The sequence below is a fragment of the Pithys albifrons genome, chromosome Z (genome assembly GCF_047495875.1).
Source record: "Pithys albifrons albifrons isolate INPA30051 chromosome Z, PitAlb_v1, whole genome shotgun sequence".
NCBI lineage: Eukaryota > Metazoa > Chordata > Aves > Passeriformes > Thamnophilidae > Pithys > Pithys albifrons.
In genome coordinates this window covers 56,750,012-56,894,190 of record NC_092497.1, presented here as the reverse complement: position 1 = coordinate 56,894,190, position 144,179 = coordinate 56,750,012, and the positions used below count along the sequence as shown (strand labels likewise).

The following is a 144,179-nucleotide window of genomic DNA, read 5'->3' as shown; positions in this document are numbered from 1 at the left end:
CGCTCATAGGAAGTTCAACGAGGGAAAGTGTCAGATTCTGCACATGGAATGGGGCAACCTGCAGACTGGGGAATGAAAGGCTTGAAAAGAGTGCCATGGAAAGGGAACAGGAAGCCAGGAGGGCCAACCCTGCCCTGGGGAGCATCAGGCACAGCATCGACAGCCAGACAAGGGAGGGTATTGTCCTGCTCTGCTCTGCACTGGGGTAGCCTCACCTCGAATACTGTGTGCAGTTTTGGGCACTGCAATGTAAGGAGGGTCTAAAACTATTAGAGAACATCCAAAAGAAGGGTATGAAGATGGTGAAAGGTCTGGAGGGGAAGTCATATTAGTTGAACTTGGTCAGTTCAACTGGAGAAGAGGAAACTGAAGAGAGACCTCATTGCAGTTACACCTTCCTCATGAGAGGAAGAGGAGGGGCAGGCACTGATCTCTGCTCTGTGGTGAGCTGTGACAGGACCTGAGGAAATGGCCTGAAGCTGTGTCAGAGGAGGTTTAGATTGGATATTAGGAAGAGGTTCTTCCCCCAGAGGGTGGTCAGGCACTGGAACAGGCTCCCCAGGGCAGTGGTCACAGCACCAAGCCTGACACAGTTCAAGAAGACTTTGTGTGATATTCTCAGGTACATGGTGTGACTCTCGGGGATGGTCCTGAGCAGGGCCAGGAGTTGGACAGATTGTGGGTCCCTTGCAATTCAGCATATTCTGTTATTCTTTTATAAATGCCTATAGAGAATTTCAGAATCTTCTTAGGCATAGAAACACTCTGAAAAATATACAGGCTACTGAATTAGGCAGAAAAAATATTCAAAATTTCTGCTTTTATATGGCAGCTTCTAGCACTGTGTTGGACTTCAGATTTTAGCTCTGAAAATGACATTCCTCAGCCCAATAAAAATCACTTGCTATAGTCAACTAATTACTCATCATGGATGGTTTATTATACCAGTGTTTGTCTCAGTCAGTCTTCTGTACTCAGAATTTTCTACCATGACAGACTATTATCCTTGTATTCACTCACATTCTACAAGAGTGAGCAAGTGGGAGGAGTAGCAAGCACTATGTAGAGAAATATGATTAAGTAATGGTTGTAGGTAGATATATTTATGGGTAAATATTGCATATTTATTCTAGTTTTAATTGTTTTAATCTTTTACATGTGTGCACATGAAAACAAATAAGGCAGAGAGATGCCATACCTGAGAAATACACATTTTCACATTTCAAACTGGACCAGAGATGAAACCAATTGTAGTTCCTAAAATGTGGAATAGATGCATATTCTGCTTGGAAAACAAAAACAGATAATGGTTTGAAGGAAACTCAGAAACCTACATTACTAGAAAAAAACCAATGTAATGAACTTTGAAGATTCATTCCCTTCTTAAACTCACAAACCTACTGTAGTCCACTAATTTTTAAAATAACATAATGAGATACGACATCAATTTTTCAGACAATTGTTTTTATTTTCCCCTCACTATTTTATGTCATTCTGCCTTATCCCATTTCATGCCAAAGGAAGTTAGATTTCAAATAATTTAAATCAATTTTGGAAACAAGACTGAGACTTCAAAGCCTCTTACACACAAGTTTTCAAAGGCCTTTGGATGCTTGATGAGCTGACTACATGATTAAGTGGGGTGATATAAACAGCATGGGGACGTATGTCCTCAGGTATAAAAGCTGTCATTGTGGTTGATGAGAGTAGCTCACTACTGGTAAGGCAGTGACACTGCACTCATTGCTGTCTCCGTGGAGGAGCAATGGCTCTGTGGGCCCTTGTATGTTCTGTGACTCTTGTGTTCATTTTGTTTGCTTGCTTAGCAGGTTCATCTAGTCATAACCAAAAGGCTCAATTTTTAGTAATTAGGTTTGCTACATTCCCCTGTACTGGCCACTCACTAGATTAGCATCACATATTTGTAGGACCATTTCTTGGTACAGAAATAAAATATTATCAGTGAGGAACAGGCAGATATTAGCAGAACTCCAGCACTGCAATTTTCCTTTCTCTGTGAGAAAGTAGACTTAGTTGTCTGAGGCTGACATATTTGCCAGATGTTTAATTTTTTATTTTATGTAACAAAAACAAAAGAGTACAAAGGCAATAAAAAAGGTCAAGTGATTTTCAGATTGTATGACATTTTTCACTTGATCAAATATGACACTTCAATTCCGTTCAGATCTAGGAGATGTAGAAATTGAAAACACATAAATTTAGCTTCACTGAAGACTCTTTTCTCTAAAAAGGGATCTCTTCTGCAGAAATGTAGTAATGTCAACATTTCAGGACTATGAAGTTCATAGCCAGGTAAGAACTAATGTCCTTAGCTTACAATATCTAATACAGGTTTTAAACATAATTTTTTCTTCTCCTCTTACCACTCCTTCATCCAAAGAGGAATAACACCATGCAAACACAACAAAATTCTCCTTCATTTTCAAGATGTCTGGAATGGTATGTAAAATTAATTGTTATAGAATGAAACAGGAACACTGATAGATTTAGTTGAGCACCGTTTGCAATTAATATGTTTCCTGATTTGACCAATATGTAAGTGTTCTAAGTCAAAGTGTAAGGGATAAAAGAACTTTTCAAATGACCACTTTTCCCAGGCTGGTGGTAGAAAGATGAGGTCTGGGTAAGGATTTAAGGTCTACTTTGCCAGCACAGCAGTATTAATATCCAATGCTGCCAAAGTGTTCCCAAGTTCAATGTAGTTTTCATCAACAACTTCTTTCTCTAGTATAAGCTATCCTGGAATCTTATTCAAAAGCAAAATGTCAATTAAATCATGATATTTTGATTTAATTGAGGACTTTCAGCAGTTAAAGCTATGATGAGCATAAAACAGAAATTTGTTAATGTATCTGTAGTCATTAAAATGCTGCCTTGTGGAACTGGAAATGGAGTATCCCAGTCTCAGAAACAGAGGAGCTTCCTGAAAGAAGTACGAAGTACCTAATGCTTTAAATCAAAGAGTAGACTGAGTATGTCCACCTACCACTATACAGAAAAGAAACATTCTCTTTTAGTCATTGATCTATATTACAACACACCATAATTTTCCATCACAAAAAAAATCTGAATTGAATTGGTATCACCTTCACCATCTTATGCTATTATTTTGCTGATCTTTTGTGCCCTCTGCTGATAAAATAGTCATCCCCGATAAAGGCAGCTATGTATTCAGCAAAAATGATCTATTACAAGAAATATTAACCCCCAATAAGGTTGGACCATTGGCTTCAGTTGCCAGATTGGAGGCTGAACAGCAAGAGGTCTTTACAATTTGCTGTGCTCCTTCAGTTGGCCATTTTTGGCAGCTTAAATGAGACAACTGCAAAAAACTGAAGCAACAGGTTGAAATGAGAATTACTGCAGATGAGTTTTACTCCACAGAACTGTACTGCAGTCCTTCTATATGTCAGCAGAGCAAAGAGCTGTAAATATATCAATACATTAGTATTATTTGTTCCCAAAATAATATACATTACTTTATGCTTTATCTCTTAAGTATACTTGATTTAGAACCTTTTTGCTAAGATTTTGTCTCTTTCTTTCATTGTTCATATCCCTTAATATGCAAACTTTAAGCCAGATTTCTGGAAGCTTGCAAAAGGTAGGCAGGTGAGAAGAAATATTGTGATGGATGAGGCATTTACTTTGTATATTTATGACTGTCACAAAAACTAGAGTTTCCATCTAGAGTCCCAGTGATGCAAGTAACCAAGCAGGCTTTGGTCATGTCAGATTCAGCATTTGGGTATCTACATAGTAGTGTTAGCAACAAGGAAGAGTTTAATCTCATTCACAGTATAATGCAGTGTATAAATTCTGGTATGACAAAAGACATAGCTTTGTCATTTTATAACTGTCAAAGGTAAAATGAAAACTTTAAGAAAAAAAATAGGAAAAAAGAAAGAAGGGGTATGTTGAAGTCAAGAACTCTTTGAGATGCAAGCATTTAGGAAGGTCTTCCCATGTCCTTAAGTTCCTAAAAACTCGTCAATTCAGTCATGTGTTCTGCATACCCAGTATCTGATCTTTTGATCTTTTAAAATATATACACATTCTATCTATCTATCTATCTATCTATCTATCTATCTATCTATCTATCTATCTATCTATCTATCTATCTATCTAGTTTTTACTCTAAGAGGTACAGAAAATGCACAAAGGATTCGTGTCATTTATATTAAAGAAATGCATAGGTATCAAGCATATGCTCTGTTTACCCTTTGAGCTGCAAGTTATATAAATAAATTTATTTCTTAGTGTAGTATAGACTTTTTAGGTTTCTTTCTCCCATGTAATTTCTTTAGCATTTTTAGATTCTTCTTTGCCAAGTGATATCCAGTGTAAGTTGCAGTTGTTATTAATACTATAATCATCACATCTCAAATTGATACCTTTCCTATACCCACTCAAATCTGGATTTGAATATGGATGGATGTTTTGTATTCAGTGACAAGTTATGATTATTTTTTTCTGTTCTGTCTCTTTTCTTAGGCAGATATTAAAAGCCAGTTCCTGTGATCTTAGAATAGTGTGGTTTGCACAGTACTGCATTTGTGACAGATGGTGGTTATGGTTCCTGAATAGGAGTACAACATAAAATATAGCCCATTTCAATTCTTTTAGTAAGATTGTAAGAATTGTTCTTAGAGCCAGGGTTTACACCTCATTGTTGAATAAAATACAGATGAAGGGTGGTAAAGGAAAAATAAGTATACTGTTGCCATTCTGTTTCCATATTTATGGACTGGGTTATTCAGAATTTACTGGTGTTTTTCTTTGATAGATTACAGTGTGACAACTTCCTGGAAGCAAATGAACAAGTTTTAAGACTATTCAAATGTCCTTGTGACTGTTGGAAAATCTAGACTTCTGGTATTAGGTATTTTGATTTTGATTTTAAAATAGGCTTTCTCTCTTAATCTATTAGCAATATATTATATATTTTTGTGTAATATTTAAAATATCTGTGCAATTTTGCAACAAGATTTTGTAAAACTCAAAAGAAGACAAACCAAAAACCCAACCAACCAACAAAAGATATTTATTAAAAAAAAAAAAAGCATTATCCTTTCCCCTCAACTCCTTTTTCACTATTGCATGAAATATGGGTTGTAGTTAAAACTAAAAAGAGGATATTATTATATGTACAATATGTCCATTTTAGGTTGGCAATAATCAAAATAAAAATGAAATGTTTCACCTAAAGCTGCTCATTGTTCTTTCCCAAGACATGTTAACACATCTGGTAACCATGACAAGCAGAAAGCACCCAGCACTGCCTTTCAGATTACAGGTGGATGAAGAACATTGTGATATTCCAGAGGCAAAAGGCTTTTGGGTGCAATAAAACAGCTGTCACAACTAAGGAATATGCCTTCTTTTGAGCAGGCCATTACTTGAGGTAAAAATTTGAATTCTGCATGTATGTAGTTCAACCTTGAAGTATGCTGCAGTTAGAGTTTTATACAGCTGAGCACATTTTCCAGCAGCTTTCCAGTTGCCCATATTAGCTACTTTTATCTAAATCTACATATTAGGTCCATTTTATCTCCATCTTTTACAGTTTATTGGTTTTTCCCATACCTAGAGTGAATTTGGAGTGAATTCAGATATCGCAGACAACCAGTCAACACAATACAGAAATCCTATTTTAAAGTATACCCAAGTGTTGTTTTCACTCCTAAGGCAAATGAGAGCAGCAATAAACTCTATTCTCCCCTTCTAGTATCCTTTTGCATCCTCAAGAGTATTTTCTTCTGATAGGTACTTCTAGAAAACTTGTACAATGCCAGAAGGTTTTATCTGACACTTGCAGTGTTTTGAGTTCCTTTAGTACTACATCTCCAGCTGCTTCAGTTCCCTCTATGGAGAGAGAAGTTCTGAAGGGCAAAACCGATCCCTATTTCATTATCTGTTTAGAAAATTATTTTGAGCTACTTACTCAGACAATAAACATTATGACAGCTTTATCCTAGAAGATTGCTGTTAAAACATTTCTTAGAAAGTCTATAATTTCCTCCATCTCTGTAAAACACAAAGAAATTAATCAGTCTTTCAGAATTTGAAGGAGATCATAAAGGAATTTAAGGTATTACTTCCATTCTGAGAAAAAGCCTATCTTAGATGCTGCCAAGTGAACACTTAAGAATGTGACAAATATGAAGAAATGTTAATGCATTACAGTTTTAAAGCATAATATTTGTCACTGTAGATCATCTTGGGGAGATGTTGCAGGGATGAAGATAAAGACAACATAGTTACACCACAGCTCTACAATATTGATAGGAAAAAAACCCAGGGAATTGAATTAGATCCTGTCTAATATTAAATGCTTAGAAAAATCCCTGTTATTATCTTTTTGGGTTTTTATTTGTATGCTTGTTTATTTATCTATTTCTCAGTTTGGAGCCTGTGTCAATTAGGGCCTTCCCTCATCTTACCCTGTATGCATTAGAAGTTTTTGTTGGGTAGGATGCCATTTCTTTCTAAGGACAGTTTAGTATTGCAGACATGAGTAGCTCTGTACTGACTGGCCTCCATAATGATCGTCTGGTAGTTAACTACTATAGCAAGTTAGCTTCCAGGATATTCTTAAGTGGAAGTGGAGCACAAATGGGAATCTTACTATAATTTGTCACACCTTCTGAACAGTGTACTATGCTGAAAATTTCCTCCCTGGAAAAGAATTGTCCCTGGAATCACAGAAATACCTGTACCCGCAGAGAGTAAATTACAACACTTCATTTGAATTAATTGAAATAAATACTCAGTTCTTGAAAATTGGTATGAGGTAAGAGGACTAGACAGATCTGGTTAAAGGTGAATTTTTTGATAAGAGAAAACTGGACAGTTTGAGGGAGTCTCAGCTAAGGAGACTACTGAAAGCAGAGCCTAGGTAGGATAAACATTTGCTTTTAATTGTAAATAATTTGATAAAGGCGTTAGTTACCATAAGAAATGATTCTTCTCTTTTCTTCACAGGAGAACCAGTTACTTGCTTGTAACATTTTGTTTTGAGACCCTGGCAATCTTCATAGCAGTTTTGAGTTATCATGTGGGGAAACTGGGGTAGGGGGGATGAATTGTAAAACTCCCAGAGACATTGCAATAGCTTCAGTACAGTTGCTTAAATTGCAGGAGAGTTTTGTTACTACCTTTTTACCTGACCATAAATAACCAATACTGTATTTAGTATTCCTGACAGTAGCTGCTTGAAAATGTATGCTACACTTGTGCCTAGCTGTTTTAGACATGAAGATTGTTCACTGGATTAATAGATGCAATTTTATATAGGTTGTTGGGGTTTTTTTATGAATATGTTCCCCAGTTGCATGTTCTTAAAATAGAACAGCATGCTATGTTGTGCTGTTGAATACAATTATTTTCTCTTCTTTTCTGATCTTGAAATTGAATTCAGGAATGTGGAGCTTCATGTGCACTGGTTCGTCAGTGATGTTAAACCAAAAAATCGTTTTTTTCTAACTCACTTTTAGATGCTTTATAAATATTACATTGCACTCCCACTTATACACCAGCCAGCCTGTAACATATTTAACATCACTAGGCATCATTGCAGTGTTTTCTCCATTTGTTGAAGCTCATGTTCTCAAGGATGTTTGATGTTGTGATCAGTGACAGGCAAATAAATAGGCTTTGAAGGATCTGAGCATAATTGATTTCTGCTGAAGTCTGTGACACGGCAAGAAAATAAACATTCCAAGATCCTGCCCTAGACCCAAACACATATGCTTGCATTTGGCCTTTTTGAACCAATAATGCTAAATAACAAGATTTTTTTTTTGTATTTATCAAGAGGCAGTGGTGAGGGCACAGCTGATTGTTTTTAATTTACATTTTGGGTCCTCAGTGATTTAATCCTAGGATAAGACATTTAGCTGCTTAAATCCTGCTAATTTCAGTGCATACTAAGAATTAAGCTTGGTCTTTAGCTGTTTTCTAAGCTGTGGTCTCTGCAGTTAGTAATAGTGTTTTACCAAGTTAATATGCACTTGCTGGTTGGCCAATGCATTTAAAACTGGGGAAAAAATTATAAAATATAAGTGACTCACTACCTCATTGCCCTTAAAAATTCTATACATATATAATTTTAATGTGTACAGAAAATCCTGTCCTTGTGAAATAAAAATCTATTTCTAATCATCATAGTAAAAAATAAAAAGGTAAAAAAAATCATTAGAATGAAATTTGATAAGGAGAATGTTAGCTTGGAAAAGTACAGGTAAGAATAGCTTTTCCACTTCCAAATAATTATTTGGATGCTAAAAAATCCTATAGTAGTTGCTGAATTAACTGAGTTTTCAACAAAAAATATTGAGTTACTCAGCTTCTCTCAAGCAGCAACCAGGAATTTGATGGTTAAGTTACTCATTTAAGAAATGAAGATTTAGGACAAAATCTCATTGAGGAAAAAAAAAAGAAAACAACAAAAAAAGAATACCCTCAGTCTGCAATAATTTTTCTTGTGCTTGGTAACTTCTCCACTAATCAGTAGGATTTTGCTTAGAAGATTTAAATATAGTCACTACTCTATAAACCAAGCTAGTACTAGACTAAGGGAAATTTCTATGAAAATTTTGCAGCCATCTCTTCAGCTAACAGATAAGGAAAGAACATTACAGCCACGTGGCATCACTGAGTACTCTAAATACCAGATTTCTGTCTTTGTATCTATGGAGTAGCAGAGTTACTAGGAAAAACAACAGATTTAAAGCCTCAGAGAATCCCTGAATCAACATTTTAAATTTAATATTTCTGCTAGCTTCTACACAAAAAGTAATTTTCAGGAAAAAAAACACCAAACAAGCAGGGAAATTTACATCATTAAGAGTAAACTCAGACTTCTTACCTTGGCAAAAAAAAAAAATTAAGAACCCATGAGCATGAAAACATATATTGGAGCCAAAATAAAGTTAAAAAGTCTCTGTAGCTCTGGGAGCAGTACAATATATCTTACTTCCATTTAAATAATAATGGAAGAGTTTTAGAAAGGAAAAAATTCCTGAGTAAGTATTGTATTTTCTGGTTTCAGTTGGGATAGACTTAATTTTCTTCCTGGTAGCTGGTTAGGTGCTGTATTTTGGATTTGGTGTGAGAAGAATGTTGATAACACACCAGTGTTTTGGCTGTGTTTATCCTGAGTCAAGGACTTGTCAGTGCCTCAAGCTCTGCCACTGAGGAGCTGCTCAAGAATCTGGGAGGGAGCATGGCCAGGACATACATAACCTGAATAGGCCAAAGGGATATTTCACACCACAGAACACAATGCCCAGTATATAAACTGGGGGCAGCAGGTTGGGAGGGGACAAGAACTGCTTAGGGACTGGTTGGGCATTGGTCAATGGGTGGTGAACAATGCATTATTATTATTTATACTATTAAAATGTTTTTGTCTCAACCCACAAGTATTACTTCCTTTCCAACTCTCTTTCCCACCAGGAGTGAGCAGTGCAGGGAGTGTGTGAGTAGCTGTGTGGTACTTAATTGCTGATTGGGGTAAAACCATGACACTGTTTTAAAAGCTGCCTGAAACTATGAACTTGAGTTGAACCTTTTCATAAAAGAAAAAAAAAAAAAAGGCAGAAGTTAATGATATTGATAAAGGAATGTGATACTTACCTTTGTTATACATTTGTCATTCAGTGTGTGTTTAGCCCACATAAGATTATTTTTGCTTGCTAGAAAGTATAAAGTGAGTGGAATACATTAATCTTCCATATACAATAACATAAATTTTGTATTGTCTTTTTTTAAAATTTAATTTGGATCTTGAAAAGCCATTTCAAGAACACATTGCCTGTCTTGTGGAACTGCAAGCTTGATAACCACATAATTCAATGGAGAACTTTGGGTTTAATTGGTTATTTTAAATGTATTAATGTTTTCCATCAGAAGAACTTTGGAAGTACCATTCTACAATCAAAGGTCAATCACTTCTGTGCTCTTTATGTCCAGATTGAGCAGCAGGAATGCTCACATTTACAACTGAACACCAAAATCTCCCAATACTTACCACTTTTAAATCTTGTGCACTTCACAGACCTCTATAAAACCTGTTGTAATAAATGTAGGAAAGAGAAATAATGGGGTCAGAAATGGAGTTAAAAGTGTACTCACAGTGTTTCATATATAAGAAAGCTACATCTCACTACATGAAATGTTCAGTCTAACTTACCAGCATTAGGCTCAGATCCAAGAAAAGTTTCAAAAGCAGAACTGTCAGGCAGAGCGAAGATGTCAAAGTATAGAATTATATGTGCCCTGGAAACAGTGCTAAGCTTCTGTGGAGCTTTTGAGCATGTCCTCCCTTGACTCTGGTATAACAATTTCTGTGTGATGACAGTTTCAGAAAGAGACTTTGTCAATCAGAGCAATACTGTCAGAGCATTTTTGCAAGAACCACTAATGTCCATTTCAGCTCCTTGAGGTGATGAGGAAGTTTAATCCAGAGCTCACTGTCTGGGTGAGGGCTTTAAACAGGAAGTGTTATGTGAAAGGGGGTACTTTAACAAAAGCAGACTACAACAACACTATACAAAAATATTAATTTCCCTCTTTTCTATGAAAGAATGTCTGGAGATACATTTATAGTGTATGGATCACCAACAACTTCTAATTAGCAGATTGGTGGCCTTTCTGGGGTGACTCTTCCTTGATTTCTCTCCTTGAGACTGATCTACCATAAATAAAGTACAGCCTGTTGAATGAGTTTCTCTTCAAGCAAAGTTCATTAGATTACCCTGCGTGGAGGATATCAGAGCCTCCATTAAAGGATGCAAAACCTGCCCAGGAATGATCAATAGACAAAGCCCAGAATCATCATTTTTTGAGAGTTGTTTACACAACCATTTTTCTTGTAATTACAGCTTCTTTAGGTGCTTCTAAGAGAAGATTACACTACGAAACAATGTCTGGTGGTTTTGTCAGCAGAGGACAAATATCAAAAGTAAATCTGACTACTTCTCAAATGTTGAATTACACACTTTTCAATAGACCCTTGCCACAGGTCTTACTGTACGCTACTCAATGCTACCTAGAAAATGTTAACAAAAACAATGCTTTCCCTCAGACAATCTGTTCCATGTTAATTTTTTGAACTTGTCTCTATTTCAATCAATAACAAAGAGACATTTTTCAAAGTTCTTCTTATAACCTTTACAGTTGACTTGGAACATGTTGCAATTATATTTGGGTTAATTTATTTTAAGTTATTTTTATATTATCACTACATTGACTGTTTATACCAAAAGAGGTGGCAAAGTTCTGAAAAAGAAGTTTCAATGGGTCACATTTAACATTTAAATTAACATGGACATAATACCCTACTTAAAGTAATGTATTACCATATAGCCCTTATAATAGTGCATGTATTTTATGTACATCATAATATGATTTCCCTCTTGAAGTCTCTGCCTATGATTGAATATTATTAGTTATAGTTATTAACTGAATATTATTAAAAGTTGTATAAAAGTACTTTTAAAATAGAAAGGCAGCTATGCCATCACATTTTAATGAATCCATCACTGTAAAGTATTGTTTGATATTTAGTGCAACAATATAGTCCAATGTTTAAATTTGCATAGGCTTTCAGAAGGAGTGGATGATTTTGTAAGGGAGCATTTACTATTTTTACCTTGAAATTATTTAGGAAATGCATCTTAAAAGTCTTTCTATCTCTGCATTAAATCTTGTTACTTTGCAAGATTGTTTTTTCTAAGACAAATCTATTTTAATTTAAGACAAATTTTTGTCTTCCTTTCCTTTCTGTCACTGTTGATTGCCTTTAACTAAATTGGTCGGTAAATCCTTGTATTTAAATGAAACAGAACTTCATTTTTCAGCTGTAAGTGAGGCTTAACTTCTTCAGATTTATTTGGCTGGATAGGTATAAATCTATATAGAAGGCTTGAGTTCTATTACTTACACATTCTCATGTCTTGAAACAATTAAAAGAACCAAGCATTTTTATTGGAAATAAATATTCAGTAAATTGGGTAATCTGAATCACAGTTGTGGAGTGTGGATGTTGTAGATCATATGTCTATTCTCAAACTGGCAGGTCTTTCCTGAAATTAGTCTATTAGTTGAAGTGTGCTTGCTTATTAAAGAAACACAAAATTGTTTAAAGAAAATTAATGGGATTTCAGAATTAATTACTTGGAAGTTAGGAAATAGCTGAATGAGCATTGATTATGTAAACTTAGTTCATCTGACTGAGTGCACATAGTGTGTTTTCCACAGGACCTCCTATTTCCTTCCATGTTAGTAGTAGATACTGTTCACTTCATGATCTCCCATTCAAGCTATGCTCTACAGACAGTATTAATAACCCATTTTTGAAATTGCTGCAGTGTTAATCCTCAAGATTGCAAGGTTAATTAATTATTTTCACAGCATGACTTTGAGGAAAGGGAGGGACACTAATCTCATTTTGCAGAGAAATCAGAACTGGCCAAAACATTTGGCTACCAGTGTTGAAGTCCCAGGACCAGAGATTTACCTTTCCATTGTGCACTTGCACTAAAAGTACAACTCCTGATGAATTCAGCAGTGTTTTCCATAAGTGCTTGCCACTGTAAGTCAGTCTGTGTTTACCGGGTTTGCAATCCTGGTTTAGGAGCCCTCCAATCCATTTCCTCTTCTTCTCTTTCAAAGACCCCCAGGGTGCCCCCAACCTCTATCCCTAACACCTCCAAGAGTGGTCTCTGGCACATAGTGCCACATTGGCACTGACAGTCAGCCCATGGTATGATGTTAGAAGCCTTTTAACACAGGACAGCACTGTAGCTCATGCTATAGCCCCAGGAATTCAGATGTATCTCATACCGGCATGGCCACAGGATCCCCACTGTGTTTCCCAGTAAGTAAGGTTGAGCCTACAGGAAAGAAACCCTTGGGCAAAGGGGAGACTAGGATCTAACTTTTCAGGGAAGTGTTCAGGACATTTTAACTAGAGCTTAATCTTTCTCTTGCCCCATTCTCACACAAAGTATTCTACGTCATTCATGCCAATCCTCTATGAGACCAGGACACATGGAATGATGTAAGAGGAATATTTAAGGAATAGTAATGTGTTTTGCCTAGACTAACACACTGGGAACTAAATTAATGTGTAAGCAACTTGATGGTGGTATTTCTTAGCTTTAGAGTGCTTACTTTGGCAGAAACAGTTACATTGTCTTAATAATGATATCATTATTTTGGTATTTTTGCTCTGATGATGGAAATTACCTCCTCTGATAACTATGAGGTGAAAAAGTTAATGAAAGAGCTGCATAAATCGGTTTCTCTGTCTGATGATGTATTGGTCCTGACCTAACTGCTGGTTAACACAGCTTCAGACTACCATGAGCATTGGTAGCTTGATCATTCAACTAATTTTCTTTCATTTGTAAGGAGATATATTCTGCTATATTTTACATTCTTAGACAAAAGATAACATGATTTATATATTGTAATAGGATGCTAAGAGAAAGCAACACAGAAGCCTACATATCCACAGCCCTCCACCAAACCCCCCCAACCAATCAAGAAAAAAAACCAAAGCAAAAACAAAACAAAAACAAACAATAAAAAACCCAAAACAAACAAACAAACAAAATACCCCAAATCAAACAAACAAACAAAAGCAAACAAACCAAAACGGCACACAAAAATGCAAGTCGGGCAACTACTAAAAGAAGCAAGTCAGAAGACATTTTACATTATTTTGGGGATGTGTAAATACTTCCATACTTAAAATGAAGCATGAAAGCAATTAAATAAATTTTTTTTAAATATCATGTTAGAGGTCATAAAATGTCATAAATCATGAATTTTCTAATTTCTCACTAATATACAATTCTTGAAGGAGCTTCTATTAAAAAAAAAGTTTGCTCCAAACCAGAGCATTATGGACTTTGATTTCTTTATCTAGGAACCATTTCAAAGAGATTTGGGTTGAATGAAAATGAAACTAAATTAAAAGTCTTTTAATAGTATACTTTTTATTCTGTTTTCACATACATGGTGCATCATCACTGCAGGAGCTCACTCCTATATTGCTATATCTGTTTCTTTCTTGTCTTTAGCTCAAAGGAAAGTTCACATCCTTGCATTCTGTAACCATCGAAATCACTGCTTTAATTTTTAACTTTTGAAGGTGTGAGAATCAGCAAGGAAGTTCTGGAACATGATTATTCGTGTAAGATTATTTTACTTGCCCTTTCTTGCATTTAACTGTCTTACTGACTCTATGCTTAGGACAGCCTAGTCTGACTGTGAGATAGTTCCACTTCTTTTTGACAGATATATAGTCCTTTTGAGAATTCTCCTTGTCAACTCATTTTAGGCCTGTCTGACTTCATTCAGATAGGTTTTATAAATGAGGGAGAAATTTTAAATTCACTTTAAAATAACAAGTATATTCCAACGCTCTGACTCGACAATTAGAGCCCAGGCTGTAGGACCCTGTTATTTTAGGCTTGCCTGATATGTGTGTGGGTAGTATTGACTCCACTAAGCTCTGTATTTATCAGATAAAGTACCTCTATTATTTCATTGCTCTTCCATGGAGTAAGGGTAAGAATTTTCTTTTCTGTACTTCATAGAATACAGGACTGTATTTCTTTTCTTGAAATCTAAAAGATGTGGAAGTCAGGACTTGTTCCCTGAGCTTTACAGTGAGCAGAACTGACCAACCACATAACCCGGGGCTGGCTGTGTCCTGCTAAGTGCGCTGACAGGTATTTTTGCATTCTTGTATATTCCAGACTACATGATCTAACTTCGTGTTTCTCCACAGTAAGAGTATGTTGCATTAGAGAAGGAATTTGTAAATGGAGGTCACATGCAGGGATTAGAGTGAAGGGACAAGATATTTAAAATCTTTTCTATATTTGAACAATCTAGACAAGTTCTTGCCGTGGAGCCACTTTTTCTGAGGACAAGGTGTTATCTAAAACTGAACAGCCAATGGCAAATGATCAGTGCCACCATCAAACAAATGAAACTAATTAAATCAATCAAATCAGTTTAATCAGTGATACACAGTAACAAATTCCCAGTACCCAAAGTGGAAAGGTCACTCAAAAGTAAGAAACTCAACCATGAAACTGCAAAAGTATTAGCCATAGTGTGTTAATGTGTAGTTTAATGAAGCTTCAGTACCAGTACAGAAACAAAACTATATTCACCAACATAAAAAGGCACTTTAGAAGGATGGTAGAGCATTGTTAAGTCTTGTTTACTTACTAGGAACTAGAGAAATTGTTTGAAATGATAATAAAAAAAACTCAGAGTTGATTGGAATTAAAGAGGATCCAGAAAATGTACTGGTCTTGTATTAAAGAAAATTTTAACATATTCATCACTAAAAACAGCTAGCTAAAATGTACCTTTCTTAGGATAAAAAGATAATCTTCTTATGTATCAACACATTAGGAGTCACTATAAAGCTGAAATGTAGAGTAATCTTTCCCAATGATATGTTCCCTGGGTGCTGTCCCACCTGTCTCAGGCATTTCAATTCATTCTCCAAAGTGAATAAGATCTCTTGGTGAAACTGTAATGGTTTGACCCATGGCTTCCTCAGTAACCATTGTATCTAAGGAAGTTACAAGTATTCCACACGTGTCTTCCATGTAGCAGTGGGGGAGTGGTTTGGTTCTTCCCTTCTTTGGCTGAGGAGCTGGAGGGAGGTGGTGGAAGTCTAGTCCCTCCGGTGCCTGGTGGTTCTCCTGTCCTGGATGAGATTGTTTCATTCTTGTTCCCCTTCCTTGAGGTTTTTAATTGTGTTTCTTTTGATTCATTCGGTTTCTTTGGGTTGGGTTGGTGTCTTCCCTATTTTCCAGCTAATCAATCCCCTTTTCTCCCTTCCCCTCTCCTCTGGGGGGTGGGATCCTATGTATTGTGTATACAGTGTGGTTTGTAAATGTTAGTAAATAAAATTTATTCTTTTTATTCAGTTCAGTTTCTTTAGAGTGCGTTTCTTTTCAGTGTTTTTTTTTCCTTTCCTTTGCTGGGAAGGTTCTGGGAGGGGGAAGGGGGGCCAGTCCAGGGTTGGCAACAGCGAGGCCAGACCTGCGACAGAAACAAAAACAAAATCAAAAACACACACAGAGAAAAAAACTTCCCTATATTCCTAGGCTCACTTTCACTACAGACTGCTCTCCTCATCCCTGATAGCACCACAGGTTATAACTTCAGTCCCTCCAGTGAGGCTGTGAGTGGCACAAGGTGTTTGGGGTCAGGATGTAGCAGTTTCTTGCTGCTGCTCCTTGTTTTTTGCATTTTTTCCCTGTGCTGTTGTGGGTACTCTGGAAGCTGCAGCTCCTTTGAGGGAGCACCTGCTCCATCACAGACAACCTCCTCCTCATCTGACCATAGTGCTCCCACTATTGCTTCTCACTCCTGATTTGTTTCTTCCTTCTCTCTTTCTCCAGTGGTTTTTTGTCTTTCCTTAAATATCTTCCCACAAAGGCACAGAAATTTTGGCTGAGGCAATCAGACATTTCCTAAAAAGGGGTTCACCAGAGCCATCAGGAACTGCACAGGAAACCTCACTCTTTCCTCTCAGAGGTGCCTCTGGAGCCACGTGCTGCGAGGACCTGGGAACCTGGTCCCAGCACAGGGACTAAGGTGCTTCAAAATTTTCCACAGGGAAAATAAAAATCTCCACAAATGACTGTATAAACCAACTGACCAGGAGATAACGAGGCAGATGAAACACAGAGTTGAAAAATGCACAGTGAAACATGAGGACAAGCACCCTGGACTCTGGATTTGCAGTTAATTAATTACTCATTAAAGTACATTTTTGCCAGCCAGGAATGGTAGTGGGCTCAGTCCAAAAACAAAGGAAATATTATTAAAAAACAAAGAAAATAAACCAGAAAAAATTATTGTACTGTCACATCTTACACACCATATGCATTGCAATCCTTTTGCAAAATACTGAAGCACAAAAGTACAGAGAAGAGTAACAATGACTGAAGTTATGGCATGGTTTTTAGGAACTGGAAAACCTGGAAAAGCAAAGACAAACATAAGAGATGACACATCCTTGCAAAATCGGGTATGGTTTAGAGAAGATGAGTATAGACCCATTACTCCTTTCAGCACAAAAAAAAATTTCTAGCATCCATTGACGTGAACAGACAGTGGTTTTTTCTGGTCCTTTTAAAGGGGAAATTCTTTTTCACAATGTGTCTAATACTAAACTACAAAAATAATTTCCATAGAATATTGTAATGCCACAAGTGTAAATGGATCTGGAAGAAATGATTAGGCCGATTAGTGGAACAGAACTCCACAGGGACTAATGAATTGGATTACCTGGCTCAGGACGTCATGAAACAACTGATTTGGAAGAAGCAACACCAGCAGAGGCATCACTTTGTATGTGCTTTGGGGAGCAGCCAACGGCAGGACGCTGCTGGAGGCAGGTTATTGGCCAATGGCCTGAATCAACACAACAGTCCTTAAACTCAACAGGTGGGGAGCAACCACACTTAGCCTAATTCCATTGGAATATATATGTACTGAAGAAAATTGTCTCCCAATTTTACCCCCTTTTCTCTCTTTTTCTCCTGTTGATAAGTTGCAGGCCTGAGTTGTGAGTTCCATTTTCATTACCTTTTTTCCTCCTAGAAAATGACAGAGAGGGCAGTAGAGAAATAAAATTGCAGTACGAGCTGCTCAGTGACCTGTTACTGACAAATAAAACCCTGCTATGGAAAAGGGCAGATAGGAGATGAGTAAGAACAATGTGCCTATGAAGTTCATGGAATAATGCACAGTGCGACTTACCGAGGCTAGTGCAAAGAAGCTGTATGTCAATACAAAGGAGGACAGAGGGTGGCCTTTGTTTTAGGTAAACAGCTGTCAGCAGTTGAGTGGATCAGCTGTTGTGTGTCTCTCCCTGAGTTCATAAAAGCAGCATGAAAGTCTCACTGTCTCAGCCATAACATTAGGGAAGGGAGGAATATATGGTTCAACCCAACACGAAGTATAAAAATCTGGCAACTGTGAAAAGAATTTCAATGACAGCAATGATATTGAGCTGGCTTCAAGCCACATACATCTTACCAGCAACTGGGGAGGTCCAAATCTGTGACAGTGGATGTGTTAAAGACCAGCAATGGGGTTTACACTAGTACCATAACTGAACAGTATTGCAATTGCTGGTTTTGCTTTTGTATTTGCATTTGTATTGTGTTTTCAGCATATTTTGTTTCATTGACTCACCATTTTATTCCATTTAATTTATCTAGAAAAACAGAAGTTCCATATAACATCATCTTCAAATGAGATATTAAATATAGCCCTTCCTATGCGGAATATCTAAATGCATTTGGTCAGAGTGTGCTGTACTGTGGTACTATGGTAAATCAGCACACTTCCTTTGAAATCACACAGTTCATTAAACTATGTTGAGGAGCCAACCATACGTGAGAAATATTTCAAAGTTTCTGTTTGCTTCTCTGTAGAGGGTCTGTCATGGAACATTATAGTTCCAGTCTGGATGTGTTTGTAGATACAGTATTGACTGCAACAGCAGGTTTCAGTTTATTTTTCAATATACAGTCAGATGACTAAACAAGATTAAAAAAAAAAAAAAGAAATTTCAATCTTTTCTGCACATTCATTTTATCTTTTATGACACAAACAAAGCTCAGCTTACCCTATCTACTTTGGACTTCTCTTTCTTGGTGTTGATTTCATCGATTTTATCTCTGTAAATATTACTCAACATAATAAGTTTTTCAATGCTCTTGATTCACATAGCTTAACTCCAAACATAACTTACTTTTAATAAATCCCAAATATATCCACCTTTTTTATTATTATTAACTTTGAATCTGATGAACTGTTGAGTTCTCTGAGATTCTTATCATGTGTTTCTTATTCTGACAAACAGCTGTCTATTGATGTCCTTTAGATTCCCGATTCACATTTCCATAAGTTAATCTGGAATCAGTAATTTAGTTGAGGAGGCATACCTTCAGTTTTGCCTTTCATTTTTAGCTTTTTGTTGACCAAACAACAATTTTCAGCTCTGTGTTGATGAAACCATGTAAGTTGTAAACACGTGCCATTTTGTTACAAAATTCATATTTGCATAGCCCTGGCACTAGTGTGCTGTAATTGCTAAACACATGAACTGACTCAGTTGTATTCATTTGTCTGCTGATACACTGTTTCAATTGAAACATGATAAGGTTATCATTTTTGAATTTCTGTAGCAGTAGCACATAGAGTTATGACAAAGGCGAAATACAAATTTTGATTCGCATTTCAGGTTTCCATTCTCTCACCTCTAATGATTGGCAGAGAGATTATCTTCATCATGAGAGAAAGTGTATAATGTGCTTGTAATAGAACAAAGGCTGTAGACCTTCTAAAGCACACGTATTTCTTCCCAGTCATTCAACATATGTCTTGCAACTTCCAGACTTTCCCTGAGTTAATGGCAGAAAAAACAGTAACAATGAGAGTTTCATCCGTTTGCTTACCTCTGTATTTGGTTCACCTATGCTTGCTGTATAGCTGTGATATAAATATACAGTCATATACACTCAGATTTTCACTTTGGATTATGATATCACTCCAACCTGCTCTACAGCAAATGGGAAATTGTCTCTTGGCACTGGTCTTTGGATGACAATTTTCTATGCAATGGAGCAGGCAAAGCCAGTACATGTTTTCTCCTAAAATTACTTTTCTTGCTTTGTCCTGGAAGAGACTGGAACACACATCCATCCTTGTGAAGGCAGTGCTCTTCCAAGGCAAATACTGACAAGAAAGTCACTGCTTTTACACCTCTGGTGTCACAGCTATGGCAATCTACATCACATTTTCCCATTATGTTTGCCATGGTTGTGTTCTCCAGTCTTGGCACTGATGCCTGCCATTCTTACAGATAAAATTGTTGGCTTGAGCTTTAAAGGCTTTTTTACCTTCAGTTGATCTCATAATTATAGCTGTTCAGTTCATACCATTATTTATTTTATTACTCAACACAGCTTAAAACCATTGATCTTCTAGACCACCTGTATTTTTTCTGCTCTGGAAATTAAAATTAATGTTGCTTTCTTTGAGAGAAAACTATCATTCCATTGTAACTGCCTTATAATTTTATTCTTTTTATATAATTTTTGATTTTCTATTTCTCTACAATCATTTACTCCAAGGGAAGTTTGACATTTTATACCTTCATGTTTTCTCTCTGCATACATTTCTTTCTTTCTATTTCTTTAGACACTGATTTTCAGTTTGCTTCTTCTTTAGTAACTGTTACCTCACAGCCCTTTGGTTATTAAGGTTCATCAGTCCAGCAAAATCGACGCCAATTTTTTTTAAATTTCTCTGTATTTTATTTTTTCCTAAGACAGGCTGTGAAATTTCACTGATTCTCCTGCCTGGGCAATCAGTGAAATTATTTTCTCTTTTCTGTCCACATCTTGCCATTTATGTGCATTTTCCTATCCTTATTTTATGAAATTAGTTTTTCCATTATGAAAAAAAAGAAAATTGAAAAATAATTTGGGGAACTTTAATTTTCATGATTACTAAATATCTCTTCTTTCAAAATAACAGAATACATTATAGCTTGATAAAATTTAACATTTTCCATTAAAAATATTTCTGACTCCTGAAAGTATTTTCAGCTGCTTAGATTCCCTTATGAAAAGTATTTTCTAAGAGGGAAATATTAGTTGTGTGGCAATGAAATTAGTACCGTCATTTTTGGCCAAAACCTGAAGAAACTTCCTCTTGAAAATTTCCCTGACATTGAAATTGCATGCGAAATTCCTTCCCTCCCTCCTTCCCTCCCTCCTTCCTTCCCTCCCTCCTTTCTTCCTTTCTTCCCTCCTTTTCACCCTCCCTTCTTCCCTCCTTCCCTTCTTCCTTCTGTCCTTCCCTCCCTCCCTCTCTCCTTCCTTCCTTTCCTTCCTCCCTCTCTCCCTCCCTCCTTCCTTCCCTCCCTCCCTCCCTTCTTCCCTCCCTCTCTCCTTCTTTCCCTCCCTTTTTCCCTCCCTCCCTCCTTCCTTCCCTCCCTCCCTCCCTCCCTCCCTCCCTCTCTTCCTCCCCCCCACCAAAATATATTCATTATCTCTAACAGTTAGCACTCATATGGCTCTCAGCTCCAGATGGGAGTATCTTTACTGTTCAATATTCATGTCATGCTCCTATAGTAGTAACTTGCAATGAAAGTGTAAGGAAAGAATTAACTGGAACACATTAACTTTATGACATGTTGTTATATGAAAGTAAAGCAATTAAATATTGTCATGACTGTATTCTCTCAAATTGCAACTCTCAACCAGATGCTTTACTGCACTCAAATCCTTTATACTTCACAGTCATGGAAGTAAATGCAGTTTTTAAAATGGTAGTTGTATAACATATATAAAAAGGATTATGATGAAGTTTAAAATATCACTTTATAGACAGTAATCTTGGTAAGTAACAATGATGAATTTTTCTAGTGTATTTTATTGATTACATCACTCTCACCCAATGTCAGATTTCCTTGCAGCTGGAAAAAAGCCCAACCAAATAAAAAAAAAAAAACAACCCAAACCAAAACAAAACCCCAAACCAAAACCCACAAAGTCTGGTAAATATCTGTTTTATTTCTAAAGGAGATAGTTACATGCAATGCAATAGCAAAGAGGTTTTGAGTTTGTTTTGGGGTGTTTTATATAATCCACTCCTAAAGGTTTTTGTGTAGTAGCTGTGTTTCCATTTTCCGTGTGCATCAGGCTAGGCTAAATAGCACTGCAGGCAAAGGAGTGAGATCCCTGGCCAGAATTGTAAAAGGAGATATAAGAGGTTGTTTTGGATAAATGATGTATCAGATTGTCTGGTCTTGGTATTTAAAGATCCAATTTTACCTTACATTCAGTGTAGGCTATTTAGAGAAAAAAATTATAATAGTAAAAAAGGTAATTTACAAGAAAAGAAAGACTCCAGAGGCTGAATCAATGTAACAGTTAGTTTGTCCCATATACATCATGTGTTTTCTTCTGGTTCCGACACTAATATGTAAAAAAAACCTAATTTCCAGAAATAAATTCAGAAAAGTTGGAATTATTTTCACAAAAATAAAAGGCAAAAGAGGAACCAGTAATTTTATTTCATCTTTGGCAAGTCAGTCCTTTGAGAGTTTATTACTGTTACATCCAGAAATAATTGAAGCCCTGACAAATTTGAAAATTATTAGCCTGTTTTACTCATGTTCCTGACAAAGTGATAGTATTTTAACTTCACTGAAAGAAGAAACTTTGGGGTTTTTTAATTGAAAATAGACTTTGTGAAGTATAGACCTAATTTCTGATTCTCAGCTAAGGTTTAAAGTAACCTTTCATTCCATTTGTCAATGTATGTACACACTGACATGTTTCTCAATTTAACTGAAGAGAGAAAGCAATTTACAGCACATTTATCACAGAAAAGAAGGAGAGTTTTACAGGTCAAATGGCACTAGAGATAATTTATTAAAATAAAAATAGAAACTGCACATAGCTAGAAATTTACGTAGAAATTGAAGGTTTTAGTGAACTCAAGGATAAGAACTTTCTTTTCTCTTTTTGTTTTCTACTTGAACATCAAAGATTAAATACTGTCTGGATGATATGATCCACCAGAAGTCTAATAAGTCCACTGAGTCTATGATTGAAAAACAGAATGGAATTTCTTTGTTGCAGTTATTAGAAAGCTGAAGCTGACAAATGGGGAGACCTTTCTCCAGTACGTGTTTTGCTACTTCAAAGAGCAAGATCATCTGCAGACATACATAATCTTTTTATGTGTTAAGATAAGGCTGCAACTTATTGACATGGCAATTCTTCATTATTAGTCTAAGAATTAATAATATATGTATGGAAGACACTTTGAAAACAGGGAGAGACAGTATTAAAGAATTCAGCAGTTCAATAAATACATTTTTATTTTCTGGGTTTTTCCTGGTCTTGACTGAAAAAGCACCCTTGTTCAGAAAATTTTTATGATGTGAATGATTCTCTGAATTAGGTCATGGGGCAAAAAATGCACAATAAATGAGCAAATATTTAATTCTAACACATTAAAAATAAAACTCAAAAATTTAGCAAGAAGCAAAAATGTTTTATTAAAAAACATATGGTAGACATACGAAAGGACTTAGCTGGGTTTTTTGGCAGAAGAGTTCAAACACTTTAATGTTAAAACATTATGTTTATACCCTACTTAAACACGGAGTTAATAAGCAGCTGTGCAATGTAAAATTCATCCAGCTGTTTGTTTTCTGAGTTATTACTCAGAGCTTAGGTATATTTAACTGCCAGGTTTGGATTTCATTCACATACTAGAAGGTGAGCTATTTCTCTTGATTTTTAGGATCTGACATATCAGATATTCTCAGAGCATGCTTTCTTGGAAGCTGTTCAAATAAAATACAGTACTACATTTGAAAAGAATCATATTGCAGTATTATCAACAACCCAGTCTACTTTTGTATTTTTTACATTTTGAATATATACTTGGATGATGAGATTAACATGAATACTTCCTCCTTTGCTGAAATTAAGAAAGAACTTTAGCTTTAGACCATTATTCATTGGGCAGACCTTAATCCAGACTCCAGAGCCAAAAGCATGTCCACAACCAATTGACCAGGACTGATGATGAGTAGCTGCTTAGGATGTGATCTATGACTCGATCCCGCCCTTTTCAGACCATGTGGTAAGAATGGGTGCAGATTGATGTAGCTTCTGTAATGTTGTCTCTGTGCTGCTTTGCTTTGGCAGCTCGAGTTTTTGATTGATTAATTCAATAGCTTGTTGAAAGTTTCCATATAAGTAATGTAGAATGTTGCCTAAATATCTGCACTACCAGAGTTCTTCCAAAGTGCAGCCTATGAAAATAATGTGATAGCTGTATTATCCTGTTTATGCCACTGTATGTATTAGATGAATTATTTTTTTAAACACAGAACTTGAATATGGATTTTAATGCAAAAAACTCCTCCTATATTTGGCACTTCTTCTAATCTGTATTTATTTCTATAAATATTGGGCTACATATGCACCCTGTTAGTAATTTTAGATTGTGAATAGAGCTATGCTATTTTAAAAGCATCTCCATCTGTTCTTAAATGCACCAAAAAATAAAAACTCACAAAAAAACCCAAAAAAACCCCAAAAACACAAAACGCAAAGCAAAAAACCTCAGCATGAATCTGAAGAAAACATAGAAACATACAAATGTCATATGTAAGAACTAAACAGTATCCTGAACAGGCAACTTTAGACTAAAATCCTTCCAAACATTTTGCAACCAAAAAAAGCTCCATCCAGAATTTTTAAAAAAATTTAAAAATATTATTAATGTAATTTCATACATTCATAAAGTATGCAGTCCATTACATACTGCATTGCAATGTTTGTATCTTTCTGATTTTATGCACTTGCTATTTTGTAAACATGACTATAGATCCTGAGATCATTGCCTACTGATCATTAAACGTGTCTAATTTCCTCTACTGTCTGTAAAGTGTGGTAGAGTCTACTCTGAAGTAGTTCTCACACTACTTTGATTTGCAAGAGAGCACAGCAACTGTTCTACTGTTCACAGTCCAATTATAAACAGAAGTAAAGAATACTCTTGCTACTGACACTTGAATCACTTCATATAACTTGGTCACGAGCACTGGTCAGTATATAAAGTCCAACTGTATTGTATGATATGTGCTTACAAGTCTATAAAAATGCTGTCAATCTAATGCCTAGAGAGAAGAGTGTCCACAAAGTCAATCATCAGGAAATAACTCCTAAAAAATCTCTCTAATACCCACTGCATGTATGCAGGGTAGCAGTGGTGTATTTTTTCCCCATATTATTTATTTAAGTGAATCTAATTGCCTTTAGTTTGAACTGAGAATACTAAAATGCAAGGACAGAAAATTGAGGTGATCAGGGTAATATTTCAAACTGATCAGATAAAAATGTTACAACAAGAGTAAATCTGTGCTTGAGTATATATAAAACTCTTATTTGGCAGAAGAATAGAATTAATTCTTTTAAATTGGCCAAAATTACCTAGACACATTAAAGATAACTCAGTGTAAGGCATTTCCGACAAACAAAAGTTCTTTTCAAACAGTGTGTTGTCCCCAGTTTTTGTGTGGCAAACATTTAGGACTACCAAGGGTAAAAATAATTTGAATGTACTCTTTGAGCAAACTATTAGTTTGTCTAAAATTTTAAAAGAGTTTGAAAGTAAGTAAGTAATAAGATAGCTCAACTTACTACCAAAAAGCAATATGCATCCAGGAAAAAGAGAACTTTTAAGTCTTCACAGAATCACAAAATATTCCAAGTTGGAAGGGACCCACAAGGACCATCACAGTCCAACTCCTGGCCCTTCATGGTCCCAAGAATCTCATGATGTTCCTGACAGTGTTGCCCAAATGCTTCTTGAACTCAAACAAGCTTGATGCTGTGAGCACCATCCTGGGGAGCCTGTTCCAGTACCCAACCTCCCTCTGGGTGAAGAATCTTTTCCAGCTACTTAACCTAAATCTCCTCTGACACATCTTCATGCCGCTCTCTCAGATGCTGTCACTGGTCACCACAGAGAAGAGATCAGTGCCTGCCCCTCTGCCTCCCCTTTGAGGAAGCTGCAGACCAGGATGAGGTCTCCCTTCAGTTTCCTCTACTCCAACTGAACTGACCAAGTGATCTCAGCCACTTCAGACCTTTCACCACCTTCATACCCCTCCTTTGGATGTTCTCTAATAGTTTTAGACCCTCCTTATATTGTGGTGCCCCAAACTGCCCCAATATTCCAGGTGAGACTGTCCCAGAGCAGAGCAGAGCAGGATAATTCCCTCCCTTGCCTGTCTGTCAATGCTGCGCCTGATGCCCCGCAATGTAGGAAGATGCTGAAATGAATTCCAAAACCAACACTGGAGAAACACCTTAAAAAACTCAGAGACTCAGCTGAAGTTTTAAAAAGCAGTTTCTGGTTCTGTGACCCTGCCTGCGTTTCAATTGTGATGGGTCGTTGTCTACACCCTGCCAGTTCTCTTTGTGTCGCTCAGAGGCCTTTTGTTCTGTTGATGGGCCAGCTATTGGGCAGTGCTCGTCCCCACCCACGCGCTCTGGTGAGGGCTCCTTGGCCCTTCTCCCCTTTCTGTTCTGTTATCCCGGTGCCTCGTGGATGGGGGGGGTAGGGGGGGGAGGGCAGGCCAGGGCCCCAGCCGGCCCTGCCTCTGTCCCAGTTCTATTGGTTAAGGGATCCTGGACCCTTGCCCCCTCCTCTGTTTTCATCCAGTCTGGACAGACCTGGGGACTGCCCCCAGGACGGAACATTACCTCATGGTTGTTTGAAAAAACAGATTTTTCTCTGCCTTGCAACTGGCCTGGAACTATTGTCTCTCCCTCCCTTCTCTGCCCCCATGGAACAAAGGGGATAGCAGGGAAAACCTTCTCCCTTCCCCTCCACGCCACACAGAAGAGACCCTTTTCCTTAAAACCAATACCCCAGGGCAGGGTTGGCCATCCTGGCTGTCAGGGCACTGCTGACTGATGCCCAACTTGCCATTGACCAGGCCCCCCAGTGCCCTTTCCATGGCATTTTTTCCCAGCATCTCATTCCTGTTTGACTGCACATCCAGGGTTGCCCTATCCCTCATTCAGAATCCAGCAGCTGTCCTTGTTAAACTCCATACAGCTGGTGATTGCCCAGCCCTCTTATTTGTTGAGGTGTCTCTGCAGAGCCTCCTTGCCTTTGAGAGAGTGGATAGTGCCTCCAAATTTGGTATCATCAACAAATTTTCTTAGTGTCATTTCAAGTCCAGCATACAAGTCATTTATGAAGATGTTGAAGACCACAGGGCCAAGGATGGACCTCTGCAGAGCCCCACTAGTGACAAGTCACCAGCCTGATGTGACTCCAGTCACTATTACCCTTTGTGCCTGACCCATCAGCCATTTGCTCACCCATCACGTGATCCAGCTGTACGATATTTTGTCCAGAAGGATACTGCAAGAGATGGTATCAAAAGCTTTACAGAAATCCAAAATGATTCCACCAACTGGCTTCCCTTGATCAACCACGTGGTTTACCTTGTCATAAAATAAAATTGGATTTGACAAGAGAACTTTCCCCTCATGAAGCCCTGTGCGCTGTGGCTGATGTGGCATGCTGGTACTGTCCTTCAGGTGTTTTTCAATACTTCCAGAAAAATCTTCCCTATAACTTTAGCAGGCACTGAAGTGAGGTTAATAGGCCTGTAGTTCCCAGGGCCATCCTTCTTGCACTCATGGAAAACTGGTAACTCTTTAGCCAGCTTCCAGTCAACTGAGACTTCTCCAGACTGCCAAGACCATTCAAAAATCTTTAAGAGGCCTCGAAATAACATCAGTCAGCTTTTTGAGCATTCTCAGATGAAGTCACCAGGTCCCTGTAGATTTATAGTGATCCAACTGGAACAGTAGATACTTCACAACTTCAGGATCAAGCAGGAGGTGATCATTCTCACAGTAATGGTCCTCCAGGTTAGGGCACTGGGACCTCCTAAGCCTGTCATCAGTCCTGAAGACAGAGACAAAAAAAGCATAAACATCTCCACCTAGTCTATGTCCCCCATCCCTTTGAGATGATTTCATTTCTGCCACTGTCTTGCTCTGTAAAACCCTAAGAACCCCAAAATGAGTCCAAAACTTCTTAAAATGTACTCATCAGCATGCAGATTTGAAACCTACCTCTTGATATTTAGTCTGCTGTAAAAAATCAAATAATGACAGGTTGTCTTCTTGTACATCTACAATGAATCCTAAGAAAGAAATGCTTCTGCAGCACTATCAGCTCTAAATTCTTTCCTTGTCAGTAGTAATTTTTAAATAGTACATGTTGTTAATTCCCCAGTTACGGATTGTGTGATCTATTCCTCTTTGTCCTGCAGTACTCAGCATTTTGCTTTGAGAACTGACCCATTTATTGCAGAGACAGCTTGTTTCAGTCAGTGATTTACCCTTCTATGACTTTTATTATGGTATCTATGTTTAATTGCATGGAGTTTCTTTCATCCTCTACTTGCTAACAAGAGCATTTGAGCAGTACAGTTTTCGGTAGCCTTGGAGGTATTTGTCAGAATTTGCAGAGCAAGCCTCTTTGTATGTGGCCTTTCATATCATGCAAAATGTGATCACTGACTAGGATATTCAAATATGTATGACTTAGCTACATTGCAGGTTTGTAGAAGGACAGGTGTGCAGTTTCACAAGGCATCTTGCATTTCCCCTTCAGAACGACCTTCTATGCATGGCTCAGAGAATTCTTTAAATTTTGAATAACATAGTCTAGCAGTTTTTCCTATTTTGGTGTATACTTTATTGCTTCCTGAATCTTTAAATGTGCAGCATTCCATACATACAATTTCTTTTCATTGCTATTTGCTATATGAAGAAAAAAAAAGCTTTACAGAGGCTCAGACTGACAGAAGTGACTTTTGCTAAGTGTTTGTTTTGCTTCTCAAAATATGTAATGGAAATGTGGCAAAGGAAGTGATAACAGGAGGGAAATTTCTTATTTTCTGTGCTTGGTCAAATGTCTTGAGGTGTTACCTTTGTTGCTGAAACCTGCTGAATTAAACGTGCTCCTACAGATCTCCCTTAGTCACATGATCCAGAAACTTAGTGAGAAAAGCATCCAAAAGGTTGCATTGTTTTAGTTCTGGAGGAAATCACTAGGAATAGAAGCGAGTTTAAAAGATCATTTCTTTCTAGAAGAAGGAAGAAAAAGACCAAATGTTCACCTTGGTTGCTGCTCCTGAGAGACCTTTCCTTCTATTTCAATCTCATTTAAGTAGCTAAGAAGACCAGCTGCAAGAAGAACTTCTTCAATCAGAAAGTCTGTTATAAAATCATTTTACTTTTCAGATACAGAAACTCTAAGGATATCATCAACACACAACACAAGTTACAGGGAGACTGGCAGAGTTCTTTCACTCCTGCATGAGAAAGGGAAGAGCAGCCTTGGACTGACTGCCCACAGAAGAGCATTTCCCCAGAAAACAGAGAAATACAGTGGCTGGAAGGGGAAGAGAGATAAAAGGTCCATCAGAGCTAAAATGTGGTAATGTAAGGAGCTAACTGAAGTGGTGGCTTCAGTTAATATTCACTTGAGACATGAGACAGAAATTGAAGGTCTGTTTTACTTAATATAAAAAGGGAACATACTAAAGTAATAGCTTTCAATTGAAAAGTAAAAATTATTAATATGACAAAAGAGTATGTCTTGCAATCTCAATTGATTAAAATGAATCCTTCTTGAATGAGAAGATAGTAACTGGAATATGGAGCAGTGTGCTAAACAGAGGGATAGATAAAACCTGCTGAAACTTTTTTGGACTAAGAAGAAACTTGGAGATAAGAATTAACAGTACCATGATACAATGACTGTGAGTTCAAATTGGCTTAAACCAAAAAAACCTGATCTTGAATTGTAAATATCAGGATCAAGTAGATGAAGACATACAGGCTGTAACAGCCAGCAAGCCAGGGCATCAGATGATACATGAAAATAAAGGTGCAATACACATGGCAGAGTTTGCATGAGTTGGTGAGCATCTATAGAGCACAGTGTGAGTAAACAGAAGAACTGCTGTGGAGCATGCTGAAATGTAGTATTTCCACTTCTACTTTCATCTCTCTGGTGGAATATAAGAAAGAGCTATGCTTAAATACAGAACTCTACTGTTAAGGAATGTTATTCAGCTTGGTTATAAAAGTGTCACCTTACAAAAATGCTACTTTCACTTGAGTGGTATAGGATCAAATTCATTTTGCCAGAATTTGAATACATTTCCTAGCCTTTAGAAAACAACCAGTAAATAAAATCTAAAGATGAAGCTGAGCAAAATGACACAGAATTCAAATAGTTAAAAAACTCCCTATGCTGTGCAGCAAACAAGGCAAAACAAATAAGGAATGCCGTGGGTAATTGACTAGATTTGGGGAATCAGGACAAAAAGGAAAACCATTCTGTACACAAATACCAAGAATTGGTAGCCTGACAGAAAAGATGTATCTATTGTGGACAAAAAAAAAAGGAGCATTTGTATGGTGAAGGATACATCAGTGGAGAAGAGGTCTGCGAACACGCAACAATGTTTCATCTGGAGAGAGTGCATTTCATCAAATTGCTTTTTGAGTTGCCTTGTAGAAAGAATTTCACAGAGGAAGAACACAAAATAGCACAGCTGGGATGAAAGTTAACCAAGCAAAGAGCAAAGATTTTTTTGCAGCCAGCCTGAGCTCATTCATCACCAACTTCCTTGCTACTCCGCACTGCAGACGTACCAAGTTCCCTGCAAATAATCAGGATTTTCATGAAAATCATTAGCCTCAATTCTAAAACCATTGGCCTAACAATGCTGCTTTTCAAGATGCACAGGTTGATAATAAGTCCCAACAGAAAAGTTAAGAGGAGACCTGGAGTAAGACATGTCCAGCTCTAAGTTGCCCAGCCTAAGATTCAGAGAAAAGCGATGCTAAATCTCATTTTTGGTGGTGGGGTTAAAGCAGGCTAACACACAGGTGATGATGAAAGCTGTATGTCAATACACTTATACAAAGAGATACTCTCATAACATACTAAAAAATCTGAAAGATATTGATTTGAGAAAAAACATGGAACTCATCATAAATATTATATTGTTATTGGCAAAAGGGCTTCCTCAGCTCTTCCTTATTCTGAAACACAGAATGTTTTTGTGCTCTGTACCAGAGTTTGGCCTGGTCTGACCTACCACTACAAAGCAATTTCCAGTCACTGCTGAGGGAGGATTGTCATACTATGCTACATCTCTCTTCTGTCTTCTCTTCCTTCTACTTGGCATTTTTTTATTTTGAGGCAAGGACATGGAGATGAAGTACAGACCTAGATGCAACATATCTACATTTTGCATTGCGGAAATTTTCCACTGATGGCACAGAATCAGAACACAGCACTTTGCAATAGCTGAGAAAAACAACTTCATGTGACCTGTTTTGGGGCACAAATCTAGATTAATCATATACCTTTCTCTAGCCTAAGACCAACAAACATTTTCCCACTCTCCAGTCAGACAAAATAGATATGTGAAAATTAATTCTCAAAATTCTGCCTGGGTAAGTGGTGACTTCCTGTTCAAGCATTTCATGCTGAGATTTTATTTGTCTCTTCCTCTGTAATTCTGTAATTAAAGAATATTCACAACTTGTGATTTATAGCACTTTACAAGTGTGTGTCTAAGCATATACAATATTTTTTCCATCACACATTGTTTTATTCAGTCACGCCTGAAACAAAGATTTCAAAAATAAATATTCCTTTTGCTTTAATGTTAAAGTACACAGTCTTTCATAGGTTGGCAAATCAAATTTAGTTTCCATAGCATTTATCTGAACCATAAAAACAGTTATTATGCTATTTTTTCTATGAAAAATAGCTATTTTTTATTTTGTGATGTAATTTCCTTTAAAGACCACTAAAAAATAAAGTTCTCTAAGCAAAAGCAAAAAGTTCTCTGCCTTTTATTTAATGCAAATCATATTTTTAACTGTCAAAAGAGTAAGTCTCTGAAATTGACACAGTGCTTATATTTCCTCAGATAAAAAAGACTTAACATTGAAAAGCTTCTAAGGGACCTATATAACTGTGACTGGTCAAGATTTTGTATGCTTTTCCTGAGCCACTAACATATGGTAAAAATTATTTCTCTCAGTACTGTCTTTGAGAAATTACAACTAATAGGATTATATTTTTAACTCAATTTCTATGAGATACATTTTCGCTGGTTTTTAAACTGTTGAGTTTAAGAGATCTAATGAAATACACTGAGTAAAATTCAGAAATATCTTCATATGTTTTTGTTACACTTAGTGTCTGTCTATCTTGAGTATAGCTCTGGAAGTTAAATGGGCTGAAGTGATAACCTAACCCTGCTAAGTCAATCAAAATTTAAGACCAACTTCAGCAGAGTCAGAAACTCAATCTTAGATCTGCTTCACATATCTGCCGACTAACCTGGATGACATATGGGAAATGTAATTTCCTTGTGGGTTTTTCTTACCCTGGTTGGTGTCCTTGGCATGGACTGCAATTTCTGATGCAGGCTTTCCTATGGGAATTTAAATACCCAGGACTCTGATCATCTGTGACTGGAATACTAAATCCTAGTTTGCAGAGAAATAAAAGAAAAAATATATGGACATTTTGCATTTTAGAGAATGATTTTCCCTGAAGAGACTACTACTTACAGGCCATCTTAGAATGTGGTAGATGGGAGGTTTATCATGTTTTAACTGCTAGGACATATTGTAATCCACTTTGTCTCACTTGTACTGTGAAACTGTCATTGAAAGTAGTCACTAAAAATGAATTTAATCATAGCAATGCAGGCTGAGAATATAGCTTCACAAACAATTCACCACAGACAAGGGTATACTGTGAACTTACAGCATCTGTTAGTTGTTAGGCAGTAACAGTTTGTACGCCTGTTTTTGTCTGCAGCAAATATGAGATTATGTTAAGGTATCTTAGCTGTCAACAAAAAGGGCTAGCTTATTCATCTGCTCATATGAGGTCTATAAGTTGCTCTGAAGACAGTCAAAAATCCTTTCTTCGGCAGGGATATGAGTCCAGATCCTTCGTATCCCAGGTGAGTGCAGAACAGCCTAAATTACTGGCAGGTATGACCTTTTCCAATGACTAGAAATTCAGTTTTGGACATGGAGAAGATTTCTTTTTGTTGAAACCTATAAAGATGCTGTAAAAGTGCTGTTGAATGATGTTTCACTATTTGGGGGGGGGCGGTGGGGGGTGGGCAGGGAAAGTAAGAAAAGAATCTCAACAAGATGTGGACAAACTCAGCAAATGCCTCAAAGTGTAACTGTCAAAGAGATTGTAAGACAATATAGTCGAAGGCACATAGGATATCCTTTTGTATGACTTTATCAAAAACAAAGCAATGAAAGCCAGGCAATTTTGTAGTATCTAACCATATAGTTTAACCACCATTAAATTAAGCAGAAATAAAAATAGGAATAATAAAAATGGGAATTAGTTCCCAAAGACTGAATGGCTCCTGCTGTGGTTTGAATTCAGATAAAAAGTTTCTTTCCCCATCTTCAAATCTGTATAGCCTAGGTGGGTATCCAGCTGGAAACCTTTAGTAAAATGATGGTTCTCACTGGGAGGCCATTCACTGTTATTAAAATATAATAAAACCTCACAAATCCACCATTTAGCTTCTTGGAAAATCTCTTTCCAGTTCTCAGACATGGAAAATTCATGAAGTAATTTCCAATAATTTCACTAAAATGTGTTTAGGAAATATATTTTCTCTGCATGCAATAATGACTTAGAGTGTTATAAATAGATGAAACTAAAGCATAGCTTTCATATAAAGGAAAGTGCCATTTAATGTTGTACCCCTCTTGGTTTTACAACCACAGTTACTCACTTGGAAAAAAACCCCAACACGCAAGCTCTACATTAATAGATATGAAGCAAGTACTATTATGCCTTTGAAATACTTCTTAAAACTAATTTCTGCAGCAACAATTGAAGAGCAGACTGGTAGCAGGTGTGCTGACAATATGTCTTACCTGCAATTAATTACACTGTTCCCTGCCCTCTGTTTGCCTACTGACTCTTAACAGAAAGCAGTACTTAAAGTTTCAGGCAAACCCAACCAATATTGCCCCAGAGTAGGAACAATGGTGCTGTATTTTGTGCATGGGTCTGGGTTGTGTGGACACCTCAGTTCATATTGCTGTGATTCCAAGGTGTTTCAGCTCTAGAAACTTTCCTAAAGCATAGAAGAACAAAACTGTTAGAAACAGAATTAAGGTTTTGCTGAAGCTAAAGGAACTGTAAGAGAATAGAGGGGGGGATAGTTAAGTTTCCAACCATTTTTCCTGCCTGTGGAGGAGGGTGGGGGATCTTGGGCAGGCAGGTGAACTGGACCAGACTGTGAACCCCAATTCCCAGCCAACAGGAAGAGGGGCAAGGGACCTTTTTCATCCGGGAAAGGGTATAAAAAGTCTGTTTCTTTTTGTTCTGGGTCTGCCTCCTAGGCCAGAGGGACACACTTGATTCAGCTGAAATTGTTAAATTAAAGGGTATTTTTGCTTTGACAACTTTGTCCCCTCTAAATTTCATTGGTAAAATGTGAGCATTCCTCACAAAACCAACTTGGAATTTTTGTTCCATGTTAAACGAATTTGCTAAAATAGGGATGATCTGCCTAAGTCTGATCTTACTTCCTGTCTTGGGAGGGCTATTGAAAACATCACAGGACCAATACAGGGTGTTGTGGTTCAATCCCAGGCAGTCACCAAGGCCCATGCAGTCACTCACTCAGTCTCCCTTCAGTGAGAATGGGGAGAGAATTGGAAGGGTGAAAGCTGGAAAACTCATGGGTCAAGATAAAGACAGCTTAACAGGGAATGCAAAAGCCACATAACACAAGCAAAGGAAAACACGTGTAACAATCACTTGGCATGACAAGGACCACCACTCCAAACATCCCCCTCCTTCTTCTTCTCACTTTATATACTGAGCATGATGCCGTACAGTCTGCCATACCCTTTTCGTCAGTTTGGGTCACCTGTCCTGTCTGTGTCTCCTTTCATCTTCCCACACAACCCATACTTCCTTGACAGCATGGCAGTATGGAAAGCAGAAAAGGCCTTAGCTCTGTGTAAGCCCTGCTCAGCAATAACAAAAACATCTCTTATTATCATCACTTTGTTCAGCACAAATCCTAAACACAGCCTCATAGTAGCCACTGTGAAGAAAATTAACTCTACCCCAGTTAAAACCAGTAAAATACAGCAAACAGTTTGGAGTCTTCCCGATGCCAAATGAAGTAAGGAACTCTCCTGGATCACTGATCTGAAGCCACCTGTAAACAGAACAGATTCAATGCAGCTGAGTTAAACCTCATCTTAAGCATGACCTAATCCCAACGCTACTCTGTAACCGCTCGGCCCTAACACCGTAACTCTGCCACCCTAACCGTAAATTCCAAACTGTAATGGCCATAAACCTAATGCTAACAACCCTAACTCTAATTCTAAATTCAACCCTGACCTCTCACCTCAAATCTAACCCTTAAGCTTAACATCTAAGTGGAGCCACTTTGGACCACGATTTCACTGTAGGCATGGGCAAGAACAAGTCATTAAACTGCAAGGATGGAAATATCAACAGAAATTTACTTGATTTTTATAGGTTTTAAGGAAAAGGGTCTTTTCTGTGCGGCGTGGAGGGAAAGGGAGAAGGGTTTCCCTGCTATCCCCTTTGTCCCATGGGGGCAGAGAAGGGAGGGAGAGACAAGAGCTGCAAGACAGAAAATAATCTGTTTATTGCGAGGTAATGCCCAGTCCTGGGGGCAGTCCCCAGGTTTCGCAGGATTGGGTGAAAACTGAGGAAAAGACAGGGTCAAAGGTCCCTTAACCAATAGGACTGGGACAGGGGCAGCGTTGACTGGGGCCCTGGCCTGCCTATCCCCATCCACGAGGCACCGGGATAACAGAACAGAAAGGGGAGAAGGGCCAAGGAGCCCTCACCAGAGCGCGTGGGTGGGGACGAGCACTGCCCAATAGCTGTCCCATCAACAGAACAAAAGGCATCTGAGCGACACAAAGAGAACTGGCAGGGTGTAGACAACGACCCATCACAACTGAAACGCAGACAGGGTCACAGAACCAGAAACTGCTTTTTAAAACTTCAGCTGAGTCTCTTGAGTTTTTTAAGGTGTTTGTCCAGTGCTGGTTTTGGAATTCATTTCAGCATCTTCCTACAGGCTTTCTCCCATTTGACCTAAAAGAAACATATAAGCAAAAAGCAGACTCGTAGTTATGTTTTATGTTCTAGTAAGATAAATTCTTAATTCAGACTCCAAACCAGAATTGTATCTGAACAATTAAGTGAATTTAGGGCTTGAACACGGGCTCAGGCACATTTAACTAAGGGAGACAAGGACTTTGTTCTTGCAGGAAGGACAAAAAGCAGACACAGCTATATGCATTTCTTACCTCAGTTTATTCAGTCATGCTCCTCCATTTAAGTAGTTTCTTGTACCTCTTCTGGACTCTCAACTCTCCCATTTCCTTTACTGGACCAGATATGGCTGTTTCCCTGTCTCCCAGTTGCCAACACCTTAATCTATTAATCCTCATTCTTCTGCTATATCTACTTCTTTCTTTATCTTCTATTAGTTTCCCAGTGTTCTCTAACTCTTATTTCTGTCCCCTATTTTTTCTATTCATCCAAATTACAAAAAATACAGGTTTATTATTTTCCCTAAGGACAGATTGTCTTGAGCCTCAGTGAAAAGAATACAGGAGATAGTGCAGCTAATCATCATGAAATTTCACACATATAGTCCCTAGGAATGCAATAGCGATTTTGATTTAGAATAGTGAGGTTTTAGCTCTCATAAAAGGCATACTAGCTGAGAGCACTCTTGAATTAGCAGAAAATTAGCATTTTTAAAACTGATGTATGTGGGACTTTGGCTATCCCATGTCACAAAAGTAATGCGATCATGACAATTGATAATATTTTCTTTTAGAATGGCCTCTACCTGCATGATCACTGCTTGAAATGTGGACACAGTATATATTTTACTACAATATAAAAGTGTGCATAGATCAGAAAAGTTTGCAATGCAATAAACACAACAGTGTAAGCACCTAAATGAAAAATCCTTCCTTGCTGTTACAGTACAACTTTATCTGGGCACCTCTGCATTGGCTAAATACACTACTGCACAAAAGAACATAAAACAGAGAATCTGTCTTCATTGCGATTTAGTTCCAACACTTTCCAAGGAATTGTTGTAGAATTTCTTCTAGCGAAAAATGTGCTCCTTTCCTATCACACACACAAAATAAATGGCTGAGAAATTCAGGTAAGCTTATCTTAACTGTCTCCAGTTGTTGTACAAGGCAATTGCAAACACTATATCATCACTGCATGTTATTCACAAAAAAACGAAAGGGGAAGTGAATCTGAATATGGATTCCGACCTGGTTTTTGTGTCTGTGAACATCAAGAGAAAATTAATCACTAAAATTTTAGACCTATATGGTGGAGAAAGTATACAAAAATGCAGCTCAGTGCACAATTTTTAATTCTGTTGCCTATAAAGCTGAAGTATTTGAAATGCTGCCATTTGGAATGCCAATGGTGTTAAAAATGTACTATTACACTTAGATAGTATTTCAAAGAGGAATACATTTTAATGGAAGTGTGTATAGATGATGAGAAACAGAAGCATAGAAAATATATTTAGGCTATGAGAACAATTCTGGAAAGTTTTAGTCTTCTGTGCACATTAACACTCAGTAACAATGGGGATGTCTGGTGCCTTTTGTTGAGCCATCAGTGAAAATATTGAAGAATATTGATGTCTGCATCACAACAGATCTAAGTAGCAGTACTACTTAAAATTTCACAAAATTTCATTCATTGTTTTAACAGGGGGTTTTGTACAACAAAATCTTAATAGTTAATACTATTAAACACATTCCATAGGATTAAATCACAACCAAAATTTTTAACCAAGTGCAGGAAAGAAACATCAGCCATGCCCATGTACAAACACATGACCATTCGAAAATATTGATTCAGCATTTTGTTAAAAATTATTATATAGGAATAAAAAAGCTCTACTTGCTGTGATTTGAGAGATTTGCATTAAAATGATATTTAGAAGGGACGCAAAAAATTGACCTCATCCATCCTTTCTCCTTGAGTTAAAAATCCAGAGATTTGTGCAATTTGTTTCTGAAGACTACTAATGATGGAAATGCTACAGCTTCTCTGGGAAGCCTATCTAGTGTTTCTCTATCCACAGTGATATAAAAAGGCTGAAGTAATACAGAAAATATTTCTGGGCACCCACAAACAACATGAAATACTATTAATGCAAGAAGGACTTTATATGGAAATGTGCACAAACAAATGTAAATGTTTCAAGTTTCTAGCTACTTTCTTCCGCATGAAATGCAGCCTTTCAAGAACTCTTTGCTGTAGGAACTAATTAGCACTCTGAAATTTGAAATGCTTAAATGCTTGATTATTTGTATTATTCACATCTTTGCTCCTCCAGTAGTCATCATGAAAGAAATTTTACTGTCATCACCAGCTGCCCTGAAATCGGATCTTTACTGAACATGTTTCTGGGTTCACAGAACTAAACCATTCCTTTAATTCATGTAAAATAAACCATACTATTTGATATAAACGCTATTCATTATTTAAATATCACTAGAGTGTATGAGAAAGAGGAAATCATTTCAAGGCATAATTTAGATAGCTTGTTAAGAGTTATGAAGTGCTGTTGATAAGTGGTTTTTTCCCTATTTTACTCAAATGTAAACTGAGCATTTTACATTCTAGTAACTGAATACAAGTTTGAGAGTCTTGATGGTTTGGTTCTTGAAGTCACCTTTTTTGGCCTCTCTGTATGCTGAAGGTCAGATTCAGTCAGACTGGTTGCAACCAGAGTGAGCAGAGAGAAAAGTGTACTGGTGAGCAAGGCACCTCTTGACAATTGTTGCCATCAGTTCTCAAGTCTCTTGGATGCAGGCAGAGATTCCTTGTGTGGGGTAAGGATTAGTTCCTATGAAGGAGCAGGGAAGCAGGGTATTAACCTTGAGGTAGAAGGAAGTGCAGCAGAAGGTGGGGAAGGAGAATGCTCTGTGACTGTGCATGTGGCCTGGCAGAGGGCTGCTGTGAAAAGTGTACAATGCCATTGGCAGCTCTGGGTGGAACCCAGTAAAGCCACTTCTGAAGGTGAGTGAATTTGGGATCCTTTGTATACATTTTCAACACCTACTGCTGATGAGTCCATCTAACTACAAAAATAATCTAATATACAGAAAGTATGCATTGTATAAAAGAGAGCATTGTGTATGTTCAACGGGGTTAACAATACGGATGGAATCCTAACTGTTGAGCTGAACATGTCATAGTTTTACAAATATTAAATAGGATTTTACATTGAATCCATTTCTTTTCCAGAAAAGAACGTATGACAGAATTGTTAGAAACAGAATTAGGGTTTTGCTGAAGCTAAAGGAACTGTAAGAGAATAGTTAAGGGGTAATTAGTTCCCAACAGTTTTTCCCACCTTTGGAGGGGGGTGGGAGATCTTGGACAGGCCAGGTGAACTAGGCCAGACTGTAAGTCCCCAATTCCCAGCCAATAGGAAGAGGGGGCAGGAACCTTTCAGCCGGGAAAGGGGATAAAAAATTCTGTTTCTTTTTATTCTGGGTCTGTCTCCTAGGCCAGGGGGACACATTTGATTCAGCTGAATTTGTTAAATTAATTTTGCTTTGACGACTTTGTCTCCTCTAAATTTTATTGGTAAAATGTGAGCATTCCTCACAGAAATTGTAATTATATTATAATTTGAATTTCACTCTTACAAATAGAATGGGTTTTTCCCCTTTTGCTGCTGATGCCTTTTAGAGGTCACTTTCTGACACAAGGTTATCAGAGCCATAGCAGAGAAGAGCACAGAAAGCACAGTTTGATCTGGTTTGTGTGGAAGCAAATTGCAGTTTCCATTCCATTCCACTGAAACTGAATTAAACCTTTCCTATTACATGAAACTGATTTCCAGAGCATAACAACCATTAGCAGCCTTGATATTCTCAACAACTTCTCTAACCTTTCTTCCCTTCTAAAGCCTGTGAGGGAGTACTCCCTTGGGATGGAAAAACCCGTACTTATCACTAAATTTGCTTGCATCTTTCTTTGAAATGTCTGCTACTGAACCGTTCTGGAGACAAGATATGAGATCAGGGAAGGTTCTGTCATCCCATGAGCTCTCGCTCTTAACCTAAGCTAAGAAAGGGAAGTCACACTAGATTTGTCACAAAGCCTTCCCGTATCCCCGTGGGAGAAGAGTGATGTTGGTTTTGCCTTCTCCACAAATGCAAACTTAGGCGCTGTGGGCAGCTCCCTGTCACACAGAATAAGCACAGTTCCAGGACAGCCCAGTCTCTCTGAATAGGGTAAAACAATACTGAGAAAAGCGGATACAGCTACCAATCTCTGGTTTTCATGTTGCATTATGCGTTTTAAAGTGGGGGTTTGTTTTGTTTCGTTTAGGGGGTTCGGATTTGGGTGTTTGTTGTTTTTTTTTCTTTGTGCATTTCAGAGAAACCCTCCCAGCAGAAGTTGGGAAAATAACGGCGACGTTGCGACCGTGGGAGCGAAACCGCACGCCGGGGAGCGGGGCACAGGCAGCAGATTTGTCCGGGCTTGAGGATTCCGGGCGGTCGTGTGCGGGGGCCACGCCGCTCCTCTCCCGCATCCCCGCCTCCTCCTGTCGGGGCCGGGGGAGCTGCCAAGGCTGCGCTCCAAGACTGGGAAAAACCTCTGGCGCCCTGTTCAAGCCCTTTCAAGGGAAGAGAGAGTGGAGGAAATTAAAAACGAACAAAAACCCTCTTGAAATAAAGCGCGTTCCCGTCCAGCCTCACCGCGCTGCCGCTCCCTCGCTCTAACCCTCTGACGCCCAAACAGGCAACCCGGGGTACGACCGCGGCGTGCCAGAGGAGGAAAACGCCCCTCCCCACACACAGATAAGAGAGGACAACCTCATCGCTCCCCGGGCCCTTCGGGCACCGCCTGCTCCACGCTGCCGAGGAGCCTCCCCCGCCGGGCGCGCATTGGCCGAGCTCCACCCGCCCCGCCGCGCCGAGGGCGGCACCGGCCGCGCCTCCGGGGCCGAGCGGAGCTGCAGCGGAGCCGGACGCGCAGCGGATCCGGAGCAGCAGCCAGAGCGGAGCTTCGCTTCGCTCCTGGGCTCTGCGGGCGAGCAGCACCACCAGCAGCGGCAGCTCCGACTCGTCCCTCCGGCTCCAGGCGCTCTGAGCCGCCGCCTGCCAGCCCGGCTGCAGGGCAGGGCGAAAGAGGGACAAACTAAACGCCAAACAACCCCCCAGCCTCTGCGCCCGCCTGGTTTTGTTTATTATCTTTTTTTCTGCTGTAATTATTTTGAAGGGGGGGAGAAGCACCCAAAAAATCCTCGCCGTGTTTTTGGCAATTCGTGCCGCGTGTGGAGTTGTTTCCTGCACACCCCTGACAAACAAAGGAAAAGGGGGAGGGGGCCCGCGTTTCGCAGAAGACATGCGTTCCGTCAGGAAGAGATGGACTGTGTGCACCATAAGTCTCCTCCTCATCTTCTATAAGACGAAGGAAATAGCGCGGACCGAGGAGCGCCAGGAGGCACCTCTCGCCGGGTAATTACGGGGCGCCACGCCGGGAGGGCTCCCCGAGGGGGCGGCGGGGCCGTGTCGCTGCCCCAGGTCCCCTCCGCGTCCCCACCTAGGTCTCGGGTGTCCCGGTGACCCCCAGGCCGTGCCCCGCGCCCCTACGGTGCCGCTGCAGCCCGCGGCTCCCGCGGGCGGGGGCGTGTGCGGGACGGAGGTGCCGATGCGGGACGGGGGTCGGGCGAGTCTGGCTGGCGGGCTCGGAGACCCCGGGAGGGGAGCGAGTGGACAGAGCAGAGAGGCCGGGAAGCTGCCCTGGCACTGAGGTTGCGGCAGCCGCTGCTGCCTCCCCTCCGCTGGGAAGTTCACCTGTCCGCGGCTGCCCTCAGGGCCGGGGCGGCCGGAGGTGACGGTGGCGGCCGCTGGAGCGCTTTGAGCCTCATTCGCTGCCTTGGGAACCTGTCGGAGGAGAGCGTGCCGCGGTGCAGGTGACCCTTGCCTCAGTACTTGAAGTTTGCCTTGGAGCTCTGCATAACTTCAGTGCTCCTTAGGGATGCTTGCACTGGGAAAGTGCGGGTCATCCCGTGTGGGTGCAGAGGTTCCTACCCTGGAAACTGGTACCTCGCTGAGACCCTTTGTTACATACTTTCCCTCTCCTGCCTGTCTTCGACTGAAAACAAAAGGCGAGGAGTCCCTTGCTATTTGTATTTTCACCTCAGCTTTCTCTTTGTCACTGGTGTTTTTGTTTGTGAATGCTCGTATTCCTCATTTTCCTCCCAATTTGCAGCTGTCCTATGGGGTTTTCAGCCAAGCTGGTTTCTTCTTGCAGAAGTATAAGATTTTGTTTTCACTGAAGGGATGCATGAATGTCTTGGTCACTTAATGAAATAAGTGAAAGCTGAGTAGGGGTTTACACTTTCTGTTTTATTGTGCAAGTCGACTGCGTGGAGAATGCAGATTCTCGTTCTCCCATGTAAGCCCTTGCCTTAATTTCAGGAGGAGGCATAAGAGGGTTGTAAGTACTCGTAGAGGCCTGGAGGAAGGTGAAGCTTTTACAGCCTGCTTAGTGCCCCCTTGGCCCCGGAGTTAAAGACGGAAAGTGCATTTCTTCTCCCTGGCCCTTGTGCAGGCAGGCTGGTGGAGGAGTGGGGCACAAGCAGGTGGGCACAGCTGAGCAGCAGTGGCTCCGGCACTGTGAGTGCGGAGGTTGCTTCCCTTATTATTCAAGATTTTCACAATTTGCTGGTATCTTTTCTTCTTGTTCTGCTTGGGTGTATCCCCAGTTTCTGCCACAAAGCTATTCGTAGACTTAGGAGATGTACAGAAGTTTAAAATTTTGGGGTTATAGGTGTGTGAAAACACAAGTGAAAATGAAGGTATGAGGCAGAATTGGCTTTAAAAGATACCCATGTTTCTTAGTATGTACTCCTTCCTGTCAGACTAGAGGTAGCTGCTAAACTTACACAGAAATTACCGTACACGAGTTTGCAAAGAAAAAGCCCCCTCCGGCTTACTGCACATAATTTGAAACACTAAAAGGTACTAAAATGAACTGTTTTAATTATAAATGAATGAAAATAAGTGTATTGAGTCGTAAATATGCATGTTCTTAAAAAAAACATAGCTGTAATGTACTTCTGCCCCTTCGTTTAATCTCTGTTTCTTTGTTGTCAGTGAGACCTCTTGTACAGCATGACACCACTCACTTTTGCTGTTGAAATAGTGTTTCTCTTCACAGTTTGTCATCCTGTTGACTGCAATATGAAGCAGAAAAAAACACCTTAAGTATCTGCTGCCACTATTGATGCTACACTTGCCTTTCTCTTGAACTAGGGGTTCATGGCATTTGGTTATTTTTGACAGGCCATGTGGGTGAGCAAAGCCAGTTTTCCATGGGCTATTTTACTTTCAGAAGTACAGGTAATGCAGACCTATGAATGTGTGAGGTGGCCCATTTTATGGTTATTAGTGACTTCGCAGGTAAATCCCAGACGATCCAAAATGGACTATATTCAGTTCCAAATTATACGATAAACCTTAAACCAGCTGTGTGCTCTCATAGCAGAGTTTACTGGTACAATAACTGCAAAACACACTCTGCTTCAAATAGACAGTAATATCCCTTTAAAGGTTAAGAAAGTAATGAACTATCTATGTTGTGTGCAATGCAGTGTCTTCTTAAACAATGTCATCTTCTACTGATGTGGAATATGATTGAAGGAAGTTACTTTTTTAATTAACGGTCCTCAGGAGAAGAGATTGTCTTGTTATATTGGCATGACTGATCACCAAGGCTGGGCAATTCAGACTGAAGGCTGACTCTGTCACCTATAAGTTGCTGTCACACTATGGTAGCTGTTTCAGTTACGTCAGAGAGGATTTGCAGTGATTCCAGAATATACAAAGTAACCCAAATTTATTTCACAGTTATTTACACATTGAAGAGTTACCCAGAGAAATTTGTTAGTTTATTTAATATTACTTTTAGTGAAAATGAAATAAAACAATGCCAATAAAAGGGAGAGGAGGATGTAAGTGAGCCCATGTGTTCGCGCTAGTACTTTAACACAAAGTGCCTGGGACCTTCTTTTAGCTCACATGAACACAGTTTAACGCTGTTTTACTGTGCAGTCTATATAGCTTACTGCACATGTAACTTGTGATTGTGGAAGAAAACCACACTGCATATATTGTGGTTCTTTAAGTGTTGGCAATGTGTTTTGTTGCTAAGTCTTGTCAGCCTCTCACCCTTCAAATGTTTACTAAATAATATTTAACCCAGAGCTGTCTCTGAAGTAATTTTAGACTGAGAACTTTACTTGAATGTATTTTGGTAATTTCCCTTTACATGCATACACTCAATACATCTAAAAATATTTGCAGGAATATATATGGAACAAATATTATTGCAAACATTACAGAAAAAAATTTAGGGAATAAAAAATTTTGTTATATACAAAAACTATCAGTTGCGGTCTGGTTATTGAATTTAGGGACTTCTGCAGCATCCTCCCGCGCCCTCGAGTTAGTGGGATTTGGATAATTTGCGTAAAGGTCTTACACGTAGAGTTGCAGGTTTTCGATAGGTGGCAGCCTTACCTCCGCATCGGTGCGATGTCAGGGCTGCGGGGTGTTGGCAGAGGGGATAGGGAGGGAGAAAGAGCCGCCGAGTAACTCAGGTCTGGTTTTGGTGACTTGTGTAATACCGGTTTGTTAGTTCCAGAGGCTTTTGCAATGACGGAGCTTTTTAGAAATTCCTGCATGTTACCAATTTTCCTAATTTAGCTTGAGTTTAGTCTGCTAGATAGTTTACCAAATACTACTACTTTAAATATGCAGCAGTAATGCTGCTGTACTTCTTACTAAGGTCCAGTATCCAACTGTTTAAGAACTTACACCCACAGGAAAGCAAGAGTCAACAATTCCCTGGAAAGCTTACAGTCTCACATCTTTTCTGTTTTGTTGGTTGAAGGGCTGTGGTCAGAAGTTCTCTTGACAAGTTATGTTATTGGCAGTATTTCAGACCATGCTTATTGAACAGATAAAAATACTTCTATATGTTACTGTTCTTTATATTCCTGAGTTAGAAGACGTTCTACATGGTAGATATTATAGTCAATAACTTTGATATGTTTATTATTAACAGCTGTGTTTGAACTCAGCTGAATGTTGCTCTGGCACCTAAAAGGGAGCAGTGTGGAAGACAGAGGAAACATACGGAGATGAAAATTGGTTTTACTCCTAACACCTTAAGTTGTACTTGAAGTGTTTTGGATTCTCTGTCCCATTTGTGTGACCCTACTGACTAATAGAATTGCAACTGGTAACATTGCAATAGCTTATCAGATGTTCAGTGGTCATCACTCACAGCTTATTGTATTTTTTTTTTATTTTTTAAGGTTACCTTACAAAATCTAATATTCCAAGATGGATTGAGAGAATAAAACAATTGAATGGTTTGGATGTGTGCATACAAAAACATGAGGAGTTCTGGGGAAATTTTTTATTTTGTATGGTGCTGGTCTACAGAATTGCATGCATAAAAGTTTTTAAGTATCAGTGGGAGGTGAAAAAGATTTATTAGGCCAGTATTGCAGATTAGGAGCAATTTCTGGGCAAAGGCTTAAAAGTTAACACTGAATTGTTAGTTTAGTACTAGAAATTTAGAATGTAAAAGTGCAGAATCTGCCTCACAAACATAATGAAGTTTCATCCAAGTTCATAATTTGGAGTTTATTCTAGTTCTTGTTACATTTATTTCATTACAAATATAAACACATTTAAGGTCTTAAACTGCATATTCAAATATTAGATATAGCTATCCCATAGTTTTTCACAGTTACAGTTTATTTGCTTTAGAAAGCAGGGAGATAATTGCTTATTTTTCCTATGAATAAAAAGGATATATTGCTGATGTTTGTGTTTCATAAAACTGGAGTTAGCTTTGGTGTAACTGTGTCTTCTCTATATTGCCTTGCAGAGATGGTGAACTGAGTTTGAGTAGATCAATGATCAATAGCTCTGATAAGATAATTCGAAAGGGTGGCTCCTCAATCTTCCAGCAGGCTGTTGAAGGTTGGAAAATCAATTCTTCTTTGGTAATGGAAATCAGGTGAGTGCCTTAAATAAAAAGCAGTTCATTTCATGTTGTCTGTAATTCTTTTAATTTATGGTGTTTAGAATTCCTCTGGTCTTGAAAACAGTAATTTGATTTACAGTTGCAGGTGGATGTTTTATAACTGTAGGTATTTAGGTTTCAGCATTAAATGCAACTACATTACACTAGACTTCAAAGTCGAGTCATCCTTCATAAGAATTAATAAAATGTTTTCGTCTTGCTATGTCAGTCAGACCTGTGCAATCAGTATCTACATTATGCATGTCCACATTTATGCTGGTTGTCTAGAATTCTTCCACAGTCAGTGGTGAGAAACTGGCACTTTCAGGACATGATTTCCTCTCAACTTAAAGGTTTGAAAAAGAATGGCTGAAAGTACCCTGAATATACCAGTTTTCCTCCCTTAATTACAGAGATTGCTTAGGCAGACAGCTTAGATGCAGGCGACAAGAGCCAGGGGCATCAGGTGCTGTGAATGCAACTCTGGCCATGGCTGGTTGACATCACAAGGTCAGACGCTGACAGTATCTGTGTTTTATACAGTTTTCTTTCTTGAAGTCAGAAAGGCCAAAAAGAGCTTTGGGTTCCTTCTGAGAGAAACTCAGTAGCAGAGTTGGAGTGAGTGATAGTTCTAATGTGTGTTAGTATTCAAAGTGGGTCTGTGCACTTGAGAGGAGAGAAAGCAGATGCCTCTTAGTGTGTTGGGTCATACCTTTCCTGTCTTCATCAGGAAGGTGGCCAGTGAAAGAACCATATGGAGCATGACTTGGCAGTATGGAGGACTAGGAGTGTCACATTCTGTAAAAATTGAGCTAAAATAACTATTTTTAGCAAACTCACATAGCAGACTAGATAGACTTAATTTTCTGAATAGAAATTTGATCTAGTTAAAATGTGGTTTCTGTGTGATTTCCCTTTCTACTTTTTTAAATAACACTCTAATTCTTTTGTTTGTATATTAGAGGACTGTTTACAAACCCCTTGAACAGGCAATGTTTCCCTGTACAAAAGAAAGACTACTCTGAATGAGGAACTTAGCTCTGTTTTGTAATGACTTCCATTTTGTGTCCCTAATTCTAACACATGAAGAAGATAAAGGTAGCTCAGAAATGTATGAAACTGTGGTAAAGGATTGACGTTCTGGAAGCCTTGTGCCTTGATGGACTTAGTGCGGTCCCTCTGCAAAAGCTGAGGAGCAACATAAAGGATGGAAATCATATCAGGATTTGGGTAGGCAGCAAATTAGTACTCTGGAGGATGTAGCTGTCTCTCAGTCACCTGGCAAGTGGTCTGTGAAGTTCTGTGGAGCCTCCACTTAGGCTAAGGGGCCTCAGCCACTTGGCTGTTCCCTAGCACATCAATTTCCTACGATGAAGACCATGTGGAAACCCTTAAACTTAGCTGAGATGCAGTTCAGGAATGGAGTTAGTTCCAGTACTGTTGTTCAGCTTGTTTGACCAGTGTATGGTTGTTCCATAAAGGGTAATTTCTGCTCCAGGATAGTGTAGGAAAGATAAGCAGACTGTCAGTATCAGTGGCAGCATTTAAAATTGGTATGCATATAACTCACAATTTAAGTTGGAGAAATATTGAGTAACTTCAGAAGAACATTGTTGAAACTTCATATCATAGTTTGTGTCTGACAGTTGGAAGAAAACAGCTTTTTTACTTGTGAAGTAAATTGAAATGGAAGTCATTGAGTGACTATAAGTAGATGCAAATAACTATTCTCAGTCATTTTGCTGAAAAATTGAGTATCATATTTCAGAACCATGTTAAACCAATATCCCTTGCTGCTTGAGCCAAACAACAAACAAGTTAAAATATTACAATAACTTTTTGATCAAAAGTAAGGGAGAAAATGAAGTTGGAGTTTTGCTAGTTTTTCACCTGTTTCACATGCAAAATACATCATTCAGACAAAGAGGTAAAACAGTAGACAATGCTTTAGTTTTGGGTTTTTTTTCTGAATGTGTATTGTCTCAATCTACTAAAATCACAAGTTTCAAAATAACTTTACTGTTGGCTGGAATGGGAACATTCATTTAATAAACTACTATTGTTCGCTTAAGAAGCATGATATGATAATGTGTTGTGGGTTTTTTTAATTGGATAGGGAAAGATTTAATTCTTTTTTGTCTCATTAGTAGAGTGAAGAAAAAAGTGTATCTTGTACACTGACTCAAGCAGCAGAGATTCCACTGCATCATAAGATTTTCTGTACAGTAGAGCGCACAAAGCTGAGTTTATTTAGATGTCCATACTGCCAGCCTTGTTTCAAGATGAAACAGGTACCATTATGAACCCTGGGACAGAGAGCAGATGTTTTCACTGAATCAGTAAAAGATTTTAGATTAATTTGACTCAGGGTCAAAAGTTGACATGAACCATATGAAAGGAATCACTGCTACCAGCCATTCCCAGCCTTTCTAGATATCCTCTTTGCTTACGTAGCATACCATATTCAGTTATGGTACTCAGCAGTGAGGTGAGGGAGGGACATTTGGCAAGCTTTTTGCTGAGGAAGCCACTTGCGGCCCCTTGTGATAAGTGTTTCAATCTGATGCTGACTAAATGATGTTCATTCTCTCACTTTTACAGGTGGTCTTGCTATACACCTTTCTTCCCTGTTCCAGCAGTAAGAAGCGTTTTAGCTGTATTTTTACACTTGCACACCTACCAGGACTAACTTCAAATGTGCCTAGCAAAGTCCTAGAGTGTTCATGTGGTTTAACTAACCGTTCAGTCCTCCAAAGTACACTGCATGCACTGTGTAGACCATGAAGATGATTCATGCTCTATTATTGCAGTTGTTAACGTGATGGTGGTCTTGTGGTGTGAGGTTGACCGTAGGAAGTAACGGTAAGAAGTAAGAGAGAAACAAAAAACAAAGCTAGTGCCTGTTGAATTATATATAAAAATGTATCAATTATTAACAGTTGAGAAATAATTTGTAAAACCCTTAGTGTAAAGTGTCAAGATATTTCATAAAACTTACAGTCACCCATAAATGACTGCTACTTTCGTGTTGCACATCAGCTTGACACCCACATTATCAATTTTAAAACTAAGAAAGTATTTGATAGTGAGTTTTGCTTTGTATGAGGACTGTTAGTCAGTAGTATGTCAAACCTAGTTGGCTGGCATCTAGAATATTATACTTTGCTATTTCCTTTGTTGACTGTGGGCATCACCTCTGGCCATGTTATTTTTGGTCAGATTAGTGACCAGTCTCTCAGCCTCAAGGGTCTTATGAAAAGACCTTTGGCAGGGCCAGGCTCAGATAGGAGTTAATGAATGAAAAACCTCCTTTATCAGGACACCATGCGAGAAAGGAAAGCATCTGGTGCTCTGGGACTTTTCAGCCAGAAAAGGCGGACTGTGGAGTAGCAGCTCTCTTGGGAGGGCTACAGTCCTTTGGGAAGGTTAAGCAGACATAAGAAAAAGGAGCTAGACTTCCTGTGATTGACGAGGAAATTATGGGGCTTATTAATTACTTGAGACTGTGTGAAATTCAATGCCTTGCCAATCACGATTGGTCTGTTGGGAGAGTGATTTTTTTCAACAGATGTTACCTTCTGATTGCTGACAACTTCTTTGAAGAATAATTGGTAATTCCTGTGCCTAAAGGAAGAACACTGCTTTCTTGGTTCCCTTTCCATCTGAGTAATTTCATTTATGGAGTAGCGAATCCATCATCTGCTAATATTTTGTTTTAAGTACTTTCTACTCTCTGTAGCAATGTGAAGGTTTTCCTTAGAGTTTTGGAAATAAGGAAACTTCGTTGTACTGGAGGCCATAGTTTCAGAAAGGAGGGATGTATCTGAGATGGTGCAAACCTGTCTGGGGAAAAATTTCACATAGGGCTGATGTCACCACATCTGTGACCTGTGTGACGTGAACTACAGTCTGATATCTCAGGGTGTGATTTTCTCCCACTTATTTTTGATTAAGTATAAGCATTTCTGTTGGAAAGAGTAGAAGGTTTTGAATTGCAGGAAGGCAAAAATAAAAAAAAACAAACACGTGCATTGAAGATGTATTTATCTCTGCATGGCAACAGAAAATTTCCTTAAGAAAAGTGTGAGAACTCCTAAGATGTTACATCCAAAGAAAAATGAAAAGGGCAGCTTCCTTCTTAGAAAGGTTGAAATTATTATCATTGTTTGTCTTTCAAGTTGATGTGAAAACAGCTACGGTAAGTCCCTGAAGTGCAAGCAGTTAGTATTGAATGGGCAGTGGAGCAGTGCAAATGTTCTGAAGATTTTGGAGCAACATTTTTTGGGCATTTGCACTGTTTCCTTCAGATTTTCTGTGTCAAAGTCATGCAAACTGGCTCTCTGGTCTGGTTTAGTCATAATAAACCTCAGGGGATTTTTGCTTGCCTATATATCTTACTCTCTCTTCCTTATATTCATGAAAAACTGGCATATGGCCAGCCTTCCTATAGTAAGTGGAGTCATGCCCTATTTAGAAGCCCTCTTCTTCCTTTGCATTCCCCTTCTTCTATTACAGCATTGCTGTTGGTGTGGCCTCCATTGCCTGGGAGCTGCCAGGAACCATCCCAAGGCTGTTTGTAGTTAGGCTTGTTTTTAACAAATCCACATTGGTGGTTGGACTAGATGACCTTTCAAGTCCCCTTTCAACCCCAACTGTTCTATGATTCTAAATGCTGCTTTCTTTGAAGAGGTTTTCTTTAAACTTCCTTTCAATCAGACTAAAGTGAAACCCAACGCAGGTGCAAACACCTGCACTCCCCACAGCCTGCTCAGGAAGCCAACAGGAGCTGGAACTCTAGTCATCTATGAGGGCAAGCTGTGAGCTTTCATTGCCAGAGAGTTGTTCTTCTGTCTTGTTTTTTGGTTTTTTTTTTTTTTAATTAATTTGGTTGATGAAAAGTGTGTTTATCCAGGCTGTAGTTCTTGGTGACTTAGAAGGCTGACACGCACCTTCTGCCTTCCAGCTGAGCAGTGTGAAGCAGTGTTAGGACTTGTTAGGGTTAGAAAATCAAGTTATTTATTAGAGCTGTGAGAACAAGTCTGCAGGAGAGCAAGAAGAAGGATCAGAAATCTACAACATGACCTGCCCAATTAAAAAAGTTTAAAAAAAAGTTGTGGATTCTTATCCTCAGGTAAATGAAGGATATTGCCAAGAGTGTAGTTTGTCCTCTGCATGCAAGACCTAAGGAACAAGAGCAGTTGCTGTGGGGGAGGTCTGAGCATGAGGAATATTGTGCTTCCAATAAGACTAGGGCAGTGCTGACATGGGGAGTTTGCTATGTCCCCATCACAAGAGGTTATTAGGAACATACTAGATAAACATGGTCTAGGGGACACTTCAATGGGCACAGAGAGGTTTAGGTAAACACTTAGTCCATCTCTGTTCCATAACGTGTTGCTGGTGATCCAGCCCAGCTTCCCAGGCACTGAGGATGCCCTTCAGGGGCTTCCTGTCATGGTTACTGTCCAGACGAGCACAGATGCCCCAGCAATAAGGACTTCTGACACTGCCTTCCTCTAAAGAAATTATTTTCCCAGAAAAAGCATTGGAAGTCATATTTCAATTTTCTTGAGAAGGTCTAAAAATATAAAATTATTTGTAATCTTAAAAGTCAAATGTTTGAATTATTTATTTACTTCCCTTAATCCACACAATTCTGCATTAGATGAAGAATAGTTTGATATTACAATAATTTTGTAGTACAAAGGCTACAGTACAAAATAAAATTATAAAAAAAAGGAACAAAATAAGAAAAATATCACGTTGCCCTAGACAAATGCATAGTTAAAATATTTGGGAAGCTGTTGAGAGACATTACTGTATGTTGCATGAACTTTATCAGATAACTGGGAGTTTCAGTTTGTACTTAAAAATTGTGAAAATTTTTCTGGTTATCAAAATAAAACCTTAGGTCAACCACAGATTGTAACACCATGTTTTTCTGAGTCAAGTAAACACGTTGCAAACAGCTATTTGGCTTCAAGTAAGGGTGAGCCACATCTGTCTCACCTGCCCACAAAAGGGCTTAGGCCACACCCTTGATACAGTTTTATTTGTCATAACAAAACTTGAAGATCTCAAATAAAACTGTTTACTTAATTTACCTTAAGTTGCAGAACACCTTTGCTTCAAGGTTTGCTAAAAATTATGCTTTTTTTTTCCTTGACAGAATTGAACTTACTTTGAATTTTCTATGCAGTTTGAAGTGGATTAGCATTTACTTGACATTATTTTGTCATGTCTGTTTCATCAGAATAACCTTGTTGTGCTATTTTTAGTACTCTGTGGGACAGAATAGAGGTTTAAACAAGTTCTTATTATTAATCAGCATCAAAAATGAGACATTCGTGTATGTATGTTCAGGTTTTGTCACATCCCTTAGTAATATTTTTTTTCATTAGCACTTATGTGAAAATGGGAAGTACTGCTATCCCCATGGTACAGATGAGTCAGTAGTGCAGAGGAACTTAAAATAATAGCATGAACTCTGCATTCTTTATCATATTTCTTTCAGGATTAAAAGATACCTGGATAGAGTCAGACAAATCAATAAAATATTTTTATGTTAGCATTATTGCAAGTCTCTTACACAATGATTTTATTTTGTACTGCAATAACTGTGTGTACATTTAATTGAATATGCTAATGACAAGAATTCAGATGCATCAGAATTAGATGCTTCAGATAAGAAAACATTTTTAAATATATAAGAAGATATTAAGATTCAGTGTAAAATAAATTCCTGAGACATTTTGGAAATTTCAGGAGTGTTAAGTAAGTGTTTGATCATCTGATTGTAATTCAGGTCCACATGAAACTCTTTGAAAGACTTCTATGAGCTTATAGTTAAATAAGTTTTGAATGTAAGTAACTGGTTAATAATGGAAACCAAAGTGCTTTTGTTTTTTTGGCACTGTTTGCAAAACTTACTGCCTTCCTCTTATTTTTTAAAATAATGCATAAGATAGTGTATTCATGCACAAGTGTTGCTACTTGTTTACTATCAAGAAACAGTTTTAGGCCCATTTATTCTAGGTATCATGGATAAGTGCTTTCAAGTTCTAATACCAATCTTCTGGTGATCACTTGACTTGTTTTAGTCTGAACTGTCTGTTTCTTCCTTCTCTTTCATTTTGTAGCAATTTATGTATCTGTTGCAGAGTACCCACAAAGAAAGCTATCAAACCCATAGCGATTTTAAGTACATTCGACTTGATGACTGAAGCTGTCTTCATCTTCCTTTTACAAAAGTACATTGCCTGGCCTTACCAAAAGCTACACTCAGAATTTTAATATTGTCTATTGTGCTCTGTTATTCTGAGCCTCAGCACAATCTGTCTTTTCTCTTATACTGCTTCAGTCATACATGATAGCTGTAACAGATAGCTCAAGATGTTCCAGATATTCTCTCCCTTTTTATTTTTTTTCCTGTCCTCTTTTAAGAAATAAGAGGAATCACTTGAAAAATATTTTTATCATGTTTCACTTCCCCTGTGGCTTTTAAGATCAGTTCCACAGTCAGTATTTTGTGTCATTGCTTGCAAGATTCAGACAAACTCTTCCTTCTCAAGGTAGTGACGCAAGACTTGGTTCGTGAGTATGGATGTTTCTATAGTTCGTCCCTTTTAACTTGTGGGTGATTATTTCCCCTTTATGGCTGTGACTGAGTGTTGCAACTGCTAGAGTGGCATCTGTAGTTATCTTTTCCTGTTTTGATATTCTCTAAGGAAGTTCTGCTCTAAAAGCTTAATATTCAAATATAATATTCTCTTCCACAACAAAATGTCCATTCTGTTCTAAATTCCACTTTACTTACTGAAAACAGTGGAAAATGTAAAGTTTTTTGTTTTTCTTCTTGTCTTGTTAGATTTGCAGAGGCAAAATTTTCTGTAAGAATTACCACATACTGAACGCCCTGCCCCTGCTTAGCACTCCCAGTCTGTTCCTTGAAAGTATTGTGCTTGGGTTCAGATGTGATCTTACACTTCTTCACAAACATACATGCTTCTCAGAGCAGGGGTGGACATGAGCTTGTAAGGCTTCACTTATTTGCAATCCTGAGCTGCCAGTGGCTCCTGAAGCTCTGGCCTGAAGTCTCTCCCAGCTTTTTATGTTGAGCATACACTGAAAACTGCTCGAAGCTGCCAGTGCAGGTATTAGTCACCACATACATTAACATTGCAATCATTAAGTGTCTCTTTTGAATTTAGGCATTGAAAGCGTGTCAGTTTTTGGACCCCAGTTCCCACCTGTCATGAGCAGAAGGGAAGCTTTGGGCAGAGTTTATTAGAGAAGCCCTCCTGCTGAGTCTTGAGGTGCAGAAAGGACCCCCCTGCTTTGTAAACTCCCTCTCATAGAGGAGTCAGGGTGTGGCTGGATCCAATCTTATCCCCAGACTTGGTCAACAGTTTATGTTTAAAGGATTGTAAAGATGTAGTTGAACCTTTATGCAACTTTGTCCTGCAAGATTAAGGATGGGAAACCAAATATACTTCCAGAATGAATAATTTATTGATGATCATAATGACAATGATTAGTCTAACATATTTTGATCCAGATAATTTACTACACAGTATAGATAGTGGTGTGGGTGTTCTCATTGCCAGTTAATTAGGATAACTTTGGCTGAACTTCATTTCATTAGGGGGAAGTTTATGCTAAACTGAAAGTGTTAACTCTTGTGGTGAAATAAGAATCTGTAAGAAGACAGGGCCATCCTTGAACCAAGCTGATTTCTAAGAGATACCATTTTCTAAATCATAAATAATTCATATATTCAATGGTGTTTCTATGAAAACAAACTGCCACAGTTGTTTTTAAAAATGTGTTTATTTGAAAATTTTATAAAGATGGTAAAAAACAGTTTGCCCTCTAATTTCTAAAGTTATCTTCCCTTGATCTCTCAGTGCTTTTGTCTGTAGAGGTAATTAAGCTCTATTTCTATAGTACTTACATGTTCTATTGTAACCACAGTCTGAACTCCCTCCTAACAGCTTTGCTCTAACTCCATCCTAGAGCATGGGAAATGACCTTAGTATGACTGACAGTGTCTACCCTCTGCTTTATGTTGTATGCCTTGCACAGTCTGTATTGCTGTTTAGATAAACTCTGTTCAAGTAGGGAGTGTTGGGTTTTATCTCTGCATTTTTCTGTCAACACAGAAAGAACATTCTTCAATTCTTGGATGCTGAAAGAGATGTCTCTGTAGTCAAAAGCAGCTTCAAGCCAGGAGATGTAATCCATTATGTACTGGACAGACGTCGCACCCTAAATATTTCTCAGGATTTGCACAGCCTTCTCCCTGAAGTTTCCCCAATGAAGAACCGTCGATTTAAAACGTGTGCAGTTGTTGGGAATTCTGGCATCCTTCTGAAGAGTGGTTGTGGAAAAGAGATTGATAGTCATGACTTTGTAATAAGGTAAGTTTTCATCTGGTGTTGAAGATGAAATATGTTGCTTGGAGAAAAGCTGGGAGAAATGTTTTAATCAGAGGTATATATTACAGATATTATCTGAAATTAATCTGAAACAGTATCCATCACTGTGTGATTTCCCTAAATTTAAATATATGCCTGTATTATTGAGAAGAAGGTTATTTTTACAGAGAAAAATAAAAGAAGGGCCAGAAGAGAGGATTGTGCTACTTATTTTTGCTTTTCACTGTTCTTATTCCAGACAAAATAAATATTCTTATAGAGGCCTTGATAGAATAAATGCAAAATATTTTCTCATTCAAAAGTATTCTTTCTTAGCTCTTGGTCAGTACAGATGTTTTGTAAATCACTACATTACTTATGTGCAGCGTGGAGTAAAATTTCAATGTGATGTATTGATGCTGAACAAGCTGCCATCAAGGTAGTTGGAAGTCACCCCTATATATTACTTCACATTGTTTTTATAACGTATTTCTGCTGTTTGGGCAAAAATATCAATATGCTTCCCTTTTTATTCGTACTTCAAATATGCACAATGGAATACCTTTGTGTTTCACATATCAATGGGGAATAGCTGACCTCATTTGACAGCTTGGCACTATATATAGAATATTGAGCAGGAAATAAGCCCTTTTTCTTTTGAGGCAGAAGTTTCAAGTGGTTTGGTTTAGGAAGGGTGGAAGGGCAGAAAATGGGAGGGTGGTAACAGAAAATGGTATCGAAATAGTAGTCATTGCACATTACTGACTTTTTCTTTTCTCACCTTAAAGAAAGATGGTCGCAGAAAATATCAAAAGGACATGGAGAAAGAAAAATTAAAGGTTCTTAGCACATAAATCAAGCATGATATACTTGAGACTTGTACTTCATTTGAAAAGTATACTAGCAATTTGCAACTGAAGCAATAACACACTATTTTTATTTTCCTTACTTGTTTTACTTGTACCAGTAGGTGTTCAAATTAGCATCCTTACTACAGAAGGAATCCAAAAATAATTACATTTTTAAACAACATTTAGCCTATGTCATGCTTTTGTAGTCTCTCTCTGAGGTTAAATATGATTCATTTAACAGGACTACAGAAAAATTTCGATACTAGATATTCTAGATAAAAATTTTCTTTCAGACAGCAAGGTACATACTTTTATTTAAATCACGTGCTAAATTTTTTTGAAGTTGTCTCCGTGATCTTCCACATGTTTTATCTACCCATGAAACTAGGTGATAATCTCTGATAGGAGACTTTAACTAATTGAAGCTATGTGGAGGAAAGATAATATTCTCAAAGATTTGGTGAAGCTTAATAGGAACAGTAGGAATTTACTGTTGCTAATCAATTATTTAGACTGGAAAAATATGTGGGTGTTCTATAAGGATGGTGAGAAACCGGCACAGGTTGTCCAAAACAATTGTGAATGCTGGAAATGTTAAAGGCCAATTTAAATGAGGCTTTGAGCAGCCTGGTCTACTGTAAAGTACCCCTGCCTGTGGTGTGGGTTTTAGAACCAGATGATCCTTAAGGCCCATGAAACATCTCTCATATGGTATATGACTAGAAAAGTGATCAATTAGTTAGTTTGACAATATTGTGGTTATTAATTTCTAAGGTTCTGAGAACAGCATGCTTCATCCTGCTGCCTTTTTTTTTTTCTATTTATAAATTAAAATTAAAATGTTTTTGAAATTCATACATCTCATAAGTTAAATTATATGATGTTTATTTATGTAAGTCTTGATGCATGCATAGGTACATAACATCTGTGTAAAGTAAATATCAATGAATTTGTTCACAGTTCAAATTAAAGAAAAATAACCAAAGCATTGTTCAGAACTGGTTGCCTATCCTCCATTTAAAAAATTGGTTTTCCTCATCCTCCATTTAAAAAACGTTTTATGCAACATAATATATAATGACATGGTGTTATTATGAAGTCCTAGTATACTTCATAAGCACTATCATCTATTGCTATTAAGATTCTGATATTAAAATGTACCATGACATTCTGTTAATATTTTTGCTTTCAGGTAGTCTCTCTAGAAGTAAAAGGCACTCATTCTATTTGCTATCTGATGGTGTTCTGAAAAGGAGTTACTATATGCTTCCAGCTGTATAGGCTGGTGAACAATGTTTTTGTAGAATCTTCTGATGCCAAATGCATTATGCCTGTGTGCTATGAAGAGTTTGTCATACTATTTTGGTTAAGTATATTACACAATTATTTTGATACTATTCTATGGGGATTTTTTGAGATCTGAAGGAAAATTATGTCTTTGTGAGTTGTTTCTTAGAGTAGCAGTTATAATATTGGAGCTAACGCCAACAATATCATTAATTTAATGATAAAATTGATAGTGAAGGTCTGTGAAAGTGAAGAGGACACAGAAGACACCGAAAAGTATTTGCAATACAACTCAATATCCTACAAAGGTAGTATAAAAGTGTTAACAGATAAATGCACAGAGGTTTCACAAGTTTAGTGAATTCATCCCTGTTTTGATAGTAGAAAATGCAGCCCATGTAATTAAAAAGCAAAGCAAAGAAACACTTTGCTATTAAAAAAAAATCCCAAACTGTGACAACTGTAAATTATTTATTTCCTATATTCTTTTCCTTTTTGCCTCCCATGCCTTTATACCTTTGTGTTAAGTAACTATTGATCTGTGCACCTCTACTACTCTTGCAGTGATGACCTAAAGCATTACTGCATTTTGGTATATACCCAGAGAGGGTCTGATGCATTCCAGAATGTCTGGTAAGATGAATAAGTGCGTCTTACTCCCCCATTGTCTGCACTTTCTCATGCCAAAATTCTTGTGCCAGGGCTGAATTAGCTGTTGCATAGACGAACTTGTCATAGTAAGTGGTATGTTTTGAAATTCAGAAGTTATGTAGGACTTCCCGAAAAATGCAACTGTAATTTGGGTAAGTGTAAAATAACAATATGGCCAAGCAATGACTTGAAATTACTTCTGGCATCCACTAAGTACCAAAAAAGAATTTAGTTCAGCTGTAGGTTCAGAATTCAAAAAGTGTCAAAGGTCAAAATAAATATTTTGGGGGTTTTTTTAATTAATATCATTCAACATTCGAAATGAGAACTATTTAACAGCAGAGGCCAAGTTTATTTTTGCAGTTATTTGGTTAAAACCAACCAACCAACCACACCCAGACTTAGTAAATAATATTGTTTTTCCTGTGGTGACACCATGTCTGGAAAAGTCCTTCCATTTTAGTGGGACTATGTGGAGAACAGGCCTGTTGAGTGAAACTGCTTGAACAGTTTAGGGCTGATCTGTCAAGGAACAGCCATGAGAGGATATTAATTGCTTCTTTCTTTGGATTGAAATGCCTAGTTTGTACATTGCAACTCTTCGCATTGGAGTTTTCTCATGTTAACTCTGTCATCATTTAGGAATCAAATGGAATATTTTTGCCATCAGTAGTGATAAAATTTAGCTGGGCAAGTGCAGTTCTTTAATTTTCCATTGTACTTTGACTTTCATTTTTTAACTCAACAATTCTTGTGTTTAGTGAAGTTGTCATGGGAAAAACTTGTAGTCCTTTTTTTTTTCCTTTAAAAAGGAAGACTCTGTCATTTAATAAATGTCATGGTTTGTCCTGTGCATAGAGGAGGATAATCTGTTTTGACTCTCTCCACTAATGTGTTGGTTTGTATGGGCAATTGTGATGTGCAGAAGCAAGCATGATATGTGGTAGAGCAGACAGCAGCATACATGGTCAGAAAGGACAGACCTAACCATACCATGGAGGTGTGGTTACTTATTTCAGGAGAGCAATTTAAACTGATAAGAAGAAATTAGTAATAGCTTCTTTCATGTGTGTTTTTCCTTCTGCTGATAGGAGAAAAAATAATTGTAAATTTGTCAGAATAAAGATATTTAGAATATTAATTTATTTATATTCTGGAACTTTTTGGTTTTTTGTAATTTACATCAGTTTTTATGTCCATATATTTTTTTAGTACCCTTGCTTGCACCATAGCCATTGTGCTGAGTAGAGCTGAGTGCCTTGAGCCAGCAGATCTGTTGCAAGCAAAGTTGCCAGTTTAAAACACATATTTTAAAACATGAGTCTTCCCTTAAAAAAATCTGAATATATCATGACTAACTCATTAGACCTTTATCAGATCTCAATTGTGACAGGTCTATTTTTGCCTTCTGTTTCTTCCTAAAAATTGTTACAGTACATTGAAATGAAAGCAGAATAAAGCCATCACCTTCCAATATTCTTGCTTCTTGGTGATTTGGGTGTCTGAGAAAGGGGAGCACTGGTGTAGCTGTTCAGTGTCAGTTAGGTCAGTTAGTCAATCAGGTGTGGGTGGTCTCCACCTCAGAAGAGCCTCTGATAAACCTTGATTTCTAGTGGCCAGGTTTTTTATTGTGTTTTTTTTTTGTTTGTTTTGTTTTTAAAGGAAGATATTTGAGAACAGAAGCCCTTTAGAAGTCTCAGGAAATATCGCTAAAAGTGACTTCTGTACACCCATGTACAAACGGTCAAGGATGACAAAGTGGTGCCTTAAATAAATGGGTGTCCTATGAAAATCCAAATGCAGAGCACATAGGGTTAGCCTGAGTCTTTCTATAATAGGATAATTTATCTCTAAAAGGATAAAATTATTTTAAAGTTGCTTACTACCATTGCTCATAATACAGAGCTTTTAATTTAGTAGTTTTCTGAACAGTTGCAAACTCAGGAAAAGTTGGTGGTTTTTTGGAGGCTTTTTGTTCATTGTCACCTCTTAAAACAGTAAATGTTCAGAACCATCTTAGTCTAAATATTGCCCTTCTTGCTATTCACTATTTTGTAGTGTTTAAACTGCTGCTTCTTTCTACATTCCATACCAACAACTCCAAAGTGGCTCTCTGAAACAATGAAAATTATAATTTTTTCTGAGTTTATTGTAAGGATAATAATTTTTTTAACCCTTTCTGTCCTCACAGTGTTACAGATTTCTTAAATTTTTTCAGAATTGTAGCAGTTCTGTAGCATTTTAATAATTACCCTATAAAATATGCTCTTTGTAGATAGTAATATTTAAAACTGTTTGCACATAAAAAGGCAAAGATGCAAGTATTCAGGATAGTATGAAGTTCCATTTCTTAATTTTTTTCCATTAAAATATCATTCTCAGTGTTTCATGGCTGTAGTTTTTGTGGGAATTTTTTGTTTGGATGGTTGATTTTGGAGTTTTTTTATCATGCTACAAACTTCCAGTGCTAGAAATTCCTTGCTTTATTTTATTGTCAAAGAAATGGTCTTGAGAAGAAAGTAAAACTCTAATTCATGTATTACTTTAAAGCAAGGCCACACAGTAAGAAAGTAAATAATGTGTTTTGCCACTGTTTCTAAAATACCACTTAGGTTTTCTCTGGCACTTCACTATGCTGTGTCAGTTGATGATAACCTGGATTTCAGGCATCGTTATTAAAGAAGACTTGAGAAATAAAGAATTTAATGATTACAATTATAGGCTGTAGTCTGGGGAACAAGATTTAATCAAGTTTATTAGCAGGTGATGTTACAACAAACATCTTCATGCTGAAGTCAAGTCAGTCACAAATTCAGTATTCTTCTGGATTTGTGTTGTAAAAGGAGATACCAAGGCAGTACTGATATGTTTTACATGGCACATCTTAAGACATAGCCAAGACTGCTGTGTGTGAATAGAATTGGTAATGCTGTACCTGAGCCTCTAATCTTGCAGCTCTCTGTTGTGCCATGGGTAAGGACTGGGACGGAGAGGGATTATGTCAGGGGATTCCCTGCTAATCCAGATCCCTGTGGTTAAATTGAAGCCACTTTAGCTTTTTCAGTAGCTGAACAAGTATTCAGAGCATGTGAGAATCCATACATTTTACTAATTATTAAGGTTTTCAGGGAGATACAGGGATATATTTGTGCATGGAGGGTTTTTTTGTTTGTTTTAAATCACATGTTTTTGGATGTCTGTGGTTTGTGAATGTTAGCACAACACTGCTGCAGGCCTTTATTTGAAGAGCCAGGTTAGAAGGTGAGCTACATGCACACAGGAATTAGGGCAATGTGCTTCTTGCATGTAGACTGAGTACAGATCATATGTTACTGACACTTGTCTAGGTAATGCCTTGTGCTTCAGAGAGGTTTAATGTGTTTTCCAGCAACAATCTGATTTTCATGTTTTGGCTTCTCAGAATGTATATTGTTAATACTGTGGGATGGATAGTTTTGGCTTTGTTCTACAAAAAGAAGATATTAATGAAACAAATGTTTTAAAGCACTTTTTTACAACGACTTTAAAGGGGTTTCTAAGTGTTTATTTCAATTTGTAATCCTCAAGTGCACCAATCATTAGAGTATTAAGAAGTGTATCGATTGAGAGCCAATTTCTTGCATTATTACTGTATGTAGAATGTTCTTTTAGTTTTCAATATCACATAAAATGGAAGTGGTCGTCACTTTTACTCAAGGAAACTCTTACGGCTTTTGTTTTAAATTAACTTGAAAATAACAACCTATGTTCTATGAATACTAAGGATTGGATGTTTGGATTCTTATACATGAGCTCTGTTTCTTAGTGACAAAACAAGATGAACTGAATCTCTGTGGAATACTTCTCATTTGAGTACATTTTTGTGACTGTTTTCTTTATTTTCTCTGTTAAGGTCTGCTCTCTGAAAGACTATGTATGTTATGAGTGTGTTTGGGCCATAAATACATCACAACAAACACAGGGTTGAGTAGTTTGGTGTAAGTGTGGTATAGGAGCACTTAGTCCATTTTTCAGTTATTCTGATCCCGATCCCATACAACTCCAAACATTGGCACTTTGGAGTTTTTTTTCACCCTACACTTTTCTTAAAATATCCCAGTGTAACTTACATACACAACCTACGGTTGTGGAAGAAGCAGGTTTTCAATTACTTACTTTTTGTCCTGTTTCAGGATTTCAGTTCTTCTACACGTGTCCAAATGCCACATGATATTTCAGATATGGTTGAGGTTTTTCCCTTTTATCCCACAGCTCTTTTTAGTGATAGCACTGCAGTGCATCTTCCTGTTGAAAATCATCCTGCTATCACACTGAAAGCTCATGTGTGGCAACACCTCCATTTTTATGATGAATATTTTATATATATATTTGCCTTTCACTGTCGTGATTATACAAAAATACTTTGTAAGTTAGGTGCCCCTGTAAACTTACTGATTCCCTAAATCATATAATTGATGCCTAATACTAAGTTTAGACTAAGAAATCTGTTTAAATAGCTATGCTGAGGTTTGGATACAGTATAGTCTGATGCCCTGGGAAGAACAGGGACTGCAGCATTGTTTTCAGGTACCTTGCATATTATTGCCTTTGATACTACCAGTCACACAGATTATGAATGTTTTGCACCTAAGTTTTTTTTCTAACCCCCTCTCCCAAATATATTAATCTCTGTCTCAGACCAGTTTCTGAAGTATTCTGCTGTAGATAGTGGTTAGAAATGGTGAAGGAGCAAATAACAGCTAATTATTTGCTAGTTTCTTGCAAAGAAGGACAAAGTAGTTAGAGCTTCTCATTAAACACAATTATATAGGAAAAAGTAGCCAAAAGCTTTTTTGTTTCAAATAATATATTTGGTGAATTTTTATGGAAAAATTAACAAAGGAACTAATGAAAACTGTTATTAAATCATTTTTTTTTGGCTGGGGCAAAACACATTTCATCATTTTCTCTGGAAACAATTCAATAGCTTGGTCTCAAGAGAAAGAGGTTTACAAGCCTTTTTATAATGTGGTATACTCTCAATGCTCACATTCCCAGCTATTTGCTTAATTGTTAGGTCAGTCTTCAGTGCTGTGTGTGACTGTTAATTACAATCTGTTCTCACAGTATCAGTCACTTCATAGCAAGTTTGTGTTGCTCAGCTTTCACCTGCAGCTGCTCACCTGCACGTTAACACAAGGGCAGCATTGAACTTGTTCTTAGAACAAATGGAAAGTGATGGTAAGTTGCAGGAAGTTTGTGGTTTGGAATCAAATTTTAAGCAGTCATATAGGTTCAAGGTATCAATAACGCAGCATGTGAGGAAGAGGAAATTCAATAAATTACAGGCCTCTGAAATAAACCCAACAATAGTGTGGTTTCATTTATGGTGTATAAATGCCAAGGCACATATTGCTAAAGCTTTTGGTGTAGAAACTCCATCACCTCCTCATGTCTACAGTGAATATCTTTGGCATTCTGTGCCTTCTGGCAAATTAGCTAGAATTAAAAAATACAACAAATTAAGGGTATTGCAATGATTATTTTAAAGCTGTTTTGGTAACAGGCTTCTTAATTTCACTTAGAAGAAAATTAGTATATGTATATGTGTGTTTCTGAATGCAAAGTTTTTTTGAAAGAATAATGAGAATTGGTTACAGATTGTTGACATTGCCAATAAAATCAACTTAAAAATTCCAACAATATGAAACTATGACATATCATAAAGGTGCATTAAAGGTTAAGATAAGAGCTCCAAAAGAGGTAAAAGCTATTTACATATACTCAGATCTATATACAAATACACAATAACTAATTTTATAGGCCCTGAAGCATATAAGAAATATGGAGATAAATTTTTTAGCAGAGTCTCTTGCCATAGGACAAGATGCAATGGTTTTAAGGTGAATGGAAGTAAAGTCAGATTAGTTATAAGGAACAAATTTTACATTGAGGGTGGTAAAACACTGTAACCCCATGGTTACTGAGTGCATTTGGATCGCTCATTATTTTCTGAAGTTATACTTGAAAAATCTGAATATGCAGTATGCTAAGATATTGTACTGCTTACACTGTATACTTTTCTAGAATACACTATTTAAGTGTATTACTCATGTAGCAGTAATAACATGCATGGTAGGAAAACTTGTATTTAGTATGCCTATGATTTTTTTTTGCACTATTTAGGTGAAATTACATATATAAGCTTGTTTCAAACTATACTTTTAAAGTTTAGACATTAGTGCTGTTGGGAACTCAGAAAGGATCTGTCAAAAGTCATACAGTCATATTAGAACCATAAGACCTACGTTGTATGTGCACACTGTGTATGTGGCATACAGCTTTTTAAACAAGGTGGTGTTGGTACATATATAGTCTGCTTCTAGAAGTTGCACTTGGAGCGGGATTGTCAAAATCTTTTTTACATTTTTAAGTATTAGATGTCATTGTGCGCATATACATGACTACCAAAAAATCCTTCTTTGCAGAAATCCTTCATTATGTTGTGCAGTCTGCCCTTAAAAGAGGTATTTTCAACAGCAGAAATAATTTAGTGAACTTGTTTGGTTGATTTTAAATATACTTGGTTTGAGTTTTTTATCATGATTATTTTTAGATTTTAACACATTTTTAATAATTATAGGTTATAGGTTCGTGCATTAAGCTTTTCGGAAACACTTTTCAAAGCCAGTATTGAATTCAGTGGGAGTTTTTCTTGTGCCCTACCTACCATTTTCTAAAAGACATTACTCTTAGGAGCCTGATCTACATGCATATTGTTTGTAGAATAGGTGTATAAAGATAATGAAGAATGTAAATCCATTTCCTAAGAAAGCCTGCTTCTGCCCACATGCTATCAAAAACTTGGACTCCTATATCTCCTAGGAATATATAGGCTTTACAATCTTCACAACATTTATTTGTGAAGATATGACCACTTTAGCTGATCATTCCAGAATGAAAATGATGTTCTTATACTTTGTAGTAGCATCTGTTAGAACTAGGTCTTCAAGAGGTGTTAAGAAACACTGAATTATTTTTATGTGACATGTTGTGTATATATGTCATCGGACATCAGGCCATTAGAAGAAGCTAGTGGATAAGTAAAAGGTTTGCTGAAGAAAATAGAATGGCAGAACTAATGGAATACTATTTGTAGTAAGAGTATAATATGCAGATGTTTTGAAGGAACTAGTTCTGACATTGCTTCTTAGCATCCCTTATCTCAAGAAAGCAGTCTGTTAAATTATGAAAGTATTGTTGTGTCAGGACACACATTTGGGGCAAATCAGCTACAGGCTAATCCACTGAGGATGTTGTGGAGGTGATTTGCGTTGGTCAGATCATACTGGTCACTGAAATCCCATTTGATTTCTGAACCACGTTTTGTCACCTGCATTCAGCATGTCTGTGGTTACATAAATATGTATTTATATAGTTGATGTAAAAATCTGCTGAACAAAGGCCTAATGAGACCTTTTTCAAACTAGTCAAACAAGGTTTGAAAATGAGATATGAAGGAATAATTCAAATTTTTATATGCTTTCCCCACCATTTCAATTTTAAGTCAAAGAAAAATACTAAATTTCCAAACATCAACAGCAGTGATAATACCAAAAACCAAAGTACCAAAAACTCATTCAAACATGGGGTAATGTTAGTTTGTAAATAATGTTTAAATACTATGTTGTTAAAAAAAATGCATGGACCCACCTGTATAAATTGTAGCTTATTTGGCTAGCATGGGTTTCTTTGTGTGTGAGCTCTTGGTAACATCATAACAAATGAAGATTAAGAGAGGTAACAGGTTTAAGAAAGCATGTTCTTACTCACAAACGCTGCTTTAGCTGTTGAGGCATAATAGAGCATGAAGACATGGTTTCCAAATGTTTTAAGAGGGTTTTTTTTTCCTAACAGTATTATGTACACTTAAGGTTTCTAAAAATTCGTCTGAGTGTCCAAGTTAAGTAAAATGCTATGTGTTGTCACACCTATTATTTCTGGTATTTTTTTCTCACATTAAATTGAATTGGGCTTGCATGATCATTTTCAGCTTTCCCTTCATACACATATTTTTCTGAGTTAATGTTTCATATTTATTTTCATTTTTCCATTAATTTCTTCCTCTTCAGGTGCAATCTAGCTCCTGTGGTGGAGTTTGCTGCCGATGTGGGAACTAAATCTGATTTTATTACCATGAACCCATCAGTTGTACAAAGAGCATTTGGAGGCTTTCGGAATGAGAGTGACAGAGAAAAATTTGTGCATAGACTATCCATGCTGAATGACAGTGTCCTTTGGATCCCAGCTTTCATGGTCAAAGGCGGAGAGAAGCATGTGGAGTGGGTTAATGCATTAATCCTTAAGAATAAATTGAAAGTGCGAACTGCCTATCCATCACTGAGACTTATTCATGCTGTCAGAGGGTAAGTGTATGGAAAAGACTGGTCTGTCCTTAGCACGATGAAACTCATAACTAGAATTCCTAGCAGGCAGAAAAAATAGATCAGTGATAAAAGGAGTACGATATTTCCCTTACTGTTGTAATGGATTACACTTATGGTAAGTTTGTTTGGTAATAAATGTCGTGCACTCATTTAGCGTGCTCTGATGCAAACAATTGAAATGCACTAGGACAGTAACATTTTGATTGTACTGTATGTGTAAAAAGGTATCATTGTTAACTGTGATAAGCTAACTTAAAAAATAATCTGAATTCATAGGATATCTGTGAGTCATCAAATCAGTGTACAATGAATGTACAACATGTCTTCTTTGAGACAAGACTATGACAATAAAAAGTACAGTCTAAATAGCATAGGAGTGTAAGGTAGCAACCATGTAAATAATGAAGTCTTGCAGATCTGAAAATGCTGAGCTCCTTCATAAAACACCTAGGATTTGTAGCAATCTTTCTCTGTTTGAATTTGGCCAGATGCTCAGGCAATTGAAAAACATTGATCAGAATCACTGAAAACACTAATGTAACCAGTTGTTAAAAAATAAAAAATGTATCCATGCTTTGTGCAGAGATTTTTTTTAACCTCATAATTAAACAGAACTGTCAGATGAAGGTTTAACTGTCACTACAAGTATATAGGACTGTGCCTGAAAAACTTTTAGAAGATGAGGTGGTGCACTATGTGTTTGTGTAGCAAATTATGACAGTATGATAATATTCATCTTGACTTTCTTGAACTGTACTGTCTGTTTTGAGGTTTTGGGAGATGCCTAAAGTATTGCTATTGGTTTGTACACCAGTTAGTGATTATGTAGCTCTTCTTAGGATTATAGCAGTAGAGATAAGTTTAGAAGGGATGTTTGAAACATCACCCAATCTAGTATGGTAATAAAGCTTAAAAATAAATTATTCTTCAGGCTATTAAGACTGTAAATACGACTTTCTCCTTTTTCCCTGTCTCACATAGATGAAGTGCTGCACTCCCCATGTGATGCACTTCTTGCACTGGAAAATAATAATCTGTTGCCTTTGAAATGTACAAGTCACTGGGAAATCCTTTAATTTTTTACAGAGTTCCCCGGTTTTGTTTCAGAGTTACACTTTAGCTATTTTATGGGCCTTGATTCTGTTGAATTTTCAAGTATTCGAAATGCCTGTAGCACATGGATAGGTGTAGTGGCTTTTGTGTGTGTGTATAAATCTGCATAAATAAGATTGTTTCCAGTTTACAAACAGCTGTTGTAATTTTCATCTTCTAAATCTGGGCAATATTATCAATATGAATGGTAATTTAGAATGTGAATTCTTTAAGTTGGCCAACTTGAAGGGTCCTTTAGAGGCCTTTGTCTTAAAAAAAAATTAGCACATACATTGTCTCTCTGAAAGAGGCAATAAAAGCTCTGCTAGCAGAATTGTTGAATTAGGCTATGCTGTATTTTAGGTTATACATAGCAGTGTCATCTAATATGACAGCGGACGTTTGTCCAGTTGTTGAATCTGTGCTCTCTCAACTTTAGGTTCTCCACTTCCAACCTTGTTTAATCAACTAGCATTCCCATTTTTTGTTCTTTTAGAAAGTAACCTAATATCTTTGTTACTCATCTTTTTTGGTAATTTGAAGAAAAGCAAAACAAGAAGTCCAATTTAGCTTTGTTCTAACTCTTGACTTTATAAAGTGAGGCAGATGAGGTGATATGTTTTCATGAGTCAAGTCTGGAAGTGATGCAGTTAGCAGTAATACATTTGAAACAAATATTCCTTGGATGTCTTAAGCAGCAGTGTGAAAGACACCAGCCCATAATATTGAGCTTTGTAATACAACAAAGTAAAAAACATCCTGGGGATTAATAGTGTTGCTTGACAAGTTGAATTACATGTCCCTAGGATCTATTAGGTTTATATGGCAATGGAATACCCTGGTGGTATGAGAAATCAATAAGCAAAAACTGCTCTTAAAATTGTGCCTGAGCTAAAAATTAATATTTTCTACAAATAAGAAAAGTAACTTAAAAAATAAAGTAAAATGTAAAGCTGCGTAACCTGGTTGTCAATCAATCCATTTTGAGCAGTAAGACTGGGAAAGTTTAAGCAAGTTACAGCTGCTAACTTCAGTTTGAAAATAATGGAAAGCTGTCTGCTGCCACTTAAAGCTGTGTGCAGTTTACACATTTAAAGGCAAATCTTCATTATACTGCATTCTATCTATTGTTCTTATGTTTATTTCAAATTCTATTTGACAATTTATGAGTCTCTGGAGAAATATTACCTAAAGGGAATTCTTACAAAGCTCTCTTTGTTTTATGAATCTGAGCTATTGTTGTGCATTTGTTTTGAGGTATTTGGTATGTTTGTCTGTATGTTTGATGCCTTTGCAAACTCTCTCTGCTTGCGAGTTTAAGTCTTTGTGAAAGTTAAGTGATGATTTAGCTGAGGCCTGTGGTGCTGCAATAGAGTGTGAAAATTGCTGCTAGGTGAACGAGAAGCAAAAGCAGGAAAGCTTAACCACAAAGCCTCCACGTTAAAACACACAGTAAGATCTGTGCAGGGCATTTAATCTCCTTCACAGGGTGCCTGAGATAGGTGCAAGACTGAGAATGCAAGGCTTATGGTATGTCTTTCAACCTCTTAAGCCTCTAAGGGAGATGAGGTTTGGTTTATTGATGGAAATATGATAAGTAAAGGTGAACTACAGGAAGTGAGTTTTGTAGACTTGTCTTAATTTGCACAAGAGAACTACTTGGATCTGTAGCATTTGTGAGCATTCTCAGATAGTTACATCTTTGTGCTTCAATGTTTCTTAATGATTTTCATTAAATGCTACAAATGTTTAGAGTGGACACATGGATATGTAGCATTTTCAATCACTGACCTGTGTTAGTATTTGTAACATCCCCAAACTCCTCTTAAGCGCCATGCATGTAAGTATCCACTCCTTTCGTTTACAGTTTCTTGCCCTGATAATTCCAAAACGTTTTGGTTATACTCTTTGAGTATGCATATTTTTATTATATAATAGTTTATATGAAGATGGCTAAAACTGTTTTAAATTAGAGTTTAGTGATAAGACAATCAGTCAAGAAAGACACTGTGGGTCTTATGTTGCTTTTTATATCTTGAAACCCTCACAAATTTGTGACAACTTAAGCACAGTGAGATTTCTGTTAGACTGGTCCAAAGACATAATACCAGGAGGGTCTCATGAACAACTGTCCTCAACATGAAAGCATAGTCTTATGAATGCAACTTGCAATTTTTCTGTTTAATAGACTAAAATATTCCTTTAACCTGTTTCATAAGACTTAGGCACCTAGGTGGTTTTCTTTACCTGCAGAAATACAGATGTGGTACCCAACAGTGTTGTGTTATATCTATATAATTCAGCTGCTTGAAATGAGGCTTTTATTTGAAACATTAATGCATTATTTTGCAACTACATGTCTTCTTAATTTAAAAGTATAAAGTGCTTGGCTACTGAAAACTACCTAAAAGAGAAGGTGACCATCCTAAAAAAGTTATCAATTCTTCCCTTTTTTTGGAAGAACAAATTCCCTGAGTAAATTTAAATTTATAATATAAGTCCTTTGATTTAATGCTCCTAAAATTTTATTAAAATTGTGGACCAAATAATTTATTATCTAATCATAAAAAAAGTTCATAATTTCAACCTGACATACTAAATACTAGTAGAGAACATTTAATGCAGAAGGGTGCAGGCTGACAGCCTCAAGGTTTGGAAGGTATATTGTCTTTATTCCTTTTTGTGTGTGTCACATTGCCAAATTTTTCCTTCATTAGTCTTTAAAGCATACAGTGTAGGCCGAGTCTAACAGCAGAACATAAAGTTTCTTAGACTTCTGATTGAGTTGAGGCCAAATTCTCTTTTCTAATACAGATAATACAGAATTTATTTTATCTAATAGTGAACAGTTTTGCTGCAATCACATACAGCACTGAAATTCTCACTCCTATTTTTCCTTGTCTTTTAATGAAAGAAACCTTATAAGCAGTATACAGTATTTCAGAGTTGCATTTGATCAGATAGTAAAATAATGACTGAGATCGTGTTTTTAAACTTTTTTTTGGTACAGTTTTTGGGTAAAAAAAAAAAAAAAGAGAATGTGCTGTTGGAAAAAACTCTACTTTTTGCAGATTTCATGCCTTATTAAACTTATGGGAGTGATGGCTGCTCCTCTAAAATCTCAGAGGAATTTTAGGTTTTAAAACCAGATTATGTAAATGTGTCTGACACAATAACTACTTTTTTAATCAGGAGCATGTCATAAATGACCATTAGGTTTGAATTTTTTTCTTCAGTAGATTTAGATCAACTAGTTTTATGTGACAGTTTTTTTCTCTATTTTGTTCTTTCACTTCTTGATCAATAACTTTTGAATACTAGACTTAGAAAGGGACTTGGGAGCCATTGCATGATTTCTTCACAAAGTGTCTCAAAAAGCTAATATGTAGAACTTCTAATGTAATTGTGCACATATTGACAAAATAGTTGAAGTAATCAATATGTAACAGAGTTAAAGATGGAAGAGTTCAAGAATCTATAAATTAAAACCTTAACTGATTAAAAGGATTTACTTGTTAATGTCACTGTCAAGAAGATTAATTATGAACTAATAATAATGAGCAAACAACACCACTTCTTTTTTTTTTCAGCTGACTTGAGCAGCAAATTTCAGAAAATTTGATTTAATAATGACCTTGAGTTTTGATGCTGAAGTGTTTCATTAGGATTATTTGTAATAATATTTTCCAAATGAAATGAGACTCTCTGAGGTGTGGACAGTGTCCCTATAGAGTCATGTCTCAGTAGCAGAGCTGTAATGGAATATGGATTAAGGAGTAGGCAAACAGGAACTGAGCCTGCTGGGATTAGAGTCCAGATCATGTTGTTTACTTCTGTTGGTGGCAGCCAACCAAACTCAAAAGTAGAATCAGCAGATACATTCTGCTATGGATTCCCCTTTGCAGTTCTGTGGAGGGATTAGAGTGTTCCTAAGACTAAGCATGTTGTTGGTACACAAGGTGGAGGTCAGAGTTAACTCCCAGAGACTTGCACAACTCCTTTTATTTGTGCTTCTGCTGGTGAGTGAAGACATCCTCAGAAGGGCTGAACACCACCAACCCTTTACCCTGCCAAGCAATACAGTCTTACAATACACTAGTTCTCCCCCATTTCCTCTCCCAACTCCACAAAAGAAAGTTCTCACAGTCATTTGTATGTGTAAGAATGTTTTCTTGGCTTTGTTTTCTTGGCTTTTTTTCCTACTGGAGCCATCCCATGAACTGTTAGTCACTCACCAGCAATATCACTGAAATTGCTTCACATAAGATTCCTTCCCATCTTTTGGGTAGAAACAATTGCGTGGACATCCTGTGGGATTTGCCTGTGCTCTGCTTATTTCCTCCTTAATACTCCCTGTGAAATAGCAGTATTATCCTGCATTAAATACGGCAGAACTCCCACTGCAATTTCTGTGTTTTGCCTATGTACGGAATCTGCTGTGCCTATTTACAGTCACTTTTAAGCGAAGGGTCTTTTTTTTTTCTTTATTAGTGAGAGCAAACAGCTGTTCTTTGAATGTAGTGACTTTTTGCACAACTTTTCTACAGCTCCAGATTCTTTACTCTGGGAATTACAGAGAAAATACTTTCAGAAACTCAGACATGCAGAAATCAAGTAGTTCTCCAGCAGCTCTGTGCTAAGAAACAATTACTGTGAGCAATTTATATTGCAAACACCTCTCTTTCTTTTCTCACTGCTCACAGACTTGACTTAGCAGGCTTTACTTTTTTCTTTAGTGCTAAAATGTATTTCTTAAGAAAAGCCATTTTGAAATACATGGATGAATAATTACCTCAAAAAACAAAAGATCACAGAAATGGCTATTAAGCTAAAAACAGAATTCTAAATATAAAATGACCATGTATTTTGCATCATGTATTTAAATATTCAAAATATTGAGAGGAAAAAAATCACTCTAGTTTCCTGTATTTTCAGTGGAGTACAATCCTGTTTTTTATATATATATGGATGTTAAAAGGAGGAGTTCTACATTACAGTATTCTTACTTAAACTTTGAGCTAGATTTGTTTGGTAAGTAATGCAAACAGATGGAATGCCAGTTAGTTTGGATTTTAAGGACTTAATCTGTTGTGTGAAGTTGTTCTTCCAATCCCAGGATCCTGTCCTAAGAGGAAACCGAGAAGTGATGCTCCCATCCCTGAAGTGGAGACACTCCAGGGTTGACCTTCAATCCAAGAGCTAATTACCAGAGCTGCAGCATCCCTACAGCTCCTGAGGGTGCCCTGTCATCTGGTTCACAGTTTCTCAGGATGAGCTTTTATTTCCTTTGCACAAGTTCTCCTATTTCATTGTGTTTGAAAGATGTAGAAAGGTCTCTCAAGGGATACCTCACTTTTTTAGGAGTGTTTTTGATGGAGCAAATACAGTTGAAGTAGAGGAGGACACGAGGAGGAAACTGAATGTGCACTAAACTGACTGTCTTTTTATATTTTTCATTGCCTGGTCCATTCTGTCAGGTAGGCCATGAAAAGCTTGATCATGACTATTCTTATTTTTATTTACCTTTTGATAATAAAATTCTGTGAGTTGTTTGTGGAAAGGGTTTTCAGCTCTTTTGCTGTGGCAACTGTTTCATTCCTTATTATAAGCAGACTTCTAAGTCTTGTAAGGCTGAATTTCAGGTTTCAGTTAGTGGAGAGCAACAGGATTAGTCATGAGAAAAAACAGTAATGAAATCTCCCATTTTCAAGTTTTGCTGCTTAATTTAACAACTGTACCATACCTAATGCCAATGCCTGCCTAGCAGCTGAGCAGGGAACAAGTAACACACAGTTTATTCATACAGCGTATTTAAAGATTTATATTTATTTTCAAAACTATTTTGCTCCTTATTACTTTTCAATTTTAGGTTTCAATTTTTTTTCTTTCTAATTTATCTTTACATAAAATCTGCTTCTGAAGACTATAAAAATATGTTAAATTTATTAACTGTCATTTGACCATATTATACTCCTGTAACAAAAACTGTAGCTGTGCAACTGAGAAGCAAACTAGAAGCAGTTTTTGTATTCTGTCTTTGAGGAACAAATAACAAAGAGGACTGGAGTCCACAGGGAGTAATCTTGGCCAGATAGTATTAATAAAATCAAGAGTAGCTTTCCTTGGGGTTTTTTTAACATGTGAGATGAATTATCTGCTGATTCTTGATGGCACATGTGTGCATGAGAAAATTCTGATAGGTTTCCTTCCTGTTTCTAAAGTAATGTTTCTAAGGTAAGACAACAATACAAATGCTGCTTTTTTTTGTTTTGTTTTGATTGTAATGCCTACCAGTAGTGTTCAAAGATATGTGCATTTAGCTTTGATCTTACCAAACTTTTGTGATGAGGAGTGGTTGTGTTAAGCATTCAGCTGGTAACAGATTTCATTTAATGTTAATTACTGAGGTAACATGGAAATAAGTGAACAGAGCTGCAGCTGTATGCACTGTGTGGTTTGGCATTTCCTTTTGGTCAATTCAAGTCATTGGGTTGTTAAAATGGATAGTGCTTCAGTGTAATAATACACTGGCACAGTCCTTACAGCAGTGTCAGTACAGGGAGGAACAGTTTGGCTTTGTATCTTCTGTAGCCTCCTTTTTTAATGCACACAAGTTTCTTCAAAGTGCTTTAATGGATTTTTTTTTGAAGTCTCAGAGTTCTTGTTGGTATGCAGAGATTTAGGTGTTTCAAGTCAGAAGGACTGAGTAGCATTTGGGCATTTTCTTATCTGAAGTTACCAAATGCCAAGGCTAATGGCTACCTTCCTCCTAAATACTGGGGAGGTGGTCTGGTTTGTGTTTGTAACACAGAAGTGTTTTGGCTGTGCCTGCAGAACCTCAGAAATTCCCCCATCTCACTAGCCCTGTAATCGAGGGAGCCCTCTCCGTCTGTAACCGAGGGAGACGGGTTTATGTCCTGATGAGACAACTCCGCAGGAGTTAGCAGCAACAGGCCACTTTATTCAGACGTGCATACACTTACACACCTTTAAAACTGTATTCTTCCGCAGCTGCTTGACACTTTGGCACTGATGATTGGCTACCAATGCTGTTTACTTTACAAAACTTCTTGTAATTGGCTAATGATATGCATCTGCTGAGAAAGTCGGCAGCAGCCATTTCTGATGTCCTTCATTAGTTCTTAAATCTACATTACATTAATTTACATGGGTAGTTCAGCATATAGCTTGCTTTTTAGGTGAAATACCACATGAAATTCCAATAGTAGTTGGCAAAATCTGGGAATGGACACAGCCAGGGCAACTGACCTGATCTGACCAAAGGGAAATGCCATGCCATGGGACACCTAGCAAGCTGTCTCTAACTTGATCCCCAAGTTTACTTGGGTTTGCTCTTCCTGTTCTCTCCCCATTCCACTAAGGAGGGGGGTGGGAAGGCAGTGTCAGGCCACCATGTAAAGGAAGGAATTTGTTTATTTGCTGCATCATCTAATGTACAGGCTTTTCAGAGACTAAGGGAAGCCTGTTAGCCTGTTTCAGTTCACATGAAAGAACTAGAAAGTGAGAAAAAGGGTAAGCATTGCTTTATTTCAGACCCTTGGGAGGGTTAGGTCTGTGCTGGCAATTCTAGTGATGTTTTAAGCATAGAACATGTTTTGAAACAAAATAACTGATTCATCAGTTGGCAGATCTGGATTCTGCTTCTTTGGTGTTGGAAGGCAGACCGTGGTTGAGTTAGATGTTTGTGCCTGTGTTTTGTATGGAATGAGAGTTAAGTCTCTCACCAGTACTCATTTCCTTCCCAATAGAGACTCTCTGTCCCTGTGCATTCTGTCTTACAGACTTCTTTCAGCAGAGATTGTTCCTGTTTCAGGTGTCCTACTGTCCTTATGCTCATATGTAGACATAAGGACATACATCTATACATGTATGGGAGGTTAGTGTGGTTTGCAGATTCACATTGAGTTCAATGCTGTAAAATTGCTCTATTGAAATCCTTCTTTGAGGTTAGTCCTTCAGTCTTCAACAAGTGAATTAATAGGCCAAAGGAAAATTTAAGAGAATAACAGCTACTTCTAAAATGTTAAAAAAAATAAAAAATTACTATCTACCATTTTTATTTTCAAAAGATATTTCTGTATTGAAATTATAGTTGATATACCTCAGGAGCACTGTGGAAGCAGTGCTTGTTGATGTTTTCTATTCTGTGTTTAGTGAGAGAAAGTGTCATGATTTGCATTTTTTGAAGCACATATTTAGTGAAATAGTCAAAGAAAATTGATTTAGAGAAAGTTATTGCTAGAACTTGCTTTTTCATTTTACATGTACTTGTACTTTATTGTCTAATATTGGGATAGAGGGGACTTTCCAAAAAAAATGAGTAATCATTTCTTCTTGCAAGAAAAGACCTATAAAAGGATCTGAGATAGGATCTACTGAGAATGAATTTAGCTCCTGGTTTCAGAACATTTTGGAGGCTCACAAGGAGGATTTTATTTGTGGGTTTTTTTTTTCCATTTTAGTATTAATGTAGACAAGCTTACTAGAAGAGTTGGCAGAGAGGAAGTAGTGGGTGTTTTCAGAGTCATTCTGAAACCAACAGGTGGCACAGCTTATGGTTGTATCAAATTCTTCAGCCTCAGATGAAATGAAACTACATTAGAAGGGCTGAGAGGACAGTAGTCTTTGAAAGATTCATGTGTGGCACAAACTTTACAGGTGAGGCTTTGCCTTTTTCACGTTTTAGTCTATAAGGGGCAGAACACAGAAAATACAATAAGAAGAAGGCAGTCTACAGAACATAGCTCTCAATGACAGGAAGCTTTCAGAAAAATTGCCTCAATGTTTATTTTTGTCTTCCTCTGCAGAACTAGAAGTCGTTTAAAAATCACTGAAGAGAAATTCTGAGGTCTGATAGGGACAAGGTCAAGGAGGGAAACCTTCCCTCCATGCTGCAGTGTGCTCTCTCTAAACAGTGAGGCTGCACTAGAGACCTGTGTGGCTGCATGAGACCCTCTGAGCACAGCTCTGGGCTGTGCTGTGGAGACTGTGCCCAGGAGATTGTGCAGCATGGCTTGCTCAAGGGGGTTAGCTGGGAGCTGGCTCTGGAAGCAAAATGCAGGGCTCGACCTGTAGATTGCTGACGTCAATTGAGATTTCTGTTTCCTGCAAGGGGTTTGTCATGAGTTTCCATTGAGAAGTTGATTTGCTGTAGTTTGTGGGTTTCCCCCAGGGATGTTTCACAGTGGGAGCAGATCCAGAGAGATGCTGCTGGCTGGCTCTGGAGTCTATTAGAAGGTGAGCTGGAGGAATTCAGGAGAAAGAGTAGAATAAGTTTGAAAGGACATGGGTAGAGGAGGATTTGGCTCAAGCATTTGTGAATCTCTGCTCTCTGATGTTGTTAATAGCAAACTAACTTTTCCAGCTGAATCAGTTTAGAGAACAGAAGGCTTCTCACCAATGAGGATAATGCATAAAGGCTGTTAAAGAGCACAAGATTTTTCTTGGATCCCCTTGCTTTAACTCATAAGATTGCTAAGCCATTGTAGTTATTTTGGTATGGTGATCATCCTCTGAAGCAGAGGTGAAAGAGAAGAGGAAATCTGCCTTTCTGGGTTTGTTTTCAAATTCTATAAACTTGTTTGTAATATGCAAAGCAAGTTCCGCACAAAATATCTGGGAAATGTGCCAATGCGTAAACAGACTTTATTTCTATAACACTGATGACTTGAAGTTGAGTAGCTTAAAATCAGACTGAAGGTCTCACTTCAAATTACTGTTAATTACATGGTTGATAGTAACTTACTAAAGCCACTGGCAAAATATCACAGTAGCGTAATAGTAAATAACTATAAGGCAGTTCAGATTTAGTTTAAAGGCTTTACTCCAGAAAGTGACAACTATTTTTTTTTTTAAATAATTTTTAAATACAGTTGTACAGCCTTTTTCTTTTCTTTCTTACAATTTTATTTTAATCTTACTCTAGTGAACTGGGTAGCTGATTTGGTTTGGGATTGTCATAATTCCCTTTTTATGTATTTTATTTATAACAGCAGTAATAACGTAGACAAATAGTAGACACCTACCTGCTGCATGCTTCTATTGATAAATTTTAAAGTGCATGAAACTCACAGAATGAAAATAAAGGAAGTTGTACAATGGAGAGGACACACTTCTAAATTTTTTTGGCAAGCACTAGCCAATAATGACAAAGTTTTTTGTCATATTTCTCTATACTCTGTGACATATATAGAAGAAACAGAAATTGATGCAGAGAGCTGTCATATCAGCAAATCTTAGAGGAGAACAGGCTAAAGACACAAAATCATTCTGAAGTAAACAAGCCATTAATCTTCTTACTTAAAAACCATAGGAATTTCTCTTGGGAAGTTATTGCTTGTAAAATCAATAGTGGGATCTGCAGCCTTTCACACAGGTATCATGTGTTTGTTTCTGATGGAGTGTACCACAGTGACAGAAAACAGTTTTTTCCCTGGTGTATTGCTTGTCCTTGTGAAACCACTTGGGCTTGGCAGAACTCCAATCACAGCTCATTGCTGCTTGATTGGCATTTTGGTTGGCATTGTTTGTAGTGGAGCTAAAGCTTAACAGGATGTGAAAAGTGAAGGACATTAATTCTTTAAAGATGCTGGTCCTTTGTCAGGGCAGTGTGCAGACTCCTGTGCATTGTTTAACTGTTTCATTGTTTAAGATTTTCATATTTAATGGATTTTGTTAGACAGTCTCACTGTTGAGCTCTACATTGTTGTGATGCCGCATATTGTTTCTGTTCAAACATGTTCTTCAGGACATGCTTGCACATGCTTCAGTGAGTGCTTTTTGCCAGCTGATTAAAGGTAATCTTGAGCCTAAGGAGTAACTTCTGCCTCCTTAATTTACTGAAGCAGTTTACTTTTATTTGTATGAAGACTCTTCTTGTTGGTTAATTCAATGACAACTGTGGGATTCATTATGGTAAAATCAATAGCTTTTATATCTGATTAATCTGCTCTGGTTCATTGCAATGATCAAATTTAAGGACCTGTAATGCATATTTCCTGTAATAATCTCTAAAAAGGAGACTTCAGATTGTATTGATTACATCAAAAGAGGTCAGATTTTCTTCTATATAATTGAATTTAGTCTAATAAGTAAGATGGCACTGAACATGTTGTTTTACTGTACCTATCCTATCCAGAGCTGATGTTGGGCATTATGGACTTCAGCTGTCAGGGGGAGTTGGGCACAAACTGAGAGCAGGTTTAACCTGTTTATAGTCCAATGAGAAAAGAGCATCCTGAACATAGATTCACAGGCTGCACTTTTCAACATCAGTTTCAGTTATCAGTGGCATTAATGATAGTCCTCATTCTGGGATCATCTGTATGAATTTCTTCTGAATGTTCCGTAGTTTGGGGGGAGGGAGAGGAGGGCAAGGTGGGTTTGGTGTTGGTAGGTTGGTTTTTTCCCCTCGTTTTAGGGTAGGTTTAACAGTTATAAGTTGTAGAAAAATTGTCACCAAAGAATACAGACCTGCAGAATAGATGTTCTGGGCAACAAATAAATTATTACAGGGTTTTCCAAAGTGATAAAGGAATAATTTAATGATTTGAGTCGATTCTTCTATTACTGTGCTCCTAATTCCTTATTATGCATAGTGGACACTCTGCATTTTATTCTCATTCCTCAAATATTTGATTTTAATTGTTTTCTGAACATGACTGTACTTGCATTGTTTTGAAAAGAAAGAAAACTAGGACTTTTTTCTGTTACAGAAATATGCTTATTGGATATTAGCCTAAGAACAGACATTCCCATCAGTAGGAAAGACTAGATCTAATGGTAAAAGCTAGAATTAGGGCAAGTTATTAATTTTAATTACAGCCCTCCAGTAATAGTCTGTTGAAATTTTCATAGGAAAACGGTAATAAATTGCAAGTTATAGTAATGCTTTCATGGAGTATTAAGAATTCTTTAGGTTTTGGAATTGCATATTTTATAAATTTCATTGAAAGTTACCTGTGTGTTTCAAGGCACTTAGCAATGTCCCCAGTCACTGTAACGCACATTGCCACTACAGCTTTGCAGTAAGACTACATAGTTCTTTTTTTAGCTTACTATTCTTTAACTGAATTATCATTACACAAACAGATGGTTGTTCCCTGTTCTTAATTTGACCTGACTTTTCCAGAGAAGCTTTGGCTAATGTAGTTGAAGAGTCTTATCCAATCAGTCCCACTCTTTTTACAAACCAAATTCCTTTTTCCCTTCATTTGCCCATTTTTGACATGAGATAGCTTTGCATGTAGTCATTTTTAATGAGCATTTTGTCATGCCCTCACCAATTCCCAGAAAAGCTCAGAAGACCAGGGCACAATTTCCAAAGCACTGAAGTTCAAGATTTACAAGAACATGGGGTATGTATAACCAAATTACTATGCAGAACATGGCTCAAATTTATTTCTTGGCTGTGGTACCTTTGCTGACACAAGCCACTATCAAAGTTACTTACCAAGGAACTGCTCAATAGTCTCTCTGATGCTTGAATAGCTGCTCTGAAAAGTATAAATAAAGGCTCCTTCAGTAAGGGAGTATGGCTGGTAGAAAGCTGGTCTCTTATTTATCACTCTGCCCAATCTCAGTTAAAATGAGGTGAAATTGGATGCACTCTTGGGCTCTGATTTCTCAGTTTAGCTCCAGCAACAGGAGAGGTCCCAGAGTGTCTTGTGCCTCTGTCCTTTAGTACCTGCCCTCTGGATGCCACAGCCCAAACTTCTGCCCAGGAAGCCAGGCAGCCATCATAGTTGGTCTGGATCAATCCCTAGGTCCATAAAATGTTCCAGTAGTAGGGAACAGTAGCACTGTCTCTTGTGCCACCCCTGGATGAAAAGTGAGCCCTAGAAGATGAGTGAAGAGGAAAAGGGCATTGTCTTGCAGAGCTTAACACTCAGGGCAAAGCTGCTTTTTTTAGTGGAGTAGTTTGCTTCAAAAACAGACACAAGCATGATCATGAGTCAAAATATAAACTTAGGCCATAAATGTCCTAAAATCTAAAAAAATCTCAGTGAAGTAAAGTACCTGCCTTCTCATGTCTGTTAGGAAATGCCATTATTTTCCTGTACATTACACATTGTTTTGTGTGTGTGTGTGTGTGTGTATGTGTATGTGTATGTGTGTGTGTGTGACACTTTTCCCTACTTCCACTCTTATTTCCCCCACCTTTACGTATGTTTCTGTGTGTGGAAGAGTGGTAGGTAGTCTTATTGTACTGAGTAGAAAAATTAATCTTAAAGCCAATGAAATATTCTTATGCTGTCTTCCGTCTGCTCATGATTCATCCCTTTGTTTCATTGCTTCTGTTTAATCCAAACTAATGCCAGTACCGTTTTCTAGAGAAGAAAATAAGTAATATTTACAATGTACAAGGAAGGAGAAAAAGCAATTGACTCCCTCTAAAATATGCTTCCATTTGTAGCCTATTTACTTAAAATGCAATTACTTTCTTTTGCCTACTTTTATAACTGTTTCATTACTATTGGGCTTAGTGTGCTTTCCATAATGGAAATCCAACACAACTTTCCCTACCAAAGTTTTTTTCTCAGCTTAGTTTATATTGTAACTGTGCTTTATAGCTATAGATGTAGGATTATAGTTTATCTTCTGAGATTTTGTGGATAAAGAATGAAACAAAATAAAAAGGAGGACTACAAAATTATGGCAAATATTTGCTTGGGTTCAGTATTCAATTTGTTGCATTTATTCCCTCTTAGTTAATCAAATATATTTGGTTTTGTGTTTTGTTATCATTGCTACTGTACCTTGCTGCACACATTTGTTTTGTATTAGCTTAGATTTGACTGTTGATGTGCCATCTATACACATCTCCGATCTTACATTTCAAATTCTCTTAAAACCACATGTATGCTGCTTGGTCACCATTTGTACACCTACAGGTAACATGCTTCAAGTGTTCTCCATCATTTTTAAGGTTTTTTCTTATCCTTCAAAATTCATATGTTATTAAACAGTTCGGTGGGACAAGACAAAAATACATGAAACAGTAGTCATCTTAATTGTTGGAAATGTAAGGAGAAAAAACCAAACAGTAATGCTAGTAGTTTTTAACAAATGTGTAACAAAATATAATTTACTTGATTCAGGTTCAATCTATATTAGTTAAAAATAGATTGATTTGAACTTAGAGACTGACAAATTCGCTTATATAATTCTAAAGGTAGTTAAAGTGTGAGGGGCGGTCCCGTGGTGTAAAGGAGAGCACTCTGGACTGTGAATCCCAAGGACCCGAGTTCGAGTCTCACTGGGACCATCCCCTGGCAGTTCAATCCCTCGCTTGGCCGTTGCAGATGGACCTTAGGACTGAAACAGTGGGGCCAGTTCTGCGCATGCTGAGCCTCACCTAAAACATCCACTGCACAGACTGGAAGGGCACGTGGGGAGAGCCCTGCCCAAATCTGCGTTCGTGGAGTCTGACCATATACATACATACAGACAGACACAGTTAATGTGTGTGTGTGTAGTAAGAGAAAAATAAATTAACGCAATGTTATTATTTATCACTGGTGTGTTTTAGTTGATGATACAAATTGAGTAAAAAAAATTGAGCAGGTCAGAATTTCTAACCTGAATGAAATATTCACATATCTTCATATATATACATACATATATACGAGCCAGCAATATATGCTTACAGCCTAGAAAGCCAAGTGTGTCCTGGGCTGCATCCAAAGCAGAGAGGGCAACAGGTCCAGGGAGGGAATTCTGCCTCTCTGCTCTGCTGTGATAAAGTCCCACCTGCAGTGCTGCATCCAGCTCTGGGGTCCCAGCACATGAAGGACATGGACCTGTTGGGCTAAGCCCATAGGAGTGTCACAGAGATGATCAGAGGGATGGAGCACCTGTCCTATAAGAGGCTGAGACAGTCAGGACTGTTGAGGCTGGAGAAAAGAATGCCCCAGCAACACCTTATTGTGATCTTCCAGTACCTGAAGGAAGCCTACAAGAAAGCTGGAGGGAAAGGACTTTTTACCAAAGTCTGTAGTGATAGGCCAAAGGACAGTGGTTTTGAACTGAAAGAAGATAGGCTTAAATTGGGCAGAAGGAGGAAATGTTTTATGATGAGGGTGGTGAGACTGGAACAAATTTCTCAAGGAGGTTGTGGATGCCACATTGCTGGAATTGCTCAAGGCCACACTGGATGGGGTTCTGATCAACTTGTCTAGTGAAATATATCCACGTGCATTACAGAGAAGTGGATTAACTGATTTTTATAGAAAGCTTCCAAGTTAACCAATTCTGTGATTCTGTAATTCATTGAATTCTGTATTTTGACTCATTATCTGTACTGAAGGCACGTTATTTTCAAAGTATGTAACAGAAAAAGGGTAGACATGGAACACCTCACCAAGATATATCTCCTTCCATCGTATTTCAGTAAGGAGCTGTTCTGTCAGAAAGGAAAACTTCTTCTCTACAAGTTTATCTCTTAGCTTTCTAAGTCTGTAAAATGTATTCTAGGTTCTCTTTTACTGCACCTTTACCGTGTATCTGTGTGCATATCTAGTGCAACTGTGATCTCAAATTATTTATAACTCATTTAAAATTAGGCTATGTTTCATTCTTTAAAATGTTTTTGTGCATGAGTTGAAGGAGCAATGCTTTTTAGCAGAGGCATGTACTGTGCTAGGATGAGTGTCAGCTGATAACTATTGGCTGAAGCAGGGGTGACTGTTTAAGTCTCTATGCAGTAGAGCACTAACCAAATTTACTGTCAAAAGTTCAGCTCTTTTTAGTGTAAATGGGTTTCTAAGGGCTTAAATAACTTTAAAAATATATCGATGGATATTCTTTGAAAGTTTAATTAGCAGCATAAGTAAATAGCCTTCACTCTCTGTCCTAAAGTGTGATAATTTCTAACTACCAAAGCAGCAGATCAATGTTTCCAAAGTGTTCTAAAAGTTGGAGGAAAGCAATAGTCTGGGTAAGCTCAGTGTGCTTAGAGAAGTAGGGAATACTGAGTAGTGCTGAGCAGTTACAGAAGTGCTGACTTTGTGGGTCTGATGGAGCCTGAGGCAGTGGGCTGTTGCTGTGTCTTAAGTCACAGTGAAAACAGAAGTGATTAAAGTGAGTTCCAGAAGCTTGATGGCTTGGAAAAAGAAGGAGGTGAAAAGGAGTTGTGAAAAGCCTCATTCAAATTTTTTTTCTGTAGGAATGTTGTGTAATTAGCATAGCCTGAACACTTAAGTTTTTCCACAGATGTCAGCAAATGGTTTGCTCAGCAAACTTACTTTAAAAGTTGTCATGAATATGACTTGCCTTGTAAGAAAAGCGTGAAAATAATTAAGAGAACGCTAAAAAGTATTGTGTGGCTAATTGTAGATGACAGTGAATAAGTGATCTAGAAGACCAATTATAAGCTACTACCAAAAATAACAAACAGAAGGGATCTGGACCTCTGGGAGCTGTCAAGAGAATGGTGAATGGACCAAAGCTAATACAGCTTCTCAGATGCACTAAAGAACTTGTTAAGTAGATCTTAAAAATCATACATCAACAGCAGAGACTGTGCATGCTCTCCATCCTTCCAAATAAGACTACAAGAGTGTGTGAAGTGAATAGAAGGAACTTGAACATGATGATCCTCCTATTAGTAATTAGTCTGGCGTAAGTTAAGCCCTGTCCGTTAATAATAGCATTGCATTGCGGTTTCATTCTGTAAGTTTCCCTCAAGTGATCCTTATTTCTAACCTGTTTCTCCAAGTAGAGATAGTCTTATTGCTATGCATTTAAAATGTTTATTTTCCATTGCTTTGATTTTGGTCTTCATTGTCCTGAAAAATACATAGCTATTGCCTTCTGCATCAAAACTGCCATTTTGGCCTCACATAAAAGCACACATATGCACACTAGTATGCCTTTTTTGTCTCTTTCTCTATTATTTACTTTGTTCTTCATAATTACAGCCAAAGCCTGAGACTGGTAAGTCACATCTAGATACTGTGCTAACATCAGCTTTGCAGTCGTTCTTTCCTAGGCTAGTTTAAGTGAGAGACCTCAAAGAATTGCTAAAAGATGCTAATTGCAGTGTTCAGGAAATGTCTTAGAAGATGTAGCTTTTACATTTTAAGTGGGCAGTTGTCATTCCTGCCTTTAGTGTTCTCATGAAGTATATATCCTGATGATTCTCTTTCACTGTGCTTTATGTCATGGAAGGGTCTTAAAGCACTTGATTTTCAGATAAAATAAATTGAGACTTTCTGGGGTTCACCAAGTCGCCTCAACTCATTCTGTGGTGAAAAAACAATTGTAATGAGTATGGTGTCTACATCCAGTTTGATTACTAGTATATTGCTCATGGAATGAAAGTAAATCAGTTTCAGTCACATCTTGGCTGTCATTTTTCAAGTCATCACTTTCTTACTTTGACATGTTTAGCATTTTGGAATCAATCCTCTTTTCACTCTTGAGAGACATTTCTTCATAGTTCTATGTGTAACTTGCTGTTGCAAAAGCAAAATATATAGACTTGGGCTAGAATCTCCCTATTCCTGTTGCTTTCACTTAGCTTAATTGTTAAAATTTACTTTACAGTGTGGTTCTTTATGAACCTTCTGGAAAAGGTTAGTAAACTTATTGTTTACACTGATGGCTATTTGTGTCCATGAAATCTGAAGTGAACTACCTCTTAAATCATTCTTTTCTTTCCCATAGCATTTTTTAACATAATTTCAATTGCTTTTTGAAAATATGCATGTGTACAAAAGTACACTTGCTCTTAGGATTAATTGCGGAATTCATTGGGTTGAGTTGTTTTGAATAGGAATAAATGTGTATTCTTTATTGCTTATGTTTTTTATTTTAATTTCCTTTTTTGTTTTGTAAGGTTTGCAACTCCTGATGCTTAAAGTACCTTCTGCAGGGGTTTACTGTCTGCTTCTGGGACAAACTATTTTTAAACATGAGGGTGTTTCTAATAAAAATCTTCACATTTCTTTGAAATTTTAGAGTATCTTTTAGAATTCTTTTCCTTTTTGACCAAGTCACCACTGTACTTATTTTATTTAGTTTTGAATGGCTTTATATCCCTTGGAGTCCATGGGTGTTAGCCAGTTTCACAGATATAGTGTACCTCATAACCGTGGGAAAATAAAAGAGCATTTGCCCATGTTTTGTGGCTAAGTAAAGACAATGATCTGGTCTCAGCTGAAATACATTATGTACAAGTGGGTTTACATACAGCCATATATGTTTAGGGAAACAGATTGGATTTTTCTAAAATTTGGAGTTCTTGGCCATATTCTTTTTCATATTCTGGAATGCCTTGATTGTGAGAGCAGTGAGCAGAGTGCCAGGTACCTCACTGTTAGCAAAGCTTTGTGGAGGTGTGGACAGCCTTGTAAGAAGAGCTTGGTCTTTGAGCTCTGTAGGAAACTCTTTGCCCATTACCAGTCAGTTTTCACACAGTTGCGCTAGAGTTTTATTCCAGAAGTTACTTATGCAAACGGAAGATGATGACGCTCATTCTGCTTTTGTACTGCAGCACAAGGCACAAAGCACCTGCACAGTTTTAAACTTGCCTTCTTCCCCACTGTGGTAGTTTTGGCTTTAGTTTCAGTTTAGGCCTTATCTAGGCCTCAGTTTTAGCATGCCCAAAGGATGTGACATAGATTAAAAGGGACAAGCGAAGCATTAAGAAGTATAAAAAGAGAGGGAGGTGGAGCTTCTGCCTCCTTTGGTCTTTGCCTTGGTCCCAGTAGGACGCACTTTGTTGTCCCAGGAGGGATGGGAGTCCCAGGCCCAGCACAGCTCATCCCCATGTTATCTTAAGGAAGTAAAATGTTTGTTCTTAGTCTTTCTCTCTGCTTGCATCTGTCTCTGGGGAATTGAGTTCTCCAGAGTGATTTGTAGTTGGCATGCTGGGATTTGTGTTCGATGGTGAGTGGGGAGTTATTTTTTGTTATCTTAACTTGTGTAAGTGTGTAATATATTGTAGTTTTCTTTTTATTTTCTCCTTTCTGTAGAAATATATATAATTAGTTGGGGTTTAAATCTGTTCTGAGTTTTGAGGGTTTTTTTCCTTTCTTCCTTTTCCCCTTTTTAGTGGGAGAGGGAGGAAGGCTGAAACTCTGTATTGGGCAGTTCTCATTTTGCCAGCTCAACCCAAGACACCCACCTGACCAAATCAAGCCCCACATTTCCTGCTGTCACACTATGCCTCGCATCTGCAGAGGGGTTTTCTGGGGAAAGGGTTGCCATCTGTTTGACTTGCTGGGATGCTTCTACTTTAAAATAAAACAAAAATAAATGTGCGTAATTTTGAAAGTCCATATTTATGAAGGAAGACTAGGACTGGCTCATGGTCATCTTATGTTTTGACATTTATGATGTTAACGTAACCAGAAGTTGCCATGGGTTCATCAAGGATTGAAGTATGAGACCTTTAGTTTGGGTGACTGCTTTTATCAAATAGTTAAAGAGGCTTATTCGTCCTGTTGTCTCCTCCTAAACCTAGGTCAGAATTTGTTTAGAGGAAAACTGAAGGAGTGTGCGTGAGTTCAAATAAAAGTATTCTGATAGCTTGGAAATTTTGCAGAAGTAGGACAGAAATCAAGGCATGTTCCCAGACCTGAGTGTATCCTGTTAATTAGCCCTGAAAGCTTTCTCCTTCATATGTAGCCCTTGCTGAACCCTTTCTTCTAAATATTATGTAGGGCATGTGGCTTATGGATGTGAAGGATTCCATTTGTTAAACCAAAACCCTTTTATGTATTAGAGTTTGTGATCTTACTTGGTTTTAACTTTAGCAAGTGTTTCTTAAGAGCAATGTTATGCTATATTTTGATACTTCTTTGTATTTAGCAGATCATTTAGCATGGCCAGCAGGCCCAGGGCAGTGACCCTTCCCCTGGACTCTGCCTTGGTGAGGCCACACCTTGAGTGTTGTGTTCAGTTTTGGGCCCCTCAGTTCAGGAAAGATCTTGAGGGGCTGGAGCGGGGCCAGAGAAGAGCAACGAGGCTGGAGAAGGGACTGGAGCACAAGGGCTGTGGGGAGAGGCTGAGGGAGCTGGGGGTGTTTAGCCTGGAGAAGAGGAGGCTCAGAGGTGACCTCAGCACTGTCTGGAACTACCTGAAGGGAAGTTCTGGCCAGGTGGGGGTTGGTCTCTTCTCCCAGGCACTCAGCAATAGGACAAGGGGGCACGGGCTCAAGCTCTGCCAGGGGAAATTGAAGTTGGATATAAAAAAAATTCTTTGCAGAGAAAGTAATCGGGCATTGAAATGGGCTGCCCAGAGAGGGGGTGGATTCTCCATCCCTGGAGGTTTTTCAGCTGAGATTGGCCGTGGCACTGAGTGACATGATCTGGTAAAGGGACTGGAGTTGGACCAAGGGTTGGACTTGATGATCTCGGAGGTCTTTTCCAACCCAATTGATTCTATCATTCTATGATTTTCCTATTGAAGTGATTTTCCAGCAGTTGATTAACGCAGCTTTGGAAGCAGATCATGCCAGGTCAATGGTGCAAAGCAGAGTAAGTCTCCTACACAAAGGAAGTTACACAATTTTATTTTAGGAGAGGTAAAAATGAGCTTGGATCTATTCTTAATTATTTTGCCATAGCCAGTAAAGGCTATGCTCACAGTGGTTAAAATTATTTGCCATGGCAGTGACAGTGAATGGGAGCCTGCTGGCCATGCTCTCATTTAGCTGTAGCACTGCAATATATGTAATATGACTGCATTTACTACTGACATCACTCATCTTTTCTTTCTCAGTTGAAGGAAGATTACAAGACAGAGTCCAGTTTCTCAAGTGGGCATTCAAACTATGTTTATAAATAAGAATTTTAATTCACTTGACAGTATAAGATGAAGGGATAAAGAAAAAGCAAATAAATAAACCCCATCATTTTACATTAAAGTAGTGAATTAAGTTTGCTGAAAAGTAAATGACAATTTTGTAAAGTGCATTATTCATTTAAAGAAATGGGTTTTGTGTACGGTCTTTCAAAATATTGTACATTGAAAACTGTCAACTAGATTTGGTGCAAACACTTGGCAGTGTTTCTGTGCTGGCTGTCACATTCTCAGTGTTATTGTTCACACTTTAATTCTTTTAAACTCTAGATTCCTTGTGCAGTATTCTGCCCAAAGCATATCTCAGTAAGGACAAATAGTCATTTTGAATTAAAACATTCATAGAAATTGAGAGGGTCAGTTGAAGGGTTGTTCATATCATTGGTGTAATTAGTTTCACTGAAGACAAGAAAGCACAGACAAAGGCTTCATTCTCTCTGAGTCTGAGGAAGATTTTGCATTAACAACTTGCCGAAAAAGCAGGTGCTGGGTCCAAGTATATAAAAATGACTCTTTTGGAGATCCCTTTCTAGCCTGTGGACTTAACCAGTGCCAAGTGCCAACAGAGAGGCTTTGAAGAAAAGGTAGAAACAGAGGAATTGTCAAGTGCGTATCTTGTGACACATGCTCTCATGGGAGCTTAACAAACCTTTGAGAAGGAGCTTCAGCAGACTTCACAATGTTTGTGAATGTTAATAGTTTGTATCTTTTTAGTCAGTTGGCTGTTGGTGTACAAAACATTCTATTGCAGTGAATTTGCAGCTCAGTGTTGTGTTGTATAAAAAGTACTTGCATCTGTTTATTTCAGACCTACCACTGAATGAATCCTCTTGGTCCATAGCTTATGTTACAGTACTTGGGTTGAAGTAGTAGCTGAATCCCTATTTGCCACCTTCACACACTGCATAATTTTGGAGCCTTCTGCCATCTCCCCACATAGTGTTGTCTTTTTTTCAAGCTTCTCTAATTACTCTCACCTCATGCAGAAGTTACTTTATGCTTCTGATAGTCCCTGTTCCTTTGCTCTGTGCCTTGTCCTGTTCTAAAGTATCTTTTGAGAAAGTGCAATCAAGAGTATATATCCTCTAGCTTCTCACACACATTCTCAAGTGACACTGAAATGCTTTGTCTTTTATCCCCAAATCTTTTTTCCCCTACTTTATCAATGCTAGTATTTTAACTTCTCAAATACTATGTAAGATTTCTCAGAAAACTTTTAAAAATATTGTCTCTGTGTAATGGCTGTAAAAGGAACAAAATTTGAGTGACAGACAAGTGTGTTGAGAGGGTTTACATGGAGATCAGCTTAGCAGTCAAGGAGCAGAGTTTGGTATATAACCTTTTGGAGCTATTCTCAGTTATAAGATATATATTTCTTTAGATTCAGCCTTGTCCAGAGAAAGGAGTTAAAAATCCACTGAAATACACACAACTAGATTCTGAATCTTTTTATGCTTAGACACCTCACAGAAATTATAGATAAGGCAAATAAAGATATTGTGTGCTGAGTTATCTGGTACTTGAATGTTGTCCATCATACCTGGTTTTCCTTGTCTGCAATGACACTTTGAGTACAGCAATGGGAGAGCACATGTCGTGTTTTAATCTAGTCAGAAGCCATCTACTACACAGTATCAGGGTAAACAGTTATAATTTGAATTCCCCAGTATCCATTTAATGGAATGATGATTGGCATCAATTGTTGCATGTGCTTATTGTTGTATTAAAGTATCCTCAGGAGTCATTTTAAAATTATTTTTAAAAGAGATGTCCATGTTTTTATTTGACTTTAATTTTTGTTAATAACTGCAAGAACTCATTATCAAATAGCAACATGCTATTCAATTAACATTTCTTCTGCAATCATGCTATTATAGAACATTCCATTATCATAAATGTAAGGGTATTTTGCTAGACACAGGTGAAATTATGGTGGGTTTGACTGTATATTAAACCATAGGTGATATTTTGATCTGGCAGGACAAGGTTCAGAGTTTTTGTAGGCCCAAGTACTGAGGTTCTATAAACATGAAGACAAATTTAAGTGTCAAAGCAATCTTTGAATAGTCTTTATGGTTGTGAAAAGTGTGTGTATCTCATATTAATAAAGCAGACCTTTACATCTTTAATTGCTTTTCTTACAGTTTTTAAGTGTAGAAGGAGTTTTCCACTAATTCTCCATTCCTTCATAGTACCTTGTATTTTGCCAGATCATTCCAAAACATACCAACTTACTGCTGGCACAAGGCTTAAGAGCTGTGTATGGTACACCTGATCTGTAGCTTCTAACTGTTTTGGAGCCTGGTGGTGAAGAACTAGTTGTGAGTATTGAGTTCTTGTACCAGTGGTTGGGTGAGATAATTTCGGCAGAAGATTACTGCTGACCAAGAAGGAATATTTTCTATTGTATTCTGCTCACACTCTGTTTTGTCCTTTTACTTAAAATTCCTTTCATGCAAGGTTCAGTTAAATAGTTTGAGGTCAGCTGAGATTAAGAAAGGATGAATGTTTGTGAGGATTGAGAAAACACAGTAAAATGTTAAAATGGAAAAAAAAAAAAAGAAAAAAGAAATACAGTCAAATGTATATTTAGAAGTCCAAAGCTCAAGTAGACTGAGAATCTGTAGACATCAACAGAAACACAGTCTTAAATTCTTACTTTCCAATGTAATCCCGTTGATTCTGGTGGAGGTACAGCAAGTACAGGACTGGAGATTCATGGCAGAGAGAACTTTTCCAGTTTCTGCTTTTTTATTTGAAGTAGGAAACCTTCTTCAAAATTCTGAGATAGCAGGATTTGACATGCAAATACCTAAAATTGCCAGTGCTAACCTCCACACATCTCCAAACTGGTGCCACTATAAGAGTTTTTACCAGCCTTCACAGTCTGTTTTCTGCATAACTTACATTTTCTATTTGTTAAATTGTATCATTTTTTTTGCTATGTGTGAGAGAATAATGGATTGCCATATGCCTCAGTGGTATCAAGGCTTTGGACACTGTCTTTGGACACATTCTTGCATCCAGGTTAGGATATTGTGGTCTGAAGACTGGACAATTAGATGTCCAACTCTAGCTGGATGATGGGGCTGGACACATAAGGCAACAGGAGTGAATTCAGCAAAGGACTGTTGTGGAGTCTTGCACCTGGGAAGGGTTAACCCTTGCAGGGAGTGCTTGAGCAACTGGAATCAGCTCTGCTGGAAGGAACTCCTGGACATCTTGTCAGGCAGCAAGAGCACGAGCCATCAGTGGTCATTGTCACCAAAGGGACAAAAACGTCTGGAGCTGTATTGGCACGACTGGAGCTGGTCAGGCAAGCAAATTGATTGCCTTCCTCTGCTCAGCACTTGCTGAACTACATCTGGAGAAATTTGCCTTATTCTAGGCTCCCCTAGGCAGGAAAGATATTGATGAACTGAAGCAAGTTGAGCTGGGAGCTACGGAGGTGGTTAGGCTGGAGCACAGGTCAGCAGTGGCTGAGGAACAGTACTTTGAGAAAGAAGTTAGGCTGGAGATCTGCTGATATCCCTTCCAAGACTGATCTCATTATTCTTGTAAAAGTCATTATTACTGAAACACTTAGTTTTTGTACCCATGTCTCAATTTAAAATAGATATTTTTTTAAAAATAGCTTTTATACATTTTGGTATTATTTTGGTAGCTACAAAGAAAAAATTCACAAAAATTACACTTTTACATACAGAATTTTAGAACGTGTAAGTCTTTTACTTGTGGTGGGGAACTGCATGTAAGAACTAGGCTTCATTAAGATAATAGTATTGAAAGGCAAGGGAAAATTTATCTCTGAAGCATTAGAAGGTGTTAATGTTGACACAAATGAATTATTGACAGTATTTATCTCTAGTCTCTACAGAAATACCAAAATTGTCTTTGATTATTTCACTTTTATCTGTAACATACAGTGAAACATGCAATAGATCATTGTTCAGATATTAAAATCAGGTGAAATCTATTTGAAATGTGTATTCCCAGTAAAAGAAAGGATTGTAGAAACGAGATTCATATTGTACTGGATGAAAAAGAAAGTCTCAGGTGTGTGGCTATGGCTTACTACTTAATATGTCTGCGGCAAGTAGGATTTGGAGATAAAGATGCTTGGATTTGGGATGAAGAGCTGAGATGAAAATAGACAGAATGATATTAAAAATAAAAAAAATATAAAAGGAGTAGAATCAGAAGGAAAATGTTAGAAGAACCACTACCTCTTTGAATATACCCACTTTTCATGGAAGAGAGAATTTTAGTGGTTCCCTGCTGTCAGCAGGTTGATCTTTAATCTTAAACTGTGGATTTTTTTAGTTATTTCGCCAATGTAATATTTATGAAGTGCAATTTTATAAAAATCAAATACATGGACCTAAGTACTGATCTGACCTTTCTTTCATTGCAGGTAGTTTAGCATACTCTCTATTCTTGCATGGGGTTTTTTGTGTGTTTAGGGTTGCTGTGTTGGTCCCCTTATTTCTGGAGGTTTGTTTTTGACTATTAAGTTGAAAATCATGATACCTTGCCAGTGTCTACTACATTACCATCAGCCATGTATTTAAAGGTAATATGAAGTGAGGTCTCTTAGATTTGAAGCTATCCAACTTCAAGTCACCAACATTATGGAACTAATGTGTGTTTTCATGCCGGCACATTTTGGTAAATTCAGTAATCTTCAATAAATTCAGCCTTCAGGCCCCACAAAGGACTTGTTTTAGCACAAGGTATCAAGAGAACAAGTGAGCACTTGTAGTGGTGCATTGTATGGACTTCCAGTTACAGTCTTCATAGTGATGCCCATTTTCTAACAGAGTAAGATGCACCTACTCCCTTTTCAGTTAAGATTATTTCTTTATCCAATTGGAAAATCAGGAATAAGTTACGAGAGATTCTCATTTGGTTCTATGGTGAGTTGCTTCCTTCCTATTGTAATCTCAGTTATACACTGAACATGAGTGCATGTCAGAAAAAATAGGTCAGAAGAGTATCTTTAAACTCAAGTTACTGCAAAACTCCAGAAACTGAAAACAGGTACAAAAGTGTTCATTGGTTAAAGCATCTACAACCACTAGCTTTTGCTTTTAATCTCTTGTAATCTATTTGTGATATGAAGTGCTAAAAGATCAGATTTATTTCTTCAATAACTTCCATAAACAATTTTCCAGAGCTGACATCTCTCATTTGGCTTGTTTCACAGAGATGCAGTTTATCAGAGTAAGAAGCAAACTATTTAGCATCTTATGTCTGAAAACTTTTGGTTTTGAACACAATAAAATATGATACATTTGTACACCTAACCATTCCCAATTGCATTTTACCATCCTGTTTTTACAGCCAAGCAAAATTCTGAGTTCCTCTCTCTATTGGCTTTTGAGAACCAATCACTCAGCCTAGAACTGCTTTCTACTTGCAGAGTCCTTTAACTTTCAGAAACAAACTTCTTTAACATAAGTACGTGTCTGTGATTCAAGGCTATGGTTTTGACAAAAGTGAAACTGAAAAGGCCAGTTTAAGCGGGATCATTAATTTACTTGTTGCACATGATCTGATGCTTTTAGGATGCTTGAAGCTTTGATTATAGACATAGTTTTGCCATCCTATCTCATTATAGTGGGTGAAATGTTCCTCTTGGTACATTGTTAAGTGCCTTTACATCAATCTGGTTAAGTACTTTAAGTTCCAACCTTGTTTAAACCAGGCTGACTTTGTTCTGATGAGGCTTATCTGCCTTGACCGTCATCTTAAACTAGGCAGAAGCAATTCACAGCCTACAACTAAAAGTATAGTGATACATTGCAATCATTTTACATCTGTGTGGTAACACTATGTAATGTTTAACTCCCTTACTTACATTTCACATGCCTACAGTTTGACCAGTGCAACTGTTGTGTGCATGGCTGCTGTTTGTCTGACGCAACAGAATGACCAGGCTTAAGAATCTAAGTACCATTTTTTGTTTCTATAAAGTACTAAACAAACTTTGTATTAAATTAGGCTTGGGAGAAGTGTTTTGCCACTAATAGACTGGCACGATTTTAATGAAGTTCTATTTTGGAAGGTTAGGGATGTAGAAGAAAAATATCTGGCAGATTTTGGAGGTCCCAATGTGAGATACATGATGCAATCCAGCTAAGCTACTACTCATTTCTTTGAAAACTCTCTACTACTTCTAAACTCATAAGCAGACATGATGTTAATGGCTGTAGGAAACTGTCCTGGACCTTCAGTCTGATCTGTGAACTGCTGAGGGCAAAACAAAGACTTTTAAGTGTAAGATTTTGCTTTTTTTGAAGACTGTTGGTAGCAACCAGGAAGCTTTATGTGCTTAATCACAAGTAAGTAATTAAACCTTACCTTCTGTTTACTTCTGAAAGTTACATTCTTAAAGGAGTTACGTTTATCATTTCCATTTGCTCTCTACTTGGACAAACAATCTGTAAAGCAATAACTAGGCCAATCAAATATTCAGTGTGGGGCTGATTTGATCAGGTGAATTGGGTAATGCAAGGGGTTGGAGTTCATAGCAAGGCGCTGTTCCCTGTTCTGACTGAGGAAGTTAGCTTCAGTTTTCTAGCATCTGCAGACATCATTACATCTTTTTAGGGTTGAAGCCTGAACTAAGACCCTTGGTTTGCCAGCTTTTCTTCAGTACTGTGTTAAATAAGGTCTCACTTACTGTCTTCCAGGAGCAGTAAAGGTGCACCAGGACAATGTCATCATTTATGATCTCAGTTTAGAGAAAAGAGGAATCTTTCACCTTTTCATAGTGTAAAATAAGTGCTTTGTAGATAAAATAAGTTCATGGGATTTATTCACGTAGAATTGTATGACAGTTTCTTAATGTACTTTTTCTTTCTTTGCAGCTATTGGCTGACGAACAAGGTCCACATTAAGCGACCCAGCACTGGTCTCCTCATGTATACACTTGCCACCAGATTTTGTGATGAGATTCATCTGTATGGATTTTGGCCATTCCCAAAGGATTTACATGGAAAACCAGTCAAGTATCATTATTACGATGATCTGAAGTATCGGTACTTTTCTAATGCCAGTCCTCATAGGATGCCATTAGAGTTTAAAACGTTGTATGTATTACATAATAGGGGAGCACTTAAATTAACAACTGGGAAATGCATACAGCAATAAAGTACATGTAAAGTACAGTAAATACAGAGTACACTCTTCATCGTAAAGATGTTGTGGAATGGCAATGGGACCACAGTGGGGATTTGTTTCAATACCCACTAAGCCGTTGGGCAAAGGAGTTTGATCAGAAGTACATAACCAGCTATTATACCTGTAAAGTGCTAAATGACTAAGCTATCTTGACTGCAAGGGTTCAAGTAAGTGCCACCTTCACTAAGAACAAAGCTTGAATGTATACTCAGTAGTGTTTACAGGATTCAGTGACACATTCATCATGAACTAAAGAAGAAAAGTAGAGCCTGCTGATTTGCAACTGTGGTCAGACAGTCCACAGAAAAAATACCCAGTGGATGGAATATTTTCGTAAGCAGATAAACCAGGCTTTGGCAGAGAAGATCATGGTGGATTTGAGTACAGAAAGTGAAGTCTGTAAGATCAAACAAATCAGTAAATGCCTTCAGTCAGAGAACTGTTTCTGATCTTGTATTATAACCTCAGCTTTGGTTGCTGTTTTTCTTACTGCTGTTGGTTGGGTTTTGTTGCTTTTAAGTATTGAAGCCCTTACAAGATGTTAAGGATGTTATGAGTAACTGAAAGTGTATATCTTTGGAATTGTCTTAAGAAAGAAAGATTTGTAATCATGGGAGGAGGGTGGAGGGGAACATCAAATATTTCATCAAGTGTTATTGTGTTGTATCCTGCTGTCACACAACCCGTAACATCCCAAGTGTTTTTCTATCTACCACTGTCAGTACCTGCTGCATGAAACCACACAGAGATCATTTTGATCCATTTTTAAAGAGAAGTTTCTCTTGTATACAGATTTGAAGACATATGAGAAGGTGCCCTTATTTTTTTTGCCAAAGATTACTCTTATACACATTTTTTTCCTTACCTTGAAGAAGTTGTGCAGATTTAGTCTTACATGTCTTTGCTGCTTAAGGGAACATAGTCTAATTTCATTTTTAAGCATTTTGAAGCAAAGTCTCTTTACTGACTTCACATACAGAATTCTTCAGGAAATCTGCAGAAGTAAAGAAGTTATTTCATGCATTCAAATAAGTATATGTAAATACATGCAATTTCATTCCTAGTAGAGAGGAAAACACTGTTTAAAGAAACTCAGGTGACAGGGCAACACATCTAAAGAAAAAAAAAACACCTAGCCAATGAAATGGAAAATAAAAGAACTGCAGATCACACAGTTCTTTTAAAACTTCAATTTCTAATGCTGTTGGATGATCTCTTTCTCTGATATACCTCTTTTGTATCAGCTTGATGTTCTGGTAAATAATTGACTGAAATAACATAGAGCTGCATTATCTCAGCCATTTTTTTTAAATTGTTGTTTATCCACAAAGCTAAGAGATTTTTCAATTCCTTCTTTAAAAAAAAAAAAAAAAAGACAAGAAATTACAGGAGGGTAGAAAGGGGTGAGGTGTCAGTACACCATACACTAAGAAACAAAACCTGTCTGCCTATGATATGTTTTAGTACTAAAGGAGCACCTAAATGGGTAATACCATGCTTCCATGTCTTTCATGTCATGCTTGGCTAAAGAGGAGACATGCAGATACATAGTATGGGTATTTTCTTGTTATACTTTCAGCTCTACATTAGGTCCTCATCTCCAAATATGTTATTCTACTGAATTCTGAATTAGCTTTAGCAATTTCCTACATATCACCACACTCACAAACGCTTACCAGCTGAAAATGCTGTTTGTTACCCATTTTCTCCTCTTAAGTTCACATGTATTTCAACATGCATGACTGGAGATCTGTGATTATTCGAATTCAGTAGCTAAAACACTGCCTTGCAGACAGTTTTGCCAGAAGTTATTTGGAATAGAAAGTCAGTTCTGCTTTATCTAAGACAGAGTAACATCTTTCCTTACTCACCAGGCTCTCCTGCACAGGACAGTTTACTTTGGACATATCCGAATGTGTGGGATGTAAGCCTAACATGAAACTCATTGAAACCAAGGCATCATGAGGAACTAAACAGCCATACAGATGGGAATGTGTGTAATTTGTTGTTGATAAGCCAGAAGGTGTTATTTATTCACTGTGTATTATGGCATTTTAAGACAAAATTATTTCCTTGATGAGAGGTGGGCATATTCCTGTTCTTGCTGTTAGGATTTTGCTGCTCTTGATCTTCTAGAACATATTTCATATACATTGGCACAATTTCTATTGAAATAAAGAATTCACAGGTTGCCAGTCTCTCAGAAGTTCGGAGAAACATCTACTTAGATTTGTCTTCTCTTCTGGGAATGTCTTCTGTTGTGTCAGGCCCTCAGTAAAAAGCAGGTTTGAGTAGACTAACATATCAACAGACAGTTGATTTTGTTCACCTCAGGAAAGGTTTGAATATGCCAATTGATTATGTCTCTGACAGCAAAGTAGTTTGAGACATTGTAATTCCTGTGGCAGTAAAAAACAGTATTTGTATAATTGAGTAAATAAAAAGATTGGTGAGAAAATTTGCCTTTAGAAGTCAGTGGACAAAGTAAAACTTGACCTGAGCCTGTTTTGCAAGATTCACATTTGATTCGCTGTGAGTAAAGTTAACTTTAGTACACAAGCCATGGAGCCCAGATTTTTTATCCTACTGTTAAGTTTCTCTGAATTGGTTTGGCACAAGACATGACCGTAGCACCTACTTCCAAGACACCAGAGTTTGCACATACCTTCTCAAAACTGGGCCTTAACCTCATCTCCTGCAGGCTTTCCACCTTCAGTACTGCACACTTATGGCACTGTGAGCCATGGTCTCACACCTCTCTACTTTCATCCACACTCATCCTTTCTCACAGCATTCCCTGCTCAAACAAGCACCCAGGTGTGCCTTCCTGCCAAAAGCACAGAACTCCTCACCAGCACTACTCTTGTCTCACTTTATGCAGAGCTGATGTAGTGAGTGGTGAGTTTCAAACCATTCTCTGAGGCAAGTAGTGGTTGTGGTGCAGACTTTCACGAGTACTAGGAGTTATTTTACTCTGTTGTTCATGTATGAGACCTGTGTCCATTGGATTACAGAGACTCCGGAGGGGCTCCCTGGTGTGTGGTTTGTTGTGCTACAAATCATCTGTTTTGAGGTGGTTTGTGATCACCAACCACAGGTTAGTCATGAGAAACTTGAGGTGGGACATGCCCAGGACTTTCCCCCTTAGATTACATGGCCTTGGTTGTGGGGAAGCTGTAGCAGTGAAGTCATTGCAGGCACCCTTTCTTACTTTTCCCTTATGCCTCATGAGGCTCCTGGCACATTTCTACTGAAGGTACCTCGGTCCTGAATGGAAAACCAGATTCATTCTACAGTGTGACTTTTCCCCTAAAGGTGACCCCGGGCATAGCAGGAAAGGCTAAGCTGTATAGAGACTTTGCAGGGGAACAGATTTCACCCTGTGGTTGTTCACTGCTCAACAGTCAACAGCTTAAGCCTTCATAGCTGCCTCGGATAATTTCTGTTGTTTAGATACATTCAACAACTCACACAAAGTAGATAAAATAAGAATTCCTAAAGTAATATCTGCCCTGGTGAGGAACCACTGAGAAATGCCAATCAGTTGTGTTCATAGTGTTCCTCGGATCTATCCTTTCATCAGTCATGCCAATTGCCAACTATAGTTCCTAAATGCATGTTAGAACTAAGAACTGGGAGCTACACTGAGACAACAAAACATGTATGTTTTTCCAAATCTTATGGCAGCTTTGCATTAAACAGCTTGATTTCATTCAGATAAATTTATATAAATTGTTTATTAAGATACATGTTAATGTTTCTGTGACAGAGTCTTTTGTATTTCATTAAAAAAATAGATAAATGTTTGATTGTTAACTTTTCAGCTTTGGGACAGTTCTCTCCCACAGCTCTGAGCCACTCTCCAGTTAGAAGGTCTACTGAACCTTTCAAATCTTGTCTGGTTTGCAGAGTCTGATGTGTAATAAAGACTGTATCATTCATTTGTTAAACAATATAAGCAACATGCAATTGAGATCAGTATTTTTTCTCTAATTAACTGCAATTTGAAGAAAAACAGACATGGGTTCAGTACCTATTTTTGGTGTTTGGTCTAGCAAAGTGCTGAGCACTCTTTGCAGTGATTTTCCTGGGAGAGATAAGTCCAGGATTTAGATGGGGATCTAGATTAGCATATTTCAGGATATATCTCTGAAATTGCACATTATTTATTTTTAAGAGCACTGTTACTTTGTGTAGGGGAAAGCACAATTGTTATAAATGTAGATAAAATAAAGGAAGAGCGTTTACAGAGACCTTCATTCCTGCACAGAACTCTTGCTACTGAGTGTATGTAATACAATTTCTGTGGTTTAAAGTATTGATATGTATTCTGTCAGAATTGTCATGTTTGACACTGTTAATATTATTTCAAGTACAGCTATGGGGATTGTTTTTATTTGTAAAACTGTAAAATAAAGACATTTTTTCATTTTTTTTCTGCTATATTCTGTTCCATGTTCCTTTGCAACACAGTTGTGGTAACTTTTTTAATCATGTGCTAATTGTAAGTATATGTGGAAGGAGAGTGTCTGATGCTTTGAGGTGTCTGGTCAAGGACTTTCTCAACAGCAAAGGGGATATTAAGGAAAGGAGGAAGCTATAAACAGGAATAGAGAGACACAAACCTATCTGACCAATGATCAGGGAGGCAGAGAAGAGAACCAAATCTGATCAGTCACACAAACTGGTAACCGTATGTGCAGTGTAGGATTTTCTTATTCCAGTAAGATTTTCTGATTGAGGACTTTGTCAAATGAGATGCTAAGGAAAAGGTGGAAGCAAAGTATGTGGAGACCCAAACCTGACAGGCAAGTCATGGAGTCAAGGACAAGAAGCCAACCTCATCAGTCACACCAAACAGGTATTGAGAAGCTGCATGCAAGCAGGACTTTGTGACTGATAAGGATGCAGACCTGGGGGTCTAGGATGTTGGAGGGGAGGTGGTGGGACTTTGTAAACTGATGGGGCAAATTTCAGGGGAGGAAGAGGAGAAGAATAGAGAGAAAAGGGGCTGGTTGTGTATAAACTGTGGTGGGTCAGTATGCCAGTCTGGCAAAGTCCTGAGGCTAATTACCACAGTCTGTCCTAATTCCCCATTAAATCTTCTCTTACCTCCTTCTCTGCGTAATCTCACTGTGTGGCCCATGCATGTGCATGCTGCAAGGACTCAGTTCCAGATCATGGGGGGCAGTTGTGAGAGAGGTGGGTGCCAGTGCTGGAGTCAGATGAGAGGTGTGGATGCCCCTGGCTTGTGTTGGCTGCTGGAGTGAGGGGTGGGGGTCTCAGTCACTCTCTACAGTTACCTGAAAGGAGGTGGTTGCAAGGTGGATTTTTGTCTCCTTTCCCAATACTAAAAACAGGACAAGAGGAAATGGCCTCAAGTTGTGCCAGGGGAGGTTTACATTGGATATTAGGGAAAAATTCCTCACTGAAAAGGTGGTTAGGCATTGGAACATCCTGCCCACAGAACTGATGAAGTCATCAACCTTTGAGGTATTTGAAAGAACTGTAGATTTGTCTCAGAGAGAAATATTTTTAGTGGTGGAGTTGGCAGTGCTAACAGTTGTACTCTGGTCTTTTTCAACCATAATGATTCTGTAATTCAGTGCAAGCAGCTGGAGCAAGTGGGAGTCTTAAACCTCCTGTCCTGGGAAGGGAATGCTGGGTGCTCCCAAAACCAACTGCTGGGCAGCACAAGCATAAGGGAGGCAAGAGAGGGGACAGCACTGGTGGCTGCAGCAGGACTATGGGGCAAAGGTTGAGTGTCACTGTCAACCCCCCAAACCCAGTGTGCATGACATGCACATGTGTCATCACCGGCAAATTTTGAGTTGGGGCCCTGGGTCTGGGCAGGGTGGGCAAAGGTGGGCAGAGGGGCTGTGCTGGTGAGCCCAGGGGTCTGCAGGAGACAGAGGCTCCTCAGTGCCAGCGTAAATGTCCAGCTATGTTGGTGTCCTTCCTGTGCATGCCTGTGTGTGTCACAGGGACTCCTGCTCAGCTTCACGTCTGGGTGTGCCTGAAAGGACACCCTCAGCCTGATTAGAACCTGTGTTCCCAGGCACCAGGCTGGGCTCCATCAGCCAGGTGGAAGAGGTCTTGGCCCGAAGTCCTGTTGATACAGTCTGTCATAAAATGTTTGAAGTGGTTCACAAGAGAGGAACACTTACTCAGCAAGGGCTGGAATTAAACTTTCTATGCACTTACAAATTATAATAAAATGGAAAAAATTGTGCTTAGTTATTGCCTGAAAGAATGTAGAAATCATATGTAATATTGCAAATACTTAAAGCCTATTAATCAATAACTGATTTCTAAACCTTTACCAGCTGTAATGCAAAAGGAAATACACAACTCCACTCTGGTTATAGAAACTAGAAAATATCCCCAACTTTTTATATAATGAATTTGGTATATTTAACCTGTAATTGCAGTTTCTGTCTACACGCTCTGTTGGAGCTTTTGTGTCTGAAACTTCTATGACAGTCAATATTTTGCTGAGCTGTGTTCTTTTTCATGGCACAGACATAAAAGAGGCCAGATTTTGCTGAATTCTGCTGATATCTCTGTAATATTAATTAGATTATTTTAAATTGCCATCCATTTTTATTGGAAAAGTGGAGTCTTTGATCGCTTACTACAGCAAAATTATAAGCATATAATTGATGATCTGTAATTGTGTTCATGAAAAATTATTGCACTATAATGAAGACCTGCTCACACTGGCAGTATTCAGCCATATTTTCTCCTGATGACTTGTACAGTGTCCTCTCATCTCTGTATTCAGTCTGTGCCTTCTTATCTTTTGCTTGTTCTTTATGTGCCAAAATAAATGCATATGTAAATCAATGAGATGTTCCCACTGTTTTCTTACTGCAAAACTTCAAAGATATTTGATGAGATTCAAGTTCTGCCTTAAGAAACCCAATTAACGAGCAAGATTGCCAAAAGGTGTACTTCCACAAAAGGCAAGGAGTTTCCCCTTTGAGTTAAGTTGTCCTTTTATAGCACTCAGGATGTAGCAGAGCTAGCCAACTGCACAGGCAGATAGCACAGTATCACAGAGCAGTTGGTTGCACAGGACTTCCAGAGATCCTCTAGTCCTTCCTCCTCTGCTAAACCAGGTTAATCCAGTGCAGGTTGCACAGCATTGTGTCCAGTTGACTTTGGAATATCTCCAGAGATGGAGAATTTTCAACCTCTCTGTGCAGCCTGTTTCAATTCTATGTCAACCTCAAAGTAAAGAAGGTTTTCCTCATATTCAGATGGAATTTTTGTTTGTTTGTGCTGTTGCCCGTCAGAGAGGCAGAGGTCTCAAGGAAAAAGAACACTTTCTTCCTGGAAACTGAAATGTGTTCCAAGGAAAGTGTAATGAGAAACATACGATCTCAAAGATGGAATGAAAGGGTCTTTATAAAGGAGATGTCATTCCTTGAGTCTCAATATTCTTTAATTGTTTTAGAGCAAACAGGAAACTTTTCTGCCTAGAAAGTGTCTCTTAATTACAAGTCAGCCTGTTAATCTCCTCACAGTCATTCCATGTTCTCTAGACTGTTGTACACATACCCTGGCCATTCCTGCCTTTTTGACTCATTTTACATTGCCACAATTTGAGTGGAAATAGTGGAGTTGATTTTAGTTAGTGAAGAGTGCAGTGTGTTTAAAACAAAATGGTATTTTTCTTTTTTAAGACTAAGTAAGAGAGGTCTATATACACATCAGATATTGCCAGTACATCAAATATTCAGAGAAGAAATACAGCCTTTACTCTGTTGCTATTAAAGCTACTGTCTAAATTTAGACAGGAACTGTTGTCTCCTTTCTACTCAGCAGAGTAACATCTCTTCTGCTGCACCAAGGAGCATCTTCTGTTGCCAGGGGGTATCTCATGACTCTTTGTCAATTCTGAGAGGCAGTGTGAAGACTGAATTTCTAGGCCATAATGGAAAATGCAGACACCTGCCCAAAATAGAATTCTCATAAAGCACAAGCAAACATGCAAAATAAAACATTTCCAGACAGGAATGGCAAACTGCTATGCTAGGACTACAAATGCCAAAACTACATATATGGACATGTGGAAATGTAATGTATGAAACTTTCAGTCTGTCAGCACTTTATTTGCTCCAGAGAAAAATAAACATCAAAATAGTTTATTTTTTGATTGTGGTTGAACTCAGATTTTTGTGTTTCATATAGTAATTCTACAGTTCTTCCAGAATAGCATAAATGGACCTGTTCTATTCCTTCTTAGGACTGTACCATTATGTAGGTCATTATTATTAATGGGTTACCTAAAACTCCTGTTGCCTGGCCAATGTGGAGAATGACAGCAGGAATAATCCGTCATTCCCTGACAGCCTCACCTGAATCATAGCTTGAGTGAAACAATACCATCATTACTGGAATTTTGAGAACTCCAGCAGTAGTTGACCTGTATGGCAGCCGGGATGGAAATTTGCTGATGACTAAAGATAAGCATTTCTTGACGCTACAATCATTGTTCTTAAGTGATGCCCTTTGAGCTCTCCTGGACCACAACAGGCTGCGCCAGCATCTCCCTCTGAGAGGGACACCTTTCAGAGCCAGTGAACTCTCAATTTTGTGAAGCTCAAAACTTCGTCACCAGAAGCTGACAACAGGTCCTGGGCTGGCACCTCCCAGTCCTAAATGTTCAACCCTCAGTTGCTGAAAACTGCCAAGACATTTGATGTGAATGCTCCATTGAAGAGGAACTTTTAACAGATTATATTTTTTATACATTTTAAAGCCTTATATACATATATCTTTATACATTTATATGCATATATCCATATATATATCTCCATATATAGATATATATATATGTATATGTATATATATGTGTGTCTATATATATATGGAGATATATATACATACATAGGTACATTTATAGGCCTTTGTATGCATCTATGTGTCATTGATTTAGATACCCTCTAGCAATGTTGCCATCTTGGATCTACAACCAAGTCACTACTAATATTACAGTAAACACTACTGACTGACTTTGTACATGTTAAATTAGTTAATAATTAGTTGCTGCTGAAGTTTTGTGATATGCCTTAAAACTGATCCACCTTAAAGCTGTGAATAAATTGCTCGTAAATCACAAGCTCTGTGAAAAATCCACCTGTGTTGAACTGATACTTTTACACTACCATATTATGGTCACCTTTTGGGGATATCTCAGGTAGTGATTCTTAGGGTGATTCTGACTTGATTTTCCTCTGCATGTTTCCTCCATATAGCAAGAAATAGAGTGAACCATCCCACTCAGCTCAGAGTTGTTTTTTTTTTATATTAATATCAAACTTGCTTTTCCTAATATGTGATGATAGTTCCTTAAGCAACCTAAACCACTCATTCACAACAGTGTTACTGTTATGTCAATGTGTGAATAAAATACAGAGAACTACAAGTATACTGAAGTAAAGTTCAACTCCTGCCTTTAAGCATAGTCCCCTTCTAATGGACGCTAAAAGGCATTCCTGAAAATGTCCCTGCCAAAAGAAAACCTGTTAACTCACATGGGTGCTGTGGAGGAGTTAAGCCCTAGACCAATGTAAATCTAGGAAAGTTATTAGTTCTGATGTCAGAATGGGGATGGAGAGTCAGACAAGGCCCTGATTGCCTGAAAATATGCTCTGAATATGAAAGAAATTGTTCCAAATAGTCACTATCATCCTTAATATGAACGTGTATATCCAACAAATGGTTTAATGAGGTGTATGATTTTTGTAGTAAGTCTTCTTGCCTCAGATTATTAGGTAATCAGTCAAATTCTGAAATCCTGAAAAAGGAGAATAACTCTCTTGAAGGGTTTTTCTAATACACAAGTTCTGAAATGGGATGTTTCCCTGGATAGTAGCAGGTAGCCAAGTGCAAGCACCTTTTTTCAAAAACTACTGTACCAAAAACACTTGATGAGCTAGCTGTGCCATCCAGATAGTGTTTCTAAGACTTTTATTTCCTTATTACATCACAAATATTATTCTCAGTAGCTTCTATTCCTTTCTGAGGTTGACAGCTGCTATTAAATCCAACTAACCTGCCTGCTTTTGCTATCGTGTTTCTCAGGCTCACTTGCAAGGCTCATCAGCTGTTCTGGAGTGTTCAAATCCTCGTCTCTATTCATTGCCATGTTGCACCAAGAAACAACGTCTTGTCTTGTAGGTTGAAGACTAGTGTCTGGGCAGTCATTTCCTGTGTTGTGTGGCTATACAGTGCTCTACAGAAAAGCAAGAATCAAGGTGGAGGTTATTGGTGTTATTACACTATGAAAACAGCAAGAAAAAAAGGAAAAAAGAAACAAAACAAAAGCAGATGTCTTTGAATGTCTCTCCTGAAACTTCAGCTGAGTGGCATTCCCCTTTCCTCTCCAGGGTTGTCCATTTGCTTTCCAAGCTCTCTGTTCCTACTTCTGCTGAAACATTAGCAAGTCAAGCTTGCCTGCTAATCTTGTGTGAAGAGAGATGATTTGAGGCCTGAGGCAATGTTATATAGTGATGCACCAGCCTGAAAGAGGAATAACTGTGGGGTGAGGTACAGCCCATGAACAAATTGCTTCTTTAGGAAGAAGAATGGAGTAGCCTGGGCAATGGATCATGGTAATGCTTTTTGCAATGCTTCTACAACACATACAAAAGTGCTGTGTGGTACACAAGCAGCGTTCAGCACTACAACAGTTCTCTCTCTTCATCAAGTCATCCCACAAGTGGCACAATGTCTAAAGCCTGATTTTATACAGTTGTGTTCTCAAATAACCTCAGCATCTCTCAAGCAGCTGCATTGCTGCTTTTCCCCCTTCTACCTTTGCACTTCCAGTGTCTTCTAAAGTCCTCTCCCTGAGCTGCTCTCTCTTTCAGTAATCACACATCCATTTTGTGTCCACTGTTGCAGAATGGGAATAGGGGACAAATATTGCAAAGGCAGAAGATGCTCAGGAGCCAGGCAGCTATGCAAGCACCAATATGCCCATGCTATTCAGGAAATTACTGTTTCTGCTGAGGGAATGTGTAGTGCTAACTCTCTTTTCAGCCCTAAGAAAAGTGGTGCTCCCTCTTCCTCTCCTCCTTTTAACGTACTTATTTCAAAAAAGTCTTAGGAATTTGAAATGTCTAAGTCAGCTACCCTTCTAGTGGATGAATTTGATCAAGGTATTAGTACAGAATCAGAGAATTGTTTAACTAGGAAGGGCACTGTTGAGATCAGCTAGTCCAAATCCTGCTGCTCAATCTGGATCAGCTAGACCAGTTTGCCCAGGACCATATTATGGTTTGAAAGCCTTCAGACATGGAGATTCACAACCTCGCTGGGCAGCCTGGTTCTGTACATGACCACCTTCACAGTAAAAAAAAACAAAACAAAACAACCCCCCCAACAACAACAACAAAACAAAAAACAAGAACAACAACAACACAAACAAAAACCCCGGCATCTTCTTTTGTTTTTATGGAATTTTCGGTTTTTAATTTGTCTCATTGCATCTTGTCCTGTCAGTGTGCACTACTGAGAAACACATGGTTCTCTTTTTCTCTTTCCCAGTCATCAAGTATTTATACAAAATTTTTGAAACCTCCCTGAGCTTTCTGCAGGCTGAACAGTCTCAGCTCTTTCAGCCTTTGCTCATATGAAAAACACTTTGTGCCCTGAAACCTCTTCATGGGCCTATGCTGGACTCATTCTCTAAGTTATTAGGATGAACTGACAGACAAACAGTGGCATCATATAACACTGATTGCCCTAGCAAACCAGGTTGAAGAGAGCTGTAGGTAAAGACAAAGTTATGTGAGAGTAAATAGGACAGAAAAATACTTGAATAGAATTAAGTTATTTATGTTGTGAATGAAATAAGCCTAGTTCTCAGTCTCTACTACTACTGCCCCCTCGCTGGGCCGGCACAAAGGCAGGTGAGTAGAAATCCAGTTAATAGTCTCTCCCTTTCATTTTTAGTAGTTTCACTTGGAGAATATGATGAAGTTTGTAATGTGGAATTCTGATAAGAAAAGCAACTTGATTTTAGAGTTACCATGCAATCCAGGAGAGTTTTGTTCTTAAATTCTGTGATTAACTAGACAAGGTTATACTTTTATATCTTTAACATGGCTTTTGACTTGAGTACACTTATGTACTGGTTACTTTCATACTTTGGAAAAAGTTTCAATTAATGGAAAATATATTAAAAACATGTGGCCACATGTCTTTGTTTTGATCTTTATTTTTAGAACTAAATAAACTCATATGTGTGGAAGCTGGCTTGCAGGCAATCACTTATGCTGAAAAAATATAATTATTTGTATTTTCTTCAATTTGCTGTTGAAATCTGTCATATATAAAAGAGAAGTTTTTTGTTTGGACACCCGTAATTCTTCAAAAGTGGGTAAGATTTCTCATCTTTACATCCTGCTTATTTGAATAACACATAGCACTTGTATATTTAGTTGTAATTATTTTATATAAAATTTGTGTAAATTATATTTACCACTTTATTTTTTTAAACTAGAATACCGCAAAGTGTTTGTAAATTTCAGTTTCAGTTCAGTTTCTGACATAATGAAAGTCAACAGAAAGTCAAAAAATAAGTAACCGAGTTAATGTGAACATCCTTCTCTTCTTATGTAGTATACATCTAAACAAGGCCTTGGCCACTAAGCAGAGGATCTAATCCGCTGTAGCAGTACTACTAGGCTAATAATATTTATAATGGAAAGGCTGAAGGTGGTGCTTATGGTGCTCTGGCTTCGTTGTGGGTTGGAGGTTTTTTTGTTAAGAAATCACTACGGTTTTAATGGAAGTCTTCCTTTTTTGCTTGCTTCTTTCTTAATTGTTACAGAACACACAATGTCTGTATCCTATATGTATACCTACAAACATTAAGAGAAAAATCAGCAGAAACTTTAAACTGGGAAAACACCCTTGTGCAGCCAATCTTCTGTCACAGGGCAATCACTCTGGCCTCACTAGGTCACCTATCCAGGTGCTCACCTTCATCTCACTAGGCAGGAGAGCATAGAAATTGTGTAACCTGGGAGCAAGAAGTCAATAACTGTAAGCAATGCATCCTTAGTTATAGTACAGACTCAGTTTCCCACTTGCAGGACAAAATTCTGGAAAGGAAGATCAGCCATGCAGGGAATGTGAAAGAATTAGTAGAAGATCTATGAACAATGACTCAGTTGTTGTTTATATAAGTCTTTGGACTTCACAGGAGGTGATAGTACCCTCTGGCAGAACACCTTATGACAGGACTGTGGCTGTGAAAACAGTGTCTGGATTGCAGTAACATTGTTCTGCTTGGCTCTTGGAGAGAAGCACACAGGTTCTGATTTAAGCCAATTCTTCTTGAGCTGCCTTGACAAAATAGTAAATATTTTACAGAACGGAGCAGATAAAACATGCAGATAAATATTTACCTAATTTATGAAGGATAATAATATTGCTGACTATCCAAATTAGCTAAAAGAACTTGATGGAATAAAGCTGATCATTAAAATTTTTAAGCAAATTTCAAATTTGCAAAAGGCAAAAGCTGTTGCTTTTGAATAACGATGCCATATAAGTCAGGAAAGATTCAGACTGAGCTAATTAATAAGGTGTAGTACTAGTACTATGTATTTTTCCCTTCTTTATGGCTGATCTCACTGTTGTGGCTGATGGTGCAGCTGGCAAAGAACTCTCCTGAATGCTTTTTCTTTTACTTCTCTTATGGTGGAGGCACAATTTAAAATGAAAAGGAGGGCAATAAGAAAGCAGATGTGTATTATACAGACAACAGAGCGAAAACCTCATTGGGTAAGTGTGATCTCTTTAGTCTACCAGCCTGTGCATGAGGCCAGGTTACTTTTTGATAATGATGACCAAGCAGTGATGTTTGACACAGGATATGAATAGCTAATATTTTTATCCACTTTATTAATTAGAGAATAAAGATTTAGTTTCCTTAAAAAAGGAATTCTGGAGTAAAGACTGAAACTACTGGCATAAAGGAGTACCTGAAAGGAAACTTACCCTAGGAGAGCAATTAGTAATGAGGTAATGGTCAAATTATGAGGACAATGACCATAACAAGAAGGAAAGGAAAATGTTTCGAAAGCTGATGCTAATGGTGTGACCCTGTTGCTGATGCTATGTAGGTAGGAGGGTCGTCAACTGTGCAAATGTTCCCTTCCAGCAGCTGGGACTGGCCTATTGCTTCTTGAGCTCCTGTGACTGCTGGTGGTCAGTTCTGGTCTGACAGAGAAGAGTGTCTTTCTAAAGTGCTTCTAGCAAATATCATCTGAGTGAGTTTGTTTCAGAATAGTGCAATAAAGTCACTCAAATTATTTGAGATACTCAGGCTATTTGAATCTTAAATTGTTCAAACAAGATGCATCACTCAAAAACTTTACTGGTTATGCCAGTTACAACTGATAAAGTTACACGGCTCTCCTGAAATGAAAGAGCAAGAAAAACACCTTCTTTCTTTTTTTTTTTTCCAGTGCAGTATCTAACATTGACAAAGTGCATTGATTATTCATGTAATATATTTCACATGTGACCACATGTCACCAGACATCCCTTTTTCTAATTATTATTATTTATATTTTTAGCAAAACATACCAGTTAGACTTAATCAACATCTAGGATTAAAACTAATGAGTGAGTTTTGGAACAGGCTCTTCTCTTACTTTAGAGGTTTTCCTGAAGCAAGCCAGAAATTAGGATTTAGAGACAGCTGACAGCTAGACTGGTTTCTGATGCTGCATGTGCTAAACAGCAAAAAAAGCACAGGAGTATTTGTGCTTTCTTCTACCAGTATGAAAAACCAGCAGGATGCAGAAATAATCAAAAGGTGATAACATTGTGTATGCACAGATGCATGGGAAAATTATCAGGATCCAAAGGTGCAAAAAAAGTTTTTGAAAGGATTCAATGCCCAGGACTGAATACTGACAAATTCCCTCCAGAAAGAAATGATACCATTTTATCAGTAAGGGTGATTAGGTAGTCTGACCTACACTAGGAATGAATAATTGTGGTAGCTGGGAAGAGCCTGAGGTATCTGGAGGAAGTACCCTCCAGAATATAGTAGGAGAAAAGAAGAACTAAAGTAGGGTCTAAAGGTCTGAAACAAGACCTTTGCTTTTATTTTTTCTACTTTTTGTTTTAGAGAAATGAGCCATTACTTTTTCATTTTAGAGGTAAAAAATTTCCAGCAGGTAAAAAATTTCCATCTGAAATGCTGTATAAACATGTGAGCTGATTAAGGACTGTGTTAGGTAGTTGCAGTCTGGAGAAAAAGTAGTTATGGAAGTTGGAATTAACTTTTAGATCTTCTTGTTTCAAAAGACCCTTCAGCACTGCACCCACCCACCATCCCCATTGATGAGAAGGTGTTCCTGCAGGAGGCTAAACACGCGTGTCCAAGGCAACTAGCAGCTGTGGGGCTCTAAAGGAAGTAGAAATCTGCTTTAGGGTCACAGAACTGTGTTATCTGGGAAAGTCTGGTAGCTCCTTTTATCTACCCTGAGTATTTCTTTGTTTTGTACTAAGCCAATGGCTGTATATTTATTAGGTGGGCAGAGTTAGCTTTTGAGCAACAGTAATTTTCATACTCTTTCCCATATTTATGGATGAGAGTTTATGCGCAGTTGAAATTTAAGAAAAACTTTAAATTTAAGCACCATTTTTTTGCCTCTGTAAAATAAGATCATGGTGACTTCTCCCTTTCCTGTGGTCTCTTATGGAATATGACTCCTCAATGCCTCAGTATAAAAGTAGCTCCGAAAATAGCTAGCCAAAAGCAATTCTGGTATTGCATATTCTCTGAAACAGTTCATTGCCTATGACACAAAGTTCCATACACAGACCTAAAGAATAGGGGGTGATGCTGAAGCTGTTTGCATTGCCAGAACACAGACAAAAGCTTTGAGGTGGAAAGAAGTTAAATAAATAATTCTTGATAACAGTTTGTATGTCTGTGGCAGTCTGACAGTTGCTTGAGATGCCAGCATATTAAATCTCGCATTTATCAGCCAGGCCACTTGCCAATGTTGTTTTAAAATCACCGAATTATATTGTGGTAACTCTTTGACCAACTCTTCATTTTGCTTGCCTGTTTTACTCCCATGGGAAAAAAAAAGCTACTTCAGTGCTCAAAGTAATCTTAGGATCAGATAATGAGTGTGAGAAGAAATAAAACCAGCATTACTGTTCACAAGTATAGCATATGATAGACATAATTTTGGTTTACCAGCTCTAAGAATACCCATTTTAACATTAACCCAAATGTTTTTTAATGGGCAGTATAAAATAAAAATTAACACTTTATATATGAAAATAGAAAACTTTATGAAGTAATCAGATCTTCACAATCGTTAGGCCTTCTAACCATTTTTAATTTGGCTTAGTTTGCCTGTGTAGTTTCCATTTCATTGTTCTTACATTTCAAGTCTCTTGGGGACACTTTTATCTCTGGCTGAATTTCCTGAATTTTCATGAAGCTCAGAAATGTGGTAGCACAATGTCAGGTCAATGCACAAGTTACTTTCAATTCTTGTTTATGGGCACAGAGGAAATATGCTTTACATATAAATCCAAGAGTTTATTGTTAGCATCACAAAAATCTGAAGAAATGTAACTCAAGAGCCATTACTAGTCTAGTTCAATACAGCAAAAAGTAGCAATAGAGTTAAAAACAGTTAAAAAAACACCTTAGTAAGAATATATTTTGGTATTATTTGGCCTATATCAGTGTGGTCATTCTCATGATTTATGGTAAGTTCTGGTTATTTGTCAGCATTCAATGTCCTTTGCCAGGAGGAATGTGATGGTTATGTTGGTAATTTCTTTCTCACCCTAGGATCCACTTGGGATCATTTTCACATTTGGTAACACATTTTTACATCATGCTTTTTTCAGTGTATTTCAGGTCCATGTTACACTCAATCTTACCATACACATACTTTGAATGCATTTATGTTGCCCACTGATTCTCTGTTCCCCCAAACCAGGTTTGATTTCTAGCTACAAGTCTGTATTTCTTAACTCACTACAGGTGAGATTTTTGCTGTTGTGGGGTCTCCAGGGCCAAGCCAATGCCTCAGCTCTCAACACATTCTACTGCGTCAAATCACTTTGCAAAGCTTCTGCTCTTCATAGAATAGTTTGAGTTGGAAGGGACCTTAAAGATCACCAGCTCCAACCTCCCTGACATGGGCAGGGATTCTTTTCCCTACACCAGGTTGCTTCAAACCCCATCCAACCTGACTTCGAACACTTCTGTGGGGAACTATGGGGAATCCACAGCAACTCTGGGCAACCTGTTCCAGTGCCTCACCACCATCACAGTACAGAATTTCTTCCCAATACCTCATTCAAACTTCACCTCTTTCAGTTTAAAGCAACTCCCTGATGTACCAAACCTGTGCTGCTCTACACAATGTGTCAGAATGTGTCTTATGCTAAGTGGAATGACTGCTTGTTGCTATAAATATAAAAGATATTTCTGTGCTGAACAAAGAAAAACAACAGTTAGAACAAATTAGCCATGGACAGTTTGTCAGCTGGAGGAATTTCTGCCACATCTCATGCAGGTAAAACAAAGCTATTGACAGGTCAAGAGAAGTCAGACAGAGCAAGTCAGAGACAAGTCAGCCACAGTGCTGAGGACTTGCAGGCTCAAAGCATATGGTCCATTACTACCAATGGGAGCAGGGTTTTACTAGGCCATATGGTCATGCACAGGACTGGGAGTGATCCATGAGCCTGTTGTATCCCACTTCTAAAGTACCACAGATGTAATATTGGTGAAATGGTTTCTCTTCCTCCTTTCCCCCCACACCCTGCCCAGAAATTTTAGAACTGGAATCTTAGAACTGGAAACACATGACACCTGAATGCCTTTCAATGCTGTATGTATTGAGATCAGTGTGGGGTGGTTAGGAAAAGTAAGTACAGTGTTCTAATTTAATGGTAGAATTCCAATATATCCGTATTAGGTAAAAATTCTGAGTGAATGATGCTGTGATGTTCATTACATTTTTTTTTACATGTTATACAATATTTCTCATGTTGTATTAGTCTTATTTAAGGGAACAAATGCTCTTGACTTCACAAAATACTTTTTATCATTAAATACGTCATTTTAGATTGAACAATTGCTTTTTAAATTTAGTACTGAAGCTAAAAGGCAGGCTAAAGATAAAGGTGTAAAAGAGAGAAAATGGAACCACAAATGAGCAGGTGCAGCATTTCTCTTTTAGGGATATCACAACTGCTAGGACCACATACTAGGTTTTAGAGCCTTTCCCACACTCATACAAGGCTTTAGCATCATTACAGAGTGTTCAGGAAGCATACTCACTCAGTTTTTTTCTTAATTTACATGTGTATATACAGGAGTACAAAGTGTGGGGGTTAATATTTGGGGGTTTTTTTCCCAACCATGTCTGACGTATGAAGAAGAAACAGGAAGGCAATTCTGTTATTTTTCAGTGGTCAGCCTCTTCCTTTCTATTTAAAGGGAATTTCCAGAAGTCTTCAAGCAATGATCTGTCTTCATTAGCTTACATGGGTGTAAGACAGATTTACTTCAAAGCATGGGATGTTACTTTAGTGTTATTATTGTGCAAAAATTACTGCAATTTAGAGACTAATGTTTTAAAGTATCTGGCTACTGCACTGGAGCTTTGGAATAACTTCCATTGCCTAGCAGTCTGTGATATGTGCCTGACCTGGTCTGTGATACAGTTTCAGATGCATGTACCCAATAACACATCAGCCAGGGAGCTGACTCAGAGAAGGTATAGGTTACTGTACCCTGAAAAAAGAGCCCTGGCAACTTGTGACAGTAGAAGGTTTACAAGTTGTCTCAGCTAATACCTCTAATTAAACAATGTACTGCTATGAAATTTATGTTGCAGATAGAACATGTCTTCAAAGGTAATATTTAATGTTCAAAATTCAGTAAAATCTTGGTTAGTCCTTTTGACTTTCCCAGCTATTGGTCAAGGATTACCTGGTCAATGATTCTGATTTTCAGGTTCCTTCTGTTCCTAATACTGTAAGCCTAGACCAGATTTCTTCATTTGTAAATGGTAAAGTATAAGAGCAATATGTTAAGCTATTTAGCTGTCAAATTTATGTTAAATAAGTAGTGATGGCAGGCTCATCTCTCTCCTAATTGTACAAAGTAAGAAATTAGAGTAACCTTTTTGGCATTCTGCAAATAAATGGTTTGGTCTCCCTTTTTTGGGTACCTCATTCTTTTAAAATAAATTCTTGCTAGTAGTTATCAGATTTAATAGTCAAAAAACAGCAAAACTGTTCATCACAGCTGAGAATAAGTGTCCATAACATAACACGTTTGTCTTCCTTCATTCAGGTGCAAAATTGCATTTACTTTTACTTATAATCCCTAGCATTATGTATTTTCATTTCTTTCCTATTTTCTTTCAGTTGCTATCATTTCACATGTACGTTTAACTTGTACTGTGAGTGGTCATAATTATTTTCCCTAGACGAATATGTCAATCATAGTAAGATTTTCATGAGGTTTAGGAGAATCCCATAGGCTTTAGCAAAGTCTATTCCACTTCACTCCTTTAGCATAAAATGAAAGTTTGTGCTAAACTATTATTAAATCCTTTTGATGTTCAGGCACACAGGAGGAAATCGTATATTTCAGATACTCAAAATAAAATCTTCTCTAACTGACCAGTTACAGAAGTTTAATATTCAAAATGAAACACTTTCAAGGGCTGTGCTTATCTGATTTTGATAAGTGAAGCATTTCTGAATGAAAAATACAGACTTTTTAAAATCCCTCACAGTGAACATCCTAGAATAAAGGCAACCATAATCTCTAGTTTAGTTTAAAAAAGTTATCACCATTAAAAAGAAATCATCATTTTATGTTGTATTTTTTAAAAATGAGGGTGAAAAACAACAGTTAATATTTATTCTAAATAGCTTTTCTGAGTTCTTGCATCTTAATAGCTCTGTTAGAAACATGGGGTCCTGTGGTCTCACTCCTGTGACATGTTCTATACTGACATTTTACAAGATCTTCTACGATGGTTAAAAGCTTTCAGCATCAAGGGAATTACATTTGTAATGTGGAAAAGCTACAAAAAGAGAATGAACTGCCCTAATACATAGACAACAAATATAAGAGACACTGGAGAAATTACATCATTGCAACCCACTTTCTGAGTGCACAAAATCCAAGTCAAATTTTAGTCTAAACCTATTTTGTTGCATTGTCTTAAATCCATTGCTATGCTAGTGCCTTCTGCCTCTTAGAAGAATTTATTAACTGGATATCAAGACATGCTAACAGAATTAACATATTTTGTTTTCTGCAGGCTCCTTCTGTTTAGCTCAAAATGTGAGCAAATATGGTCATGTCCTCAGATGATTTTTCACAGAAGAATGATAAAAGTTTTAGTTCAAAGCAACTGCAGAAGAATAAAAGGTTCTCAGAAAAGTCTGTGTACTCGACTATTTTTAAGTCTGTAATCAGATTAAATTGACATCTTCTGAGTAGAATTCCTGACAAGGAATTATTTTGCCATGTGAAGAGACATATGAATACATTTTGTACTGCTTCTGTGAAAAAAAAAAAAAATAAAAAAAAAATCCAACCTCCCCCCGAACTTCTGTGTAAAGGCAGTTGATATTTGGAAACTGTGTGCAAGGGATGGCAACATTATTTTTAACAATGATAGAGAAAAGAAATGTGAATACTGTCACTGGTGGAATGAACCACCAGCTCCTTTATTTCTTCAGCAGAGACCTTTTATAGTAAGAACATGACATGATTCTAGGTAAAGTCTGGAGCACCTTTGTAACTCAGGAATTTATGCACTGAAAAGTCAAAAAAAGACTTGCTTTCTCCTGAATCAAGCTCTCTTTAAGACCTCAGTTGCCCTAATCCTTTACCCCTGTTCTTTTTCAGCATTTAGACAGATACCAAAAATGGCCAATCTGATTTATTTAAGCTGTCATCAGCAAGTTGTCCCAGTGTTTGCTCAGCTGCAGGACAAAGCATCTGCAGAAGTGCCTAAGCAGTATGTGTTCTGCCTGTTAGACAGTGTGGATCTGTACTGTTTCCTCCTGTAGGAAAGTAAAGTGCAATTAGCTGGGCTTTGGGTGTAGACTGTTTTGACTTTTAGATTTAGACAGTTAAATTCAAGTCCTGCATTCCTGTCTGCTTTCTAGGAGAGTAGTAACAGAGACCTTGTCAATAGAGATACAAATCACTTCATGATAGAGTAGTGCTTGTGGTAGCAATACTTAGAGTGAAATATCTTCAGGAGGAATATAAGACACTTCTTGTTGTAGTAGTGCATTCCTACTAGGGGCAGTAGAACTTCCCTGGGGCGGTCCCGTGGTGTACTGGAGAACACTCTGGACTCTGAATCCCAAGGACCTGAGTTTGAGTCTCACTGGGACCATCCCCTGGCAGTTCAAGCCTCCCTGCCATCCCATCCCATCAGATCTCTGATGCTTAACAGGGTCAGCCCCGGGGACTGTGACAGTCCCGAGGACTTCCCTGTCACTGTCCAAGCTCACTCGGCCGCGGCAGATGGACCTTGGGACTGAAATGGTGGGGCCAGTTCTGTGCACGCTGAGCCTCACCTAAAACATCCACTGCGCAGGCTGGAAGGGCACATGGGGAGAACCCTGCCCAAATCTTCCTTCGTGAAGTCTGACCATACAGAACTACCCCACTTTAAGACTGTAGACGTCCATTCTGGCTGTTTACGTGTATTTTAAGTAAAATATTTTTTTTTTTCCTCTTTCATGTCTTGGGACAGGCTATGTAAAAACTCACTTGATTAATATATTTAAGTGTTTCAACCCCAATTGAAAGGAAGATCTTTATTCAAGCACTGCCTAAAACAAAGCTGGGTTTTAAAGAACTGTGAAATGTCATGTTTTGCAATACCCTTCTAATATTTCTGAGTATTTAAAGAACAAAGTAACAAACCAGTAGTTAATATCACAAAGTGGGTGGAAGATGGGGGGGTATGTGTTTTTGTGTCTTATTAAAACATGATTGTAAAACTTTGCTTTCTACATGAGTGAGGGGAAATGGTGGTGAAAAGATGTATGTCTTTGATTGTTTTTCAAGGACCAATGCAAACCCTCAAGCAAAAGGCAGAAAGATCATCCTTATATGGCATGAGTATTTTAAAATAATTATCATTGAGGAAAATTGTACCCTTTTTTATTCTGAGGATCTTACAAAAAGAAGAAAAAAGTATGATACTTTTGTTTGTATTTCCACAAGTTTTGCCCTTGAAAGGCAGATAACATTCATATCACCATTTTTATAACTCATTATGTTACATCACTAAGTGGATGTATTCATAATTTTCCTGCATATTTTTTTCTCTGAACTATTCATCTGTTCCATAAAAGTGTGTTTGTGAGTTTTTTCTTTAAAACATGCATGGAATGTTATGCAAATTTTCAGAAGGCAGTAACTTTCAAATGTATATAATTTAATGAGATTGCTTTAGCTCTGGCATCTTTAGTCTGTGTGATGAAAGCAGTGAACTGCAAGGTTGTACGTGTCCATCTCTGTGTCACCTGGTTCATGGACCAGCCCCTCAACAGTCCTAGAGTAGCCTTTGAGCTCAGTTGTGCTGAGCTGAAGTGGCCTTGAGAGACGTCAGTCACTGAACTGTTAAAAGAAAAGAACTCCTGTCATCTGTGTACACTTTTCAAGAAACTAACTGGGAACCACTGTGGAAAACTCAACACCGGATTTTTTTTTTTCTTATATCACCCAAACATTAAAAAAGAGCTACAACTAAAATTTCTGTAGAGCTAGGTGTATGCAGATGCCTGGGCAAATTCTAGAAAAATCCTTGAGCCCTCTAACCACATTGTGAATTACTTTTGACATGGATGTACTTTTAGGAAAAGAGTTTGGCACTGCTTAACCTGAGAAAGCTAATATCTTATGAAAAGTGCCTGGATGTGGACTTCAGGACTAAACATTTATGGCATTAAATGCCCTCAGGTCAGCATGGTGCTTTGCAGGTGAGTGTGTCATAGGTTTATACACCACAGGCATTCTTGTAGTTTTTAAAATAATCATATTTTCTAGTAAGAATTACTGGAATGTATCATGACTTGATGCTTCTTATTGCCCGAGGGGAAATACTTAATTCTTAGAAATGCTTTTGAAAAGTTTTCATTCCTCCTGGCTGGAAATTTTGCTGAAATAATACACAGAAAAAAAAATCATGCAGAGACTATTTTGATCTTTAAGTTTGTTTGGGTCAGCATGATGCAAGATCCAAGTGATAAGACACTGTTATAGCCCCTGTTGTAACACCACACCCTTTCCTTTCCCCTGCCAGCAGCACAGAGAAGAGGAAGTTCAAGCAGTGTTGAGGTAATAAGACACAGACAGCAAACTGAACATTACTGCCAGAGCATTAGTGGTCTCTTGCATCCTGACCTCTTCAGAGGCTACTCTGGTGTATCAACATGGAGAGCAGTAGCACAGTTGTATTTGGAAAGATTTTTTTCTCAAAATAGCCTGTTCATCCACTTAAAAAGATGAAAGAATGTGTACATGAGCTTTGGTAGAGAAATTGTCACATTTTCATTTTTTCACTAGCCATGTTTTGACATAGGATTGGATTAAAGCAGAATATGTTCTCTTTGTCATTTTCAGGGCATCTTGCATCTCTTTTTTGCTTTCAGCCTAGCAAATATTTTAAGATTAAGTCAGAGTAATCCTTTAGAAAAGTGTATGCAAATCACATGAACGAAAATTATTGAAGGAGCATTTACTTAAGGGTCACTTGCTCAGAGCTAGTGACAGCTCCCCAGGAACTCTTCAACAACCCTTCACATCTGTTTTGCTAAACCTGCAGGTTGTCCTGTTGTCCTGACAAAGGCTTTTAGTTCTGTGTTGCTCACAGTTTTCCTGCTTCCATACATGCTACTCCACACTGTGTGCAGCAAGGTACCACCAGGAAAGGAGTGTGTTCTGCTCAGAGTCTGTAGTTACTATCCCGGAAAAACGTCTGTGATGAGGAAAATCAGAGTCTTTCAGAGACAGCAGCCATAGCCCAGCTGAAGTCCTGCAGCTGATGTCGTCCCATTAAAACACTGTTTTCATTTTAATCAGAAGAGATTATTTTATTTAGAGCACACAGTGCATATAAAGGACTGTCTCTTGCAGACAGAATCTTTGGCAGGTGACATATGGGAGTTGGTCTGGGAGTTTGTAGGAATTTTGAGATTTTATTCCTTCTTGTCCCTTGCTTCTGTACTCCAGTGTAAATGGCAATAAGACTTCTGATTCTTCTCATCTGTTTAATACAGAGTGAGGCTCAGATGTGTTTTACAAAGGTGTTGTTTTTGTGCAGAGTAGTACTCAAATATCTATCTGTTTCACAGTAGAAGCTGAGAAAGAGAGTTTAAGCACTATGTCTGTCACAGTTAGACCCCTGACATGCTTGCTGGTAGAAACAAATTTTTGGAAGTCATCTGATATCACAGCTTTGCAGTACTCTAGTACAAATCTTCTAGTCTCTGACAAGGCAGATCAAATCCCCTGGAGTTGGTATAAGTTTTCTGGATTAGAGCTGTTTGACACTGATGTCAAAAAAGGGAATAGTTTTGCTTTTGAGAAAGGTATTAAAAATGAAAATGAAATCTTATTCAGAAAGATAGAAAAACTTATGGCAGGAAAACAAAGTTTAATTTTCTTCAGAAGTTATGTTTACATTTCATTAGATGTCATAAATCCTTTTCAGTCTTACTAATAAAGCAAAAATAAGTTGTCCCTTGTGTTTCTCTCACGCACAATTTTCTCTCTTCCCAACCCTCATTCTTTCTTTTTTCTCAACATCTCTTCATCTTTCTTTCACCCTTTTCTCATTTCATGCTGCCTCTCTCACTCTGTTCTCACTCCCTTTCTCTCTCTCACACACGTTCTGTTTCTGATCCTTTCTCCCTCAGGTTCTGCCTCACTCACCACTCCCAGATGCACTTCCTCCTCTCTGTATGTCACACAAAAGTAATTAAATGGAAAATTCACCTTAAAAAGCTGGGGGTTTTTTACCTTTAGTTTAATGTAAAATATATTTCCAAAGTAAACAGTTTGTACTTAGATGTTGTTTGTATTAGAAAAAATGAATCTCTGTGGAATAATTGTGAATATGACTGCCTTTAGATAATTGGGTGAGCTTTAAAAAATGAAGCAACACTCCATATTCTTCTAAAAATGACATCTCTTTGTCTTGCTGTTATTATCCAAATAATGCCAGTAACTGAAAAAAGCATATTCTGCTAATATATAGAGAAAATTATTTTCATCTCAACAAGCTTTTTGTTTAACTGATAATCCAGTTAGAGAAGCTTGTATAGTTAGGTATGTAGGTATGGAAGAACTGCCTGCAATTGTGTATGTATTTTTATTTTCTATTTCTTGTGTAAAATTCTTGTGATTCTTTTCCATACACTTTTCCATACAGATCTATCTACTTAGTTTTCTTCTTTCTGTGCTAACTTATTTTGATTTTTGTAGGTCTGGTTTATTTCTTTAAATAAACCTTCCTGAAAAGGAGTTATGGTTTAGAGGGGGAAATGAAAGTGTTTATGCTCTATCTTTTCTTTCTTTACCAAAGAGTATATAAAAAAGAATAAGTAATTTTTTTAGCTCAGTTTTGCTCACCAACTACAACAATAGAGAAGAAATAGTTACATAAAAAAGAATAAGTCTTGAAGAGTCATTTCTAGCAGATGTTGATTTATTAAAACTCAAGTTCTGTTTGAAATATAAAGAGATCATAATTCTCCTTTACTTGTTAACAACTAGTTTAGCTTTGCAACAAAGTAAATTGCTTTCTCAGCTGAGTATTCAGCTGAAGTTGTTCTGTTGGAGTGCCAAGTAATCTTGACGTTTGCTCCTATTGATGATCTGGAGTTTATTTGCTTTCCACAAATTTGGCCTGGGATCATTTGCCTTCTGCTAGGGAGCTGTAATGAACTTTGGGACCTAAGAAACAAGGCTAAGAAACAAGGTGATTAAAAGGAACAAGCTATTTGGGGGCAAAAGGGATCCTGCATCTCACTGCTAGGCAGTCCAAAGGAAAAGTGGCCATTTGGCATCAGTGGCCGTGTGAGCTTCTGACCTAGACTGAACACAGCTGGTAATAATGTCAGAAGAAATGGAGTTTCTAGGAGGCTAAGGAGTGGTAAAAAGTACAGCAGAGACTATATAACACAACAGAATGAAAAGGTATCAATAGAAAATGGAAGCTCTTCCCTTCAGACTTAGTGTGGATTTTGTATGTGCGTAATCTGAAACAAATGGAAGGGGAAAAGACTTTTCTTCAGATGAACAACAGCATTGCAAACTTTGTACGTGAGAAAGGAAATATGTTCACACTTACAGGGCTAAAAACCTTTCTAAACATTCTCTCTGAAGTCTCCAAAGCCTTTTTAAACATCTATAGCAAAACAGAAAGAGGCCATTATCACCTTGATCTCATCAAGCGTCAAAAAATGACACAAATCTACAGAAACCTATACAAAATTACATTGAATACTTATTTCTTCACAAACTGTAGCATTTTATTCTTACATGTATAGGCAGCAGATATGTTCAAAAGCAGACAGTGCAAGCAAAAACTTAAAACAAGCAGCACTTACTTTTCACTCCAAAATTCTTTCTGTTTCCGGTCACAAGATGTTCTATTTATACTTTGTCAGCTTAGCTTTTGGTCGTACATGCATGAATTTAGGACTGTAACAGAAACTTTGTGCAGGGACTTGTAACCAAAGGTGTTCACATGGAAAGTGAGACTGTTCCATTTCTGCAAATTTACAGACCATCAAAATCTCAGAATCTAGAAATAACTCTAAAATGTTTAATGTGATATGGAGAAAATGGCTGTCTAACAATTCCCTGTCATCATTGCTTCAGAGTTTAGCTTTGGATATGGAGGGTATGGATAGCTCCCAAAACATAGGTATAGTGAAAGAGGATAAAACCTAAATTGAGAGGTCTCTAAAATATTCATATCCCAAGGAAAAAAACCAAAGTTTTGGCGAACCAGAAGATGACCACTCCCTATAAGTGCAGAGCTTCATTTCTCAACACTGACAATGGCAAATAATGATGGGACTTAATGGATTCTGTGTGCTTTGATGGCCTATTACTTCTTTATCATTTTTATCCATGACTCTGTGACTTTCTTTCTGAGGTCTGCTCTTGCTCTTGTCCATCTGCCAGGGAGTCACAGTGCTGTGTAGTTCTGTACTCCACTGTAAATGGCAATAAAAATTCTGATTATTCTCACTCCAGTTTCATACTGAGTGATGCTCAGATGTATTTTACAGAGGTGCTGATTTTGTGCAAAGTAGAACTCAAATATCTATCTGTTTCACAGCAGAAGGTAGCTTAAGATAGCTAAGAAGATATGTAATGTTTTCTAACCTCAGGAAGCTGACATACTGGGAAACTGTCAGCTAATGTTAGTGTGTTTCAGATCAGGTTCTCTACAACACACAAAACTCTTTAAATAGTTTTCTATTTTTAGCCCAGAGACTCTACATTTTGCTAATTCCCAACTGACATGGAAATAATTTCTTGCTTTACTGACTGGGAATGTGCACTCGCACCTATTGTGTTTCTTAGGTTTAGAACATATACATACACAGACAAATAGATACATATATAGAATATTAACCTTTTGAAAACAAAAAGTGTGTCTCTATTAAATAAACATGTATACATAAACCCTACTGAAATACACACAATATTTCATGCAGTATTTTAATTACTTATAAAGCAGTGGCAATGTTTTGCTTTGTTTTATGTGTTTACATGTTCACAGTTAATTAATCACATTATTTCCCCCTCTTAGTTTTATCGTCCTTTTATCATCAAGATTACAGAATCCCCTTATGTGTACACTGAGGTGAAAAAAAGAAGCCTTTTATGATGCTGGCTGTTAGCAGGTACTTCATTAGCTGTGCATTGTCTACAGCACTGTTAATCATTACTGAGGCAGTTATTCTAATTTTGGCAAAACATGTCCCTTCTTAGTGAAGAGGACACTTGTCTCTACATTTTTATTCAAAACAGAGCAGTCCTTCAGCCTCAGTATATTCCCCAGCTGAGGTTAATGTCTCCATGTGTACTCTCCTACTGACACACCAGCTCATTTCACTTCTGTTTGGTTCTCCTCCTAGACAAGTAAAAGATGTAATAAAAGTGGGAAGTCCCAGTTTCAGATCAGACTGCAAAAGACTTTCCACACTGCTCTATAGGAGAAATGAAAGTCTTTCTCCTTCTTTCATTTCCTGCACCAGTGCTTATCTGAATGGTGTGGAAACACCATTGTGATGGAGAGAAGTTTCATGTGATGCAAGAGTTGGCATTTGGAAATTCCATCTGATATTGAAAACACATCTTATCTGAGAATGAAATTAGTCCTTTTTTTTTCTTGTATTTCTTTTTCTTAAGCTTGTGGAAGTTGGTCTTATTTAACTTGAGAAAATTTTCAAAATGTGCTGTGCACTAGGAGCACCAAAACTTCTGCTGAGTTTGTGTCAGCATGTGCAAAGATGCCCAAAGGTCCTCTGAGTTTGCCTCACTCCGTGGGAGTGATCTGAGGTCTACATGTAAAATTGATTTATAAAATTGGGCTAATTGGGAATTATTCAGCATATTTAAAAAGAAATAATATTGTAGTATTTTATATTGCTTGATTTTGCTTCCTAAATTTAGAAGGCAAAAAGGTAAAAAAAAAGCATGGATGGTCTTACTTTGAAAAGAAGATGAAATATTATTTCAAAACAGTATATTTATCAGAGTGAAAGCTAAACAGACCAGTAGCTGGAGGCCCAGCACAGAAAACTTTGTTTCTCCTCATAAAATAAAAAAATATATTTTGTACTGACCAAAGGATAATAAGAATGAAGAAAACAATCCTACAGTTTATGATCAAGTATTATAGTCTTGAAAGAGGTAGAATACACATTTTACACTGAAATATTGATTAAAACTGTGAAAAAACCTACATTTTTGTACAAAAATATTTTAGAACTGAAACAACTAATTAAAGAAAAACCACATTAGCAACTATTATTATTTTCATATAGTAAGTTTTGCAAATCAAATCTAACTAATCAGAAGAAGATATTTTGTATATCACTTTGCAAGCTGTGTTACAATAGCTATGCTGAAATACATAAGCAGGGCTTTCTACGTGTAATTAAATGACCAAATTGTTTCTTAATTTTATTTCTGAACTGACACCTAAGAAATGGAAATTAGTATGAGTGAGAGATATATTGCCAAGGATTGTCTGATCAAAGGAAAATTATTTCTGCCTCCTCTAAATAAACAAGAAGGGTTATGATTACTTTGGGGGGCGAGGGTAATGGGAATTTAAAGAAAATATTACAAGTTTAATTGTAGGGAGTGAGGGAGAAAAGATATTGGTCATTTGGTCATTGAAAAAATAGAAACAAAGAGAGGAAATTAGGCAAGCTGAACATCACAAAGAGGAATGGTATGATGACTTTAATGCTGTGCATGTAAGGATATCTCCTTTCCAGACATTGTTCATAACATCTTTGAAACAGATTTTACTGATAGAAGCCAGAGATAATCAGAACAAACAGTGGAAATGAGTGATCATGGGACTATGCCCATATGATTTAAGATCAAATTTTTTTCCTATTAATGCTACAGAGCAAAACAATTGAAAGCATGTTTTGTTTACAAGAATTCTGTAGAAATACCCAGGGGAGGAAAAAAACTGGCATTTCAACTGTGAAGTTAGGTATTCATAAATAACAAAAAGATGTGTCTTCCTTCTGCATCCACATCATAATGAAAGCCTTTACTGTCCTGACAGTCTAAAAGGGAGAAAAAAGTGAGAAATTCTCATTGTACTAAGCCCAGAGCCAAAGGAAAACCACAGCTGAAGATACTAACTAAAAGTGATTCCATGTGGTATCTGAAAGAACAGCTTTTGATTCCTGCTAATTGCAGAGGCAGTGAGCTCTTGATCCCTGCTTGTTGCTTTGGGGTAGAGTCTTTCAGTGTCATGGCCCATTTTTTGTTCTGGTTTGAATGTCATACTAGCTCTGACAGAGATACTAGCTCTGACAGAGACTACTGCAGCCATAATCTATGCTTGTTCCTAAATGTAAAACTAGTTTTCATACAAAGAAACAGTGATAGTTGCAAGACATTCCATATCCCAAGAGAGCACTTAGGCTGGATAGGAGTCAGCTGTGGCTATTGCTTAAAAAACTAATAGCCTGAAATTGTGCAGTTGCAGCCTTATGTTGATGTCAAACCCTGTCCTTCTGTGTCAGAGGGCTCATACTAAGTTAGATAACATCATACATGTGGTTTTCCCAGACCTGAATTTGTTGATTAATTCCAGGCTGTAATTTATATATTGTTACATTGATTTAATTCCAAGATTAAGAGACACCATTGTTTCATTTTAATTATATTTGTTAATTCACTAGGATTTCAAGCTGAATGCATAGAAATATATATTTGATTCTCAATAGAACAACAAGAAAAACACACAGCTATCTTTATTTACAGACTACAACAATGATTTACAAGTATTGGGTGATTTGTTCCGTTTCTAAGACAGTTGATCTGGCTTCCAAATTTACATCATTGTTGTTCTCAATTTACTCCTTTACTCCAATATTTTCAGGTTCCGAACTCCATTATTTTGCACCTTCATTGAACAAGTTACTTTAAAAGTTCATGTTCTTATGTGAGGTTTTAAATGACTTCCAGATTAATTTCTTTGTCATCTAAAAGTTCATAGGATGAAGATTTGAAAGTTATCTATATGGTGCCATATGTACTGTTGGCAGTTCATGTAACAGTGGAATTAAGCTCAGAGTCTTTGGTTCTGAAACTAAACTTTTTGCTGTTCCTGTTTTCAGCTTGAACAGGCTCATTTAGAACTGTTTAAAACGTGGAGGTTTGTAGAGTTCAAAAGACATTAAACCAGTGAATTCCATGGGAAAACCCCAGACTTCCAGTAAATGTGAGTTTAGTGTATACGGTTTTCAATAAAACAAGTTTAATATCCAGGATGATAAATTTAGATAAATGGAAAGACATTGCTTATTTGTAGTGCCCCTGTTATCTGAATGAAGGTTTCTGAGTTGAAACCTGAAGCATCTCAAAGCTTAAGACTGTATTTAGAGGAGTTAATTGTTGTTGGAAAACGTAGCACACATGTAGACTGATGTATTCTACTGTAATGTAATTGAACTAATCTCCAGGCAAGAAAAACTCATTGTTTGAAGAATATCTACAGCAGGAACCAGGAAGGCAGGAGTAAGGGACTGAGAAGTACTTGGTCAAGAAGTGTATGTCAGGTAAATATCAGAAGTATAAACATATTCCTGCAGGCTGGACAGCCATTGCAATATATTTGCAAGTGAAAAAGGGTAAAGAGGAGGAGAAATATTATCAAAAATCCAAAACAAAACAAACCGTCAAAGTCCTCAAAAGAGGCATTTTTAAAGCAAGAGTACAAGGCAAAATAAATTTGTCTCAGGCTTACGTAGTTTTAATTCTGTCTGAATCTCTCAGCATGGTGTTTTCTGTTTGGTGGTGTGGGCCATTCAGGGACTTCTACTTTCAATCCTTAAACCAGAGAATTTAGATCATCTACATCTGGGACATTCTTGTTATGAAGTGAGGAAAGTGATTGGTCTATTAGGGATTACTTATATTTGTGGTATCATCTCAATCAGTATGGTGTAATAACTGCATACACTCAAAAATTTACCAGTGCAAAATTCATGTCCTTGTGCCATCATGTTGAGCTCAGTGTAACAGGAGTAACAAGGGAAGAAGAAGCAGTTGTAGAATGTCACCAAGAATGAAGTATTTACCTTCATAGTTATTATTTATAATACCATAAAACTCAGTTTTGAAACATTACTGTGGCCTATAGAGCTTGAAAAATCCATGATTAGCATACCTGATATGAAAAGTCTTGTGCTGCTTAAACTTAAATAGTAGTAGGCAGTAATGTTAAATGCTCTAAGCATTTTGTTCTTGCTTTTGTATGTATCCTTATGTGTTTAATAACTGAAAAATGACGAAAACTCCTGAAAAGTACTTTAAAGCTTGGTCTGCAACCCATAAAGATTAAGATGTAGTCAGTAAACTACTTTTTTTAATTAAAGGAAAAGGGATAGAATCTTAACATGAAAAAAAAGAAGTCTCAGTGTTTCTTGTGCCTAAAACCTGCTAAATCTGACAGTACTAACCTCTTTTAAGTATAAGAACAAAGTTCAACAAGGTCAGACCATAGATTATAAGAAATGCCATCCACTCTGACTTGCAATTCTGTTATAAATTTGAATACCTTGGTTTGACTGAGGACATTTAGTAAACTTTATTGCTGCTGCACATATACTACATCAGGATAAAATTACATTGCATGAATTAAACCAATCTAACATTCTTTGCAGCAGCAGTGACCTGTTGGATGAGCTCAGGTATTGTAATTTCCTCTAGCTATTCCTAGGGTACATTCCTTAGTGTTTTGTGCTGCAGAGTGACTTGTGATCTCTTGTTGGTAGACTATAGAAAAAGTCTCTCCTGACTATAGAAAATCAATATGGTGGGAGTTTAGCGAAGGCTCTAGAAATTGTTGCTTTGGTCTTGTATTATCTTTGCATAAATCTTTCCATAAATATGAAATTCAATCAAAAAAATAGAGTTTATAATAAGGTAAGTGGCTGAGAGGAGAAAGCAGTTAACCACCCTGGTTAACTCTGCAAAGAGAAACCTTTTTACATGAGGTGGTGAATGGAAGAGGTGGACTACAGAAACCACTTGCTGTCTAAGACAGAGTAAATCTACAAGACCAGTGCAGTCCTCTCTCCCTTACTTTATAGGAAAATGTAATCCTCTATAATTTGTTAGATTTACCATATGTGATAAATTATTTTTATCTTATTTTGAACATTTTTTGAACCTTTGACCTATCAGCATGTAAATATTTGTGATACAGTAGGTTTCCTAGTCCATTTCTCCCAACATTATTTTTACACATAACCTTTTTATCAACTTATTCCATATTTTCCCACTTCTGTTTTCCTAAATTACTTAAATCCATCCATTTTCCTGCCTGTGGTTCCTGCCTTACACATCCCATAAATAGATTTGTCCCAAAATGCTCCTTCTGCATCCTGTAATTTGTTCCATTTCCCTCAGGCAGTGACCATGATGTCTGAAAGGTTGTCTGGAACTGATTATCTTGAAGAGTTTCTGGCCTGGACATTTAAGAATTTCATGCCTGGACAATGCAGCTGTGCCTCTCCTGGGACAGATGTGGGAGGGGCAAAAACAGGATGTCCCTTCTGATTCCTTGCCTTGAATTCCCCTTTATATTTGGGACTCTGGACTCGTCTGGACTTGTGAAGATGGGCATTTGATGATGAGTCCTGTGATGGGCCTGGAATAGGCAAGGCAATATGTTCTTGGGCTTCTACACCTGCTTTGTTTCTCTGTGGGTGTGCAGGTGAGCTTGGATCACATAACCTGACATTTCCACACTTAAAGGTGCAGCTAGAAGGAACCACATCATCCTCTCCTTGCACAGCATTTGAAGACATCTGTTTCACCTCCTTGGATAGCTCTGCTCCCAAAGAAGACAGTCTTGCTGCCAGATACCTTCTAAGGGGGCTCCAGTGTGACAAGTCTTACAGTCCCACCTGCCCAGGAAGGGAAGTGTAGCATCAAAGTTGCTGCAGGTTTTCAGGTAACTCTGTATTCATCTGGAGAAACTGTACTGTAACCTCTCTTGGGCTCCATTCCCACCTCATCATTCCAGAGTTCCCATAGTAGGCATTGCTGACCAACTGTGTTTTGACAAAAAATCATGACATTGGGAAGATTTCATTGCACCATATGTCAGACAAGGATAACAGTATACCAGGCTGGGAGCCATATGTATGGCCAAACTTCACGAATGAAGATTTGGGAAGGGCTTTCCCCAGGTGGGGGTGTGCCCTTCGAGCCTGCGCGGTGGATTTTAGGTGAGGCTCAGCGTGCGCAGAACTGGCCCCACCGTTTTAAGTCCTAAGGTCCATCTGCAACAGCCGAGCGAGCTTGGACAGTGACAGTGAAGTCCTCAGGACTGTCTACAGCACCTGGTACTAACCGGGGCTGACCCTGCTGAGCATTCGAGATCTGACGGGATCGGATGGCAGGGAGGCATTTAACTGCCCGGTACAGTCTCCACTGAGACTCGAACTCACAACCTTGTGATCAGAGTCCGGAGTGGGAGCCATATACTCCTAGCTTAAAATCTACAGTCTCTCCATATGCTGCTAAGCTTGCCTCCCTGTTTTCTTTCTCTTCTGGTTGACCAACCAGCTAGAATCTCAAACACCATGAAGGAAACAAGTTGAAAAGTCCACCCATCAATATTATCTCCACCTATCTATCTGCAGTAATATATGTGTATATGAGAAGTGAATTTTTCAGTTCAGAATAAAACCAAGAACCATGAATGACTGAAATTATAGCTGGCACTTTTGGTAAAACTGAAGATGTTTCTCACACAATGAAATTCTACAAGAAACTAACAGACATTTCTCAGAAGCAGTTCCAGAACACATTATGATAGTTTACTTTTTTTGATTTCTGCATTCTACATATTATTATTTATATGACAATAGTGACAAAATGAAAGGGAGAAGAAGATTCAAAAGAGAAAAAGAAATACCATTTTGGAAACAATGGCAGTTTGAACATGCTTCCTCTTGTTTGAGTTATTGTTTTTACTCAAATGCCATCATTATTGCTGCTGTTTGCTTTTCTCAATACACAAAAAAGGCCTTATAGGCAGCTCTATTCATCACAAGAATAACCCAATTAAGTGAAAAAGTCAGCACATGTGTTCCTTTAGTGTGACAATCTGTTTTGTTTTGAGGTAAAGAAATCAAAAAGAAAAAGATAACATAAAGGATTCATTCCTGGTAGTTATGGCTCTTATTTCAATTACATGAAAATTCATTTTCCAGAGAAATGGATTTTAAAAGCTTTCATCTAAGAGAAAGATAATAAAAAAAGATGTAATGAGTCAAAATAATTACAGTCCTTTTTGAGGGCCTTTTAAAGCAAATCTCCCTTTGCTGTTGGTCTTCTGGCTTATAGTTTTAAAGCTGTGTGTATCTGACTGCAATGATACTAGTTAGTGATAGTCAAGTAAGACTAAACTAGTTTTAGGTCACATATATACCACTTGCATCTAGGAAAAAACATAAAAGACTAGAAGTTCTCCCTGGATGAATTGTTTAATGCCTTATTCTGGTGCTGCTGGAGAAATAACAGTTTAAATGTTACAGTTTTTCACTTCTGTCACAGTAACCAAGAACTTAAAATTTGTAGACCTAAAATGGATTGAATTTTGTACTTTACATTTCTGAAACATGATTTCATCTTTGAGCAGGAAAGTTCTGAACATAAAAACCAGGGACAGGGGTTTTGTCAAGATATTCTTTGAATTAGAAAAATAAAAATCAGACACACTGTAAAAATAGAAAAGAAGACTGTAAAGTCAGTGAGACTTTATGGAGAGCCTGGTCAGTGCTCTTTGCACACACTCATCAGTCCAGATTTGCACAGAATCACACAGAATCAATTAGGTTGGAGGAGACCTCTGAGACCATCAAGTCCAACCTATGACCAGCAAGCCCTTCTCATGTATATGTTTTAAATCAAAGTACCAATGTTCTCCTGCTATGCAGTGAACCCAAAATGTATTACTTACCAGCTAGTACATCCAATGGAGTGAAAATTTTATTGCATATCAGGGTGGAAAAATCATATGGTCTGTGAAGCTTAAACAATTTTAGATGGGAGAAAGAGCTTAGATCCTTGCAATCTTTGGAACATGTTCAAAATAGAATTGGCAGCATCTAAGTCACTTTGGGCATAAAAATTTGAAAGGATGAGCAATAAAAGTAAGCAGTAAAGACAATGGATGCCTTCTAGTAAGCTTTAGAACCTGGCAGACATTTACATTATTTTATTTTAATGCTCTGCAAGTTTTAGATCTACATATGGTATGCATTGTGGCTGTGTTTATGAGATATAAGAAATAGAATTGTTTTAGATTTCGCCAGATACTTTCAGAAAATACATAATAATAACAAGAAAATTATCAGAAAATAATTTTGGCAAAGCACACCTTTGGGAACTCCTAAAACTTACTATTGATCTCAGTGACTTTGAATAAATCTTGAGCAATTGCTTTGAAAGAAGTGATGTTACACAGTTATCAGTCACAGCCAGCACAGGTCCACAAGGGAAAAGTCGTGCTGGACAAACTTGCTTTACTTTCACGATGAGGTTCCCCACCTTGTTGGTCAAGGGAAACCAGTTGATATAATCATCTTTTTGGATTCCAGTAAAGTCTTTAATACTGTCTCTCATAAAGTCCTGGACAAAATGTCCAGCTCCCAGCTGGCCATGAGGATGGTGAAGGAACTGGAGTGGACGCTGTATGAGGAGTGGCTGAGATCACTTGGTGTGTTCAGCTGGAGAAGAGGAGACTGAGGGGACACTTCATTGCAGCTACACCTTCCTCGTGAGGGGAAGAGGAGGGGCAGGCACTGATCTCTGCTGTGGTGACAGTGACAGGGCCCGAGAGAATGGCATGAAGCTGAGTCAGGGTAGATTTAGTTTGGATATTAGAAAAAAGGTTCTTCACCCAGAGGGTGTTTGGACACTGAACACACTTCCCAGGACAGTGGTCACAGCACCAAGACTAACAGAGTTCAAGAAGTGTTTGGACAACACTCTCAGGCACATGGTGTGATTCTTAGAGTGTCTTGTGCAAGGCCAGGAGCTGGATTCAATGACCCCTTTGGGTCTCTTCCAACTCATTGTTTTCTGTGCATTTACTGTGGGCTTACAAAATTATTTGTGATCTATCATGAAATGTAATAACAGTACCCTCAGAAACTAGCAATCCCTCATTATCTAACTGAAACAGAGATTTGCCTCAAAATACATAAGCTCTATTTGCATTCTCACTTAACATGTAATGTTTTAAATTACTTTGAAGTATGCCTTCCCATTTAAACAGCAGATACCTCTGAGAAAATCTCTTCTGCCAGACCCCACTGTTGTTGAGAAGGTACTGGATAAAGTTTATGAAACAAAAACAATGTGAAGAATTTTACCAATCATAGAAGCATTCATGTCATCTCGGATGAATATTAGGAATATTTGAATATTGAAGTAACATAGGCTCTGAATTCTTCAGAATTTTAGAGTAGCAAACTATTTTTCTTTATGTTCAAGAGCTGAAGATAACTGAGAAATACTGGTCTTGTGGAAAAGGTTCTTCTTGTTTAGTAGCTATTCACATGAATAATACCATGGTAAGAATTATTTTTTAAAATTGTTGTATATTGGAATCAAAATGTTTTAGCTATTTCCTAGCTTCTAAAAAATATAGAAAAAATTTAATTTAGAGATAATACAGAACCGTTATAAAAGCTTATTAAGCACAAAGTATAAAAGAACTAGTGAGGCTTTAAATGTGGTAATTAAAATAGCTGATGTGTGTCTAATGCATTTCCTCAGTGTCTTCTAGGACCAGATCACAATAATGTATATTTAACTTTTTCTTCCATTTTATTGAAATTATAGCTAAAATTCCTATCTCAATAGTCTGCCAATATCCTTATGTAGTAGTTGTACTTGGAGCATAAAAGCAGCAACATGTTGTCTACTGAAAATTCTCTGTGTGAGTGTACAGTAACTGAGCCATTAGATTAATGTTCTGCCTCATTAGAAGGCAATGCAAAAAGCATGAACTGACATGAACCAACACTCAGTCTGTAGGATATTGTGTGTTTTAGCATCAGCATAATAAATAGCCTATATAGGAAGAAGAGATGATTCAGTGATCTGTTAGACTTTCTCTGCTTTCCAGTGAATGCTACTTATCACAGTTCTGTGATTCCTGATTCTTCATTTATACAATATGATACTACCAATATTTAAGGGTCTATTGAGGCTCCTTCCCTTATTGGTATGATGCTAAATTCCAAGATTTCTCAAGAACATCTAGTATATCTAACTGAAAGCATACATTTCAGAGTGCTGGAATTATAAGGTACAAAAATGCACATGATTTGAGCAAACAATGCAGAATGTTAGAGTGTGTGTACTAGTCTGAATCACAAATACTATATTTTTTTATTTTTTACTGAAACCTGTGTTGTCACATACATCACTGTCTTCATTTTCTCCTTTTCAAAATGACTTGCATGCTTACTAGTATGCTCTGCATTTTGCAGTCTGTCTGGGGTGTATTGCAGTTGCTAGTCTGGAATACGTATTTTGGAGGAGTGTGTTTTCCCAGGTTTTCTTTAGGCTTTTGAGCTGCTTTCCCACACAATGGAACGACCCACCTTTGTTCATCTTTCAGACTGTTCTATCCTGGCTGCAATGATCTTGTCTATACAGCCATTTTAATCCAGTTTGTACATGTAGAAGTTGAAATTCTTTGTAAATAAGGTGATTCTTTTTTCTTCGTGCTTTTCTGCGATCCCATCGAGGGATGCAAGCTGCTGCATGCCCTTCCAAAGGTTTTGCAGCTCTTTGATCCTTTCATTCTGCTTATCTGCTTGTCTGTTTGGAGTTGTGAGCTTTTAGCAAAATGACAGGAATGCAAGGGACACTGTGACAGACATTTTCACTTTCACTGTCCCCTTGCTTTCTTATTTTTCTTTTAAAAACAAAAATCCCTATAGGCAATTGTTTATTGTGCTTTCAGATTTTACACCAGTCTTTGAGGTGCAACAATTTCATTTCTCCACTTTCACAGCATGGAGTTGTCATTTTAAAATTCTTTCTATATAATGGACCTCTTCTATTTTTCTAAGGCAACCAGGAAGCCTTTCAGAAATTTATCTGTTAACATAGGAAGCAGAAGAAGCTATTATGAATCACTATTATGTTACTTGCTTCCTAGAAAGGCTTTAACATATGTAGTACCCCGTTCCATGCCAGGACAGAGCTCACAACAAATTGTTCCAAGACATCTCTCTGATCATATTTTCAGCTGTTTTGCCCACAAGGGAGCTGCACATCTACCACAATGAAAGATGCTCCTTTCATTAACTCCCTACTGAAAGGTTTCTCAGAAGAAACAGCATTGCAGAATATTCATAAAACATTTATTTACTCCATAGCCTATTTTAAGGTAAAGTATCTCATTCAAATTGCATTATTCTTATATAGAAACATTAAATATAATTGCAAATGGAAATACCTGAAAGTGGTAACACTGTTCCAATGAGAATGATAGACAGCTTGTGAACATGCAGGAGGCTGGGGTGAGAGTCTCTTAAAGCAGCTTGATAATTGCCACTCTGTGATTTTGTGAAGGTCCTAGATCAAATGCTAAGAAATTATAAAACGTTGTGATGCTTTCTACAGTCATAGTTTCAAGCTAGATTTTTTTCTCAGAAGTAAAATTCACAGAACTGAGTTGTCCTAGTTCAGCAGGAGGGACCAGTTAACACTGTGTGGGGGTGATCAAAGCTGTGTATTCTACCCCCTCTATTCATTCCCCAAGGACAATGGACCATTAGCAGCAGCTGCCCAGGGAGCCATTATCACTTCACACCCAGCCTGAGGGGGCGGAGCTGCTAATGGGCCATCAACAGCTCAACACCCCCTGGCTCCCAGAGTTAATCACCCATTGTGTGAGTCCCCGCCCAGGGGGAGGGACTGGGTGCTCCCTGAGAGTACATAAGTGGTGGGTAAGAAGACTTTGGTAACTTCTCATTGGATCCAGAGGAGCAGCAGGACCGTGACAGGAGGAGATCCCCGCTCTCGCCCAGACCACAGCCCCTGCCTGCACTAACAGCTTTTTCATTTTCTTTTGCTCTGGACTTGGGGGAACCACAGGGGTCTCAGCACAAGGGCTAACAAACCCCCTTGGGTTTTTGCCCCAGGACACTGGGTTATACTGCTGGGGTTTTGTGAGTTGAAGGCAATTTCCCTTTTGTGTCAGTGTTCTTATTGTAATATCATTATTAAATTTTAGCTCTGACTTATAATCTCTCTTGTGGTAAGTTCATTTCTCCTGCTGGTTCGCCTTTAAACCAGCACATGAGTTCAAGTGATGAAATTTCCCATGGCAATTTGTGCACATTTAGACACTCAAAAATATGTTCACCGAAACCAGCACACTGAGCACCAAAATCCTTAATATTCCTAAAAGGAAGTGTTGAAGAGATGGAATTGATGAATTTCTCCCATGAAAGAGACTGTTTTCTGTCTGTGTGTAGTTATTGTGCATGTGTAGGTATATTTGTGTTCAGGTATGTGTGTATGCACATACTCTGTAGGAGTCCAAGAGCCTACTGAAATGTATGCCAGGTATGTACCTTTCCCCACAACTCCAAAAGGGGAGAGGAATTTAAGAAAGAAGAATCATAATATTAAAAATATTAAATATTAAATAAGGTGAGAGAGGGTAAAACACCTTTCTATCCTGCATGGCTTTATCTATTAAACTGTCATTTAAACAGAAGTAATCCTGCAAATAAACCTTGTGGATTCTTTGCTCTTGAGAGGACTAGTGAACAGCTATATTGGGACATTCAGAATATCAATTCTCTTTTTTGTAGTTATCTTTTTTACTTCTCTCTTGCGTAAATCAAAACAGATAATCTTTCTGTATTATAAAAAGAAGACTCTGGTTTCATGAACATCAATTTCAAGTCTAGCAGCATAAAATAAGCACTCAATTTTATAATCCCAAAGCTTCCTCTCAGTTTCTATGGATTCTGCTTCCTTTGTATCTTCATACTGCAATCAAGGAATAGCAATACTTATCTGAATTATAAATCAGACTTTTATTCAGCCTAGCCAGCTGTAACAGCTTATCTGTATGATTGTAATTAAGGAACTTTATTATCATTGCTTTGTGGAGACCAACAGGTGCTGGGCTCACTGTTCTTTGCACGACAAAAAAAGCAGACATAAAATTTTCAGTAAACATTTCCTTGGAGAGTTGTCTGTTAATTCTTCTGTTCCTACTTCCCCTGCTCCATCAGGCAAGTCAAGAAGAGAGTTTGTTTCTCCTGCTTTCATTTTCTAATCCATCTACTTTCAATCTTTGTTTTTTTTTCATTCATTTAGACATTTTCTGTTCTAATACTCCAATTTATTCTCGAAAAGTAACTATTTTGGAGACTGTAGATCTTGTACAGCACTGTTTCATTTCAACTCCACTGAACAAAAATATCATTTTCTTAATCACCTGTTAACTCCATTAACTAAGAAATAGAGGTCATCAATTTGGATAGTCATTTAGTTGTTCCCTTGTCTCTAGTTCACTTTTTAAATACTTAAATACTATATAATGAAAAACTTGCAGTATTTTTTTTCAGCCAATTACTAGTTAAAGCAGCTTCATGAGACCAGCCTGTGCATAAAAGGAAAACAGGATATCAGCTATGTGTATTCCTGGGATGACTTTCTCCAGCTGTTTGAATGATTCTTTTGCATCTCAGCTGCTTAATCACTCCATCAGATCATATTGTCTTCTCCAAAAATATATTCAGTACTGAATTCCTAATCTCCTTTCCTGAATCCTTAAGAGAACTAAGTAAAGAAAAAGTGCCTGCTGAAAATATTTACAAGGTGTGTTGAATTACAGCTCCTTTCAATATTAAATCAAGGAATTTTGGTGATAAGGCATTTCTGGTCAGCCTGTGAATTGAATCAGAAATTTAAAATAATATTCTATGATTTATCACAATTTAAAATATAGTTAAGGGGAAACATATGCAACAGGAAATCTGGTGCCAAATGGCAACTGTTGCAGATGAGTTCTGAAATACAGAAAGTTGCTAAGGCATGTAGGAATTTCAGCTAAAACTCTATACCTAGACAGGGAGAAGGAGTTAGTTTACTATTTTCAAGAAGAATCTTTTCAGTTATCAAATAGAAAGTGAAAGGTTGCTAAGACTTAAAAAAGATTAGATATTTCTCCTGTAAGTATTTATGAATAAGGATGATATGATATCACAGAAATATGAAGTTCAGTAATCCTTGTGTTTTGTTGTGAATGGAATAAAAATATTCCTTTAATCATTGGGATGGAGCAATTGACACCTAAGTTTTCTTAAAGAGAATTATAAAACTCAAAAAAAAAAAAAAGGACAATGCTAGCAATATGCTGACTTTAAAGAAATAGAACAAAAACAAACAAAAAAAGTCAACCAACCAAACCCCAACACACACCAAAAGAGGATAATCTAAATAATGATGGGCTAGAGAAATCCACACAAATGATGAAAAGATCTTGCAAGAATCATCTCATAAACTCTTTGAAGGATAAATATTCAATTCAGCAGATAATCTTATATGGAAAATGGATCTTCTCATAAAAGAACAATCTTATTCTTTCCTTAAATAACAACTTTAATAAAGGAATGCAAATGGATGTATTTGGATGTTGCAAGTTATTTGGCAATGCTAACACACTAAGTAAAAGCTACAAATATAATAAAACTAATATAGCAAATGCTCAATAAAATCTGCCTGAATTATTGGTTTTGAATTACTTTTTTGGTACTGTACAGAATAAATTATAAGAATGCTCTGCTATCAATATGTCATAAAAGTAAAAACAAGAAAGAAATTAATCCTGAGGATGATTTGATGAGACTGACTCATTCTGATACACAACTTTTAAAAAGATAATGGAAAGCATGGAAGAGAAATGCAAAGTAGGTTTGAGAACTATGAAAGCACTACAATAGCAATGTGATACCTTCTCTCCCTTCCCAAATATTCTTAGAGTTGTTCTTACCAGACAATTCCTTTTTTCCCCTACAGCAACAAAAGTTTGGTCAAACATGTCTTTATTAAGCTGAAATTTCTCCTTAGGCAAACTTCTTTCCATGAAGCCTTATAATGACATTTGCTAATACATGCCTTGCTACTAGAGAAAGCACTTTTCTACAGGTCATAGAAAAGGTGCAGATAGTGAAGAGTCTGTAAGGGATTAATGTGGGTGTCTAAAACTGTTGTATGAGTCACTTCCATCAATTTTTGCACCTGCTGTTATAAAAAACGAAGAACTGTTTGCAAGGAGAAAAGGTAGAGTTTGAGATTAAGAGAATGTTAAAAAATGCATTTGAAGAATTCTGTACTCAGGGAACCTCATATTAATCTTTGGCAGTGCCAGTACTTTTAGCATTAAATACAGCATAATTCAGATGGACATATTTAGTCCCCTTCTAAATCTAAACACACTAAAGGGCTTATAAGGAATGCTCACCTAAGAACAAATGAAAAGAAAGAAGCAATTTATCAAATATTTTTATGTAGTATCTTCACATCTGTAATTACTTTAAGGTTCAGAAAGACTAATATATGTGACTTATTTGGTGTAGAGGAACAGAAATCAAATATTATTTACCATTCCAATAAATTTATGAGATAGAAAGCAGCACAGTAAGATGCTTCCTTACAATGTTTTCATAATTCATTGGTTTCAAATCACATAAAATACAGAAACAGATGGATGAGCTTTTCCCCAGCTCAGATATTTTTCAGAACCAAGTCTAATATTTAGGTTCTACAAGTCCAAACTCAGAAACATAATTTCAGTTCAGATGGTGAACAGCTTTTCCAATGTCATTCTGGACATGTGGTCTATTACTAATTTCTCATCAATGCATACTCCATTTGCCCCTAAATCCTTTCTCAGCATTTCTAGAGTTAGATTCTTACATATGTCTGAAAATTACTACTGCCAAGTGCAAGTCAAAGTTTATGCACCCTTGAAAGTAATCATTTGTGAAACCCTTTTGAAATTTTGGATTAAGATGCTCTTGGAAGTACAGTAGTTTGGTTTTGGTTGTTTTGTGGGATTTTATTTTTGTGAGGTTTTATTTTTGTATCAAATGTGTTTAATTAAGTAGTGAAATAAAATAGTTTTAAGCAGTGAATGGACTGAGAGCAGCCCTTAGGAGAAGGGTTTGGTTTATTGGTGGACAAGGATCTCATCATGACCCACCAATCTGCACTGGCAGCCCAGAAAACCAGCCACATCCTGGTCTGCATCCAAAGAAGTGTGGGGAGCAGATCGAGGGAGGTGACTCTGTTCCTCTGCTGTGCTCTGCTCTGGTTAGACCCCACATGGGGTACTGGAAGGTGTCCCTGCCCATGTGAGAGGAGCGTTGGAACCAGATGATCCTTACAATCTGAGGAAAAATGCTGTAAACAACAAATCCTACCAAAAAAAAAAAAAAAGAAAAGAAAGAAAAGAAAAGAAAAGAAAAGAAAAGAAAAGAAAAGAAAAGAAAAGAAAAGAAAAGAAAAGAAAAGAAAAGAAAAGAAAAGAAAAAGGTTGTAATCATTAATGATAACAAAAGGAAGTCAATTTCTGCATGAGGTTTAAATAAGTCTGCTCTAAGTAGTACTCAGTTGAAACAATGCTGGGTAAATGTCAAGCTGATTACATTTTAGTCAAAAGTGTGCCTATAATATGATGCTTGTAACAGCACAGTATTAAGGTGGTTTGTATTTCTACTGAGTATTTTCTTTGTTGTGCATTTTGTGTGAGAACAAAACAACAACTGTAAGCTTAAAAAATTCTTTATATTCATGGGTATGATGCACAGTGTTTGCTGCACTCTGATTTATACTGCCTGAGAAAGTAATCTGAAGTTTTCTTATTTGTCAGTGATTTCCTTACAGGTTCATCCATGTCCAAGCACTTCTGCTAGTAATCACAGGAGCACCTTGGATCTCTAGCATTCCTGCTGTGTACTACTGTTAATCAGCATACTTGTCTTAGATTTATTATAAAAAGTAAGTGAAATCAACAGAGAGTAGATAGATGTTGTATCTAAGAGGACTTTCTCTTTAAGATGCTGTATATTTCCCTGTAAATAGATTTTTCTCTCTCCAAATTTCCCTGTGGTGCCTTAATAATCTGTACCATGACACTGCCAATTTTACACTAACCATCTCATTTTTACATTAGCCAGTTGTATTTCCTAACTTTCTTTGTTTCCTTGTTGACACACTTTATTCTACCACAATTAACTTACAAATGCCCTTTGTAGAATGAAAAAAATCATGAGGATGATTGTTTTATCCTGAGTGTCAGGACATGCTGTGTTGGTGAAAGCTGCACTTTCCATTAAGGGATATGAAATGCCATAAACTTTGGCATGTGGTGATTTTCCCTGTTGTTTTATTCCCTCTCTAAGTGTCCGACTGCAACATTTTAGTAAAATTCTTCAGTTCCAGTGGGACTGCTTATCTTTTGTGGGGGCAATGGACACTGACAAGCTGGATTCTCCATAAAGAACTTTGGTGCTGCACCAATCTTTCAGGCCATGGTGTGTTCCGATATGTAATAAATTTATTTCTAGGTTCCATTTCCTATAGTTTTGTTGAAAGTTACGATACTAGTAGAAAAGAACCTATTCATGAGGATGTCTTGTCTCACTTTCCTTGTGGGGCCAAAAGGGCTGTAAACATGGCAAACACAATTCAGGATGTTTCCGTGTTTCTTTTCTCTCTGCCCAGTATTTTGATAACATTTTGTTCATGGTTTGCCTGAGGAAGAGCAGAACCTGTCCATGAGCCTGGAAACTGTCCAGATTTTAAAATTTATAGCACCAGCAGTCAGAAGCATCTTATTCCAATAGGTCAGGCAGGGAGAGAGGGTCATACTGTCAGCTGTGTGAAACTCTCCGTTCTTTTACAATCTGTGCCTAAATCTTATTTACATAAATTCAGAGCATGAGTTTAGGGATAGATTTTTTATTGAGTATTTTTCCATCTCCCCTTGTGCTGCTAAGATTTAGCAGTTCATTTACTTTGAATTACGCTGTATTTGATTGACAGCCAATTATGACAGTTTCAAATAACCTAGCAGCTTTTTACAAGGTAATTTCCAATCTTATCACTTATCTGCCTCCTACTGATCTTCTAAACCCTTGTTTATGGACAAATTCCCAAAGGAGCTGCAGTCACAGGTACACTAGTGCTTTTCCATAGTCAAGGCCTAAAAAAAACCCCACAAAAGAAAGCTGTAAAGCACCAGCCCAGTGCTTTGGCATCTTCAGATATATTCTTAAAGGGGGTTTTGGCATGTGCCTGTTTATTGTGAGGACTAATTTGTGCAACAGTACCAGGTATTTTGCATTCCCAGGCACTAGTAAAGACATGCTTTCTCTCTTTGCTCTGAATTCTTCAAAATGGCAAGACATTGGTCCTGGTGCCCATAAGACAGAAGTAAAAGACAACTAAGTCCTTGATGACAGACACTGTGGAATAGGCTGGCCGCCAGCTCCTTACATCTTCTATGATAAAGGCCACCACAGAGATTGCAAGCAAAAGGAGCTCAGGAATAGGCAGAAATCTCAACACTGCATTGCAATATGTCTTCACAACTCTGTCAAACCTTCTGATAATTCTCCTGCTCCACCTGCTTAGCCAAGAGCTACCCTGGCAACCTTAGGGCAGGGGATCTCTGCCTGTTGGTAACAGAACTCCTCTGGGTAGAGTAGATACATTGCTTGGTCTATGTTGCAAAACATCCTCATTTTCATTTTATTTTACAGAACCCCACAGAGGTTTGTATTTCCTACTTCACTGATTTTTTGAAACCAGTCATTTTTAAGGATAGCTTCTCTTTCTTGTTCATTTATGCAGGGATTTCACTGCTATGAAAGTTATTTTCCTTCCTGAGCCTTCTCTTTAGCTGTTGGTCAGAAAATCTTTTTCTGCCTTCAATGTTAAATTTTTCTAGTTTAGTGCTCTTTATCCAATAAAGAAATATGTTGGCTATAGCTGTGCTATGCTCTGTCACCATTATAAGTTTATTTGTTTTATTAACTTACCCTTGGACACAGCAATGTGGCTAAGGAAAAGAAGAATGGCTCGGTGCTATGCAGGTCCCAGGGCAGGTGTTGCTGTGAGAGGCCATAAGTATTTATTCATTGTTTGACCCCTACATACATGACTGGTTTGGTGGAAAAAGGGGTTATCAAGAGGATAAAAGAGCATGAAGACTACATGGTTAACTAGCAGGGTATCCAGATTCACAGAATGGTAACAATTTATGCAGGATGTTGGGAAAGGAGAGTGCTGAGTGAAGTACATCTTGTTATCATTTGGATTGGAAGGCAGGTAAAAGCCACACATTTTTTCCCTAGTTTTTGACAAATTTAAGTGTTTTCAGGGCTCCTAAATCACCCCAGGGACAGAAAGACAGGAAAAGGAAGGGGGTGGAGGGGTGTAGTGCAGATGTACCTTTTCTTGAAATCTTTGGAAGAGGAATTAAAGGAATTCAGGTTGTTTGTTTGGAATGGTTGTAAGGCAAAAAAAGGAATGAAAAGGAAACATGATTTTGGTTTTTTCCCTTTTCCATGACACAATGAGCACATGGAGGAATGTGTGTGCAGCTGTGCAGGTTCCATTTTGTCCAATGCCCTTCAATATTATCCTCAGCATGACAGGTGAAAAAAGTGGCTGCCTAGAGACGATAAGAAAACTAGGAAAGCATAGCTTGGCATATTATACAGAGTTTTTTAAGTTTGGCTCTGTAACATCCTTACACAGACAGAAATAGGCTGATGTGATCTGCATAGTAATGGTCACTTGGTAACCTATAACTGATACTCAGTGTTTGCTAGCAGGTTTTCAGTCAGTCAAGCACCTGCATGACCCTGGCTAGGATGTTTCTGTTCTCATGAGTCAACAAGTCATCTATATCTGAGACTCATTCATGTGAGTCTGCTAAATCTGGTCTAAAGCAATAGCTGCCAGCTCCTCCAGGACAGTCATTTCCAGGTGTATATTCAGAAGGTGCAATGGGCTTCTTTCTACAAAGGGATCAACTCTTGATCAATCCATCTACAAAGAATGGATAAATGAAACCCATAAAGGATAGGACTAGACTTAAGAGATCAAGTGCCACAGGCAATAAAGACTCTTTGGATGGTAAATTCGGTATGTGAGGTAGAAGAATGGTCTGTTTGGACATAATCCTGAGTAACATGCTCTGGGGGACCCTGACTAAACAGGGAGGTTGGACCAGATGCCTTCCAGGTGGTCCCTTCCAACCTTACCCATTCTGTGATTCCGTTATTTGGGATATGTGACAGAGGACCTAGAAAGGCTTATGAGCTAGATATGCAATTTAGATATAGTCTTGGATACACTGAACACCATGCATGCAGGATTTTTGTTTTAGCAAGACTCTGTTTTGTACAACACAGACACAAGATATCTGTGCCAAAGGTTGTCAGAGGTGACATTTGCCTTATTACAGGAAATTTGAGGTACTTTTCATTATAGTTTCTGACTCTGCCACAAATATGTGGATACCTTACACTGAAAAATTAGCCACTGGGACAGCATTACTCCCAGAATACAAAAAGCAAGAGAAGACTTATGAAATGTGCTTTAAAAATGC

At 37.7% G+C, this 144,179-nt stretch overlaps 1 protein-coding gene across 1 annotated transcript; it reads left to right on the top strand.

Moving 5' to 3' along the window:
* The first annotated feature begins 40,832 nt into the window (after nt 1-40,832).
* On the top strand, nt 40,833-100,092 carry ST8SIA4 (ST8 alpha-N-acetyl-neuraminide alpha-2,8-sialyltransferase 4). The gene is made up of 5 exons (XM_071581180.1): nt 40,833-41,324; nt 45,775-45,906; nt 55,074-55,331; nt 66,229-66,522; nt 95,337-100,092. The coding sequence occupies exons 1-5, from the start codon at nt 41,212-41,214 to the stop codon at nt 95,617-95,619; spliced, it is 1,080 nt and encodes a 359-aa protein (XP_071437281.1). The 5' UTR covers nt 40,833-41,211; the 3' UTR covers nt 95,620-100,092.
* The last annotated feature ends 44,087 nt before the right edge of the window (nt 100,093-144,179 follow it).

Bases quoted from the DNA above. Each gene is read 5' to 3' on its own strand.
- ST8SIA4 (XM_071581180.1), top strand. From the start codon at position 41,212: ATGCGTTCCGTCAGGAAGAGATGGACTGTGTGCACCATAAGTCTCCTC. The intron at 41,325-45,774 runs GTAATTACGGGG...ATTGCCTTGCAG, and splicing joins CAGGAGGCACCTCTCGCCGG to AGATGGTGAACTGAGTTTGA. The intron at 66,523-95,336 runs GTAAGTGTATGG...CTTTCTTTGCAG, and splicing joins CTTATTCATGCTGTCAGAGG to CTATTGGCTGACGAACAAGG.